Source organism: Carassius auratus, chromosome 31, assembly GCF_003368295.1.
Source record: "Carassius auratus strain Wakin chromosome 31, ASM336829v1, whole genome shotgun sequence".
NCBI classification, from domain to species: Eukaryota; Metazoa; Chordata; class Actinopteri; order Cypriniformes; family Cyprinidae; genus Carassius; species Carassius auratus.
In genome coordinates, this window is record NC_039273.1 from 21,431,021 (window position 1) to 21,562,768 (window position 131,748).

The following is a 131,748-nucleotide window of genomic DNA, read 5'->3' on the forward strand; positions in this document are numbered from 1 at the left end:
TAGCTCAAGGATTCATAATTATGTTTGGTATGTGTGTGATCAAATTTGCTTGCTTGAATTACCACAGATAATCATTTATTGATCAAATGATCAAATGATCAAATGTATCATATTCGTCTAATAGGAATCATGTCCAAAATTAAACCCTTCAAGGCAGGAAAATTCGGATCACATGCTTGGTAAGATAAACATATTATTTATGACACCCCCGAGCCAGTTTAAATACTTAGGACACCATAAAATCTGGCTTTTAGTCTCTAGCTGTGTTTCTGCTTTTAGCCATGTTTTTTTGTCATCACTGTTCTTTGAGCATGGTTCCAGCGTGCTTCGGCCTGCAAGCCTGCTGCTACTTAGCCACGATGAGAAGGAACACCACCTCGTCTCGTCAAACTTTATTTCTTTTCTTTTCCGTTTGAGAGTTTTGTGTTCTGAGTTAAGTTTTGTAACGTCGACCTCGTCTGCGCGTTTCAACTCCAACCAGCCACACAACTTCATCTTCAGCCAAGCCAAACAACCACGGGCTTCCCAAGACGTCACTTCAGCGACTGAACTTCCAGCCAATCAACGACCTCGGGATAGCCCTTTCACCGGGACTCCTTTTTCACAGGAGACGCAAGTAACTTTACCTCCAGACTGTGACCTTTACTGGTGTATCTAATATAATTTTAACCTCACTGAGGAACTCAATGCGAGGGCTAATTAGGCTAATTACGTGATTGATGGTTGTTCATGTCTATGCAATTTAACGTAATGCTGTAAACTTGGGATTTCATATTTCCATTCTCTTAAACTCATATTTCCCTAACTTTCAATCTTCCTGCAACTTGTGTGAATGTGTGAGTGCGTGCGTTTATGTGTTAGATTAGTTTATATGTCTTAGATTTATCCAATAAAGCCTTATTCATATTGAAAAGGGAAGTATCTTGTGTTTTGTGCTTACAAGTTAATGTCTTAAACTGCCGATCTTGTTACTGTGCTAACTGATAGTGTTTCACTATAGTTTGGATATTAATATCCAGCACAGATTTGATGTTAAACAGCTTGTTCAGTGAATCGCAGGGCGTCTCAGTGATCAGCCGTGAAACAGTGATTCTGTTCAAATTCCCTTTAAAATATTAAATGATTCCCTTTGAGCTAAGTTGACCTGTTTCCGTTACAATGATATTCGCTTAAATTGTGACTCTGGCAAAATATCAGTGCTGGTATAACTAGATCTCAGTGCTGCGTTTGGCACTGTCGATCATGACATATTACTAGAGAGACTGGAAAACTGGGTGGGGCTTTCTGGGATGGCACTCATATGGTTCAAGTCATACTTAGAACGGAGAGGTTATTATGTGAATCTAGGAGAGCCTCACATGCGAAGTCCCACAAGGGTCAATTCTTGCACCGCTCTTGTTTCAGCCTGTATATGCTCCCACTAAGTCAAAAAATGAGAAAGAACCAAATTGCCTTTCACAGCTATTCTGATGATACCCAGATTTACCTAGCCTTATTTCCAAATGACTACAGCCCCACTGACTCCCTCTGCCAATGCATTGATGAAATTAATAGTTGGATATGCCAGAACTTTCTTCAGTTAAACAAGGAAAAAACTAAAGTCATTGCATTTGGAAACAAAGATGTAGTTTTCAAGGTGAATGCATACCTTGGCTCTAGGGGACAAACAACAAAAAATCAAGTCAGGAATCTTGATGTGATTCTGGAGACAGACCTTAGTTTCAATAGTCATGTCAAAGCAGTAACTAAATCAGCATACTATCATCTAAAAAACATTGCAAGAATTAGATGTTTTGTTTCCAGCAAAGACTTGGAGAAACCTGTTCATGCCTTTATCACCAGCAGGGTGGACTATTGTAATGGGCTTCTCACCGGCCTTCCCAAAAGACCATTAAACAGCTGCAGCTCATCCAGAACGCAGCTGCCAGGATTCTGACTAGAACCAAAAAATCTGAGCATATCACACCAGTCCTCAAGTCTTTACACTGGCTTCCAGTTACATTTAGAATTTATTTTAAAGTAATATTTTCTATAAGTCAATCAATGACCTAGGACCGAAATACATTGTAGATATGTTCACTGAATATAAACCTAACAGACCACTCAAATCATTAGGATCGAGTCAGTTAGAAATACCAAGGGTTCACACAAAACAAGTCCGCTTTTAGTTACTATGCCCGCAGCTGGAATCAGCTGCCAAAAGATATCAGATGTGCTAAAACACAAGTCACATTTAAATCTAGACTCAAAACTCATCTTTTTAGCTGTGCATTTATTGAATGAGCACTGTGCGATGTCTGAACTGATTGCACTGTATTTTACATTTTCACTTTTTTGTGTAAAATAATTTTTTAACAGTTTTAAAATTCCTTTTAAATAAGTCAATTTTTTAATCATTTTCAGTTTTAAAATTGCGTGTTTTATTTTTGTTATTATTTTTCTTCATGTTTATTTTACTTTCTTTTATGTAAAGCACTTTGAATTACCATTGTGTACGAAATGTGCTATATAAATAAACCTGCCTTGCCTTGCCTTGCCTTGCCTTTAAGTGGAAACTTTTCACTTCTTAGTGCGGATATTGCCAACTCGACCCAGTTAACTGCCTAGTTGGTACAGTGCTGGAGTTCCTGCAGGCAAGACTGCTTTTCTTCTGGCTATTGATTCTCTAAAGAGATTTGGGGATCTTCAGGCCCTCTCAGTGACCCCTTCCTACTTAGACTTTGCACCCGGTATGGCAAAAGTTTTTTTCTACCCTCGTGTGGGGTATACTCCTAATGTCCCCTCTGTTACAGGCCTATCGTGCTACAGGCCTTCAGTTCTCCTCCTTTCAGGGAGCCCGACCAGCAGAAGCTTAACTGCACTAGACACATACGTCCACAGAGCTGCCCTGTGGAGAAAGGTGGACCACCTGCTAGCGTGCTATGGTCCCCCTAAGAGAGGTATTCAAGCTACAAAACAGACCCTCAGTTGGTGGATAATGGAGACGATTATTATTGCTTATGAGTCCTCTGATTTACCCTCACCACTGGGGGTCAAGGCTCACTCGACCCGATGTATGGCAGCCTCCAAGGCCTTCTTGGCAGGTGTGTCTTTGCAGGACATCTGCAATGCAGCAGGGTGGTCCACGCTCCTCACATTTGTCAGATTTTATGGTATATTTTACGGTATAGATCTCCCGCCTTAGCTGTGCTCCTCGGATACACACTGGCAGGAATTCTGGCAAGTCTGGCGGCATGGGCATTCTTGTTCCCATAGTGTTTTCCGATGCTGCTTGAGTTCCTGAAAGGGGACCATCCAAGATTATGTATGTAACCATCGTTCTCCAAAGGGAACAAGATGCTGCGTCTCAAGGCCATACTTCCGGCATCATTGCCAGAGTTTGCTTCATTCCTAGAAGCTGACACCCATTCCACCTCATGTGCTTTTATAGCTTCCTGGTCACTATGTCAACTGGGTATGACATCTTGCCCTTTCATTGGACTGATTACACATATGTAACCTCAGCTGGTTGTCAAACACTTGTGACGATTGTGTGTTGGGAAAAACACAAGGAGAGGGTGGATCCAATTACAAGTATGGTTTATTATACAAAAAGGGGAATACAAAATAAACAGTCTTGGAAGACCAACAAAACAAAACAGGGAACCGGATGAAATGGGAACTCGGAAAAAACGAGAAGGTAAGGGGAAGTCTCGGGAGACGAGAAACACATCAATACACATAGGGTAAGGACTCCATACAGACAACAGAGAAGGACAGTGTGGAGAGGGGGGCGTGGTTTAGGGGAATCCGCAACGGGAGAGAGACGGAGGGAGCAGAGCGAGGCGTAAGTAGGTCAAATGCAATTAACGAACACGTGTGTTTGATTGCAGTAATTGGCGTGGAGAGACCGGATATAAGCCGAGTCACCGCAGAAAGAAGGAGAGAGAGACACGCTGGGACCACGTTCTGCACTAGGGAAAGCTACAACAGTGCTTTGAAGTTATTGAAGTTATTGACCGTGTTTAAGCAATCGTTTGCTGTCTACGCCCAGAGGGCATCGTGTTTTATTTTGTTTTGTTGAATAAACGAGTGTCCCAGCAACTATTGAGACTGTGTTGAACCTTGTTACAGTGGTGCCGAAACCCGGGAAGGAAGAAGAGCATCGCCGCCATGCAATCTCCGTCAGGTACGCCATTTGCGGACATCATCCAGTCGCTCGCCGGTCTTCACCAGGAACAACATCAACACATGCTGGCGATCAAGGAGGAGCAGGACAAACGCTTTGAGGCGCTCCTCCGGGCCCAGCATGAAGACCGCGAGCCATTCCGGAGCTGGGTAGACCGGGAGGCCCGGGCCACCCCTTCGTTTAAAGACCAGACATCTCCTCTGCCGCTCAACAAGATGGGGCCTCAGGATGATCTGGAGGCCTTCCTGGACCTGTTCGAAAATCGGCAGAGGCTCGAGGGTGGCCCCCTGCGGACTGGCCCCTGCGGCTCATTCCCCTGCTGTCCGGGAAAGCGCGGGTGGCCGCTCACCAATTGCCAGTCCAAAACCTCCTGGCCTACCAGGACCTCAAGCGTGCCATCCTCCAGCGGGTCGGTCGGACTCCGGAGCAACATCGCCAGAGGTTCAGGACTCTAACCCTGGAAGAGTCTGGCCGGCCCTTCGTGATGGCACAGCAGCTCCGGGATTCCTGCCGCAAGTGGTTGATGGCCGACAGTAGCGACGTCGAGGACGTGATCGATCGTGTGGTACTGGAGCAGTTCGTGGCCAAGCTGCCAAGGAAGACAGCGCAGTGGGTCCAGTGCCACCGCCCGACGTCGCAAAAATTGGGATAGGTGGCTAGAACCCCTCTTGTTCGCTGTACGGGAGGTCCCGCAAGCCTCCACGGGGTTTTCCCCCTTCGAGCTTCTTTATGGGCGCCAGCCCCGCGGGGTCCTTGACGTCCTTAAAGAAACTTGGGAGGACGGACCTTCTGCTAGTAAAAACGAAATTCAATATGTCATGGACTTGAGAACAAAACTCCACATGTTGGGGCGGCTATCCATGGAGAATTTGTTGCAGGCTCAAGACAAACAGAGTCGGTTGTACAACAGGGGGGCTAGGCTACGTCAATTTGCACCGGGAGATAAAGTGCTTGTATTACTCCCTACCTCTAGTTCAAAGTTACTCGCGAAGTGGCAAGGACCCTTTGAGGTCACACGGCGGGTTGGGGATCTTAACTATGAGGTAGCTCGAACGGATAGGGGCGGGGCACATCAAATATACCACCTCAACCTATTAAAAAAATGGTCTGAGGCGGAATCAGTGTTGCTGGCGACGGTAGTGAGTGGGGAGGAGGATCTCGGTCCAGAAGTGAGTTCAAAATCCCAATCTCTCGCTCTGGCCCCTGGAGGAGACCACCTCTCACCATCGCAGCTCACTGATATCAAGTCCATTCAAGCAGCCTTTGCTGATGTGTTCTCGCCCCTGCCTGGTATAACGGATCTCATTCAGCACCATGTTGAGACCGAGCCGGGCGTGGTAGTTCGCAGCCGGCCGTATAGATTACCTGAACATAAAAAAAAGGTGGTTCAAGGGGAGTTAGAGGCAATGCTAGAGATGGGAGTAATAGAAGAATCCAACAGTGACTGGGCGAGCTCGATAGTCTTAGTACCTAAAACAGACGGCTCCGTGCGGTTCTGTGTGGATTATAGGAAGGTGAATGCTGTGTCAAAATTTGACGCATATCCAATGCCCCGGGTGGACGAATTGCTTGATCGGCTAGGCTCGGCTCGCTTTTACTCGACGCTGGACTTAACTAAAGGTTATTGGCAGATCCCCTTGTCTCCCATGACCAAAGAAAAAACAGCTTTCACCACGCCGTTCGGTTTACACCAATTTGTCACTCTTCCGTTCGGGCTATTCGGGGCTCCAGCCACATTTCAGCGTCTCATGGACAAAATTCTCCGTCCGCATGCTGCATATGCCGCCGCCTACCTGGATGACATCATCATCTACAGTGGGGATTGGCAGCGACATATGCAGCATTTGCGAGCGGTCCTGAAGACGCTGAGGAGGGCTGGGCTCACGGCTAATCCGAGGAAGTGTGCAATTGGGCGGGTGGAAGTAAGATATCTGGGTTTCCACTTGGGTCATGGACAGGTGCGTCCCCAAATTGATAAGACGGCAGCAGTTGCAACGTGTCCAAGGCCTAAGACCAAAAAGGAGGTTAGACAGTTCCTGGGGCTGGCAGGGTATTATAGAAGGTTTGTACCTAATTTTTCGGATACTGCTAGCCCGCTGACTGATTTAACTAAAAAGGAGGCACCAGATACAGTCCAGTGGACGGAGCAGTGCCAGCAGGCTTTCACCCAGTTAAAAGCTGCCCTGTGTGGCGGACCGCTCCTGAATGCACCTAACTTTTCTCTCCCCTTTATCTTGCAGACAGACGCGTCGAACAGAGGGTTGGACGCAGTCCTGTCCCAGGAGGTGGAGGGGGAAGAACGGCCGGTGCTGTACATCAGTCGGAAGCTCTCTAAGAGAGAGACGATGTACAGCACCATAGAAAAAGAATGTCTGGCGATCAGGTGGGCTGTTCTTACCCTCCGTTATTACCTCCTGGGGCGGGAGTTCACCCTCTGTTCGGACCACGCTCCTCTGCAGTGGCTCCACCGCATGAAAGATACCAACGCGCGGATCACCCGGTGGTATCTCGCTTTACAACCGTTTAAATTTCAGGTGATCCACAGGCCGGGTGTACAGATGGCTGTGGCTGACTTCCTCTCCAGGAGGGGGGGGGGGGGGGGAGGCTGCAGGCCGGACGGCTCCCCGGCCTGAGTCGGGCGGTGGGGGTATGTGGCGAGGGGGGCGTGGTTTAGCGGAATCCGCAACGGGAGAGAGACGGAGGGAGCAGAGCGAGGCGTAAGTAGGTCAAATGCAATTAACGAACACGTGTGTTTGATTGCAGTAATTGGCGTGGAGAGACCGGATATAAGCCGAGTCACCGCAGAGAGAAGGAGAGAGAGACACGCTGGGACCTCGTTCTGCACTAGGGAAATCTACAACAGTGCTTTGAAGTTATTGAAGTTATTGACCGTGTTTAAGCAATCGTTTGCTGTCTACGCCCAGAGGGCATCGTGTTTTATTTTGTTTTGTTGAATAAACGAGTGTCCCAGCAACAAGCCGACCCCTGCCTTCTTCCTTCCTATTGAGACTGTGTTGAACCTTGTTACAGACAGCAATATATAGGGAGACTAATTACAAAGGATTGTCAGCACCTGTGCGATTTAATTGGCGTGCAACTACTGTGAAGACAGGACCAGACTAGAGGAATTAAAGTGCCTATGGTAAAGTGCCTAAGGAGAAGTGAGCTCACTAGGGAACACCCAGGAAAACAGAGACTGACAGCGTGACATCACCCCCTCCACTACTGAGCAGCTGCCAGATGCTCCACCTGAAACCCAGGAAAACCCAACGGAAAAGGAGGTAGGAGGGAGGTGAAGCGGCGGCAGACTAGGGGGAGGGATGGAGGGTCAGAAAACAGAGACAGGAGAACCAGATAGAATGGACAGACAGAGACAAACAACCAGGTGGAATGGAGAGACAAAGACAGGACAACCAGGTAAAATGGAAGAAACAGAGACGGAACAACCAGATGGAATGGAGAGGCAGAGGCAAGAGAGGTGGAACACAAAACAAGGAGTCCAGGAGGGTGGTGGACCGGCGGAGGATAAAGGGGAGGGACGGAGGGCCAGGTCCAAAGAAGGAGATAAATAGAAAAACAAATTAAAACAAAAACACAAAAACATGGGTCCATAGAGGACATTAAGTGATGCCCACCCGGGCGGAACAGAGGGCCATCACACCCATGTGGTCAAGGCAGAAGCCCCCCCAGGGCGGAGCGGAAGACCACCACATCCTCGTGGTCGAGGCCGGAGTCCCCCAGGGCGGAGCGGAAGACCACCACGTCCTTGTGGTTGAGGCCTGAGTCTCCCAGGGCGGAGCGGAAGACCACCACGTCCTCGTGGCCAGACCCCCGAGAGGATGAAGATCCCTGGGGACTTGACTCAGTCTTTGAAAATCCCAGATTACTTGACTCAGTCCTTGAAGATCACTGGTGACTAAATTTGACTCTGAAAGGTCAGCAGGAACTAGCCCTGACTCTGGAGGGTCAAGGGTAACTAACCCTGACTCTGGAAGGTCGACGGTGACTAATCCTGACTCTGGAAGGTCCATGAACACCTGACTCGACTCTAGAGGGTCAACCGGGAACTGACTCAACTCTGGACAGTCAATGGGCACTTGACTTGACTTTGGACTCTCTGTGGAGACGTGAGACGCCTCTGCTTCGGGTACTGCCTCTGGAACGGCCTCTGGCACCACCTCGGTCACCGCATCGAGAACGAACTCGGTCACCCCCTCGGCCTCCAGAACAGCAGCAGGGATCGCCTCGGCCTCCGGAACGGCAGCAGGCACCGCCTCAGCCTCCGGAACGGCATCGAGCACCTCCTCGGGAATGGCCTCGGGCACCGCCTTGGCCTCTGGAACAACATCGAGCACCTCCTCGGGAACGGCCTCGGGCACCGCCTCGGGAACAGCATCGGGCACCGCCTCGGCCTCCGGAACAGCATCGGGCACCGCCTCGGCTTCCGGAACAGCATCGGGCACCGCCTCGGGAACGGCCTCGGCCTCCGGAACAGCATCGGGCACCGCCTCGGCCTCCGGAACAGCATCGGGCACCGCCTCAGGAACGGGAGTGACCTGCGCAGGCACCGCTTCGGGGACGCAGCAGCCCGCTCGGGAACGTCCTCCTGGACGGCAGCGGCCCGCTCGGGAACGTCCTCCTGGACGGCAGCGGCCCGCTCGGGAACGTCCTCCTGGACGACAACGGCCCGCTCGGGAACGTTCTCCGGGCTTTGAGGAACGGCAGACGCCTGTCTCCTCCTCCTCCGCCCTCCATGATGGCGAGTTGGTGGCCCCTTGACTGGCGACTCAGGCTTTGAGTCTGCCATCTTGTGCTGTGGCGCTAGGCTGGCGGCCATCTTGTGCTGTGGCGCTGGACTGGCGGGCATTTTGTACTGTGACGCTGGACTGGCGGCCATCTTGTACTGTGACGCTGGGTTAGCGGCCATCTTGTGCTGTGGCGCTGGGCTGGCGGCCATCTTGTGCTGTGGCTCTGAGCTGGCGGCCATCTTGTGCTGTGGCGCTGGGCTGGCGGCCATCTTGTGCTGGGTTGGCGGCCATGCCGTGCAGCGGCGCTGGGTTGGCGGCCATTTTGTGCAACAGCACAGGACTGGCGGCCATCTGTTACCACGGCACTGGCTAGGCCGATCTGCGTCTCCCTTCTCCTCTCGGGACATACTGGGGAAATGGCGGCCCCCAACCAAATCCCGGGTCGACGGGAGCCCACAGTGGAGATCGCTGCCGGACCTCCTCTCAACCGCTTGCTCCGGAGCGACCTCCCCTGGACCCCGGGACACCACTAGGCGAGTGCCCTCAAAACCATTTCTCTCCCGCTTGCTGGCTGGGGAGGAAATGGTAGTAGACATACTGCTGGATCCTTGGTTGATGGAGTCCTTCTGTGACGATCGTGTGTTGGGAAAAACACAAGGAGAGGGTGGATCCAATTACAAGTATGGTTTATTATACAAAAAGGGGAATACAAAATAAACAGTCTTGGAAGACCAACAAAACAAAACAGGGAACCGTAAGAAACGGGAACTCTGAAAAAACGACAAGGTAAGGGGAAGTCTCGGGAGACGAGAAACATCGATACACATAGGGTAAGGACTCCATACAGACAACAGAGAAGGACAGCAATATATAGGGAGACTAATGTCAAAGGATTGTCAGCACCTGTGCGATTTAATTGGAGTGCAACTGTGAAGACAGGACCAGACTAGAGGAATTAAAGTGCCTATGGTGAAGTGCCTAAGGAGAAGTGAGCTCACTAGGGAACACCCAGGAAAACAGAGACTGACAGCGTGACAACACTACACCCAGGTTCCTTATTCCTGAATGTTTATTCCTGAATATTAAATATATTGACAAAAAATTATAATAGTTAAAATAATTTTAAATAAATATTAGAAATAAACTACAATATACAGTTTATATATTTTAAAATCTACCATGTTCACAGAATTAACATTTCATGTGATTAAATGTTTTTAAACGGGCTATCTGTAAAATAAATACAATATATCTACAATTAATCTGCATTAAATTACATTTTGTCAGTACAGATATATGTGTTTCCAAAGTTACCATCTTTTTGACTTTTGATCATTATAGTGACACTGTAAATGAAGAAATATTATTATTATTAAGAATTTTCTTCATTTAATATTAAGCAATACATTCTCTAAAACTCTCTATTACTTTTTTTCACTGTTTTTTACAATTTAATTAGTTATTTCGTTCTTCTTCTTTAACTAACTACATGGCAAAGATGCTGATTAAAATCTAGAAGTTTTTGTGCATGTTCTGTCCTAAATATGTTTCTGCTCAGTCACTCCAAATAGTTACTGCTCAACTGAAAGCTGTTCATTTAAATGAGCTCTGCTCTGTAGGCTGCTCAGTGATTGGGACACCTCGAACGGCTCGCCGAGGCGGTGGCCTTGTTGTTGTGTATCGTGACAGATTTTTATCTAGAGAAATCCACTCTGAAACCTTCTCCTCTTTTGAGTCACAGCTGATTAAGGTTGGTTCTGTGAACATATTTCATTGTGTGTTAATTTACCGCCCTCTTGGTCCTGCAGGTATCTTCCTCACTTGCAGCTACAAATCTCCTATCCATTACAGACTCTTTTAATTTTACACAACATGTCTCAGGACCTACACACTTAAAGGGGCACACCCTAGACCTTGTTTTCTCATTAGGTCTTGAGATAGTAAATGTGTGTGTGGAGGATGTTCATGTGAGTGATCATAGTTGTGTTTTCTTTAACCTGAACTTCCCTCGGGACCCCCTGACTCTAAGAATTAAGGCTCAAAGGAGAGTTATTAACCAGGATGTTGCTGGGAAGTTTGCTATTTTTTTTTGATCCATGCCAGCTAAGGGGTTGCAGTGATGTAAATGTGTATGTTGAGTCTTTTAACAGCCAATGTTTAGCAATTTTAGATGAAGTGGCTCCTATGAAATCGAACACTGTCTCTATTAAAAAGCCCTGTCCGTGGATAAATGTATCTATTCAGAGCTGTAGAAGTAAACGTCGGAAAATAGAACGCTTATGGAAAACAACTAAACTTGAAGTTCACAGGCTTTAACTGCTTCTCTAAATGAACTCCTGAAAAGTGCTAGAACTAACTACTTCTCTCAGCTAATATCCTCTAATAAGAAAAAACCCAAATTCTTGTTTGATACCATTAATTCTGGTATCTATAACCATCTGTTTCTCCATTTGTCTTGCTCTGCCAAAAAGTAATGTATTCCTTGACTTCTTTTTTGAGAAAATTAAGATTAATAATTTTAATAAAATTAATAAATATTATATCAGAGCTAGCATTTTACCTCATCCTGCACACAAGGCCTGCACTTTTGCTCTTTCCCATCTGTGTTTCTCCTTTAAACTAGTGACATTACATGATGTTACCACTCTGCTAGATAAGTTGAAGCCCTCTTATGGCCATAGTGATGTTCTCCCGACTTTGCTGTTTAAGCAGGTTTTTGATAGTATTGGCCTCTGTGTTGTAGAAATGATCAATACTTCTCTTTTAATTGGTGTGGTTCCTGACTTTTTTAAACATGCTATTGTTGAACCTGTTCTTAAAAAGCCCAGTTTAGACCCATTGCAACCCATAAATTATAGGCCTATAGCTAAACTCCCTTTCATGGCTAAGATTCTAGAGAAAGTGGTAGCAGAGCAGCTTACTACTTTCTTAGAGATATATGATATTTTTTACAAATATCAGTCAGGGTTTCATAAAAAACATTCTACGGAAACTGCAAACTGATATTTTGATGTCAGCTGATTCTGGGAAGCATACAGTGTTAGTTTTACTCGACCTTACATCTTGACACTATTGATCACAATATTATGCTTAATAAACTTCAGGATCTATTAGGGATATCTGGATCAGTTTTAAAATGGTTCTCATCTTACCTTACCGGTAGAAGTTTTAGTGTTTTTATAAATCAGATCATGTCAGATACTGTAGGTTTGTCGAGTGGTGTTCCTCAGGGTTCTGTCCTGGGACCGATTCTTTTCCTTCTGTATATACTTCCTCTAGGACAGATAATTAGCCAGTTTCAGGATGTCTCTTATCACTTGTATGCAGATAACATTCAGTTATACTGTTCTTTTAAGCCTACTGAGTTATATAAATTGTCATCTTTAATCAACTGTTTGAGTAAGATCAAGAAGTGGCTAAATGATAACTTTTTAATACTGAACTCAGCCAAGACTGAAACCTTAATCATTGCCCCTGAGCAGAGCATCCCTCAGATAAAACAACATATCGGTGCCTTAGGTTCGTCTGTTCAGCCGAGTCTCAGGAGCTTAGGTGTTGTTTTGATGCGGCCATGTCTCTCGAAACACTCGAAGCAACTTATTAAAAACTGTTTCTTTCAATTATTCAACATTTCTAAGGTAAAAGCCTTGGTGTCAAAGGCCGAGTTGGAGTTGATCATTCATGCTTTTATTTTGTCTCGTTTAGACTATTGTAACAGTCTTTTTATTTGCCTTAATAAGGCAAAATATTGTCCAAAATTCTGCTGCTAGGCTTTTAACCCACACGAGTAAAAAGGCACATATTACTCCTATTTTAGCTTCTCTTCATTGGCTACCAGTGAAATTTAGAATGCACTTTAAAATTTTGGTTCCAAATTTTAGAGCCTTACAAGGACAGGCGTCCCCATACATCTCTGACCTAATACAGCTGCGTACATCCTCACGTAGTCTGAGATCAACAGGCCAGAGATTTTTAGTTGCCCCCCTCACACATTTTAAAACTAGAGGGGACAGTTCGTTTCAAGTTGTGGCACATCGGTTGTGGAACGCTTTGCCTCCTTCCATACGCTGCTTGGTTGTGTGGAAAAGTTTCCTTCCGTTTGGCACTTCCTAACACATACCGTATTTCTCCTACTTTTCATGTTTCCTTGCTCAAGCCCGCTGCTGGTCCCAGAGACGAGGGAGAGGGGAGGTCCCGTGAACAGGCCCCTCAACCCATCACCACTGAGGGCGAGGAGGCCCACCAAGTCCAGGAATTACTCGTTTCCAGACGTCGGGGAATAATCCTGCAGTATCTGGTCGACTGGGAGGGGTACGGTCCAGAGGAACGCTCTTGGGTAAATTCTGAGGATATTCTAGATCCCAATCTCATCGATGAATTTCATCGTTTACGTCCCGAAAGACCGGCCCTTTAACCCAGTGGTAGACCCCGACGACGTTATCATCCTCCACTCCCCCCGTCGCTCGCGGGGGGGTTTGCTTCTGTCACGGAGACGAACCCCGTGATTCCCTCTGCTGGCCAGCCATCCCTCTGTGTCTGTCATTTCTGAGCGTTATTACCCGGTTTTGTTTTCCTATTGCTGATCCTGTCTGTCATCCTTCATGTACCTTTGCTGCCTACCTACCGACCCTTGCTTGTTTATTGGATATTGATTCTCTGCTCTTCCTGCGTTGTTGATATTGCTGTTACTGACCATTGCCTGTACGACTACGAGTTTCTGAATAAAGCCTGCAGATGGATCCCATTTCGATTTCTGGGTCATTACACTGTGAAATGTGCTATACAAATAAATTTTACTTACTTATTTACTTACTAACTGTAGATTCATAAATAAAGATAAATAAAATAGTAGAAAAAGATAAATGTTAAGTTTTATAAGAGTAAGAGCAGTCACATCTGAGGTTTAGTGCATACTTTAGGAAGGTACATTCGGTGTGAGTCTGTGTGAACATAACCAGTGAGTCAGTTGTTCTGGCAGAATTTTTGAGGTTATCCCATAACAAGGATGCATATGTCTCATGACTTTAAAAGGAAATTTTTTTGTGTAGAGAGAGAGTGAGAAGCCATGTGGCTGGACATATTCAATCTGAGCAGCTGTATTGAGGTTTGTGGTTTGATTAAGTCTTGTTTGTAACAGCAGCTGAAGCAATTAAATTGTAAAGCTAAAACTGTATCTAAAATTAGATTCTTGATGCCTGGTGGTCATGGATCATGTCCAACACAACCTGCAGTGGATATTCTCTGTTAAATGTATTGCATAAGCATAATACAGTATTAACTATTGCTTCTTTTTCATAAGGGCATGATTTTAAATGACCTTTTTTTCAGACAATCAGAAAACACCTTTGTGTTCTTCCAGTGTGGTTGAAGAATGAAGATAACTGCTGTAAAACTTGTCTTTCCTCACATTTTTGTTAACCTTGCAATTTATACAGCAAATAATTGGCAGTATAATGTAAAGTTGTGCTATAGATGTTTGGTGGCAGTCAGCTGGGTTAGGATTCATGGGTCAAAAGCTTTCCAAGAATCCTTTAATGACGCACACATACTAGGCTGCTAATGATTTTCATGAAGGAGCTCAAAATTAATGTGAGAGAGATATCCTCAAGTACCCACTTTTTTGATATTCCTGCAATGCTTTGTTCCATAAACACTTTTTAAAGTGGATGTTTTCAGTTTCTGTAGGCTGCAAATGATGTACATTAAGAATTAGAATTTGGTTCTATACTCCTTTCTTTATTACTGAATATTCTTCAAACACAGTGATTTTAGACCGAATATTTTGGTTCTGGATTCTATCTGTTGGGTTAGGTCCTGTGGGACAGGCTTGAGCTTGTTGCCAGTCCGAGAACCAATGCCATATTCACTGCACATGATCTAAAGGTCAGAAATGTCATTCATTTCTCACTGTGTTTGAGTACAAGTCCATGTGAAAAGAAGCATTAACAGCTCAAGAGGAATCTTGATGAACTTATATTAAAAGCTGAGCGATGGCAATTGGCTACACATTATCTCTGTCTTTAAGTCACTATCATGATGGCAGCAGCACAGTGGTGTAAAGGCTGCAATTAAGTAGCGGTTATTCAAAATGCGTAATTGTGGTTTCAAGAGTAAGGTAATGAATGTCAAAAGTTTAACACTACAAGCTTTCACAGAGTGGATGTGAACTTGTTCAAACAAAGAGTCTTTGATGGTTCACTCAGACTTTAATTATAAACGGTTGCATTTTACAAAGTCTTGCAGTTCTACCAATTATGCTTGTGCTGCAAACAATAGAGAACCTGCTCTTAGACAATAGGATATTCAAGGCCAGACCACTGCGCTTACAGTACATTTGGTTTACGGAGTTAATAGCAATGAGTACTTTAATTTCTTATTCACATTCTGCTGTTTTACTCTGAAGCAAAATATAAAGGGATTCCAATAAAAAAAGTAAAAAACAAAAAAAGGTTAAAAATGGGGGCGGGGGGTTGGCTGTTCAGTTGGGGTTACATAATTTTTCCCACCGTGTCCGATACTTAAATCATTGTGACACAAAAGTGTGGAAATTTTTTATGCTGCTTCGCAGTGAGAAATTAAACTCCCCAATCTACCTATGCAGATATCAACAGTGCAACTGAATTTTGGTTGCCAGGTTGATGTCACAAATGGGTTCAAAATTGTATGATCTTTTGTGTGAGTAGGATGCGTTTTATACAAGATCTGACAACTGAACAGACCTTGGAATAATATATTGATGTGATTATTCATATAACGAGGTATAGGGCCATACAAATTACAGGAGTTCCCCAGGAGAAATAATAAAAAAATGGCCGGGGGGCGGGAGATGGGTGTAAAATATGGGCGACTCCCAGAAAAATGAGAGTGTTATTAATACGATTACAGTAACTTGGATACTAAAAATGGTACTTGAGGCCCACTCAGTGAAACCATTCACTCTTTAGACCTTTAGAATGCTCCTTTCATGCTGAGCTAATCAAAATGACCTTGTCTGGTGAAAGAAAGGTGAAAAATAATTTTTTATAAGGGGGGTTATGGTTTTTCCAACTCAGTGATTGGGAATTTGTATTTTTTTTAAAAAATCTGACATGTTGGTGTTATAACTTCCACTTGGATGCTATATGTATATATATATATATATATATATATATATATATATATATATATAGAGAGAGAGAGAGAGAGAGAGAGAGAGAGAGAGAGAGAGAGAGAGATAGATAGATATACTATAGTATATATTGTTATATATGGTTGTAGATACATACTGTATATACATTGTATATGTGCATATGCATGTATTTGCAAGTGCTATGACAAACATGAGAGTGGTGTTTTACATTTTTACAGTTTTACATGTTTTACGTGTGTAGTTTGGTGTGAATGTAAGTAATTATTTTATGTTTGTATGTACAGTTACTATGCAAAAATATATTTTTTATAAGAGTTGAAATAGCTTTTTTTTAAAAAACTGTAAATAATACCATTATAAAATATTATTTATTTTAATTAACAACAACAGCCAACATAAAAGTTGCTAGACAATTCAGTTAAAAGAACAAAGGTAGCACTCTGAAATACAGCATTAAAGTTATATAAAAAAGAATGTTATGAGATTTTGCCATCATCCAAAACACATCATAGGCAGAATCAGAGGAACATTTGTAGGACACCAAGTGGGATTTATCAAGCGTATGCTAGAAAGATGAATTCAAAGCCAACTGTGCCTGCTTGCACTCCCTGCATCGTCTACAAACTACACAATCAATGAAAAGCACCCACATGCATACACAGAATCAATTTTACCCTCTCATGGTCACATCCTGCTGTCTGCTAGGAGGTGTTATTGCTAAGTATTGACCTCCCAGAAGATGAGTTACATTGGACACAGTATGCAAGAAATGGATCATCAGCAAATCTTCCTGGATGATTCCTCAGAGACTGGTTCTTGTACACTAATGCACATCCACCACATACACAGACAGTACATGTAAAGCTGACAGCAGGAAATTGTAAAATTAATATCAGCAACGGTGTGCAATAGGTGCAAATAAAACATTTAAATGCTCTTACATCTTTCAAGCAATATTTTTGCCATGTTGGAAAGGGAATTTCATGGGCATTAATCTTTCATACTGGACATTTTTAAGTCAGCTGGTACAAAATAGCCGTTTAGGTAAATCACTAGTGCCCATATAGAAGTATAGAAATTGGTCACGCTAGCACCACAGGTGCATAGGTATGTTCTGTATTTATTAGTGTTCTTCTGCTGAAGTCATGGCAGTCCATTGAACCATTTGTGGGAAAGTTATGGAAACTTGCACAATTGATGATTAGTGTAAATCTTATAGTTCCACCAACAGCTCAAATTTGCACTACTGGTTTTGCTAAAACCTTATGAACCAAATGCTCAAGAAGCAAAATCATTTTTCCTTTGATTTCTAGATGGTTCATCCAATCCTCAGCAAGTCATGGTTAGACTATACAGGCAAAATTTAATGAAACTGATAAAAATTAGACTGTGAGTAAGCTAAAGTGGACATGAGGCTGTATTTCCAGTGCTTTGTCATTTTGAGACAAAACTTCAGGCATATCACATATCAGTTTCATCACTAGAATGATATCCAACAATTATTTTTGCTATTAGTTTGCTTGGCCCTGTGATTGCTGCTTGCAGCTATGTTATTAAAATATTTTGTTAAAATATTTTTGAGAATGGAATTATATAGCTTTGTTTTATTTCAGACAAACAGCACAGGTGATTGACACTCAGAGCATCATACATCTAGTGACATGAGACGATGAGATTACCTGTCATAAAAATTTAAATTTATGCTTTTTTCTCTCTTCATTTTTCCATCTGGGTGATTTTATGTTCAGGAATATTTCACATATGAATCACCTCATGGAGTCTAGGTGTAAAAAACATTTGAAGAAACCTATTAAGATAAACTTGTTTATGAAAGTCAATGTCTGGCTCAAAAATTAAATGCATTTCTCATAATCAGTATTCATCTTTATACTTTCATTTCTTGTAATTTGGACTATTTATCATAAATTCCACTGCTTATAATTGCTACTTTTTTACAATGTGACTTTATCTAACAATGTAACTTTATCTCATAATTACCTATTTCGTTTTTTACACTGAGGCAGAAATGGGCTAGTTAAGAGACACATAATTTCTCATGTCACGTATATTGGTGAGGGTCGGAAAATTAGTCTTACAAGCACTTTTAATCCATGAATATTGGGGTTACTTTTAGTTATCAGCCAACTGTTGAGTAACATTTTTTTATTCACCAAAGCAACTTTTTACTCTAATTTTCTATGCTGTAAATGATAATTTTGGACTGTGTTTGGAGGTTTTCATAAGTAACAGGCTATTCATGTAACTACAGGAAATCACTCTAATTTTCTATGCTGTAAATGATAATTTTGGACTGTGTTTGGAGGTTTTCATAAGTAACAGGCTATTCATGTAACTACAGGAAATCAATCCCACCTGAAACATAAAAATTGTGGACTAGTGACTCAGGCTTCCTGCTGTTCAGTTTGGATGTTGAATGATGTAGGATTTTGGTTTTAAATGGCTTGTGGCTTCAACAGTGCAATGCAATATGGTTTATTGTTAGTGTGTGGGTCTGAGAGAGGAATATAGGGCAGGAGGATAAATTCACTTCATTCAGTTTGCTGCTTCACTGAATTCCCATCTGTTATCACCACAGGGTTAGAAGATTGCAAAACAGACATTTCTTGGGATAGTGGCACAGAAAAGAGATAGAGAAGCTGAAGAGTCTGGTTGAGATGATTCAGTGCAAGACATTATAACTCTTTCTGCCATAATAATCGCTAATGTATGTCTGAGTGGCATCATTGCATTGATTTATTTTCTTGCAAAAGTTTTGGTGTAAGATTATGAGTGTTTCTGCTGTTTCATCACTTAGTGTCTGGAAAGCTTTCAGACTAGGACCAACAAATGTCAGAACAGTTTCTAACTGCAGGTGACCTTTCGTAACCACTTCAACAGCCATTAGAGCCATTACATTTCATACAATTGTTACATGGCATGACACATATTGTATTACATACTGCCTGTTTTGCATAAAAATTATGATTGTGATTTTGTATCGCACAATTTAGGCTGTTTTCCTCACAATTCTGAAAGAAGTCAGAATACTGTTTACAATTTAAATTTAAGAAAAACAGAGCAAAAAAGATTGAACTACAGGTGTTAAAGCAAGAAGTGCTAAAATTATCCCCATTTCCTGTTTTTACTCTTTATTAATTGCACTTTTCTCTCTATTTCTTCACTCTCTGGAGCCTGCAGATAGTACATCTCATTGCCTGTCATTTTTAATGACTAAGCTCACAGTGTGTGACATAAGAAGCATCATTATGAAAACAAAACAGACAAAAGTAATAAAATAAATGACAATCTAAAAACTGAGACAACTAGAACCCCCAATTGAGCTGTGCTGAGTTAAACTACGTTACTTTCAACACTTGACAAGAGACACATGAGGGGTATTTATATGAAATTACTAAACATGGAAACAGTCAGGGAGGAATCATAAACATAAATATGAGAAGACAATAAAACTAAACTTCAAAATAAATGTCCTGATGTGAACAGAAAAAGATACATGTGAAAACATCAAACATTATTACACAATAGTTGCTGACTGTTGTAATGTTGTGGATTTGATAATAAAAGTTGATTTGACTAAAGAAGCACGAAACACCACTTTTAAATATGAGATGTGTATTTACTGTAAGTCTGTGTGTGTGTGTGTGTTGTGTGTGTGTGTGTGTGAAAAACTGAGAGAGAGAAAGAGAGAGAGAGAGAGAGAAAGAGACACATTTCACAAAGTAATCATGATAAAAAATGTATTTAAAATGAATGAAAGAGTATTCTACGGAGCCCCGCACATGACATGAAGGAAAATATATAAGGCTAAATCGTGTGCATGATTTACTAGCTACTACTAAATATTGTAGAAACATAATTTTCTGTAAAGTTGCTTTGTAACGATTTATTTTGTAAAAAGCGCTATACAAATAAACTTGAATTGAATTGAATTTACTAATTCGTTCCCTCAATGTACTAAAACGTGCACCACGATTACTATTGCGTTCCCTGAATTTTCTATTGCATTCACTCGATTTATAAATTGTGCGCATTATTTACTAATTTGTTTCCCTCGATCTGCTAAATCATTTACATAGTTGTATACTGTGACATTAAATGGGTGTAACAGACAAAAAAATGTGTTTGTAGAGCAGGTAAATCTTAAAGTTAAAGAAAGTTAAAGGTGTCCTATGATGTTGCTAAAAATAACATTATTTTGTGTATTGAGTGTACTGAAATGTGTGTTTAAGCTCCAAAAAAACACATTATTTTCCACATACAGTACATAATTGTTTCTCCTCTATGCCCTGCCTTTTTGAAACACGTCGATTTTTGCAAAGCTCATTGAATAAAAATCTTTGGATTGATATCTTTGGAAAAATATTTGGATTGAACTGTTTTGGAACAGTGTTGTAAATACAAATTAACCACTGATTTCTAGTTGTATCGTCTTTTGGAAGGCCAAACAAAGTATTTTCACTTTTGCAATGAAACACTCGTCTTCACAACATGGTCAGCAACAATAAATTTATCCCTTTCTTTTCATGAACATGTGGACCGCGTTATGTAAATCTTCCCACATTGTGACATAGACATGGGGACGTGTTTGAAGGAGGCATTTTAGGGGGGCATGGATGAGTCTTAACTTTTGTAAAGAATATCTCTTTGGGTTTGAAACTTTAGTCTTTGCAACTTTAGGGATCTTATCTATTCACAAACAGATTGTAGCACTCCAAAGAGAAAGGAAGACTTGAAACTTCATCATAGTATGACCCCTTTAATATAACAAAAAATTAATCTGGATCACCAGTAGGCACTAGAAAGAGATTAATTTCTTAAAACCTAGGTCTATAATCCATTTGATTCACTCAGCAAAGCAGCATTATCAGACATTTATAATAAGTTAGGTGTCTCATTTAAAAGAACTGCACTGGCTAATGATAATGAAATGCTCTGGTAGAGCAGGAGAGAAATGTAGGTGTAATTATTTATGCGGTTTTCACTTCCTGCATTCGAAGCGTAAATTAACATAAGTGGAAATTAAATGCCAATATTTGAAGAAGGCATTAATTTAAGCACTTGAGAATCTAAAATTGTTATCCCACAACTAGGATGTGATGTCCAAGGGATGGTGCATTTAAGCATTTTGTTTTTGCTGATGGAATAAATTGTCACAGATATACTCCACACAAACACACGTCAAAGGATCAAACCCCAGATACAAACTGATTTATATGCAAAACACACGCTGTGAGTTTATCTTCTTATTTCTCATGTTTCATTCTTTTGTTTGAAAGGGTAACCCCGCCGTGAATAGGTTTCGCTCAGTTATTTATAGAAGATTATGATGAAAATGCTCAGGGCAAAAAATATTTTTTCTATCTCTATGTTCCACTAATACTGCTCTGATTGCACTAACCGCTGTCTGACGAGAGATGTGATTGTGATCTGCCTTCCTGTGTGGCCCTATAAAGACCAGAGGCTTTGGTGTTTTATCCCCCCCGTCTCGTATCATTTCCCTGAAACTCCACTCCCACTGCCAAAGACAAATACACGAAGGAAACAGGAAGACGAGTGAAGAAAACGGGACTGCAGCTAATGATCTTCCACAGAGTTTAAATGGCATCATTTGCAATGCAATGTGATGCAATTTTCTGACACCCTGCTGCCCGATTCCTCTGTGGAGAACAAATCGATTTGAACCTGACAGACAGGCTGAGGCTTTTTGTACTGCACTAAGAGTTAGAGCCATAACAACTCAAGAAATGACTGGAGTTGAGGTGTACTGTGTGCTGGCTGAATTCAGCAAGCTGCAATGGTGAAGTCAGCTTTTCAATGCAGTTATCATTCCAGCTGCCGCAGAGAGATAACTTCAACTTCACAAAACAGGTCGAAGTGCTGTTGCATTCAGTGATACATATTAAAAATTACTCCACAAAAAATGTAATAGCATTCTGTCAAACTGAAGAATATATAGCCAAGGAATGAGTGTTAGCTCACAAGTTTATAATAATATTCTAATTTAAATGATAAATATACTATAATTTTACTCGAGCGCAAAATGAATTGCTGTGGACTGTAGGCAAGTGCTAAAATAATAAAAGAATATATTGCAAAAGTAATGTATTTGGATTATCCAAATCCATATATTAATTATATGATTCATTTGATCTGTATTTATTAGTAATTATAGTTTACAGCAAAAATAATGCAAAAATAGGCATTATAATAATTTTTAATTATTTTTTATTATTATTTATTCTTATTTTTATTAATAGTTGTAGAAGCATTGTTTATGGCATTGAAAATTTGAATTTATTGGTACACCTGATATAAAATAATCAGCAGCAGAAAAGTAAGAATATTTCCCATGAAATATACTCAAAATACAACTATGAATATGAGTATTATGAGTGTGGTAAATAATAATAATAAGAAGTACAAGAAGAAGTACAGGTAGACAATGAACTGTATATCAGTCAACAAAGCTCTACACAAAATATCACAACCTATAAAGTGATTCTGAGGAAAATACATTTATAATGCTGTCTCAGATAAGAAGCATTAAATGAATAAAATCTCCATTATGAGTTATAATCTCCATTATATTTATATAGAGATGTGTTGTCTCTTTGTTGTAATGATTATCAGTCTGATGTGTTTTTAAATGACAAACTGAGGCAGAACAATAAGACAGAATCCTATTAGCAGACTGTTTTAATGGACTTCTTGTTTATGAGGAGTCTGATGCAAATGAAGAGAAGCTGTTAAATGAGGTTGCTCTAGGCGGATCTTTAGTGGGATCAGACAGGAGAGAGTCTCATTATAAGACATTCTGTCTGATTTACTGCTGTCTACCCATCGGCTAACACCAGCTCACCCTGTGCATGGCTGATTATTTACATCAGTGTTATATGTCTGCCTGTATGAATTTTTATGCAAGCGTGACTGCTCATATGCACAAGTGCTGCTTGATTGGGTGTTCTTTTTGGACACTGTGAGGCCATTACAGAGATGAGGATGTGATTATAATCACACTCTGTTTTAAATGTCGATATAATGCTTTCATAGGGCTGCCCAACTTTGGCATGCATGAAAACAAAACTATCAGCTTTTTTGTTTAGTTTTTTTCCTTTTAATACTGGACAAAATGCTGAAAGTATGCACATAGTTACACAAGGGACCACTTCTGCTTTCTCTTGATTGATTGGTTACTTAAGCCATGTGACACAAATAATTGATGCACTTGACAATGCGTCTGGGGGTGTGGTTTAGCACAGTGGAAACAAAGCCCAGTTACCTATACCTATTTATTTGGTGTAACATTTTTACACTTAAAAGTACTGAGAACATTTTAAACCTGTAAATAAATGAAACATAGCTTATATATTGAAGAATTTTTGTAAATAAAAAATTAAGTAGATCTGCCAGATTTTTTGACATTTTATTTTGGTAAATGGTATTTTGAGGCTTTATTAAGATATAGTTATTTATTAATGTGATAATTACAAAGCCATTGAATTATTTTATTTTATATTTATTGATTTTGTTTATTTGAGAGAGATTTATTTCATTTATTTTGAGTCTTGCAACATTTCAGTACATTAAACTAATTAACGAATAATGATTTCCTCAAACAGGAGTAGATTAGTTATTGTGCTTCATTAACAGTAACTGGAGAAAAAAACTACAAACACAAAGCCCATACCTTCTGTGTGCTAAAAATAAAAATAGAACCGAACAGGAAACGAGAGTGCGTTTGAGAGTGCAGTGCCTTGATAAACATATGCTTTTCTACTGGAGCAGTCAGTTAAATTGATTGCAAATGTGTTGTGGTTGACAAATGACAAATGGAATCCAGGTTTTGGAACATTCTGCCTGAATGGCACACATTATTGATTAGACACACAGGCAGAGACGGAGATTGTTCATTCTAGAAACTAACAGGCACAGATGCAGGTGAAGGGAGATCACGCGCTGATTGCTCTCTCAGTTTCTGATTAGCAGTCGCCTTTACAAGGATACCTTCCATCTCTTGATTGATTAGATGAATTATTAAAATATTTTAACAAAGGTAGACTTGCTGTAGCGAGTGACCATTTCTCTGATAGTATCTAGTGAATAAGAGTCATGGTGTCTGGGCTATCAATAATTTGAGTGGTTATATCTAACCAAATGTGATGCTGTATTAAAGTCTCAGCATTTATTTCTCTGGAAATTTTCAGAACAGGTGACATTTTTAGTACATGCAAATTTGGAACTTTAACAGTCAGCGCTGCTACCAGCCAGCCCATATATGGTTGATTTAAAACCTACCAACATAATTTGCATGCCTATTTTTGTTAAAAGAAAATATTTATATAACTCTTAACATTATTTTTTTCCTTAATTTATTTCAGTTGTCTTCTTTTTTGATTTAGTATTGGCTTGTGGCATGTAATTTATTAGACTGTCTGCAGCTAAATTGTGAATTACCACAGCTTTGGTCACTATGCAAGCTAAATGCTTTTTATGAACGTTTTGTTCAAAGTTCAACAACCTTTATTCTGTTGAAGATGAAGAATCTTGTGGCAGATATGTATCTGGTGAAAAGGAATTGTTGAGCAGGAGTTCTCATTTTGTTAGTGTGTGATAAAACAAGATGTAATTAGAAGTTTTGCTGAGGATTCACTGTAATTGTGTATGGGTGTAGATGTTATAGAGCAGCAGTGTTCTCTATCTGCTCTCCATTTCATTGATATAACAAAATAAAATGTTTATAAATCCACCACACTCCTCGTATACATCCAGCTGTCAAAAAAAGGGTTCTCATTGACTTCTACTGTATTTCTCATGCATACTGTCAAAGCAGAGGGGACCAGAAACTGTTAAGTTACAAATATTGTTCAAAATATCTTTGTTGGTGTTCCACAGAAGAAAGAAATGAACATTTAGAACGACATGAGGGTGAATAAATGATGAAATAACTTTTATTTTTGGTTGAACTGTCACTTTAACACCAACAAGTAACAAACTCCCAACATTTTTTAAAACAAAGTAACTGCAATTGTTAAGTAAACTATTTCACATTTTACTTCTTCTCATGTTGACTTTATTTGCGCACCCCACAATGAAAAACAATGAAAAAATATATATATTTGTGATAAAATTGTGATACAAAGCTATGTATTAAAATTACACAATAACAATTAATATTAAAAATGTGTTGTTTGTAATATCAGAAATCAGAACGAGCCGCACATATAAGGAATTTGTTCTGGTGACAGAAGCTTCCAGTTCACAGGGACAAGAACAACACACGGATAATAAAAAATAAAGACATATTAATTAAATACACATATGTACTGTATATATAAATATATAAAAAAAATTTATGTACAGGTGTGCTATAGATGTAATAGAATAGAATCAGATGCACAGGGGATGCACAATGATGTGTGGTATCAAATATAAGTGGTACTGCGCATATTTTTTTATTGCACAATGGGGAAATCAGGCAGCATAATGGATTATTTTTGTACTGCTAAAGTCACTGCCACAAGAAGCCTTGCACATTCAAGCTAAAAATGACTGTGCTTGCTCTTAAAGGGGGGGTGAAATGCTCGTTTTCAGTCAATATCCTGTTAATCTTGAGTACCTATAGAGTAGTACTGCATCCTTCATAACTCCAAAAAGTCTTTATTTTTATTATATTTATAAGAGAAAGATAGTCTGTACCGATTTTCCCGGAAAAACACGAGCGCCTAGAGGCGTGACGTGTGGGCGGAGCTAAAGAATCACGAGCGCAAGTTGCTTTTGAGTTGAGAGCATGTGGAAGCTGTGACACAGATCCAGAGGCTGAAATTTAACAAGAGCAGCATCAGCAAAGGCGATATGCTATGTGGTATGTACTGAAACTGTATATATTTGATTAGCGGTTTTGGAAAATGACTAAGTTCCACTTTATGTCGTCTTTTTTTTTTTTAAGCTGTACATGTGGAAAGTGCAGTTTGATGACAACATCGCATGTTTTTTACTTGATGTGCTTTACGCGCTGATAGCTAAGTTAACAACACAGAGATATTTGAAGCAGTTTTACTCACCGCATGCGGTTCCAACACACGATCGTGACCCTTTTTCGTTGGGACTGCATTATCCTTAAGAAATAAACGACGTGCAATCTGAAATGCAGGGAACAAACAAACACACTTGCACAACTCTATTGATGCTCTGTAAAAATAAACTCCATCCACTGGTCCCTTAATGCTGTTTCTCTTTTGGTAATCTGTGCAGGGTTGTCTTGCCCTGGCAACCAAAAACACACTTCTTTTGTGACTTTTCGCGACGCTCTCGCTCTGATCAGGCTGTGCTCAGCCTATGGAGCCAGAAGAGTCTCAATAAAGATAAATGCACACACTACATTCACATATGCACACACATGATTCATAGATGCACACACATGATTCATAAATACACACACAAGATGCACAAATGCGCACAAAATTCACAAATGCACACACAAAATTTAAAAAGCACAGAAGATTCACAAATGCATACAAAATTCAGAAATGCACACAAAAATCAGAAATACACACACAATTCAGAAATGCAAACAACATTTACAAATGCACTCAAGATTCACAAATGCACAGGACAAGATTCACAAATGCACAGGACAAGATTCAGAAATGTATTTCTGATGCACACACACATATATCTTGATTCACAAACTGCTTGCGGTCTGTGAACTTCACTGCATTTGTGTGTGAATTTTGAGACTCCCCTGACTTGGCTCGACACACAAATGCTTTTTTTTAAACAGGGAATGATCAGCAACCAATCAGATATCTCCCTTCTTTTAGCCAATCACAAGAATGCACCCCATGTGGGGGGGATTGTTTACTTATAAGCCAATCACATGAACCTGTTCACACAGCAATTGTATTAAATTGTATGAAAATACAGATGTTTAGATTACAATTCAGGTTTATTTTTTATTATTTTTTACTAAATATAAATTTAAAAATGTCTCAATACATATAGCCCAGTGACTGCAGAAAAAAAGTTAACCATGGATTCATAAATTTGCAATAGGCAATTATTTCATTTTATTGAAATATTTTAATGAAAGTAAAAAAAAAAAATGTTTAAACCTTTTTGAATATTTAAATATATCTAAATATTCTTTTGGATGCAATATAGAAGTCACTTTAATTATAATATTCAGTCCCTACATGAAGAGAGAGTCAGTGGTCCGCTGCGAGAGGAAAGTGGCTCTCTGGCTGCGAAAAGTGGGTCTCCGGCTGTCGTTCGCTTAGGAAAGTGAGTTGATCGCTGCGTGAGGAAAGTGAATCGTTCGCTCAATTTCGCTGCTTGAGGAAAGTGAATCGTTCGCTGAGGAAACTGAGTCGCTCGCTGGGTGAGGAAAGTGAGTCGTTCGCTGCGTGACTCGTGAGGAAAGTGAGTCGTTCGCTGCGTGACTCGTGAGGAAAGTGAGTCGTTCGCTGCGCAAAGTGGGTCGCTGGCTGCGCAAAGTGGGTCGCTGGCTGTGTGAGGTAAGTGAGTCGTTCGCTGAGGAAAGTGAGTCGTTCGCTGCGTGAGGAAAGTGAGTCGTTCGCTGATTGGCTTATAAGTAAACAATCCCCCACGTGGGGTGCATTCTTGTGATTGGCTAAAACAAGGGGAGATATCTGATTGGTTGCAGATCATTCCCTGTTTAAAAAAAGGCTTTGTGTGTCGAGCCAAGTCAAGGGAGTCTCAAAATTCACACACAAATGCAGTGAAGTTCACAGACCGCAAGCAGTTTGTAAATCAAGATATATGTGTGTGTGCATCAGAAATACATTTCTGAATCTTGTCCTGTGCATTTGTGAATCTTGAGTGCATTTGTAAATGTTGTTTGCATTTCTAAATTGTGTGTGTATTTCTGAATTTTGTGTGCATTTCTGAATTTTGTATGCATTTGTGAATCTTCTGTGCTTTTTAAATTTTGTGTGTGCATTTGTGAATATTGTGTGCATTTGTGTATCCTGTGTGTGTATTTATGAATTATGTGTGTGCATGTATGAATCCTATGTGTGCATATGTGACTGTAGTGTGTGCATTTATCTTTATTGAGACTCTTCTGGCTCCATATCAGCCTCTCAGTGCTCTGCTATAAGGGAGAAGAGCGCGCACTTAGGACCCATATAAGGAAATTCCGCTCCATCTAACGTCACACAGAGCCATACTCGAAAAAAACTTTCCGAAACTTGTGACAAACCGGAAGAGGTTTTTTTGGAACAAAAATACTCCTTCAAACGTACAACTTAATTTTTGAAACTTTGTCCATGTTTAGCATGGGAATCCAACTCTTTAACAGTGTAAAAAACTCAGTATGCATGAAATAGCATTTCACCCCCCCTTTAAGTTTAAAAACAAGGTGGAAAATACTTCTTACTGCTCACATTATGAGTGCTGTGTTTTAAGGCACTCAAGGAGACCAATTGAATGGCCCCTGAGCTCTCCTTTTGTTTCATAGAAGAAAGAAACTACACGAGGTGAACAAATAATGACAGAATGTCATTTTTGAACGAACAACTTCAATCTACAGTTGATTTTATATAGTCTCTCTTTGATGGGTCTTTATGGTGCGAGGTCCCTTTAAGGCAGACAGCACGTCGTGTATTCCTATGAAAAAAGCGGCGTTTTAAATGCCCAGTTGACGTCATTAAACTTTTTAAGCGGCTGGAGTGCGCGCGGAGGGGAAGGCACACACGCGCGCGCTTTTCCAGCCATTCGCTGCAGATGCGACTGGACGGGCTCCGGTTTTCTGGAAATAACTACAAAATCAACAGTCCTTGTAAGATAACTTTCTCTCCTTTAAATATATTATTATCGCGGTAAATACTTGGTTTATGTTGTGACCAGTTATTATAGGAATGTTTTAATGACAACAGATGCATAAAAATGAGTTTGCTTGAGTGTGAATCTGTTGCATGTCCTGTTTTACGCGTTACATTTATTCTGTAATACTGCTGTTTGCTTGTGTTATCGATAACAAAGAGAAACCTTCACAATTAAATTGGCGTTTCTGATGTTTTTTGTTCTAAATTTTCATTAAGAATGGCAGGTGTATTAGTGAAACTCGTGCACGCGCGTGTATATTAGATCTCGTGTTGTAAAGTTAGTTCTGTTGTTCAGTTCATACGGATGAACTGTTCCGTGGTTTCAGCACTGTTCTGCCGTGCATCAGCCAAATGCATTGACCCAGAGCTCTGCCACGGACCCCAGCAGTCACACGGACAGAATAATGTTCGTATTGCTGACTCCGTGTCCCTTTCCGTTTGCTGCCCTTGACAGAGGAAAACGAGAGAACAGAATAATGACATTCTGAGGCAAGCTGCTGTTGTTGTGCTTTAATAACTGAGGCTGCCAGACTCTAAATCCATTTGCTTCTGAGCATGATTTCAATCAAATGTGAACTTGCTAAATAAATGAACCTTCATGCTCCTCGTATGATTTTATTCTAAATGAATTTTCATGATTAAAACAGCTATACTAACATTAAAAGAATTGTTAATGCAAAATTAAAGTCTACAAACTTAAAAACCATATATGACTTTTTTCCCTCTTTGGAACTCAAAAGGAGATGTTTTGAAAAATGCCCAAAGCGAGCTACTTCTTTCCATATAATAAAATCATTCCAGTGCCTCCCAGTCTCCATAAAGCACAATAAAATAAGTTCATATAGTTCATGTCCAGTGTTACTAGACTTCTGAAGCCACACAATACAGTACCTTTGTATGCAGAACAGATGGAAAATCCTAATTACCAGAAATCTATGGCTGTTAAATCTCCAGATCTCATTCACACCTCCATGTTTTTAAACCTCAGGCATCATGATCAGTTAAGAGACAAATTAATGACATTAAACATTTGATATTAACAATCACATTTTAAGACAGCTTTCACATTGATCCAGAGAGACATGCTGTCACTACTGAAGTGGCATTTCAAGCACATATGTATTTTATTTAATGGATTATGCATTATTTAAACTTATTTTAGGTGCCATCAATGCTCCATCTTGGGAATAATGAGAGTATTTACAACATAAAAATTTTAAACTTACAAGGTAATGCAATTCCAGGGAGGACTTTTAGTGAAATAACTTTCACTAAAAAAATGCAGAAATCTATTAATTAAAGACATGGCTTCGGAACAGATGGAATGCAACAACTCTTTTTGAGTTTGATATCTACAGGTCACTGTCACTGAAAATAGAAAACCATATGGGTTTCAAACACCATAAGGCTGAATACGTATTTTTTCTTTAATTTGCTAAGATAGTTCGTGAGGATGAATATATTTCTGTCCTAATTCTTGAAGAGCCATGTGTCATTTACCTAGGCAAGACATTTACACAAGGCTCTGAATGCATTTTAAGGGAATGATTAACAGGACAAGAGAAAATCATTTCTTAATAACACTGATCTGCAGGTGTCATTCAATCAAACTGTTATTAAAATGTCACAAATTGCATAGTCTTCAGAACACACCAAAGTCTCACATTTCTTGAGCATGAGATTATTTTATTCAAAGTGAGGTTAGTAAAAAGCATGAGCCCTGTCAGAATCACATGATGCAATGTCTGTTTCTACAAAAAAAAAAAAAAAAAAAATGCTGTAATGTAATGACAACATGACCCACACTGGGTATTTGGAGATAAATATGTGAAATCCTTTTTTGGAACTTTGCCATGTTCAGCAGGACTTACAATGTACTCATGATCATTGCTGTCAAAAATGGATTAGACTTGCTTCATTTGATGATTTAACAGTCTTAAGAGTGGTCTGATTCCAGTGCCGGTCTTGGGTTCTGTTCTTGCCTGGGTCATGTGGAATTGGGTTTTGCCATGGGAACTGGACTTTAGAGGGCTTAATAAATTGGAAGACAGGCGTGATAGCATTCACAGAATGTTTTCCCAGTGGTAACTTTATTGCCTTTGTCTTAGGAGAATTGATATGAACACCGGCTGCTGATTACTTCCTGATGTTACAGGCCAAAAAGAAAGCAAAGCTAACACTTTTTGCATATTCTAGGAGCCTCTTCAGCCTCTTCAGTAAGATTGATTTTATGAGTATGCAGTCATTAAATGAGGAACAGGAAAAATGTGATTAAGATGTCTCTAGTCAAGTCAAGACAAGTCACCTTTATTTAAATCCGCTTTATAAAATACAACAGGGTTCCTCAAATCTTGTACTGGAGGGCCAATGCACTGCAGAGTTTAGCACCAACTTTGATCAAACTCACCTACCTGTGATTTTATAATGATCTTGAAGACATTGATTGGATGTGTTTGATTAGGGTTAGAGCTAAACTCTGCAGGAAAGTGGATCTCATGGGCCAGATTTGAGGATCCCTTGACAATGCTACTGGCTCAGAAATTACAGTTCAGCTTTAATCAGTGATTTATATGGGAGATCTTCAACAAAACATTTTGTGATAGTAACTAGACCAAAAGGGATTAGACAGCATTTAACCCTGCAGGCACACACTCATTCAGTTTTGATAAAGTACACATAATGAGAAATAATTTGAATAGCAAATACGATTCAATGTTTTTGTGTAGAGAGATGATCCTCTAATGCTATCCTAGATTTGGTTTGTTTTACTTTCACATTAGGTCTTTAGTGCACAGGGAAGTGTTATTTATTGTGTTTGCCAGCACGTTTTACTCTGAGCAAATGTGTCTTTAGTTGCTTGATAGAAACCACCTACCAAGGAATACTAATTTAGTAAAAGTTGAGTGTTATTTCCCTGGGAAGTACAGCTTTTATCACCACACATTTTGCAACTCGCATGCAAATTGAAAGTATGAAAATATTTCAAAATTCAATCTAAACAGATGTTTCTGACATAATGATCTGCAGAAGCATACGCATTAACATACACATTTTAAACTCTGCTCTTATTCTGCAGACATTGATTAGTAACTCAGAAAGTCTGTCTCTTAGCTGTAATGGCCAACAACACTTTTGTGTTTGAAAAACACACAATAGACACAAACATGTACAACATAAAGACTGAATGCTGAGAGGGTCCATACCCCTCTCATTCAAAACATCCAGACAGAGATAATCACTCAACGGTGTCTGATGTTTCATTTCCTGCCAGTGAATCAACATCTGACTGCATGTCTACGTGCTGTCTCTTCCAAATTAGATTAGAGGCTTTTTTAGCTTTAAATTGCAATTGACTGGAGCAGGTGCTGCATGAGTCCAATGGGTTGTCCATTTAAATTCACTGAAGCGTAGAAACCAATAAATTTCAGTTTAAACTAACAATGTGAATTTTGAGTCAAGCTACTTTTTTTAAGGCTTTGTATGAGGAACAGGCCCATGCCTGATAATTTAGCATCCAAATCCTAAGATCCTTTACAAATCTGCCCTCAGCGTAGTGCTGTATCGATCTAAAAATAAATGAGTAAACAAGTTATGACCGATTCTTCATTTTTATTTGTCTGCTTAATGCCATTTTGTTATCAGGAGTGTTAGTATTGATTCATTAGGATAGTGCAATGTGACTCATTTACCCCCACAGTCATTACAAAAATACAACAGACCGTGTGGGACTGTCAGTATGAATGTAATTATAAGTGTGTAGCAGGGTGCTGGGCAAAAAAAAAAAAAAAAAAAAACTGTCCAAATTAAATTGCAAAACAGGTTTCCAGAACAGTTCTTCATCTCTCATTGGCTGGACAAACAAATAGTCCCGCCCCAAACTAGCCAATGTTGCTATGTTGGCCTAGTCAGGATTCTCATACAAACAGTGCCTTAGTTGCTTTGTAATTTTTCAAAGAACTGGGACAAAGTGTTTTAACAAAGAAAAAATTAGACATTTAAGCTTTAAAAGACAGATCTGTCTCAAATTATTCTGATTTGTTTTCACTTACTATACTTGACTATACTCATAAAATCATCCTGAAACTTTGTAACTAGACTAGACTATGCAAAAGTGTGTACCTTGCAGACAGTATCTTTGTACCCTTTTTGACGTCACTTTTAATTTTTATCAACAGCATCTTCCATGTTGATTTACTCACCCCGATGTTGTTCCAAATTTGTATGACTACCTTTCTTCAATGGCACACTAAAGGGCAAGTATTGAACATTGTACCAATTACTCTTTTTAATTGTTGAATGGAGGACTGTGGCTAGTCTAACTCCTATATGCCAAAAAGCACATAGCTGTCTTCAAAGTAGACTGTATGACTTGTGCATTGTATTCTGAAGGCTGATATATACTTCCGCGTCAGACCTATGCCGTAGCCTACTCCCTTATGCCGTTGCCTGAGGTGCACCTCTCCAAAAATGTAACAGCGCATCAATTCTACATGGACTGCAAGCGCTCTTATTGGTTTGCTAGAATCCCTCCTGCAGACTAGCAGTTTGCATGTGTACTGCACGTGGACGCGGACAACAACGCAGAAGTATAAATGAAAACTGACACAAAGCCTACGGCGTAAAGTCTACGGCATAGATCTGATGCAAAAGTATAAATCAGCCTTGAGCCTTCTCAAACTGAACAATAGCTTTGTCTGAGGAATGTCTTGTCACATGGCTGATCATCAAATTAACTTTTTCACTCAACAAGCCAATTTGGCTACCAATGTTTGTAGCTACCAATTTATAAAGTTACGTGCCATTCAGAATCTAATTTAGCCAAAACAAAAGAAAACCCAGAAATATTTAATGATTTACAATGAATACTATACAATAAAATAGTGTCATAAACATAATCCTTCATATCGCAAAATGCTCTGTGACTTTGTGAGCATTTTGTTGCAAACTCCAAATAAAGGCAAAAATGAATACAAAAAATTTACGTTTGATGGTAAACATGCTTATGCTTACCGCATATGGTATCAATTCACTCCGATATTAAAAATCATGCAAGATAAAATCATCTCATGCCCTTTCATTGATTACTGTATACTGTATTGATGGCAAGTGATTCTCATTAAAAACAATGTGATTTTCCATGATATGAAAAGTAGTAAATTATTTTAATGTGTAATGAACTAATCCATTTATTGTTTTACTCATGCATTCATATATTCTTTATTTTCAGAAACAGGCAGAGTCTGTTATGAGAATAATATGAATCATTGTATATTCACTCATCATTTGAGAATTGATTTGGGAGAGCACCACTGTGGTTTTATGTACATGCTGATTAATTGCCTTGTTGTGATCGTTTAGCTGAAGACACAGAGATGCTGTGAGGATTAGTTTAATTACTTGTATGAAAAAGTCATTTGGATTTGATTCACACATCTGAATGAGGGAAAAGAGACCAATTACATTACGTCCCATTGTGCCTCAAGTGGTCTAAAGGACCCGCATCAGTCATTTTCCATCTTTAGTTTTCTGTTTACTGTGCCCGGTCCTATGACCAAGCACACTGGAGTGAACAGCTGAACTGGATAATTTCATGCATTTATTCTTCACGAAAATGTGTTATGCCCCACCATCAATTTACTGTTTTTTTTTTTTTTGAGTGATAGATTTACAATATTGTGAGTATATTCCAGAAATGTCCCCAGTTCTATTGAAGGGTTGTCGTTATAGCACTGTAATTCTATCACAGACTATGTGAAAGTAAGTTATTAAAACCTGGTGCTCATGGTCAAAACAAAATATAAACTGCATTTTCCTGAAATTGGTGTATTGGCCTAATGTTATCTGAATAACCATTATATATTACACAGTTGAAAAGAAAACATTTATTTTATCTGTGTATTAAAGGGATAGTTTACCCATCCTGTAAGTGCTTTGTTCAAACTGGAAACACAAATTAATATTTATTTGAAGAAATCCGAGAGCTTTATGACTCTGCATAGACAGCAAAGGAAACAAAAATAACAACTTTATTCAACAGTTCTTCTCTTCCGTGTCAGTCTCCACAACCATTCACTAGAGTACAATGATGACACATTCCTCTGCTTAAAACAAGCCACAGCAAATGCCGGCTTCTGTCTTAGCAAGATCACATGCTTCATAAAATTACGATTGAACCACTGATGTCACATTGACTATTTTAACAATGTCCTTACTTTGTTTCTGGGCCTTAAATGTGGTAGCTGTGTTGTTGTCTATGGAGGGTCAGAAGTCTCTCGAATTTTAAAAATATCTTAATTTCATTTTTGGGTGAAATATCTCTTTAAAGGACAAATTTGGCAAAATGGCAAAAATCTCTCTCCCTCTTTGAAGCTTTGTTACTATAGCATAAGTATAGATTAAGAGGATATCCGTATATAGCAGCTGTAGGCACTGGGAATAAAATTGACTTTTTGATGGTGATGAGTTAGTAGCTTCTAAAAGCATTAGGAACAATGAAAACAAAAGTATATTTTTGAAATACACAAATCCTTTTTGTTTTTCAAATCTGATGTTTATGTATTCACTGTCTGCACTATCATTTTGCAAGTGAAATCTGATCCATTTGTTCAGTCAATATCTGGCGTATGAGTTGTTTTTAACAACGGCAAGAGATTTTTTTTCAAAAAACAACTGAGAGCTGTCAGTGTGGAAAGAGAAATAAAAATAAAATTTGTGTATTTGGACTAAAGCTGTCACGAATAGTTCAGACGTTGCACATTTCAGGTCATAAACTTTTACATTATGTATTTTTTCACCATAAGATGTGTTATTTTTATAATATCTAAATATCATTGTCACATGGTTTTCAACAAAGTATTTTTCATTCTTTAATATTTTGAATAAGTATTACCTGATTATTTAATTAGGCTAATTATGAAAATGATTAACAAGTTATTTAGTTACCAAAATAATTAATGGTCCTAATTTGGACACAGCCTTGACAATATTGTGTACCGTGATGTAATGATTTTGTTGTTCATTTTTTAATTTATTTTATTAATGTTTGCATTACCAAAAACTAAATGGATTTGCATCAAAGAAAAAAAAACAAAAAAACAATTATATTGTCTGAACAAAGCCTTAGAGTTTCTAAAAATAGTCCATCAAAGGAACTAAAAGAATTAACTGTCAAACTAAATCCAGATTGGTTTAGAAGTGGTATTAAATTGTTAAAAGAGCCACAGTCTGACAAAGAGCTAACATGATGAGTTTTTTTTTTTATTAGAGGTGCTTTGGAGGAACACAAACTGGGTGAGATGAAAGTCATATGGTATTGTTGCTTGAGAATGTATGTATGAAGACACTGAGGGAGACCCGTGTCCACCCTGAGACTTCCTGGGAGTGTCTCTCTGGGTGCTGTCAAAATAACATTGTACACTTCACCAGCAAAGTCTATTTTCCTCTTGGAGACGCCCATAACCTCCTTTAGAATGCACTCATTTCCTCTCAAGGAGAAAACAGGAAGAATAATGCTCCGGTTACCAAGGTAACCCCGGTTCACTGAGATAAGGGAAAGAGCGTTGCATTGACACGCTATAGGGAAACTGCTATTTACCCTGATAATGAAGTCTGATACTGCCTCAATTTGGCGAGGCATGGAGGAGATCAGTTTGTGGCACTGCTGAGGTGGTATGGAAGCCCAGGTTTCTTTGACAGTGGCCTTCATTCATTTTTTGGTCTCTTGCTTCTCATTTTCCTCTTGACAATACTCCATAGATTCTCTCTGGTCAGTCAAGCACACCAACACCATGGTCATTTAACCAACTTTTGGTGCTTTTGACAGTGTGGGCAGGTGCCAAATCCTGCTGGAAAATTAAATCAGCATTTTCAAAAAGCTGGTCAGGAGAAGGAAGCATGAAGTGCTCCAGAATTTCTTGGTAAACGGGTGCAGTGACTTTGGTTTTCAAAATGGACCAACACCAGCAGATGACATTGCAATACAAATCATCTGAACTTGAGACAACAACTTGAAGCTATGAGCTTCTCCAACCTTCCTCCAGAGTCTAGGAACTTGGTTGCTAAATGAAATACAAAGCTTGTGGTCATCTGAAAAGAGGACTTTGGACCACTGGGCAGTAGTCCAGTTCTTCTTCTCCTTAGCCCAGGTAAGACGCCTCAGGAGTGGCTTAATAAGAGGTCATACAGTTGTGAAGCTTTCCAAGGGGCCATGGTTCTGATGCAGTGGTGGGTTACCCTGAAATGAAATGCGGGCTTTGAGCCAATACTGGAAAGGCCGCATGTTCAGCAGGACCAGAGGACTCACAGAGGAGGTGGCCGACATGAGGCCGAGCATACTCTGGAAAGCCCTTAGGGGACCTAATATGAATGACTAGCCACTGAATAGTCAGGGAGCATTCAAATGTAATCCATGTCCACATTTGGACCACTATAATTGTCCCCAGTAAGACTACTAGCTGTCTTGAAGACAAAGAGCTCTTGGCTAGATTGATTTTCAACCCAAGGCACTCTAGGTGGCCAAGCAGCAGCGACCTGTGAGTAATAAGATTCCCCTTCTGATCTGGCTAAAACCAGCAAATTGTCAAGGTAGTTCACAATGTGTATTCCCATCTATCTGCTTCAAAGTTAACAACTAGAACGTCCATTTCATATGCGAGCGGTTCAGCCTGAGATAAAGTGCATATTTGTCAGTCAGATGACTAACTTTTAAACCACATGTGTTTTCTGTAAAGATAACAGGCTTGTACTGATAGTGGAGTGTTTATTTGCAAAGGCTAGCACTGGTATTGCCAGAGCTTGAGCTCTTGAAGCTCCGCCCTTTTCCCCGGAAGACCAGCTCTTTTGCATTTAAAGAGAAAGACACAAAAATGGCACAAAATGGCTCATACCCTAAAAGTGTCGATTTTAACAAGTTATAAAAAATTGCTCCCAGATGTCACAAATGATAAACTAAGGACGGAGGAATTATAAATACAATTTGCTGTAAAGCAAATCGAATTTGACATTTCAAGTTTATCACTTCTGGTGAGATGGAGCACCATTTTTGATTGAGAGCTTTGCTGAATGAATGTGTGTGTATTGTCTGGCTAAAACAAAATGTTTGTATGAACAGTTTACTCAAATTGCTAGGTTGTTTTCAACAATGCTTTTGGCCAAATGTACCTTAAAATTGAGGATTTATAAACCAAACCTCTTTAAATGAATAGGAGATGATGATTGCCGCTCTTCACATTCAACCCAAAAAGAGCCCACCTGACCAGCATGGAAGTCATCAAAAATGTATTTAGTTTGTACATGCTGTTTAGGGGCTGGTACATCTGAAATTGATGACATTATTATAATAGGCCATGTGGAAAAATAATGCCAAAGCAGTCCCAGTCCAGTCCCATTGCATATTTGCCAGTCAATCAGATTAGATCTAATGATTTTGGAAGTGCTTTTTTTGTGTGACATGTATCAAGATTAGTTCATTAATAGACTGTGGGCTTTTGGTAAGGTCCCTTTAAGGTCAACTCGGACCTTTACTCCTCTGTCTGATAGAAGGCTTTTGCAGCATGGTCCAGTGATGTACAAGCCAGGATTCAGTCCACGTGAACCTACCACTATATTCTGACTGTTGACGTTCTGTTCAAATTTAAGGCAGTTCAAATAAGAGTAATGATCTGCAATGTGTTCAACTTCGTTTTTGAAATCATTAATAATGCATTGTTTAGAATTTATTACTTAATTGTATAGCTATTTTTTCATACATTTCTAATTTTCAGATGCGGGAGTTTGCCTGTCAGTGTGTGAGATTGAGATGTAAATCCTGAACAGTGCAGCAAGTTGCACGTCTTTTGGGATTTCCCATGTTCCATTCATATTTCTCTGGAGTAGTTTGTGTTTCCATTATATGAGTAATCAATATTCAGACAGAGCGTTATCTTATGCTTTGAGAGAAAGAAGCAGACAGAGACAGAATGCTATGAGGTGAACAGTTAATGTGAAATGAAAAAGCAGGGAAAAGAAGACAGAGTGCACAGTCAGTGTGATATTATGGGAAAAATGTGGAGATAAAGTGCCAGTTGTGACTATTATGACTATTATACACTATTATGAAAATGTAATGGTTTCCTTAAGATGGCAGGTGAAATGATTTGCATAATGTGCACTTTTCAGCTCTGAGTCACATTATTCTGTCTGGATTTTTTATTTCTTGGAATATTGGAAGGCAAACCATTTTTTTAACATCCACAATCAAGAATGATATACATATAAAATAACTGATACATAGCCCCTCATTCATTACCATTGCAACTAGCTATGCATCTATGGTATTTGCTATTATGACACATACTGTAGTAATCTAAAGACATTTAAAAATACAACTGGCAGTCTTCATCATTTACTCATATTATTCCAAACGTGATTTAGTTTCTTCTGCAGAACTTATAAGAGGATATTTTGAGAAATCTTTCTGTGTCAGTTTTGTCCATACAATGGAAGTCAATGGTAAACAAAACTGCTTACCAACATTTTTTTTTTTTTTTTTGCATTCTGGGATCACCCTTTTGAGCCTTAAGTTGCCAGTTCACATGTTTAACCACTATGCCAAAACAATGAAGCAGAGTTAGTCTAAACTCTAGACGCAGACTAACTAATAATCCAGGTGTATTTGCACATAGAGAAGCACATTCTAGTCGACACTGTACATTCCAGTGCTTGCTGCCTTTGTTTATGTAACCACTGGTGCAGGGCCGCGGGAAGTAATTTTGAACAGGGGGTGCAGTGAATTTTTTTTTTTTTTTTGACAAAAAACCTATGAGCCTATAGGCCTATTTAAAATAGATTTTAAAAATAAATACATTGAGATTTACTACTTTATTGTCATATACACTTCAATGCACAGGGTCTGAAACACACAGACATCAGTTCTCAGATATGCGCAATGCCTTATTAATCTGAAGCAGAATGAGAAATAATAGTTTAATAATCGAAAGAAAACGAAATAATTACTTTCATTACAATTTCAGATAGCCTATACATACATGCAACTTATTTAGATACAACAAATAATATTACAACAAAATATAATATTAATCAAACTTCACAATAACGCTAAAACAATGCAATCGATTTGGTCAGCTGGCTTGAATCACTGCACGTTTATGTCACACGCAACTCTATTAACTCCAAAATCTTTTTACGCACACCACAAGGAAATAATCTCTGACTATTTAAGCAATTTGTTTATTGAACAGATCTCCACATCCATTACGCAAAAAACAAACGCACAGTATAAAGCTTTCTGTCTCCATCTTCAACCTTTTTACACAAACCACAAGGAAATAATCTCCGACTATTTAAACGTTATTTAACAGTTCTCCACAACCATTACGCAAAGAACACACGAACGAAATAATACTCTCCATCTCCATCCCCACCACCTTACAAAAATACTATAGTATACTACTTACAATTGCTTGGCTAGTCAAAGCTGATCCCACACTTGTTGCCAAAAAAATAAATGTTACAAGCGCGGCAGCACTATGTTCTTACCTGAGCTACATGCAGGCGGGGTGCCCTGGTTACAGGTGTCCAAATGTCGAGGTGCGCTGTATTATATAAAGATGGATGTATTCTGCGTGGAACGAGCGGGAAACCTCGTTACTCGGCGACCAAACCTGCCTGCCAGACGTTGACAACGTAACTTTCGAACCTGTGTTGATTAGGCCTCAAAATATGAAATTAAAATCCAAAATATACGTAATAGACTGCGTGTGTCAAAATCATTTTCTAAAATATTCATAAGGAATTTATAAATTGTGCAAAATACTTTAATAGGCCTACATTTTTTTTTATCTCCCTCTCGTCACTAGGGGGTGCTGCAGCACCCCCAGCACCCCCACTTCCCGCGGCCATGCACTGGTGTGTTTAGTCAATAATGATATATTGTAACCCTCAGTTTAGTTTTTTTTCCCGACCCCAATCCATTGAACAGCCCACAGGGTGAGTTTACAGGTGTTTTGTATTACCTGTGCAGGGAAGAGGGGTCTTATCTCTCCTGTTCCAGACCTGCTCTAGAGAGAAAGAGCCATAAATATATCTCTACCCTCTGTTTAGCTGGACCATTCACCATTGCCTACCAAGACACCTCAGTTAGTTTAATCATTGAGTTTTATTGTCCGTATTGATAATCAAGTCTATGCAGCACTCCGTTTGTTAGGTACATGCGCTTTTATCACACAGAAGCTTGGCTGTTGTGTTTGGTTTTTTGTTGACTGTACAGCTTTCTTTTCTTCCCTCTGGGTCTTCTCTGAATTGGGGCCAAAGAGGATCTGGTCTGGATTCTGGAAGACATTCTAATTTACTGGTGACATACTTACCCCACAAACAAATGTTTGCCCTGGGTATATCTGCATTAGGCTGCACTAAAGCAGAGGCTTTATGCCAGCATCTAAATAAAAACTGTTGCTTTTGATGTGAGCTGTGAAGCACTTGAGCTGGCTTGGTTCATTGTCATTATGTCCTTTCTCCTGCTTTATCTGCACCCGAAAATGTTTGTGTGTGTGTGCTTGTGCATTAGACAGCCCTTTATGTGGCTGGCAAATGGTCTGGTCTCTATTTGGCATTGACTTCACAGCCTGCCTTTGTTTCTTACCCAGCAATGCACCTTTTATGTGGACAAAAATGCATTGGTTGGGCAGAATATCTGTAATAAGTAATGATGTCTGCTTTGAATTATATGAATTATACAGCAACCCTCATTAAGTGCAAAATCAGACCAGCATTGTTCACGAAAACATGATTAAAAAGATACATGATGCATTAAGATCATTTATGAACCGGTATCCACACGGCCGTTGGTTGACATGAATAGGTGTGCTGCACAAACTAAGATGGATGGATATCATTTTAAACCTATTAGCTTCCACTCCACGCCAAAACCCAACCCCTCCAGAAAATCACAAAGTTGGCACAGCTCATTTTAAACCCTTACAGCACATTTCATTTCTGCATGTTGCATATTTGCATGTACAAACACACTTGGACACTTTTGTTGCCATATGAAGCATTGTGAATTCATTTTTCTGAATCGCTTGATTCAGATGATTCATTTACAATAAAAAAGGATTCACCAATTCATTTAAGAACCTACCTATCACCTACTTGGAATTTTATTTGAAATAAAATTAAATATTTAACAGAATTTGACTGTTCATAAATATATAAAATACAGTATACGAAGTGTTTAATATAATTAATATAAAAAGAATTGTCTTTACTATGCCCAAAAAGTTGTGAATAATATATTTGTGGATTAAAAAAGTTAAAAAAAAAGTTACATTTTAATAGGCAGGGTCATCTGCTTAATTTCTAGCTGTCTATTTCCAATAGAATGACAGCAGTTGTTCTTTCCAACTTCTGATAAAGTGGCAAAAAGTTGAAAGGAGAAAATAATTAATTCTTAGTCAGATGTGTTTGGCAGTTATACTGTGACTGTTACTAATCATTGCTTATAGCATTTTCTTAAAATACTGCATAATTATTACTTGAGGCGGCACCATAGTAAGCCATTGATAGATTAAAGTATCATGAAATGAGAAAAGTACCTTTGAAAGTATTGCTTTTTAAGACATATAACTTTTTAAGACGTATAAGCTAAAACAAATTCTTAAGTAAAAACTCTTTGATATGCTGCAACATTTTTTGCTTTTCCGGCAAATTTTTTCAAACATACAACACTGGTGGGTTCTCTAGTAAAAAAAAAAAAAAAAGTTCTCTTAAGTTGTTATACTATTTAACATTACAATTAAATAGTAATTTGACAAGCTAGAGTGATGTGAGAGGCAATCAGTCTTATTTGAATTTAAACTGTGGGTTTGCTCAGTATCAACAAGAAAACTGAAGTTTATTTACATAGCTGTGATTTCCCAGGTATTAGCATGGCCTTTTCAGGCCACCTTTTATCTGTCTGGCCTTATTTTCGGAGCACTTCATTATTCAAGATTCTAAATAATAAATTATCACCATTTACAAGTGGATGGCAGCATGCGCAGAGGCATTTGTTTCGGTTATTGTTTGTTAAATGATGACAGAATTTTAATACTTTTGGTGAACTATCTCTTTATGTCAGCCAGTGGAAAATAAGGGAATATACTTTACCTATTTGGTGCATATTAATGAAATTATATTAATCTTTGGCAAACAATGTGTGATTAACGTAGATTTTTACTGTTTTATATTACAGGACATTGCTCTGTTTAGTGTTCTGCTCTAGAAATGCAGCTCTTTCATCTCTTCCATTTTTTTGTATTTTTTAATGTATTTAATATATGCACCTCAATCTAGTTTATTTATCATAAAATATCTGTATCTTGTGGCAAGAGAAATGGTTCAGAATATCAACAGTGCTGAAATGAGCTTATATGTGCATATAAAATTGATTTTCAGAAGACTTCTGTTGGTTGAACGTGCTGTTATTTATTCCCTATCTTGGGAAAGAGGCGATATTACACTGGTATTAGCACTATTCAAAATGTAGTTGTTTCTCACTGGAACTGTGGGAAAAATATATTTGCATGGCTCTTTTGTGAAGAAACTCGTTGGGGATGATGGAGGTTTTATTATGCTGGCAATGACAAATACACACTGCAACCAAATATGATTGTAAATCTTCTTGTAAATGTTAATCATATTCTGGAAGAATTTTTATAGTGGTTTACAATGGGAAATGCTGGATGGTAATACATCTCCTTTCATTAATACCCCAAAACATTTCTATGGTTATCAGTATGTAAATGATCACAGGTTTGGTGCCCCTGTACAATAGAGTAACAATAATATTAACCTAGGGAACAAAACTTTGCACTTTTGCATTCATTTCAGTGTCAAATGATTTGACAGCAGCCTTAGGCCAAAATCCTCAATGTAAACTCAGAGATGATGAACAAATTACCACACAATGCAATGCTGTTCAAATGTCTGATATGCAATAAAATGACAAACTAGCTGTGCAAATTCACATCCCAATGTAACTTTTACTGCCCAAATAGAGCTGCAGACTCATTAAGGTATACTTGTATCAGCCCTGTGTCTTTGCATCTGTATTCCTGTGCAAGTCATTTCTTTTTAAGCATCCTTTACATTATTGATAATGTATTACAAAGAACAATTGTAGAATGTCTACACTAGTCAGTGTGAAGTCCGATACACCTCTTATTTACTTGCTGTAAATGTGACTCAGGAAGAGAACCTGGCATGTTTATCTCAGCCAACTTTGCTTTTGGTTTCTCCTCCTACTTCTTGCTCATTCAAATTTATTTGGCAAAAAAAACAAGCCAAATGACTGAAATTGCTTTAGTCTGTCCTTGAGCTGCTCTACCGCTGCACATAGAAGAGGAAACAGCCCCTCAGAAATCAATGCCTGACAGTAAAATATGGACATATTTTAAGTGACTGGAGAAGTTGCAGCATTTCACCAGGGAAAGTCCTTATCATGCAGAAACAGCCATGAAGATTAGAGGAAAATTATATATAAAAAAAGGATTTAACGCATGCTCCAAGTCACGAGCTAAGATTTATTAACCTACTTCATTATTCCAGGTTGCTTTGTCTTGACTAGTGTAGGCACTGCCCATGAGACCTGATTATACACTTGGACCATAGACTGTATAAAAACATGTACGTAGTCACCCATAGAATTCTGAAGAGCGTTTTTGAAGCCTAAAGAAGGCAGAGCCGGTCATCGCCAGCGCGTCACCATGCGTCACTCCCGGATAATCGAAAATGGGAGCTGGTTGCTGAAACCACGCCCACCTAGCTCGATGGCGATGACAGCAGCGGCAATCCACCTGTCACTCAACTACCTGTCACGCCCTTAATTATGCAGAACTTTAAGGCTTAATTTAAACAGATGAGTTATAAAAATATATTTTTTCTGCTGTACATTTTGGCATTTTAACATGGGGAGTCTATGGGATTGACTCGCTTTTGCAGCCAGCCGATACTCTAGAGGCCAGTTGATGTATTACAGTTTAAGTCACTTCCTCATAGACTTCACGAGAGAGAGTAGGAAGTTGCCGCTTGACTTAGACCAGGGGTCTCAAACTCAAATTGGCTGGGGGCCATTGTTGTGATTGACACCTCATAGGAGGGCCATTTTAACATTCAAGCACAACAAGAAAGTGGAAATTTTTTAAACATTATTTTTTTATTTACTTCAAATTACATTGCTAAAATATTTTTGTCAAACTTAACAACAGCATTGTCTCTATTATTGTTATAACCGCATATATATTAGTCTTGAACAGGTAGTGCAAATATTTTTCCCTTTCTTTATTTTGACTTAAATTAAAAAAAAACCTAGCGATCAAATAACAACATTGCACTGAACAAACCCTGAATACATTTGTACACCATTCTATTTCTTGCCAGACACCTGGCAGCGCTTCTGCTCACACAACTGAGCCACATTTGCCCTGATGGAGGTCACAGTTGAAACTCTGAGTACAGCTTCAAGATGGGCATCACTAAGCCTGGACCTGTACTTGCATTTATTGAAGTTCATAGTTGAGAAAAGTTTCTCACACAGATATGTGCTTCCAAAAAGGCACATTACCCGACTGAACACTTTGGACAGCTCTGGGAAGCATGGAGGTAATTCTCTTAAAAACTGTCCAGTCTTGTCTGCTTGTCCCTGTGCCTCTCTGAATTTAGTTTTTAGCTCACTGTTGCACTGCAAGTCAATTAGTTCCATTTGCAAAAGATTTGGAACACTCTCCACATCAGCTGAGAAGGGGTCTGCAAACAGCTGGAAAGTGACACAATGTGCCTTGAAGTCAGCAAAACGTTGATCAAATTCCTGCAGTAGGTTTTCAATAGCAGAGGCATATTCATCACCACTAAATGCTGTGCCCTCCTCCGCAAGAGATCTGCATGTTGGGAAATGACTAAGGTTTTTTGCAGAAAGCTGAGTTTTCCACAATCTTAGTTTTGTGGAGAAGGCTTTCACACTGTCATACGCTGCTGTGATGAGCTGAGCTGGGCCCTGGAGCTTCAGGTTAAGGATGTTCAGCTCCTGTGTTATGTCAACTAAGAATGCAAGGTCCATGACCCATTTAGGATCATCAAATTCAGGAACATCCATTCTGCCATCTTCCATGAATCTCTTCACCTCTGATCTTAACTCAAAGAATCTCTTCAGGACATTCCCCCTGCTGAGCCAGCGGACCTCAGTAAAATAAAGTACATCACCATATGTTGACGCAATTTCTTCTAAAAAGGCCAGAAACTGGTGATGCTGTAAACTCCTAGACCTGATGTAATTTATACATTTCAGGACAACAGACATGACATGTTCATATTTCAAGCATTTACTGCACAGTGCCTGTTGGTGTATAATGCAGTGCAGAACAACTGCTGCATCTGCATTTTCCTCTTCTAACTTTCTCTGTACTAGTGCTACCAGTCCATTTTTTTTCCCTGTCATAGACGGGGCACCATCAGTGGTAATGCCGACCAGCCTGTTCCACGGCAAACCAGCGCGCTCAATGGCGTCACACAGCTGCTGAAATATATCTTTGGCTGTGGTACGGCCGTGCATTGGACACAAACTCAACAACTCTTCTGTCACTTCAAATTGGTCATTAATACCCCTGATGAAAATTGCTAACTGAGCACTGTCGGTTATGTCTGTACTTTCGTCAAGCGCCACAGAATATGCTGTGAAATCTTTAGATTTGCTGCGTAACTGATCATAAATGTCACTCGATAACTCGCTGATCCGCTCTGCCACTGTGTTCGCCGACAAAGATAGATTGTTGAATAAGTTTTTCTTTTCTGGACAAAGAATATCAGCGACTTTCTGCATGCAATCCTTTATAAACTGACCTTCTGTGAATGGCTTTCCCGCTTTAGCGATCAACTCACTCACCACATAACTTGCCACAACTGCAGCATCAGCATCTTTTTTGGCTTTATGGAAAATGTTTTGCTGGGACGTTAGCTCTCTCTGCAACAGCGTGGCTCGTCTTTTTCTCTCGTCTTCCTGGTACTTATCATACTGTTCTCCATGTTTAGTCGAGTAATGACGTTTGAGATTATATTCCTTTAGAACAGCGACTTTTTCTTTGCATAGCATACAGGTAGCGTTTCCATTAAACTCCACAAAAAAATACTGCAACGTCCATCTTTCTTGAAACTGTCTGTGTTCTTCATCCACTTTCCTTTTCGGTTTGGAAAGAGACATCTTATCATTCGCACTTCGCAGCCAAACAACATACAACTACGTACGAATGCCCCGAATCCAGCGGTTTTTAAATCTGTCTGCATGTGCGGTTTTTTTTTTTTTTTGAGACAACTAGAAAATAATAATAATAATATTAATAATAAAATTAATTTAGCGGGCCGGATTATGTTTTATTTTTTACATCAGTGGCGGGCCGGGTGGAGGGGGAAGAAGGGCCTTAAATGGCCCGCGGGCCGGCAGTTTGAGACACCTGACTTAGACCCTAGAAATGATACATTGTAGATCTACTGTCCCACTGATCAGGCCTTCATTTCCCAAAAGCATACGAAGCTAAAGTGCGTCGTAGACCCATTGAAACCAGTGGAGCTACAATCAACTTAGGCTTATGATGCTTTTGGGAAACACAGCCCAGTTCATTAGGACTACAGGTGTCACTTTCTGAATATAAGCCAAGTTTACTTAGTATGCTCCTTACCAATCATGTCCTCTCCTTCATATAACAAAGCCTTCATATACAAAGGCAAATTTCAACCTTGCAAACTACAAGGATGGATTGCACTCTGAAAAGCTTTTGTCTGAACAAAGAGTTTGCATTTGTTTGAGACAATATTGAGATTACCTTTTCTGTGTTTCTGCCAATACAGCAGGACATCTTGCTGCATAAAAACTCTGAATTATCCTGTCTGCTGACTTACACCCTAATTGGCTTTCTTAACAGTCCTGATAATGAGATTATATGCTTCATGAAGCAGTACGTCCCTCTTGGTCTTCATATCTGCAATGTAAAACTCCTTTTTCTAATTTATTAGTAGTTTGGTAGCAGAAACTAAATGTTGGCTTCTTTTTCTTTACTAGGCATACAACTCATGGGTTGTGTTTGTTTTTTTCTATTAAAAAGGTAATTTAGGACATCTTGTTTAGATAAAGCTGTTTAAACGTATTAATACAGTAACCTAGCTGCAGTGTCTATAGACACTTTCCATCCTGGTCTAGGGTGTTTTCTATAAATGTAAATGCTGGTTGAACAGCAATGCTGCTGTTTACCAAGAAAACGTAGATGGGAAAACTCATTAACTGGCACTGTCTGTTTGGAGACACGGTCTTGGTTAAGCTTCTTAGGAAAACTTGGTACAGACTCCAGAAGCATCCAAAATATGGATTCAGCATGGATTGATTTTGCATGTCTATCTGCTATGTGAACATTCTGAGTGATGATCGGACCTTCCTCAAGGTGCTCTGGACGCCCCCTCTCTACTCTTTTCATAGTACTGGTTCTCTAGAAGCTTGCAGTGGATCAGTCACTGTAAGAATATATGCAGGACTTATTTATTGATCATTTTTTGCTTAATAGAGCTGCTGGTCATGCATTTTTGAGCCGATGCAGAAACAATTGCTTGTCCTCTGTCTTGGAAGGACTAAACCTGAAGTGATAAATGATAGATTGTTACATTTTAGATTTAACTCATGCTAAAAACTCAGCATAACAATGGAGGCCCAGTCAGAATGATGGAAAAGATCAGAATGTGTGTGATCAATCAGTCAAACAAAATGTATATGGGTGGAAAAATGCCTATATATCATTGGGACAAAGAAGAGCCAGCAAAATAATAGACAGAACTGTACTGTGTCTATTCATCACACACAGGCAGAGTTAATAGTGATTTAGCCATATTTAGAGATACAGGCCATCATCCATTTGCAAGCGTACCATCCCTGCAGAGATTACGAATAATCAGCATGTAATGTATGAAAAGATTGAACAAGTGCACCCCATTAAAACTCCATGAAGATTCAAGATATCAGGCTCTCTTGGTCAAGATCTGATCCCTGTCAGTTAGTGGCATGTGCATTTATGTCTGCATACCATTTCACTTTGGTCCTTGGAAATCACTACACTTATTTCCAGCCCCATTTAAAATCTCCAGCTAAATGTGATTTGATGTGTACCCTGAAATGGAAGATGATTGGAATGAGATTGCTTCTTGTGCTCCCCGTTACCCATCTCTCGTTTTACACCTCAACTTTAAATGACTTTGTCAAGAGTATTTTTCAGTTTCAGTCCACTATGCTGTATGTCTCTGCATAAGGACTATAATTAAACCCATTATTTGTTACATTTGTCAGATTTCATATTTTATTTAAAAATATAAAATCATCTTAAAGCCTTTTCGTTCATTGAAAACACATTTCCAATTTGTCAAAAAGCTTGGCAGAGACATTTGTATAACGTTTAAAAGTTCATTTTAAAAAGCTTAAATTGAGTGGTAAGGTCTTGTAAAGAAAGTCAATTCTCCTTTGCTGAATTCTCTTTTGTAAGTCTGGTACACTTGCTAAAAATACTGGGGTGAATGGATTGAAAAATCTTTAACGGTAAGTTCCATTGTGTGCGTGTAAACTCACGGCTTTTCAAACATTAATCCTAACTTTTAAATTATGTGTGAAAGCAAAATTCACTATATTTATTTGACGAAATGCATATTTGTTTTCTTATTGTGAATGAATCACCAATTCATGTTTAATTTTGTTTTATTTTGTCCTATTAATTTTAAATAAAATATCTAAATTTTCCAGAGAAACAGCAGTTTTGCCAGGATTTTTATATTGCCTAAAATATCCAGATTTTGTCTGTTTGTGCTGTGCAGATCGATCATTGTATGACATGTTTGCTTAAAGTGCCATTATTTTAAAGAAAAGGATTTTTTCTAGATGTCCGTAAATTTTTATAAAATACATTTGATGTAGCTAGTACATTCCATGAGCTAGTGATTCCATAAGATATAAATAGTAAAGTTTGTGATTGCTTACAGTAATATTTCCTGCTTCTCAGTATTTTCTCTTGAAGATTTTCTGCTGGAGTTTCACATCTCAACAATGATTTTATCAAGTGTGCCCGGATTTGATATAATCAAAAATCAAGTGTGCCCAGATTTGATATAATCAAAAATGTCATATTTCAGTTTAAACTCTCATCCTCGTCTTCTCACCACTCTTTTTGCTAAGCTTGCAGGCTTGCTTTTAAAGGGGCTCTGCCTGAAGACCTTGGTTAGCTGGTTCAGGTGTCTTAAATTAGTGCTGGAGCTAAACCCTCCAGGAACAGAACTGGATAGAGAGATATATCTTAAATACTTATATTAAAGGTATGTAAAATATAAAATGACTTCTGAAGTGTTTTCTCTATTGACTTCAAATAAATACAGGGGCTTTCACAGAAGTACTATCAGGTTTATGGTCTGATGTCACAGTTCAAATCATTTGGAATATGTGAAAGGATAACTGGATAAGTGTGAAAGCATCTAAAATAATTAAGGCCATGTAAAATGTGCAGCAACTAGTTCTGGAGTTCCTCTTTTTTTAATGTGTTACCTTTGAACCTCTGAACTTGGAAAGGTTATCATGCTTCACGTCCTCTCTGCCTCGTGTCAAAGTTATGAGATTGTATGTGTCACTTTAAGACATAGGCCGGCATGGTCAGTCAACCTTGTGTCTCATTAAACCAATCCTTCCTTAAATGCATGAGTGGCTTGCATGTATCATGCATATTATTAAAATGTTGCTCTTCCTTCTCATTATTTCAAAGATCACATAATTTTTTCACTTTTACCCTAAATGGAAGAACTGATAGATTAAGCACCACTTCAAGCCGGAAAACTCACGCTTAGCCTGAACGCAAGCTGTCACATTGGCCCTCTCTCTTCCACACATTCTATTTCTGATATTTTTTCATTCTTCCATTCCCTTCTTTGTGGACGATTTTTGATTGACAGGCTGAAGTGCTGGCGCAAGATGAAGTATTTTGAGCTAAGGGTCTTGTGCGCTGCAGTTCAGAGAGAGAGCAAAGCTTTGACTCTGATAAAAGGAAGTGATGCGTTTCCCTGTTGTTCAGGGCTTCATAGAAGCCATTTGACTCCTGCTCCTGTCATTGAGCAATCGAGCCAAACACGGCACAGCACCATCAGAATGCTCTGGAAGCTTTGCATCATATTAAATAAATCAACTCAAATGTTGAAAGCTTTCAGTACAGATGACATTGAGTCTGATGATTGCATTGCTGTCTTTGCTGTGTCAAACCTTAATTCTATAAAGCCTTCTAATTGTCAACATGATCAAAATATTGGAGAAAAAGCCTTCTGTCATCTGATTGATGGTTTATACTTTTTTAGCAAGTACAGTTCCTTTTGGTATAACTGTGTAAAAACATGTGTCTTTTTGCTGTGAAATCTTTACTGATTTTTAATTTGTAAAACATAAGAATTACTTTTATATTGTTAGTAATAGTTAATAAGATGAACACTGTAGATTTAGGTAACTTAAATGTATTTAATTATACATATTTTAAATCATGTAAAAATGTCAGTATCAAAATATGATGCATCAAGATTTTGAGAGATCTTTCAGTGACAGTCATCTTTGTATTGCATCGCATTATATGTAATGAGCTTTGTTTATAAAACTAAGCATTTCAGTAACTTATTTAGACGTTATTGGCATAGACTGTATAAAAATATGGACGTAGTGTCCGTCACCCGTTTTTTTTAAAGACAGTGCATAGCAACAAACTGAGATTATACGCAGAGATTATACAGTACGTCAGTTGCGTTGGGTCATTGAGGTGTGTTTGTTGTAAACAAATCATCCCGAAGGAATTTTCTTTTTTGATAGTGAGTTTGTTTTTGGTGTTTTTGACATCCTTATCCTCCAATGTTTCTTTGAGGCTTTGATCTTGCGTACTTCTGTGTCATCTTACTCATCGACTCAACATCAACCAAACACTTCACAGCAAAACTAAGAATTAACATCACCTGTATGAGCAGGTATAGAATATTTTTAGTCAGCTTTGCACATGATTGACATCCACTATACTGCAAGAAGTATATACTATACTACACTAATTGGCTAGTTGTAGCTAGTTGTCTCTTCCTGCAGTTAAGTGTCTTGCTCAGAGCTCCAAAGAAAAAGGCAGGTTTGTAATTTCAGTTACTCAGTACTTCTCCACAAAGTTCTCCACTTGTGACTAACTTTTAAATTGGTAATCGTTTGCCTGTATTTGTGTGTACTTACTCACAGTGTAAAGCCATGATCAGAGTAAACTTTTCCCTTTATTAACTTTCATTATGCATGCAAACACAGGAGACATAAACTGCAAACTCGTGTGGATAAGTGTTGCATTGTTCTGTGTAAAAAAAAAAAAAAATTGTTGAACTCTGGCCTGTGAATTTGTATGACAACTAATAATAGATCTACAGTAAACTTCAGAGATGGACCTCTTTGGCGAATTCAAAGAATACAAACTTTGCAAACAGGTTTGTAGCGTTGCTGGCATAGAATATATTATTGTTAAATTATGATTTATAATTTATTCTAAACAAAAGCTTGACATGTTATCCGGGTTTGTTCTTTGCAGTCAAAGTAAAATTTACAAAAATAATAGTGCTCAAACTCTGTTCATGTGCCCCTCTGAGTTTCCATTGTCTGTGCAGATTTAAATTGGGTAACAGTTTAGCTTAGGGAACACATATTCACTTTTAACGGTTAAGTGTTTTCCCTCAATAAACCCTTAATTTGCTTCTTATTGATAGTAATTAAAGTAGTTGTAGGGATAAGGGACCTAAAATATGGTCAAATATGGCATTAACGTGCTTAATAAGTACTACTAAACAAGCTAGTAATATGCATCCTAGAAAGCAACTAGTTAATTGTTTTCCATAATTTAAAGTACTACCCTTAAATTGTAGTATTTATTGTAAATAAAGATTATATGTATTTTTGCTTTTGATAGTGACTAAATCAAAAACCATTTGTCAAGAACATTTCATTAGATTAGTACTGCTTTTTCACAATCAATCTATTTTTCTGTGTTTTTTCTTCAGGTGGCTTCTCATTGGAGTCCGTCCTCAGCTTACAAGCGCTTGTCAAACTCTCCAGAATGAACAGGGCATTTAACAGGAGAAAGGGTAAGGGAATAGAGTTGATGTTCCTGCATTGTCAGCTGCCAATATGCCAACAAGCCTGCCTGACTGATGGACATAAATGTTCATTTATGCCAGCTGCTTGTACTACAGAATGCACTGTAACATTAAATTTACCTGAAACCAATGTATTTGAAGAACATGTTAGCTAAATGTTTTGCATTTGATAGCTAATTACATTCTTTAGCTGCACCATAACGGATGCAGTTCCTTGAGGTTTGAGCTCTATGTAAAACAACTACTTCACCTAGAAGAACCTCTGACTATTTAGTTTTAACACATTTTCTTTGGGGAAGTAATGACTTCCAGGCCTGAATTAAAGCTTGTTTAAATGGGTTGCACACTCAAGTAACCCCCCACACATCAGGTTTTCAAAGCTTCATTTCTGACACTCATTTCTGCATTTCATTTCCAATTCCAAACCTCCCCTACACACGCATTCTGCCCAATTTGAACACTGTGGACAGTCCTGGATTGATAGGTGACACAGGTAAGCCTACTTTGCACAGAAAGTGTGCCTTCTAGGCTAATGTTTTATTAATGGCGATGACAGAGTCTCTGGACTTGCTGGTGTGGTCACAGCCCTTATTTGGCGAGTTTATCTCCAGCCACAGACACAGCAGTAGTAGGTTGCTTTGAATATTTCATAGCTCTCAATTGGGATTTACTCTTTGCCTGGAATTATTATTATTAAGTCCAAACAGACACTTTTGCACACAGAAGATGATAATGCTGCTTAACGAACTAGAAATTATATGAGCCCTCACATTCATTGACCTTTATAGTCATCAAGGGACTCTTTACTGTGTATAAACAGTTCTGCTGAATGCACAGTGTTAATCACAAAAGGTTCAAAAGGAATATTAAAGATTTTAGTCATAAATAGTAATACTGTAGTTGATTCATGCTTCTGCATTAATATATGTATATATATATATATATATATATATATATATATATATATGTATGTATGTATGTATGTATGTATGTATATATATATATATATTCTGAACCTGTTTAAGAATGTATCCATGTTTACATAAAAAAAATCCTCCAGTTCAGTCGGAAAGCTAAGTTTGGACTCATATTGTAGAACAAAACATACGTTTGAAAATTGCAATTCTAAAAACCGTTTCAAAAGTGTTTCATTGCATTCTTAGGTGATGATGTGATTGAAAGATTGGTGACATTATAACATGATATATTCTGACATTAATTAATATAAATCAAGTCGGAATTGAACTGAATCAGGAGTTTCTGAATAAGAACTGTGTAAGGAATTCTGTGGCTTCTTTCTAAAAAAAAAATTATACTTTAAATATTTAAAATGTTTTTTATGTAAGCTTCATATGTAAATGTATGTAATTTTTTATATATATATATATTGTAACGACAAAAAGCTCACATGATTTTTTTAAGTCATTGTAGAAATCTCTTAGTTGATTTAAACTGGTTTAAATCTCCCTAACTGAACAAAACCCCCTGAATAAGACTCTCAAATCAGACTTGGCTGACCAGTAGAAACCAGCTTTGTGGAACAATATAAGGATGACCTTTATTTAGGGGGAAAAGCAGAGTTTTTGCAAAACATTTTGCAAAAGGTCAAGTATAAACTAATGTTCTTAAGATAAATAAGCGTGACAGGGTAATAACTTTGGCAGCAGGTTGTATTTTAACATTTAATGTGCATTAAGTGATCTCATCTGTGCTCCTGCAGTTAACCAGTTGATTTCTATGCTTACCCTTTATGATTATTTGTGTTTAAATTGACAGCTAATTGGTGGGAGCATTACAAAATGACCTTTAGACCTGAGCTCTGGACAGAGATGTCCTGCGGTGCAGTAACCTTTTCATAATTCAGCAAGGTACAGGGAGATGCAAAGGGTAAAGCTAAAAAAGGGTAAAGCTGTCTCCTTTGCAACGTTTGTTATTTTTGAGATCAAAGACCAATGAGCTACATGAACCTGTTAATTGCACTGTTGTGGTTTCACTCACTTTCTTTAGTATTTAAAAATAATGCAATGGCCTAGTAGATTGCTGTTATTAATCTGGAGGTTACATGACTAATCAGTTTTCTCCAAAGCACTGAACTGTAGTTTTTTATTTCTTTTTTTGCTGTACAGTGTTGTGATTCCATATGAATGTATGTAAGGTTATCATTAAATTATTGAGATTCTCATAATCTGCTTGATATATAAATAACATTGCATTAGCCTTCATTTAATTTTGTGGTGTTTGCTAAGACAAACATTACAATTACTCTTACTGAACAGACTCCTAAAGCCCCTTGCAGCTTGTTGAGGAGGGTTTTTCAGTAATATCTTTTGGTTTATGTTGGCACATCATTTTGAGGATCTAAGAACCTTTTTTTTTTGTTTCCTTTTTTAAAAGCTGGAATTTAATGATTTTCATGAGCTTTGGATCTATTAATGGTTCTTACCTGTTACGTGGAGCTACTACTAAGCAGCAATATACAGCATGACCAGTGTAGTCTGGTCACCAAACAAATGATTCGTTTGATCTGTTATTTTTGAGTGAGAACTTTTTAGTAAATCAAAAAACATACGGAGTGACCAGTGTTGTCCGATTCCTTGTAGAAAGGAATGAACAAATCAACAAAGAAATGAATTAATTAATAAAGTGTTACAACATTTATATATATATATATATATATATATATATATATATATATATATATATATATATATATATATATATATAATATATATATATATATATATATATATATATATATATATATATATATATATATATAGTTATTTTGTTGCATTTAGAGTGTCTCTAAAAGTCTTATGAGAAGCCTTTGTAAACATACCTCTTAAATATATTTATGTTTGTCTTGTTCAAATATGATGATAATCTCATAATTTGGCAGTAGCCTACTGAGGGCATGAAGTATAATAATTGTCAACTGTGCTAGTAAGTTTTGCACTGGCAAGCATTGTCATTTTCTTGAGGAACTGTTCAAATCTAGTTTTGTTTTAAAACATTTGTGCCACCCAAACTATAAGCAGTTGAGTTTTTCTAGTGTCCTCATGACATTACTGCAGCAGGGAATATCTGAGTGCTCGTCCTCTCTGTGTCGAGCATTAATTGGTGTGCAGTACCTTTGAGCTGATCAGAGTTCAGCTGATTAAAGTGTGAGTCTGTGTGTGAGTGTGTGTGTGTGTGTACACAACAGCATGGTGATGAATGCTGAAGAGCCTGTGTTATAATGGTGTCAAATAAACAGAGAGCTGTCTGCTCCTCGGCGCAGGATTGGACGGCTTGTCAGCTTCATTATATTATTGTTTTTTGTCAGCATCACAGTTCTTATAAAACTCTAAGGACCATCTCTCTTACTCGCTATCTCTCTTGGTCTTGGTCTCCTTCTCCTTCCCTTAATCTTTCAATCTGTCTTCCTCTCTTTCTCTCCCACTGTTTTTTAAGTTTCTCTACATTTTTCTAAAGCTTGGCCCTTCTGAGTCAGGTATACCTCACAGCAGCATGCACTGACCATAGAGGTCTCCTTTTGCCAACTCATCAATCCACATTTTCATAAAAGGAATTAAAATGATAGTAAGAAATAATCACAACAATAAAAGCTGAGAACAAACACTTTTAAATGATTTAAAAAAAATAAAAAAAATAAAAACTGGTAAAGGGGTCATATGATGCTGCTAAAAATAACATTATATGGTGTAATGAAATGTGTTTATGTGGTAAGAAAAACGCTTTCCACATACTGTACATTGTTTTGTTTATCCTCTATGCCCCGCCTTCTGAAACACGTCGATTTTTACAAGGCTCAACGGTCTGTAAACCGAGGTGTGCTGATTGGCCAGCTCTCCAGTGCGTTGTGATTGGCTGAATAATCAAGTGTGTGACGGAAATCTTATTCCCCTTAACATATTGTGATCCCCTGTTCGGCCGGATCGATGAGACATAAACATTAAACCCCATTATAAACATGATATAAATATGATTTCTAGTCGTGTCCTCTTTTGGAAGGCCAAACAAAGTAGTTTCACTTTCTCAATGAAACAGCGTCACACACCACGGCCTTGAGTGAGCCGAGGCCAGCTTGAGAACGGTGCGCACGGCAGATTCTACGAAGGAATGTCCGTAACCACATGTGACGACCCCGGGCTGGACCCCGATCCGGCGATCCACAGTGCAAAGTTGGCGTATTTCCTCAGCAACCAGCACAGATCAGCCCCTGACATGACAAAGCTGATATAGCCTCTTTCTGAAGCCCAAAGTAGTTCACAATGAAACACACAGCGTCTATACGGCATGGCGGCGACGGCAACAACAATACAACAATGAGAATAAAAGGCACGCCTTCTTTCTTTGCCTGAACATCTGGGCAGCGTTATGCAATCTTCCCACATACTGTAGTAACATAGTGATGTGGGGGCGTGTTAGAACAAGCCGTTTTAGGGGGGTGTGCACGAGTCTTAACTTTTTTATAAAGCATATCTCTTTGGATTTGAGACTTAAGTCTTTGAAACTACAGATCTTCTTTATGCACCAAGAGCTTGTAACACTACAAAAAGAAAGAAAAAAATGTAATCACATCATATAACCACTTTAAGAATAAATAAATAATGAGGATACATAACGCATAGGCATAGCACAGTCCTTCAATAAATGCACAACTAAACAGATGTGTTTTAAGTCTAGACTTAAATGTGGCTACTGTTTTAAAATACCTGATCTCTTCTGGAAGGTGATTCTACCGTGGGTAGCATAAAAGCCAAAAGCAGACACCCTTTGTTTTGAGTGAACCCTTGGTATTTCTAATTTTCTTTATCCTAATGATCTGAGTAGTGTGTTACATTTATATTCAGTGAGCATATCTGCAATGCGTTGAGGTCCTGGAAGCCAGTGTAAGGACCTGAGGACTGGTGTGATATGCTCAGATTTTCTGTTTCTAGTCAGAATCCTGGCAGCAGTGTTCTGGATGAGCTGCAGCTGTCTAATGGTCTTCTTGTGAAGGCCGGTGAGGAGCCCATTACAATAGTCCACCCTGCTGGCAATAATGGCATGAACAAGTCAACAAGTCTTAACTGGAAACAAAAAAAAAAAAAATTTAAATTAAAGTTTTTCAGATGATAGTATGCTGATTTAGATACTGCTTTGACATGACTACTGAAACTAAGGTCTGTCTCCAGAATCAATCCAAGATTCTTTGTTGCTTTGGCAGAGGGAGTCAGTGGGGCTGTAGTCATTAGGCAATAAGGTTAGGTGAATCTGGGTTTCATCTGCATAGCTGTGAAAGGGAATTCGGTTTCTTCTCAGTATTTAACTTAGCGGGAACATGTGCAGGTTGAACAAGTGAAGCACTCAGCATGTCATGGATGTCATGGATGTCCACTTAGACTTATGCTATCCAAGACTCACATAATAACCCCTCCACTCTAAGCATGACCAGAACCATTTGAGGACCATCCCAGAAAGCTCAACCCAGTTTTCCAGTCTCTCTAGAAGTATGCTATGATCGACAGTGTCAAATGCACTGAGATCTAGTACCAACACCGATATTTTGCCAGAATCAGTATTTAAGCAAATCTAATTTATTAGCGCTGTCTCTGTGCTGTGATGTGGCCATATACCATTGTAAAACCAGATTGATTCTCAACAGCAGCAAAAAGAGTGTGTGTTGTTGAAGTTGCTTTTTATAAGATTTGAGAAGAATTACTACAGAAATAAGTGAGTGTATTACCACTCTAACCAAAAATTATCTGACATTTTGATGGCATTGACCCTCAAATATCATGATTCCCTTTAGTTAAATTTATTTTAGATATGTACAGTATACAAATCCATTGAAATTATGAAGGGGGAAAAAACATCTTTAAAACATTATCTGGAAAATATTTACTACCTCTTTAAAAAAAATTTATCCATCGGTAGAATACAATAATTTGTGATTTATCATAGGGGAGTAATTGAATTGAATTCAATTCAAGTTTATTTGTATAGTGCTTTTAATGATACCACTTATTGCAAAGAAACTTTACAGAAAATATAGTTTCTACAATATTTAGTAGTAGCATATCAGTGGTGACTGTCAGTTTATGTGCATATGGCAGAAATGTATGAAAAAAAAAATTAAAGGGTCAAATGATGCTGCTAAAAAGAACATTATTTGGTGTAATGCAATGTGTTTATGCAATTTGAGGTTCAAAAAACATTATTGTTTCTCTCTATGCCCTGCCTTCTGAAACGCGTCGATTTGTATGAGGCTCATTGGTCTGAAAAGTGAGGTGTGCTCTGGTTGGCCAGCTATCCAGTGCATTGTGATTGGCATAATGCATCAAGCGTGTGACAGAAACTCAGAAGTGATGACCAGGAGACGTTGGGATATCTTTCATACAGATGTTACTCTTTATTGAGGACTCACTGCGCATCGCTTCAGTCATCCAAGTCTAACTAGTCACTGATACATTGTAGTTTATATACACTTCAAGAGGTGGAGACAATTTACACAAAGCATGCAAATGGAATCAGGAAAATGCCAGACACTGGCATTTTCCCAGCCTCGATCTCATCAGCATAACAGTGTCATTCAAATGTATAGGTGCTAATTCAATCCGTCTTAAAAAAGCCAAATGGCAGGGAAGAGCACAAAGACAAAAGTTATTATCTCAGCCACCTGGGCTTCCTGATTTGATCTTTTTTATTACTTCAAAATGTAAAAACACAAGTAATTTGTGGATTAGTGCATACTGGAGACACAAACAGTTTCAAACGATTCAGTTCGATTTGGTGAACTGGTTCAACCGGTTCACTAAGAAGATCCAGTTAAATAGAAAGATTTGTTCGCGATCCGGACATCAGACGAGACCAAACCAATAAAACCCATTACAAACAAGGCATTTATTGCATCCAGTTGAGACATAATTAGTGATTATAATGACTTATACTGTCTTTTTACACATTGCATTGTGTATTGCGCTGTGTAAACATAAAACCATGTCTGCATTTGTGATCTGAGACATAACAAAAAAGCCTACTCTACACTGCTCAAAACTCGTGTTTAAATCATTATTGGCAAATTATTTAACAGACTGCAAGTTTTAACTTTAATTTATCACTATATAATAATTAGGAGAATGTAACAATTTACTACACAATTTTTTGTAACCTTTTCTGTGGACCCCCTAGTGTGCCCTTGCAGCCGCCGGGGGTCCCTGAACTCTCTGAACAGTTTAAAAACTCCTTGTCTAATTAAACAAGAAGCGTATGGACCTCTACATTAAACACATCAACCACAATAACAGTGACAACCACAAGAACACATTTAATTAAAAGATGAGGTCTGATTAATCACCACATGAAAAGTAATTGAAAGTGACAACAAATGCAACAACAGCAGCATAAATAAAATCAAGAGTAATCAGCTTAATTTATTCATTCCGTGCATTGCTGTGATCTCAAGTACTGCATCACAGTGTATTATCCTCACATTACACACCTTTCAGCCTAGAAAGAAGAACATAGAAAAGCTTTCTTTGTGTTTGAATCTTTGGTGTGCTTACTGTTTAATGTTTAAAGCATTTAAATTGGGGGAGGAAAAGATCTATGTTGATGTTGAGATTTTTTAAAGGGTCTCTGGTGCAAATATGCAATGTCGGCTTTGCAGAACCAATAATCAACTTTGAAGGTTCCAGTGATTGTAATTCCTGTGTAACTAGAGTTCATTTATGGTGCCTCCATGGTGTATTAAAAAGTTTGGGATAACCACAAAAAACAAATGTATAAATGAAACGTCAAATGACTAAGGCCATCTTTGGACAGCAATGCAGCACAGAAATGATACACTGACACTGACTTTGTAATCACATGGAGCAGCATAAACTTAAATGCATGTAAACGATAAATGATCAACTGATAAATAATGTAAATAAGTACTATTAAATACTATTTTTATAATACAAAGCCGGCATTAAATTGTGACAGGTTCAGGCATATTTTAAGTAAGATATCATTTTAATTTAGAAATATTTTAAACGTAGATTTATTCATTGTTTGATTGATGTCTTCTGCCATTATACCTAAATTCTTTTTCTCTCTTTTTTGATCCAGATAAACCCAGCATGCACACACCTGAAGCCTTGGTGAGAAGTCATGTTGTGTATAATGCAAAGGTAGAGTTTGAGACATATTTATTATTTGTGTCTACACAGTGGGGGGACATACAGTATACACACACTTAGGCACCCTGTGGGCCATCCTAAACAGCAAATGCACACTGTGTACCACTGTATACACTATGTTTTTGTTGTACTTTGGGATATGAGATGTGTGTGCGTTAAATGTGTGAAAGATGCTTCACTGAAGCTGTTGCTATGATGGATGTAGTGATGATTACAGTTGTACTAAATACACTTGAATGTGTGTGTGTGTGTGTGTGTGTGTGTGTGTGTGTGTGTGTGTGTGTGTGTGTGTGTGTGTGTGTGTGTGCGCGTGTGTGTGTGTGTGTGTGTGTGTGTGTGTGAGTGTGGGGTGTTATAAGAGCACCCAGAACTCCTCTTCTCTGACCTTCATCAGTTTTTATTTCCAGTAACCAGAACAAAATGATGCACACCTATGCTAATCCGCCCTGTCACCAGTACATACGAAATACATTATATTGATATATAACTAATGTTTTAAGGTTTGTGTCTACTGTGTGTTCATGTAGTTCTTGGGAATCACAGAAGTGGAGCAGCCCAAAGGGACAGACATGGTCCGTGTGGCTGTCAGGAAGCTGAAGGTTGTGTGTGCACAGCACTCCACTATTCTGAACATTTATGGGATATAAAACGTACTCACGGTTCTTCTCGCCTGTTTATGGGGCAGTAACGGCTGTGATAATTAAATGCAAATATACAGACATTTTAAAAGGCCAAGTTCACTTCCAAAGTTCATATAACAGGCTCAAGCTGCATTTCAAGTTTATGTGAGTGCCAGGTAACACAAAACAAAAGCTGGTAGGTAAAACACTAATTTATATAATTATTAATCGGATAAAAAATAATGAAATGATTAAGAATTGAATAGTGATTATAATTATAATAAATAAATCTAATTATAATAAATTAATCTGTTCTATATTGATATATTTTACATCATCATTTGTCTTCAATCATCATTAATAATGTTGCTGATATTCATATTCTAAATACTACATTAACCTTTTAAGATTTGCTGTACTTTAAAAAAAATCACGTAGACCTACACTAAATGAAGGACCTGAGAAATATGCAGGGCCAAGAATATCATAGAGAGGTTTAAGTGGGTCTTTTCAGCTGATGAACCACCTAGCAATGCCTTAGTTAATTCATAGAAAAACCCTCGCAACCCTAAAACTGGCAAACTCCCTCACATTTCCTTTAGAAAACATAAATATCTTTTGGAAACATCTGTGTTTTTATTTAATAACTGAACCAAACAGTCAATACACAGGACTCTGCTTATGACTAAAACTGTTTATGAGTCTGAAATAAAGCTGTGACTCGTTCACGGTGGGATTTTTAGGGGACAGATTAAGGGCACAAATAAAAATGTCATTTTCCTGGCCGACGTTTCTTTCGCCCAATTTATGTCCAGCTTTGGACTTTCTGCAGGTCAGTGCATTGCTCTAGAGACGTGTTTGAGCAGCTCATTTCACCTGAAGCTCTACTGCTCTCCAGCAGATTTTAAAAAATGGTGAACACCTCCAGCTCTGACTGCTTTTGCATTGATAGCATGTATTTGCACATGTTGAATCATTTTTGCTTCCTTAGTTTCAAAGGCACATCAAGAAGTCAGAGGGGCAAAAAACTCCTAAAGTGGAGCTTCAGATCTCTATATATGGTGTGAAGATAATGGATCTTAAAACCAAGGTAGGTTTTCTTAAATATGAAAATCTAATAAACCATACTAACTAATAGGCAATCTAATAAGACCATATTGTTGATGTGATTCCATGCATGGCAAACTCTATTTTAGACTTGAACAGTCACAGTAATTTATGCATTCCAATGAACTACCCCACCACCATCCCTTACACCTGCTCTGACAGAACAATGAAATGCAATTTAGCAGAAAATTACATGTGCTATCTTATCTTTCAAACATTTCAAACTGTTTAATTTCATGCCAATTAAGTGCCGTTAGCACAACTGGCAGAATTATTTCTTTTCAGTGCTAAAATAAAGTAACGTGTTAGAAAAATAACGAATGCCCATTTTCCATTTCAAAAGCAAAGGTGGCAGGTTGTTTAATAGCAGAATCTTCTCGGATGAGAAATAGTATCTGTTGTCATGTGTAACATGAGATATTGTTGTAGATAGAGTCACAGTATCTGGTCATGGGAAATCAGTAATAACCAAGGATAATAATCACGATCGCTTCTGGGCATTTAATGCTCAGCGGGGAAAGACTTACAGTTTGTGAATTTGCAATGTTTTTGAAGTTTTATTGCAGTATCCCTCATTAGACTTAAATGAGTTTCAGTATCAGTATTCAGAATATACAGTATCAATCATCATGTACAACTCAGTAATGAATTTAGAATTCATTGGTCACTAAATAACAAACTTTATTGTCATGAAATATAATTTATAGATGAGGGATCACACTTGCATCCAAGTGGAAATAAAAAAATAAATAAAAATATTCATCCTTAGGTCATTCAAAATGTGGGTGAGTTTGTTTCTTCATTGGAACAGATTTGGAGTAATTTAGCATAAGATGACTTGCTTACTAATGAATCCTCTTCAGTGAATGGGTACCGTCAGAATGAGAGTCCAAACAGCTGATAAAAACAATGCAATAATCCACAAGTGATCCACACAACTCAAAAATCTTATGAAGTGAATTATTGGGATGTTTTTATCAGCTGTTTGGACTCTAATTCTGACGGCACCCATTCACTGTGGAAGATCCATTGGTGAGCAAATCACGTGATGGTTAATTTCTCCAAATCTGTTATGATGAAAAAACAAACTCATCTACATCTTGGATATCATGTGGGTGAGTATATTTTCAGCAAATTTCAATTTTGGGGTAAACCTTTCCTTTAAAACCTTTCCTTTTTTAGATTTTAATAAATGAATTTGTCAGCGAGAATTATTGTGTCCTCACATTTCTATGTAATTAGTTCATAACAATTCTCGCTCCTCAAACCATCCTACCAATTTTTTAAACAATATAAATAATGCCTTGTATGCATGTAAAGGCTCGTGTCAAAAATTGTATACATTTTTTCCTGTTAATTTTGGAGAATCTTCCGAAAAAAGTTAATAAACATAATTGTTGAAACAAATGAGAACACAGTTAATTCTCCCGAGCCACAAAGAGCCTTAAAAATATAAACCTCTGAGCAATACAATTTTCCTCCGGGCTGTTTTCGATTTGTTGCTTTTTGCTTCAAAATAGGTCAGTCATACCAGTGAGCTTTTCATCTTAGTTCAGCTCTCCTTCCTGTTCCAGGAGATGCAGCATAACTGCCAACTTCACAGAATGTCCTTCTGTGCAGACGACAAAACAGATAAAAGGATCTTCACCTTTATCTGCACAGAACCCGAGACGAAGAAACACCTGTGTTACGTCTTTGACAGTGAAAAATGTGTAAGTAAATAAGCTTGTAATATCTAACAAAAGTTACACAGACAGAAACCTGGTTTGCTTAATGATTGCAATGTGTGCAAATCTCACCCAGGCGGAGGAGATCACTCTTGCTATTGGACAAGCCTTTGATCTCGCCTACAAGAAGTTCCTAGAGTCTGGTGGAAAAGATGTAGAGACGAGAAAACAGATTGGAAACCTTCAGAAACGAGTAAGATTATGTTCTTGGGATATTGCTCACACGTTTCGAGATGTAGATATATACATTCCCAGAATACATTCTCACTTAAACACACTCATACCTGAAGGATGCTGTCTCTGGTAACCAAGTACACTTCATTAGAGGCAATGTTTTTTATGATTTTGTCTTTTTTATGTAATTCTGATTTATGATTAAAAACAAAAATGCTCCTCGGGTACCGCAACATAAATGACTGCCCACTGCTCCGGGTGTGTGTTGACAGTGTGTGTGTGTGTGTTCACTTTGGATGGGTTATATGCAAAGTTATTTAAAAAGTGGCAAAGTAAATGATGAAAGCATAGTTTTCCAAGACTGTTTTAATATCATCTTCAGGTTAAAAGCTGTTCGTTTTTATAAAAATTGACGCCTGAGACATAAAAATGCCTGAAGTTATAGAAACACGCATCAGTTTGAGAGTTGATTCTTGATACATGTCAACAAACAACAATTTGGAGGAAAGCTTGCGGCTGCTTTTGAATTATTTGTATTAAACGGAGAAAAAAATAGTAGAAAATATGGATGTGACAGTGCTTGGGGAGATGTGGGGAGCAAACTTTTTTGTAAACTGGTGCACACAAGGGTTTAGAAAGGCGGAAGAAACTTATTATTTGAGTTGTTGTCAATAAATAATTTTCATCAAACAAGATTCAATAGTTCATACTCCAAACGTTGATAATGTCTGTGAATCCACAAGGCATTAGTGAATGCTGAAAATATAAAAAGCGGAGCTTACATGTGCAACAGGCCCATATCAACAATTATAACTTTTTTTTAAGGATAAATATTCTACAAACTTTGCTTTGCCTAGCTTTTAATCTTTTTGACAGCTGTGCAGAAGAATCAGATATTTAGTCCTCCCCCCATTCTGATTCCAGTGTAAATACATTTATTGTATGCAGCATTACAATGTCTGCATAAATGCTCCTTTTCATAATTTATACTGTATGGCACTGAAAATGCAGCTTCCTTTGAAATGTAAATAGGAGTATAGAATTTCACTGGCTCATAATCCTGTGAGCAGGCTGCAGGGGCGTCCTGTATCCCAAAGACTTATGCAAAATGTTTCCAATGTGATTGACAAATGAAAATGTGAATCTTTTTGTGCAATGTGCTTATGTTAATGGAAGATTCAGGATCTGGAGATGGAGAACTCAAAACTGAAGAAGAAGCTTAAGGAACTGGAGGATCAGCTGCTGGATTCTCGCTGTTCTCCAGTACGTTCAGTAGGAAATGAGACTTGCTTATCATTCCAGTCAAATGCTGCTGTTTTCTGCCAAACTCAATGATTCTGCTCTCTTTCAGTTCATCAAAATGTGTTTGTTTTTCTCTTTTATCTACCCCGCCATTTGTTGTCCCCCTTTTTCTCCATTCCAGTCTATCTTTGTCTCTCTCTCCCCAACCCCCAGTGTCCTTTTTCAGCACCAGCATGTTAATGTTTCTAATGAGCCGTGCATTTTGCAGAAGCCGCCTGCCTTGTCCTGGTGTGGTGATGATGTCACATCACTGTCCAGCCTAGAGATCTCCTCTGTCACTCTAACGCCTGCCAGCTCACCCGATTCCAGCCAATCAGCAAGCTTGCTCACCCCGCCACCTGCTAAGCCCACCCACTCAAAGCTCACAAGTGGTTGCATCATGCCACGACCTCGTGTAAATGTCCCGTACATAAAAAAACAGCACAGAGCACTTTGCATGTGATTAAATTACAGTGTTTCATACGTAAAGGGATAGTTCACTCAAAATAATGGGAATTCTGTTGTCATTAACTCTGACCCTGATGTGTTTGCAAACATGTATGAGTTTGCATAAAGGTGAAGGGTAGCTAGAGAAGTCTCCACACTTTTTGAGAACCACTGCTTCGACCTTGTTCTTACTAAAGGAAAAAATAAATGGAAAAAGCATTGATAAAATGAATACATTTAAATGAATTTACATTTCAGTGCTTATCATACAGTTGAACTGGTTTTGATGCATGTAACACTCAAATTACTCTGATATCCATGTTATTAGGCTGGAAGCATACAAGCTAGAGTGCCCTCTACTGACATATTTGATATGGTTCCATTCACCCCCGACTCTCCAATAACAAGACGGCTGAACTGTAACAGCATCTCATCTCCGTACCTGCCTCCAAAAAAAGACAGAGGTGGGGGCTCATTATTTTTGCTGTCTCACTTGGATGAATGTGTTACATTTTCAATGACCTCAAGGCTAAATCCATAATTGCTAATGTAATATACTTCTCCATAAAAGTGTCTATTTGAGTTGGAAACAAATGAAGCCAGAGTATAGATGTTGAACGGAGACATTTGTTAGTATATGGGGTTGTGAATTTCACTGATAGATTGTTGTTGTTTTGTATGTATACATTTATTATATATTCATTCATATTTGTATATATAAATATAATTTTCGCAAGTGGTGATCCATGAGCTATTGCACATTAAGTACAATTTTAAAATCTTCTAAATGACACATTATTTACTAGTTTGTCTGATTGTGCTGTAGATATAGACCTGTTTGGAATAGAACCATTTGATCCGTTCATTTGTGGACCTGCTGTCTTCACCCCAGACATCCAGTCCAAACTGGATGAGATGCAGGTGAGCATGTTTTTTTTTTTATCTTTCATTTAGTGATGCAACAATATTTAAATTCCATTCAATATGATAATTAGTTTCATGTTATGACAGATAATGGAGAAATGGCTGATAATGAAAAAAAAAAATAGATAATTATAATCGATATGGTAATAATATATTATGCATCCCTATTTTTATTCTGTTAAAGCTTTTTCTATTTTTAAAGGACCATGCAAGTAATAAACATTATAGGATTAATTTAGTCTTTTGACACAATGTGCAATTTGTATACATTGGTTATAGAAAAGAATCGCAATATATGCTAATGTATGATATTTTTATATGCTAAAAATGTTGGTGTAAATAATTTTGACCCTGATGCTCACATACTTTGAAGTAGGATTATGACAGAATTCTTGATATAGGAAAGAGAAATGTGTCATAAACAAATAAACACCAGAAGCAGCCGACATGACTGGCAGACAATTTTATTAGATCAAAGGATGTAGTATTTGGCTGGCAGCTTTCACCCCACTGTATTAGACTGTTTTCAATTCTGATTACAATAATCCAGAGGATTATGAAAGTTTCAGTTTCTGAGCGAATCGTACCTGTTATGAGATTATTGGACTCTATAAGTGTCATTTATTGTTCTGTGTGCGGAAACCCTGTAATCCTGAATAATTCAATTATCTTCATCTCTTCTTTTACCTTGAATGCCACCCCCAACATCTCAGCGGCAGAGATGGTTTGTTCTTTAGTGACTGATCCTCAGTGTTTCCTATAATGTTTTGATATGATTTATGCTTTGATTTACAAGCATGACTTGTGTCATCTATATTTTGTTTTTTATTGTATGTCTTAATATATTAAGCCAATTAATTTTTTTTATTTTTTTTACATGTTCTGCACCCTTCTTTGTGAGAAAGTATAATGATCAGAGTCAAAGGGCTTAAAGAACTATGTCAGTGAGATCTGCAGTTTCTTTGCGGTGCTGGTTAATGTATGCATGCAGTCTCAGTGTTTTTTCAGACTAAAAACATGTTTTACGCACACATTCATCTGCAAGTAGTTTCAGCCCTAAGCTTATTTATGCATTGTGCATGCAGAAAAAAAATAGAACATTAAAATGCACTATCCAGTTAAAATAAGCACTCATACCCCCGGTTCCACAGACAAGGCTTAAAGGTGCTGTAGGGAACTTTTGTAAAAAAATGTTTTTTACATATTTATTAAACCTGTCATCATGTCCTGACAGTAGAATATGAGACAGATAATCTGTGAAAAAATCAAGCTCCTCTGGCTCCTCCCAGTGGTCCTATTGCCATTTGCAGAAACTCCATCGCTCCCGGTAAAAAATAACCAATCAGAGCTGCGGTCTGTAACTTTGTTTGTGTTCAAAATGTAGAAAAATGTTTATAATAAGCGAGTACACCATGAATCCATTTTCCAAACCATGTTTTTGGCTTGCCCTGAATCACTAGGGTGCACCTATAATAAGTGTTTATATTCGGACTATTTTAGATTGCTTCGGGGGTACCGCGGCGGAGTAACCCAGTACCTTTGTGATTCTTCATAGACATAAACAGAGAGAACTAGTTCCGGCTATGATGTTCTTCCGCAAGACGCAAGCAGTTCTGTTTATTAACCGCTAGAGCGTCAAAAATTCCCTACGGCAGCTTTAAGCTAGTCCCAGACTAAAATGCATGTTTGAGCTATCTCAACTAAAAAAAGTGTCAATGTTCTGTGTCAAGATGCACACCTGTAATGTTTTCTTCTAAGGCATTTTTGTAATAGTTGCTCAAATATCTCAATTTAACTAAGGTCTAGTCCTGGCTTAAGATAAACCCTCTTTGTGAAACCGGGCCATAGAGACTCATTCTTATTGGCTGCATGTATTGCGAATGTTACACTGCAGTGATGATGTACAACAGACATTACTTTGGTTTTTTACATTTTAAAGAAAATCTTAAAAGGTGCTGTATGTAAGTTTTTGACTGTACTAAAGCATAAAAATACCATAATATGTTTGAAGATATTTAAGAAATGTGCTAAATTAACATATTTGTTTATCTGAATAACAATGCTACAGGGAGTTCTTCTCCTTTTATAATGTGTGTTCAAGGCCAGAATGTCAGTATCTGTTTTGGTTTGTGAAGCCCGCCCACTGCCAGTTTAACCAATTGTATTTCATTCATCGTCAAGTTCACCCGTTTCTGTTGGTTTCATCAATCTGGCAACCTGTGTGTGACTACTAGTTCAACCAGTCGTTCAAGGTCAATCCTACATACAGCACCTTTAAATGTAAATAAATGGCTGATCTAATATGCATTTTGATAATGTTAATTCTAATGTGAATAATTTAAGTTATTATACAGTGTTATCTAAAGCTCTATTTAGCTATGTCATTGACCTCAATGTGTGTTTTATATTGAGCTCACTGTTTCATTTTATCTTGTATAGGAGGGGTTCCAAATGGGACTGACTCTAGAGGGGACGGTGTTTTCCCTGGATCAGGTGGATAGCCAATGCTGATTTTGAAAATACATTTTTGTAAATGCTGTGATTCTTGATCACAAATCTTTTAAAGTATATTGCATATTAAATATTTGATTTTGAATTTAGTTTGAAAGAAATGTTGCAGGAGCCTCAAAAAAGTCTGTAGAGGTCATTTCTATTTTTATAAGAAAAAATTAGCATTTAAGATTGTACATACAGTTTATGATTTGTGTTCTGACCAAATTTAGATTAAAATTTTAAATTCAAAGACGCATTCATTCATGGCCAAAAGTTGTTTAGAATCTTTTATACCAAATGATGAAAGAAGGTAAAAAAAAATTGTTGCTCATGTTGTAATGGTGCAATCATAACCTGTAATGGAACTTTTTTATTTCAAGGTTATAGATTTATTAGTCTTGAAATATAAAAAAAAATGATGGGTCTTTGATATGTTCAGCAAGATCATTGCTGAGGTTTATATTTCCTGATGTTCAGATCCTTTTTACTTCCGTTGATGACTGTTTTAATATTTGTTAAATGCGTTTAACTTGCTCTTTGGTGGTGAATAAATGAAAACTGAAAACTATATTAGCCTTTTGTTTTGTTTTTAGCAAACGCAAACAGTAACTCTGTCTCTAACAATAGAAAAGTGTTCTTGTTTTATTTATTTATTAAAAAAATCAGTGGCGGTCTGTTGTAAAGGAATTCAAATGTTTAATTTGGTATTCATTACAAACGATTGACACCCCCTTTAAGAGTAGATTTGGGTCTGTGCTGTAAAAAACTGGAAAAAGATTTCTTTGTCATGTATTATGGGCAAATGAGCCTTTTAATGAGACCGGCATTGGTTTATGTGAGACTTCTCATTAATAGTAAAGTACAAATAAATCATCATTTTCAGGTTTGGGAAGAGAACTGCTGGGAATTGAATGCAGATGTGCTGTCCTGAATAATTATCCCACTTTAATACAATCCAAACACACTCATCTCACTACTTGACCTTCAAAATCCACTTGAAATGATTGTGATTTAAGGGTGAACAACTATCTATAAAACAATCTATAAAACAACATACAGATTAGACAGGCAAGGCACAGTCAAACTTGTAAAACATTACTTTTCGAATTCATGTAAATGAATGTTTCACACATTTGGCGACTAACACATAAATTAAAGGGTCCATAGTCTCTCATGCACTCATACACCACAGGTTTGTGAAAACCATCATGAATAATCATGAAATAAAGGTCAGAAATTCCTCTAGGCCCTTACAGACGGTGTTCACAATAAATACTGTATTGGCTGAAGTCCAAATGATGATGCTTTTATCCTTGGTTTCATGAGAAGCACACATGGCCGATGTCAATGCCAAACTCCTGATCTTTCCCACCTACATCCACTGGAGCCAAGTCCACAATGGGCAACCGTGAAAGTGATTGTGTGCGGTACTCAAAGACGCTCTTGCCCCATATACCGTTGGGTTTCTGGAAGGAAGAACAAAGAGGAAGACCAGTGAGGTCATTTTTCATTGGTGGCATTTTTGCATAAATGAAAACGCTTACAGAATGTTATTCTTGACATTGTCATCAGCGTTGGGGACTAACTCAATCATTCCCACGGATTCAAATGATGCATTTCAAAGAAGCAAAATGCTTCAAAATGACAAGTCATTCAATGAGATGAAATGAGTGATTAGGAGAGTAAAGTTTAGCAATGTGACGACTTTATGCAAATGCAGATAGAATGAATGCAGAAACTACCAGTAAAAATGTAGACAGTGATCTGATGTGATACAGTTGGATACTTGAGTCATAAAGGAACATCTACTAGCATCCAACAGCATCCAATGGCTAACGAATGACAAATGATTTTCAAAATACATATTTAAAACACTGCCTTAAATAGTTTCACGGTTGTGTAGCCTACTACTTTTTAAAGGTTAAAGGTTTAATATATACAGTATGATTAGTTTTTGGTCTACCAATCTATAATTTGCAAAGTAGTGTCCCCAACGCTGATTTTTATTTTATGTATATAAGTTATTAAATAATATAAACATACAGAGCAGCCGTCCTCTAAGACTGTGTACTTCAGACGTTTGTTGGTGCTATATGCCTTTATGTCTTGTCCATCAGAAGCCTTAAGGACTAAAGCCTTCTTCAGATTGCTGTTCTTCTCATCTTTATAGGCCACGCTGTTTTTGCAGTGATAGGTGACGCTCTGTGCTGCTTCCTTTGACAGCAGACGGAGAAATCTCAACTGGACGGATACAGCATTAGCTGGTGTCTCTTTGTTTCCATAGGTGAACTGAAGAGGAGTAATAAAAGATCAGAGCATACAGTAAATTTAACAGCACACTGTAGTTGCACAATGAGACATGCTTTTAGTGTCCTATACAGGGCAATAGTTTTAACTTTATTTATTTGTAATTTCATTTTTTGACTTAAATTGAAATAGTCATCATTGTAATCATATTAACTTTAGTTCCCCGGTTCATGATTGCTCCAAACCAGACTGGCTTTGGTAAGCTGGAGCGTGAACTCCACCAGTTCTTTCGTGGAATACTGGCTGGGTTGGCAGGTATACATGTCTCTCCCATTTCCATGTTACAGTACACTTGAATGGCGTCTCTAACGCTGCCCTCATTTGGATCTATCCAGTATTCACCTGTGATACATTGGGAAAAGAATACATACTTGATTTACTTGACATATACACGGGCATGAAAAACGAATTTATCAGTGTCATGTATCTCACAATGGATTCTGACTCTCGTGTGGCTTTTCTTTACATACTGTATATGATTTCGATTCATGGATTTTAAATATCGGTAACTAAATCTTTGGTGTCGGCTAATCCAAGTGATCTGGATCATATTCCAGATTTAGTTTCAGCTCACTGGCAGATGACCGCCCATCAGTTTCCTAATATATTATAAGCATGCTTAAAGGCCAGTATATTTTTTCATGATATTGTTCTCACACACACAGACGTAAAGGTTTAAAAAGGTTTAGAATTGTGTTCTAAGGACTCCCAGGGGACCACGAAGTGGTTTGCAGAATATTTGACATTTTTATAACTAAAATGTTTATAATCATAAGGTTTTCTCGTGTTATTCCAAAACCATCTTATCTTTTGTCTTCTGAAGTAGTTATTGTCTCTTTTTCTTACAATAAAAGTGGTTTGGGAAGAGGGGCTTTCCAGTCAAATATCTAAACATCCATAGAACAAAATAAATTTGCCTGAGATGGAAAATTGCATATCGTATTAAAAGTTTTTTTCAGGGAATGTATTTTAAATTAAACCTTTTTTTTTTTTAGGCTTACACTTAAAACCAGTTAAACAAACCCGTCAGTGCAGATACTCTAAACAGAACACTTGATATCTTATGCAGTTTTTCATCGCTTATCAGGTAGAATGATCTTATTTTAAGAAAGTCTGGGCTACTGCAAAACATGACGAATAACTTCTTTTTGCATTTTGTTATATTACTAGCTTTCTGAAGCCATGTAAAAGCTTGTAAAAGACCAAATTTTAAATCATTAATCTCCATAGCTCAAGACGCATCAATTTGGGTTTGGAATGGCAAGAGGGTGAGTAAATGATTATAGAACTTTGCTCTTTTTTTGTGAATTATTCCTATAGAGATGCATCACAAATGAAAATCAAGATCTAGCAATTCATGCTGTACCTGATCAGGGTCAGTAAAAATTCGGAGCTACTTCTAAACTGCATGTCTGTTTGTCTCACTCACCGCTCTTCTTCAGAGGATAGCACTGCTTCAGGTCCTGACACGTGCGGGCAGGATAGTGCCGAGTGCCATCAGGACTGCGCATGCCGTGCAGCTGACTTCCCAAGCTCTTCAGAGACAAGTGAACTTCACTGTCGACCCGAACCGCATCAGATCCGTTATTGGGCCTCGCTTCATCCTCGTTAAACTCTGGTGGGGGTGGGGGAGGTTCCTCTGGCTCAGAATCGAAATCAGGTTCAAAGCGTGTTCCAAAAATGTCATCTACAGCGGCTGTAGGGGGGCCAGGAGACCCTGGGGGTCCAGGTGGGCCGGGTTCTCCAGGGGGTCCCTACAGAGAGATGGGTGAATACTGTTTATGCTGAATATTAGTGATTAAACATCTAATCACATTAGCAGCATCTGGTAATTAATCATGATTATGAGTCATGAAGTATAAAGTGTATCTGTTTATGAGTCATTACAGATGGAAAATTGGCATTTGAAAAAAGAAACACAAAAACATGTTATTAATTGTAGATTTTCTGTTGCATTTGAGACGGTGACTGAATGCACAGTCCTACTGACATGTGAAAAATGCCCCAAACCTCTCAAGTCCAGACCTGAAAAAACCTTAGACTGGTTTAAGCTGTTTCAGCAAGCAGATCCCACCTCATAATATACATAAAATGCATCATAGACATAATCTCATGCCTCACCTCAGGTCCAATATCTCCAGGAGCACCTCGAGTTCCAGGGGCCCCCACTGCTCCAGGTAAACCTGTATCTCCTTCTTTTCCTGGTGGACCAACAGGGCCATGGGGTCCCTAATAATGACATGTTCTGTATTAAAATCTGTTCAACATTGTTTTGTGTTTTGCTGGTGCTTTAAGAATTCAGAGTGATATTGCTCACTCTTTGGCCGCTTGGTCCTGTGATTCCTACAGCACCATCATCCCCTGGAGCACCCTGGAGGGAAACGATTGACAGATAATTATCAGAAGACACTTACTGTATTGTGTTACAGGTGACATGTTGTCAATTTTACATACTGATGTTCCAGGAAGCCCATGGAGTCCAGTGAAGCCACGATGGCCCTTCTGACCTCTCTCACCCGCTTCTCCTTTGTCACCTTTGTCTCCCATTGGTCCTTGTGGTCCCTAAGGTTGTTTAGAAGAAATTTTCGCTTGGTTGATAAACACAGGTTGTAGGTTCTCCTTGTGTTATTTCCACAAACTGACTCGTCATTAGGTAACACATTTTTTTCCCCAGATATCTCAATTGTGTGAATTCAGAGTTCATTTAATTTAAGTCTCATTTGCAATCATTATAATTTGTTATATTTCATATTTGAAAATGATAATATAAAGTTAGCCATATCAGTATGTTAATATGCAAACCTACTTTTTTCCCTCTGATTCCTGCTGGACCATCAGAACCAGGTGGACCTCTTGCACCCTGTCAGCAAAATTGACGAGATTAAAGCAGTGCTTTTGTTACATAACATTATACAATTCTTTTTTTTAATCAGTCTAAATGCTTTAAAAAATATATTTATGAAACATCAATCTTCAGTTAAGTGTCAGCAGTGGATTCAGGAAACAAACCTGATCTCCTCTCTGTCCTGGGTCTCCAGAAGTTCCGACAGGTCCTGGGGTTCCTGGTGCACCCTGACCACCTGCAAGACCCTCTGGTCCTGGGTCTCCTCTGTCACCCTGAAAGCAAGTTAGCATATCATTTGAACTTGGTTTTATTTAACTAAACAATTTTTTTCAGTAAGACTGTGTCAAATGTTGAATGGGTTCATACTCTGGGTCCAATGATCCCATCAGCTCCTTGAATGCCGTCAGCTCCAGCCAAACCCTAGTTTAAGAAGGAATTTATCAAGGTAATGTTTTATATATATGTTTTCAATCATCTTGACGGTGTATTTTTCACACTGACATCTCATACCTCTGGGCCAGCATCTCCTCTGGGTCCAGCTGCTCCTGGCAAACCAGCTGGTCCAGCACCACCTTTGGTTCCTTGAGAACCTGGGGTGCCAGCTTTTCCTGGTTGACCCTTGCAAAACCAAACAGATAGTAGATAAAGTGTCAAAGAAGTTGACTTTTGGCATCAATGAAATCATCCTCTTTGACCAATTAAACAAACAACCAACTAGAGGCTGAGAAATGTAATATTTTTATTTTTTAAATTCTAAATATTTGCTTGCATGCCAAAAAGGTAGCAGTGGTGCCCTACCGCAGGTCCAGGAAGGCCAGCCATACCACGCTCTCCTCTCATTCCAGGAAGACCCACAATTCCCCTCTGTCCTGGAGTTCCAGCAGGTCCTGATGGTCCATCTGGGCCCTAAGAAAGTTAAAGAAATATATGAGTTTTTGATAGAGTATTAAGTGATTTCAATAAAATTCTGTAGTTTTAAACAAAAAAAATGTTTAATGATAGTTTATTTTTCATGATTTATATTTGAATGACATAAGCCAAAAACTGTCCTGCAAAAACTCAAATTTGAGTATTAAGGTATCACATACTGGCAGTCCGTCCTCTCCTGGTTCACCTTTGTCTCCAGGGCCACCAACAGGTCCAGGGTTACCATGCTCACCCTGTCGGCCAGGACCTCCAGGTTCTCCAGGAATCCCACGTGGACCCTCTTTACCTGGGGCTCCAACAGGACCAGCCTCGCCAACTGGACCCTGAGAATAATATCAGTATAAGAGTCCACAAATGTTTTATTGGTCGAAAAGAATCTAACACATTGCAAATACTATTCGAAGGACTAGCATCCGTATTAAATCTGTATTATGGAATCACTCACAGCAGAGCCTGCTGGGCCAACACCTCCTGGGGATCCTGGGAAACCACTGGGACCCTTTTAGCAAAAGAAGAAAACCAAAGAAGATTCCACAAAAGTGAGGAATAAAAGAAGTAAGAGGATTCAGTAACTGAGCATGTCCAAGTTGCTAAATAATGATTCTGATACTTTGATTTTTGTAACTTACAGCAGCTCCTTGAGTTCCTCTGCCACCTTTGAGGCCTGTAATTCCAACCACTCCCTAAAAAAGCATTATGTTTATAAGTTTTTGTTTCCTATGGTACCAATAGTCTATACATATACACACCACTACTACACACTATATATGGCTCTTTGATGAAAAGAGATCAAAAGAACATTATTTATTTGAAATATATTTTTGTACCACTCTTTACTCTATTTTTATAGTGTATCAATCATTTTGCTCACCTGTGGTCCAGGTTTCCCTGCCATTCCCTGAGGCCCTGGAGACCCGGTCTCTCCCTTTGAACCTTCCTCTCCAGTTTCACCTTTAACTCCAGGCTGACCATCAGGACCCTACCACAGAAACCAGACAATATTTAAAACTTATACCATATTATATATAAAAAAGTTTTTCTATGGGTGAATTAATGGATGGTGGACTTACAGGAGGGCCAGCAAACCCAACAGGACCAGTAGGACCTGGCTCACCAGGTGAACCCTAAAACACAATACATCAATGGAATTGGGAACCACATGAGAAAAGAACTTCAGCAAACATAAAAGGTAAGGTTTTCCACTAGTAAACTTCTCTACTTACAGCCATTGCTCTGGAGCCTGGAGATCCAGAAGGGCCTCTTGGGCCTTGTTCTCCCTGTAATTGAACAATAAGTTCCGAGTACATCTAAGCAGCAACAGCTGTAAAACTGACTTTTTAATCAGTTCTTTTAAGAAACTAACGAAACATTAAAGTCTTAGTATTGCAGACAAAAACACAATCAGGCAGAGCAGAACAGGATCAATTTACCACTTACACTATAAAAGGGGGGGGGTAAAAAATAATCAAACCTTCTCCCCGGGTGGGCCAGCTGGTCCAATAGGTCCAACAGGACCAGGTAATCCCTACAGACATCAATGACATTTTACTTAGTTTCTTTGGAACCCCTGCTGTTTTCATAAATGGATATTAACATTTGAATGTGTATATTTCAGAGTTCTATATGATTTACTGGTAGGTTATATTTTTCCAGTAAATTAGATTGGATTAGATTAGATTCAACTTTATTGTCATTATGCAGAGTACAAGTACAGTCCTAATGAAATGCAATTAGCATCTAACCAGAAGTGCAAGAATATAAGTGCAGAGTAAGAGTTGTGGAGTTGCTATATGGAGTTGCTATATGCAGTATTATGGCTCTGTGTCACTCACTCGAGCCCCATCATTGCCAGCCGCCCCTTCTGTCCCTCGGTCACCCACTGCACCCTAAGAAAACAGATAAAGAGTATTATTGTGCAAACTGATAAGAAAAACATATTTTACAGATGTGGTTTCCTTCTCTACTTCAGAGCACCACACACATAATGTTTCACAGATAATATTAGAGAATATTAACTTCCTGCCTGAAGATATTAGCGAGTCATGCAGTATATGTCAAACGCCATGTCTCACAGAGCTTTAACCACCAAGGCTTTTAATATATTCAGTATTGTTGTACTGATTTCAAGGAATGAAACTAAAATCATTTGTTGTGCATATGCAAATGTTTAACATATGCCAAAGCCTTTGACAAAGCAGACCCGTTTTCTCTTATCTCTCACAGCATAGGAGGAGTTTAGAGGGGGCTAGGGTGGGCACTGCCCCAGCCCAGACGAGAGCCAATAATGATTTTGGCTGACCAATGAATAAAATATAAAAATTAAAGAATTAAAATTTTCTCATTTTAATTGTATTATCTTATTATTTAAGTGGTTAGAATAAGTGCGTTTTGGAATAAATTATTATTTAAACCCCATATCTTTCAATACAAGTCGCTAATGGTTCTCAACTTGAGAAGACATGAGAGGCATGAGATGGATGAGATTTAGCTTTAGCAAGTTAACAAATAATTGTTGTTTTGTTTATAAACCCGCTAATAAAAACGTGGTAAATTGAGTCATTTCTGGCTGAATTGAACAGGTGATTTGAAGCGATGGCCTTATGTGATGCAGTATTCAGTTTAAGCATAAGCCTTTAGATTCACTCTAGGCTTGTGACTGCTGAAGTGGATCTGGTGAAATGTGTTATTGCATCGCCTTGGTTTACTCTTAAAAAACTTGCAGATCTTTCTTTACTGCACATAGAGAACGATTTGACTGAAAAACGATCAGAAGAGAAGAGATATGTTAGAAAGACAGTGGTCATCTGCAGTGGTCCCTGCAGGTGCATAGCTTTACACACTGTGCAAAAATTTCAGCAGTTATTATAGGCCTGTGTGTCCTGTGTTTCTGTCGACTGAACCGTTTATGACTGAATTTATCAGTCTTTTGCATGTCAATTTCTGCTATAAAGTAATTTTTAAAGCTGTTTGTAAAGAATTTTCTGCATGGATAAAAAACAAAACAAAAAAACTAACAAATTTTTTTTTTATAAATAAATAATTCACATACCAGACAAAACTGCATTGCATCAAATCCATAAAATTTTAAGGTATTCAGAACAAAATATAAAAATCAAAAATATAAGAAGCTATACAATTATAGGAAAAAGTTTAAATGGCATTATAATTTGTGTTGTATTTTTTAATTGTACAGAATTATAAAATAAAACGCAAATCATAATCGGGCCTGTTTTGGGCTTTTACTTGTTTTTATATTTTTATAATTATGGTGATTAATAAAAATGACTCGCCATCTTGTAGGTTGTGCCTTTAGAGAAAAATGTGTGAATTACATAATGAAAGAGTTTCTATTTTTAATATGACTTATTTTGTTTTAGAGTAGTAGCCTAATTTAAAGCTTATATATATATCATGTCTTGAGGCAACCGTTCAAGGCCGAGACTGACTTTTTAGTTTAGAATGATGTATTACTCTTACCTTTATGAGCAAAAATTACTGCGTATTTTAAGTTGTTTCCACTGTAAGAAAAAAATGCAAGTGATCTTGCTGGTGCCTCCATGTCCTGCTGCTTCACTCCACACAAACTATTGGATATGCATCTAACAGCGCACATTTACAGTATAAATGTTAAACAAACATTGTTATACATGTATGCTTGAACTGTTTTATATATGTATTTTATTTTAGGCAAGTCTTAATGATTTGAGAAGGCTATAAATTGATCAAACATACTCTTTATGAAATTGCGTACTCTCAGAAGAAATCAGCACCCTGGTCATCTACGCAGTTTGGAAAAAGAGGCAGCTTATCTGTGTTAGGTAGCCTATGCTTATATATACATACATATATGTGTGTGTTTGTGTGTGTGTATATATCTCAGAGCCACACTCACACTTTCTCCTTTAGGCCCGGCTGGTCCAGTTATCCCTCTCTCTCCTGGCATGCCCTGTAGGCCTGGTGCTCCTGTTTCTCCAACAATTCCAGCTGGACCTGGTTTACCCTGCACAGCAATTAACATGTGCCAAGATTATTATATTGTTGTCCACAAAACTACAATAAATCTTTTAGGAACTAAATGCATGCATAGAGGCATGCAGCCATCTTGATGATTACTAATGAGTAAAGATCTGGCTCTAACCTTGGGACCATCAGGTCCAGGGGTTCCTGCGCTTCCTTTGAGTCCTGGTAAACCATTAGGTCCAGTTTGACCTCTCACTCCTGGGGTTCCACGTTCACCCTACAAAACACAGACAGATTAAAAACACTGTGAGATTGCTTATGTGAAATTATGAATGCTGTCCACTGATAAAATGCTGTGTAAGTACAATAGGCTTACCCTTGGACCAGTCTGGCCTGCAACACCAGCCTCTCCATGGATACCCTGAGAAAAAAGAAAAAGTAAAAAAATCCTTTAATTCTCAATCTCAGTCAATTTCTGTCCTTCCTCAGCAAAAGAAATTACATCCAGGAAAGACCAGAATACAGTGATCAGGTAAAAGAGCACAAAGAAATGATGAACTCACCTCATCACCTGGTTTTCCTGACTCTCCTGGTGGGCCTGGGGGTCCAGGTAAGCCCTAAAAAGTTAGCATAATAAAAGATGTACCGTAACTCTTCCAGTAATAAATCTTATCAAATTTACTTACAGATATGGGAAATATTTTCCCACTTTTTATGTGTTTATGACCTTGCCTGCCCAAGCAAATACATGTGTCATTGTTAAAGTGGGGTAAAAGGGTATCTAGGGTATCACAATGAACTGGTTTTGCTTGATTTAGTCTTTTTAGACAAGGGAGAAAGCTTCGAGGCCTAAAACTTGCAGTTTTTTATCTTAGTGCATCAAACTCTTTTTTTGACAATATCAAGGAAAATGCCTCACGATACACTCTAATAAAAAATGGTGCTAAATAGCATTAAAATTGGTTCATTGGCTTGCAATCCCAGAAGAGCCACTTTAAGTGCTATATAGCACCTACTGTATCATTAAAGGTGTTATTGAGCACCTTTTTCAAATGGAGATATGTAGAACCATAAGAAGAACCCTATTCTCCTCCTTAGAATTTAGATATGTTACTCCACTCTCGTATGAATGGGAATTTAATACAATGGCAAAAGATGTTTTTGTTTAATGCTTTTCTGTGGTCAAAACGTCTCATGTGGGGGCCCTAGAATATTTCCTTGTTGGGGGCCAAAAGGATGAAAACCGTGCATGGTATCTTCAGGAAATACAAATGTTTTTTTTTAATCCTTTCCCAAACTAAACAAAAAGACTAAGGGGCCGTTCACATATCGCGTCTTTTGCGCACTCATTTTCATTATTTCCAATATAGTCGCGCGGTATGCGTGCTCATAATGAAAGCGACGCGGTCTCTACTCGCATGCAGTGCGACGTGCTCGTTTTTTCCAGGCGCGTCAAGTTAAAATCATCTCAACTTTTCAGAGAGCCGTAAGCGCACCGCGGGTCATGTGACAAGAACTAACCAATTAGCTTCATCGTTTCCTGTAACAATGTTGAAAGCTCAGCCAAGATGAAGGAACAGCTGACCATAGTTTTATATGGATTGCCGTTTTGAAATAAATTTAGTAGCAGAGATACGGCAAGCGATTTTTAGAGCTGCAAATCCATTTATCCCTTGCAGAAATTTCCGTGTCTTCATTGAGAGAGCACGTCATGGTTGCTTAGCAAAGGCAGACGCCTCAGGGGCGCAACTGCCCGAGCATTTTGGAAAGAAGGAAAAGGCGTTTTTAGGCGCGATATGTGAATGGCCCGTAAGAGAGTTAAAATGCTATACAGGGGCTTAATGGGTTCTTTGTGTGGCAGTGATGCTATATTGCATCTCAACCATCCCAAAGATCCGCTGAAGAACCATTTTAGTGTGTCTGTGTATGACCCCTTTAAGAGCATTTTTAACATTGACTATGTGGACAGTGGGGGTCATGTTTAAAAGTCATCATTGACTGGAACCATAACCGAAAAAATAAGAACATACTTGGAAGCCAGTTAGTCCAGGAGGTCCCTGTTCCCCTCTATTTCCTGCTACTCCCTGAAACGAAAAACAATAAACTCAACCATATATTGTATCTCCTCCTCTAAATAATGTACCACTCAGATGTATTACCTGAAATAGCTGAGATAGCTAAGGAAACAACTAACCAAAATATACAGAACATGTAAATAGACATAAATGTGCCATAAATGATTAATTGGAAGACTCACAGGAGGTCCTGGAGTTCCAGCTGGACCTTCTTCTCCATCCTTTCCATTAGGACCCTGCAGGAATCATAACCATCATCTCAAATCCTACTGATTGACTTGACTTTTAAATCAATACGCTATATAATACCAGCACTGGCAGGTCATCAGAAGTATTTACGCAAAATGAAAAATGTAATTTAAAATAGCTTTTGAAAAGTTACAATAAGTTTTAACGTTGCAAACAATGTTGCACCATAACTGCAAGCCAGGACTCACTCTTTGGCCTGGAGCACCTGATGATCCCATCTCTCCTGCTTTCCCTGGATCACCCTGCAAATTCAGAAAAACATGAAAAAAAATAAAAAAAAAAAATCATAATATGAAAACACAAGATAAAGGGGGAAATCATCACATGAAACTTTGTAACTGACCATAAAAACTGCATTACAGAAGTCATTATCAGACTCTCTTTGTCTTATGGATTTTTTAAAGAATATATTTTAACATGCATACTGCAATATTAATGGGTTTTCATCCATACAGGCACTTTTGTCTGCTGAAATGCCTTGAAATAATGCTTCAACATATATAACATCCTGAAATAAAGATCTTGTCATTGACATTGTCAATGTATTGTCTGATACCATGAGTTTTGACACGGTCTGCAATGGAAACTGTATATTCCACTTTAAAGAAAAAGGTGAATAACCTTGGACTTCCAATACAAAAATTGGTTTTCAGGCAACCAATTAATCCAAAAAGCAAAAAATCTTAAGACTTTTTTTTTTTTTTTTTTTACCTCTTAAAGACTAGGGTAAACTAAAATAAGTCAAAAAAGTGTCATTAGTGTGTTAAAAAAAAATTAAGAAAACACAATTAAAGTGATAAAAATGTTAGTTGTTATAATATATCCTTTGAAATTAGACAGATCAGGTCATATAAGTAGGTTTATATATATAAAACCAATCATTCCAGGGGACAGAAAGTCTTCCTATTAGAATAATCACCCTGATATACTCTTTGCTTCAAAACGTTTATGAGATATAAAATATGACACATCAATATAACAGGCAATTACACTGAAGCCTTTAAGACCGGGTAGACCCATGGTTCCAGTTGCACCTCTTGTTCCAGTAGGCCCAGCTACACCCGGATTCCCATCATCTCCTGGTGCTCCCTAAGGAAAAAACACAGTCCTCATCAGAAACTGAGGTGGCAGAACTCACTTAAATATAGTGATAAAATAACATGTGGAGCTGTTCAGCCATAACAGTTGGTCAGTCCAGAAAGCTAATTCCAGAAGGATGTGAGCTGACATGTTTAGTTCATCTAATTTCCCCAAGAAAGTTCCCAGAGGAACCACTGGTTCAAATAGGACTACAAAAAGAGGAGTTTAAAGACCTCTTTTAGGCAGGTATACAATAGAAAGGAATAACAGGATCACATTAGGTGGAAACTGCAAGTTACCTGTGGGCCTATCTTCCCCTCTGCACCTTGCATTCCCAAAATGCCAGTCAAGCCCTAAAGAGACATGACATATAATATGTGAACACCTTCAATAAAGTACCTGCAATATCATCCACTCCTGTCAAAGCAAAATCACAAAGTCTATTTAATCCCAGAACAGATATGACATACTTTACTGTATAACAGCGTGGCACTTTATACTGTGTAGGGTATAGATAATATACAGAATACAAATATACAGAACATCAGTTTTACTAACCCTTGCACCAGTAATTCCTGCTTCCCCAGGTCGGCCAGGGTCTCCAGTTGCACCTTTAGGCCCCGATGAGCCTGGGACACCACGTTCACCCTGTGCACCCTGGAGAAATGACAGAGAATATACTGTAGTATGGGAAAGGACTTACATTCAGAAATCAAATTAATCATATTGATTAACATGAATATATTAACTAACATAAACTTGCAACTAATTTTTACAGCATGTTTTTAATAAGTCAGTTTACATACTAGTTGCATTAACTAATGTTAACAGATACAACTTTCAGTTTTAAAATGTAGTTGAGATAAACATTAACTAAGATTAATAAATGCTGAAGAAGTATTAGTTTACAATTGACATGTTGTGCTCCAGGCAATGTTAGGGGCTTTTAAAACTTTATAGACCACTATTATGTTTCGAACCTTTTGACCTGGCAAACCATCAGCTCCTGGGAACCCACGGTTACCTGGAGCTCCCTTGAGAAATATAAAACATTAAATATTATTGTACTGAACAAACATGTAAAGCCTGAAGAAAAAAAAACAGACTTGTATATTAGTTGTTCACAGTAATGTAATGGCACTCACTCTTTCTCCAGCTGGACCTGGGGCTCCAATGGCCCCTGTGTCTCCTCTTGGACCTCGCTTTCCTTCTTCTCCCATCGGCCCAATTTCTCCTTGAACTCCAGGTGCGCCCTACAACAAAATATATACCACTTCATTATCGGATGGATGTTCTGATGGCATTGTTTCTAACAACTATGATAAAAATAAAGGCACCTGAATGTTGTCAATACTTACAAGTTCTCCTTTAGCTCCAGGTTCTCCTTTAAACCCAGGGGAACCTAATTCACCCTATGACATGCATGAAATATATGAATGAGCACAGTATACAGTCAATGTATCATTAAGTGCTCCACCTCTAATTGACACATAAAGAAGAAACAGTGATTTCCTATATGGTTATAATATTAAAATTTGTACTGTGTCATTACCAATTGGCCCTTGGCTCCTGGAAGTCCAGATGATCCTTGAGGTCCAGGTGGGCCAGGCGGTCCAATCTGTCCAACAGGGCCCTCAACACCTGGAATGCCCTACAACGAACAGATTAAAAAGTAGGGCTTTCTTCAATTCCATAACCCAAAGAATAAGGAACAATAGCAATGTTGCCTTCAAAATGTTTTTCTGAATTTTAATAAGCACAAAATTAAATAAACAGTATGTTATGTTGCATTCTTTGATGAGTGTTGTAGGGACCAACTTACTACTGGTCCTTTAAGTCCAGGTGTGCCATCTGTGCCTGCTGGTCCCTAAAAATGGCATCAACATTATGGAGACCATTTAATAAACAAATCATTGTAGCATTTTTCTAAAGAGCAGGACAGGGGAGATTGCACCTGGTTGCCTTGTGATCCTTGTGAGCCTTGCCGGCCTGGTTCTCCCCTTGAGCCTTGGGGTCCACTGGTACCTCGTGGGCCTGTTGGTCCTGCTTCACCCTGCACAATGGTTAAAAAGAGTGCAATTCATTTTTCATGTTTTGTACTTGCCATAAATCCTTTCTAAATAAAAACTATAATAATGTTCGAAGATGCAAAAATGAGCAGAACATGATTCTTGCAGTAACCAGGAATCAGGCATACCTTCATCCCAGGACCTCCAGGAAATCCTGGGGTTCCAGGAATTCCCATCGGGCCCTGCAAATTATATAAGTGTCAGGTTAAATAACGTATCACTCTTTATTAATAGAACATGCTCCACATCTTTGAAGATAATGGTAGATATGCACTACCCTTCAAAAGTTTGTGGTCAGTTAGAGTTTTTTATTTTATTATTATTTTTAAATGAATACTTTATTCAGCCAGGATGCATTAAATTGATCAAAAGTGTTATTAAAGGCATGTTATTTTTTTCTAATGTTCTTTTGAACTTCATAGTCATCAAAGAATCATGTAAAACATGCAGTACAGTTAAACAAAAGTCTATTAGAGTGATTGCTAAAGGTGATTGTATATGACACTGAAGAGAGGGATAATGGATGCTGAAAATTCAGCTTTGCCATTACATGGATAAAATATTTAAAACAGATTAAAAAAAAAATTAAATGAAAAAAGTCTGGTAGAATTCTTATAATGGACAGGTGGTTTAATCTTCCACCAGGACAACGAAGCAAATGGAGGTTTCAAAATGTATTGAATAAAAGGTTGTCAATAATTTTGGCCAATGTGTATTTGAGAAAAAAAAAATCATAATGAGACTTCCCTCCATTTTTAATAATTTAACTTCAATTAAAGATTAGGTTTATGTGATTTTATAAATTAACGCTCAAAAGGACTGACAATGCAGATTTATTTTCACAGCTGCTTTTGTTCATATTCACTAAGGGTGTCAATAATTCTGGGCACAACTGTATATTAAATTGTAATATTATTTCATGATATTACTGTTTTTACTGAATGATTGATCAAATAAATGCAGCATTGGTGAGCAAAAGTGATGTTTTTCAATAACGTTAAGAAAATCAAATTAACCCAAAAACTTTAAATGGTAGTGCATGTTTTTTGAGGTATTTAGTCTGAAGTAAATGTGAAGATCAGAGTAGATAAATGAGAACTGATGGAGGGCTTTCTGCTGTTCACATACCAATGGACCTGGTTTTCCCACATTTCCCGAAAGACCACGTTTTCCCTACAAACAGAAAACATTTTTATTTTCTCAATAAATTCAAAATTAAATAAAACACCACCCAATCAAAATTGGTAAAGCTTTAACCACTTACCACAGGGCCTGTTGGACCGATACGTCCTCTCTCGCCAGGCATACCAATCGGGCCCTTTAGAGTACAATATTAGTTTAATTTAGTAAAATCTAATAAAGATCAGTTTAAATGAAATAAAGTGCTCCATACCTGTGGACCCACAAGTCCCATGGCACCAGGAGATCCAGATTCTCCCTTTGATAATGAAAGGAAAGTGTAATTTACTAAGACAATCAAACCAAAGGGACACAAGGCCAAGAACACTTTTATGTGAATTTGTTGGCTTCAAATATGTGGCCTCTGACCTTTGACCCCAAGGTACCTGGTTCTCCTTTCACTCCCTGCAGACCTGGATTACCCTAAAAAGGGTAATCACTGTGTGTGAAATTGTCCTCAAAGCAAACTTAATACAAAATATGTAATTGGTTTTTAAATTTCATAATGATAGATACTAATAAATATTACAAGTAATTAGGTACCAGTGCAAAGAGTGCATAACAAGCAGTGATCAGTGTATTGAGAAGCAAGTCCTAATCTAACTCACCTTTTGACCTTTCATTCCAGATTGACCTGGTAACCCTGGAAACCCTCTGGAGCCCTATGAAACAAATCATCACCGGTAAGGATGCGCTAAGCATTTAATATTAAGGAATTGTAGAGGTTGTGAGCTAATTATAGCTTTTGATGCTTGTCACCACATACATCTCCTTATATCAACTGCATTCATTTGATGTTTTCATTTTTTGGAAGAATAGAGCTTCAGTCTGTGAGCCACCAGTTAGCACCATGGAGTCTTTCAGTTTATGTAAATGAGTTATTTGTCCTTTTATTTAATTAGGCATTGTTTACATCTGTGTTTAATTTTCCATTGTCTAAGTTGCACTTTTTGAGTTAGATTTTTTTCTCTCTCTCTTACTTGTTATTTCTTGTGTACTCCTTGAGTCATCTTGTAACTATCATAAAGCAGTTGCACTGTTATTAAAGCCTTTGATTTGTTTTTGAGTCTGTTTGACATTGTGGTCTGGAACTCATCAGTTTCTCATCAGAAAGAGCATGTTTTAGCATTTTAGTCCATTTATTTCAGGAGTCATCATTCAACAGTGTTCCCAGACACTATTTGTGGAATTATTGTCAAATATAAAATTGTTTATAACTTAAACCAAGGTTTTTTTTTCAGTTATTACGGCTCATTTAGCCCATCTTCTAAGTCTAAGAGTTAACTCACGGAGACTATGTTCTTGCATTCAAAAGCAACTAGATGCAGCACAAACGAACAAAAAGTTGTTGCTTTAAAAGCTGACCTTGTATAGCTTGAAAAAAACAGTCAGATGCATCAAGACGAAATTTTTGATGTAATATCATCCAGTCCTAAAACAGAGCTGAAAACAGCCGCATTGTCTTACTGGAGAGCCAGGGAATCCTCTTTCTCCTGTATTTCCAGGGGGTCCAGGCTCACCCTGTTATAGAGAGAAACAGGTTTTTGTAATCAAAAGCAGAGGGAAACTCAACTTACTTATGTTAGCGTTGTAAAATGTGACTTGACAGCATTTGCATCCATACTGAACGTACTGCTTCGCTATGTTTAAATAATGAAATCACTGGGCAAATTGTTGGTCAACTCACATCTGGACCGGGTTTTCCAGGAAGACCATCTGGTCCCCTTGGACCAAAAGAGCCCTACAAAGAAAAAAAAAACTTTATTGCACTGTACAGTAAGTGATAGCTTAACTGCATGGCATGTATAGCTTTTCTAACGAATATTAGAAACCTACAGGTGCAAATCAGATATTTACCTGTATTTTTCAGATTATTTACCATGTACTTTACGCATTAGAAACCTCTCTACATTTTTGGTCTTACCATAGGTCCAGGATCACCCCCATCTCCTGGCGCACCTTGTGCTCCTGTTGGCCCCTGATTGACAGAGAGAAAAAAATTGAAATGTGCTGAAAACATGCAATGTGGGGTGGGGAGGGGGGGTTAAAGAGATTTACTGCATATACACAACACCAATCTTGAGAGAACTTACTGGTGGACCTGGTGGACCTGGATGACCTCTTGGTCCTGATTCACCCTGATCAGAACAAATACATTTTATCTCTGTTAAGTAGTTCTGTATGGCAATCAAGCTAATATATTCATATAAAAGACCTTTCTGAATGTGTAAAGATATTTACCGGTGCTCCAGAGACCATCGACGCCATTCCAAGCTTTCCATCCTGAAATCCAGAGACCATATGCGAAGCAAACTGGCTCTGTAAAATATAAATTGAATTTAAATTTGAATTAAAAAGTGCATTCATGACACACATTGTTGTTACTATAAATTAACAGATCTGCAAGACAAGTTCATGTAAAGAGCCCATCCAACTATACCTTTTTTTTATAAACATATCCTGATTAGAAATAATGATATTCATTATATATTTAGTAATTAGGAACAGGCTTTACAATTCAATAACTGATTAGGGATGTAACAAATACAGGAAAACAAAACCTTGAAAGATTATATTACTTACCCCAGGCAGTTGAGTGCCTGCAGGACCGGGCTCACCTGGCATGCCTGGGACACCTGGCTCTCCTTCAAAACCAGGCGGACCTGGGACACCCTTTACGAAAAATATTGTATGACACGATTGACCAATTTAGCTGTCATTTACTACATTATGACTCTCCAGTCACTCAAAGTAACATTGAAGAGCCATAATTTACAGTACATTCCATGCATCAAAAAGAAAGAAAGCCACTCTTTGTAATTGAATGTGCTTCTGAGATTAAACAGTCACAAAACAGAATATAAATTACTATAGAGGCTATTGGTTTATGCCACATACTCTTCTTCCTTTGCTTCCTGGATATCCTGGTCGGCCATTTGTTCCTGGGGGACCCTGTATGATGTGACACACAAGATAATGGACTTCACTTTGACTGACAATTCAAAGAATTGGGATTCTGGGAAAAAATAATAGGTTAGAGGTATATATCTGTGTGTGCGCATTATTTTTTCACCATTGGTCCTGGGCTTCCAGGTATTCCCACAATCTAAAAAAAAAAGAAATAGAGTATATAAATATATATAAATATATATAAAAGTAATATAATATGAATCTGTGTATAACATGATTAACACTAATGACATATTCTCACGTGGGGCATAAAATATTGCAAAAACGATAGACAGAAGCACAATAAGGAATGCCACTCACATAAGGAATGTCACCAGGTTCACCTTTTTGGCCCTGAAAAACAAAACAAAAAAACATGCAGGACTAATCAACTTCACTCATATAAACATCCCCTTGTTTTGTTTTTTTCTCCACTGGGTGTAGAAAAGGTGAGAGAAGGGGGAAGGAAAGGAGGAAGGAAAGGGGAAATGAAAGAAAGGGGAAAGAAAGGGGAAAGAAAAAAAAGAGAAAAATATTGTGTCAACTGATATGTTAAATGTATAATCATAATATGAAAAATACCACGATAAAAAGTATATATATAAACAAACAAAAAACTTCACTCATATTAATTTATACCTAATTTTTAAAAGCATTCACGTACCTTAAACGCAAATGTTTCTGAAAAAGAAACACAAAATAGAATTGAAATGGGTTCAGGTTAAATTATAATACATGTGTAAAATAAAAAGATAAATAAGCTATGACTCCCACTCATCTAAATGAATTGCCTGAATGTTAGTCACGTCTGCCCCCTAGCGGCCGTGGCGTGTGTGTCAGTCTCACCGATCCTTCCACGCGCGCTGGCGAAGGTTTGACAGACAGGGCAGCACTCTCCCTCCGGGATCACGAGCTTTTCGCATCCCTTCAGATCCTCACAGCGGATCTCCTCACAGATCACCTGGCCGTTATCGCATACACACATTCTGCACGGCTCTGGCTTCCAAATCTCATTTTCTGAATAATTCTGATCACCATCTTTACAGTTTTTCGTTTCCTCTGTTCCAAGATGAAAATTGAAACAAGCATAAATATATACACAGAATAAGGCATGTATTGCCTAACATGTACAAATATTAAATTCACATTTATCACAAAATAAAAAAAAATACCTTACTAATTTTTTGTGAGGTGACAGGTGATATAATAGTTTTTCAGATATATTTTTAACAGTTACAGTGGAAACATAGAAAAGCACTGTCTGTACAAATGTAATCCACCAGCAGAGGTCATGCTAGCGTCATTAATTATTTGTTCCAAAGCAAAAGAGCTAGTGATGTTTGTTTTCATTCTCAAATGCCACTCGTCTGCATGCTTACTGCCAAGAAAATGCTACATATCTTAATGTGTGCTGTGCTTAAGTGTAACAGTACTCACACAAACTTACTAAGTTAACCATAATTCCCACCAACACACTACAATTGCTACAGATATTGTTTTTTTACAACTGTCACAAGGTGGTACCACCACTATCATCAACGGGTTAACAATCTCAAAGAGAAGTTTCTTACATTGTTTGAATGAGATGCCAAACTAGAGCTGCTGTGACAACAAAACCCTCCCAATTTCTGCTCAGAAATAGCCAAATTGCCATTAGAGGGGTAGAATACACATTATTGGCTGGGTTCCCCGATAAAATTCGTATTTCAGGGGCTAAATATCACGTTATTGTGGTCGCGTCGAATTTCGGCAATAGTGTTAAAGTAGTCCAATTCCGTGGGAAAACTGCAGACTTGGCAACACTGGGATTTCTGCACCACCAGCAGATGGTCCCGCACCATGTCCCGCACCAAACTCCCGCCATTGGCGCGGAGCAGTTTCAAGATTTCTGATTGGATTTCTGCAGGCCACAGATTTTAGTTGATGTGACAGACGTTTCTTTTTTTTATTTTTATTTTACTTCATTTTGTTTACAGAGACAATAAGCAAATAGAGAAAATGTGGATGTCTCAAAACGCATTTCAATTATATCATTCAGGTAATAGGAACATGTGCATATAGCCTATTTTAACATATTGCGTACAGCAGGTTTAATTATTATTTTATAGCCGTAATAACCAATTATTCCAATAAAACTTTATGATAATCTATGGTAACCATACTAATATTTTCAAAGGATTTTTTTTTTTTCTCAGTTGCTTAAAACAATGTCCAAACAAGAACTGACACCATATTTATGTAAAACATTTCTAAAGAGACAATAATTTACTATGACTAATATAAAACATTAAAAAAAAAAAAAAACGATCAAAGCTGTTCAGAAGGCACTTTTAGTGCTCAGTGAAATGCCGGGAATGGAAAACATTATTGATTTCTCTTTATTTCACATTGTGGCAACAGTGCTGTGTTTGTCCGTCTATGTCAGCTTTACATATAAAGTAACAAGTGTCTTAACCGCAAAACCCTCAGATGAAGGCCAGTGATAATGCACTGGTACTTTCGGCCTGGTCCATAATCTGCACCTGACAAGGACATGTAAGTAACCATAATTATAAGTAAAAGTATAAAATGAAAACTAGAGCAAGGCCACCATTCATCCATTGCTACTTGCTCTTGTAGCTGGAGATCACTTCATGTGCCACACCCTGTAATTGAGGTCTACAGCTGGAGCCTTCAGACATTTTTCACTCAGTCTACTGAGGATTCACCTCTTGTGTACCAAGACTTTAGACTTAATTTGGGGGGGGTGGGGGTGGGGGTCTACCATCTAAAAAAACTTTTTTTTCTTCTTTTTAATATAAAAGGCCAATATTGTTACTTAGTTTGCAAGTCAGGGTGGACTGAAGGGAAATGTTGCATTAAATCCAGAATAAAATGTATTTATATTCTCTACACTTCAATACAATAATTAAACAAAAACAAGAAAAACTTTAAAGAATGCTTCAATGCCGTGATTTTTTTTTATCCTCCTCACTATTATGATATGGTATGGCAGGCAAAATCAAAGGTCATCAAAGTAACCAGCAGGGGCCATCAAGGCCATCATCTCTGGTCTGTACAGGACATCTTTCTATCTGCCCAACATTCTTTTCTTTGAAGTTTTTTTGCTGTGCTTGAATGGTTTAAAAATATTCTTCACTACTTTATTGTATCTTATCCTGTCAGTTTCTTCTTGATACAAAAATTACTAATTATTAATCTATTACAGTATGTAAAAAGAAATTAAATTGCATCCTTCGTTTGTATATTTTCCTCATGTCATAAGGAAACTACAGGAAGTTGCTGACAGTATTACAGTAGGAAGCTTATAGAAATGTGGTGTTAAACTGCATGCTTAAGACTTTACTAAACACTTTAATATAAGTAATGCATGAGAAAATACCTGATATCACCAGTAAGAATAATCTGATGGTAAACACACCCAAGGATGAAAATGCCAGTCCATTATATTTGATGTCTATTTTTAAAAGCTCTCATGTTTTCTGTTATGTTTGTCTCTCAGCGATAGCTCCAGGCTGTGATAACTCTTGATTAGATGCTGAAGCATGACAATGGAGACAGACAGAGTAAATAGCACTTCTGATGCTCAAAGTCTCCGGCATCAGAGACTATCCTGAGGGCTGGTATTGCTTCCACTGCTGTATTCTGAAAGCCTTTAATGCAGTGCTCTAGTGCAAGAAAACAGTCCCACAGTGCAGACAGCTTTATGCAAGGTAAGCATTATTTTAGGAGACAATTGTTGCTCTTTTTTTTCATCAAAAGCACTTGTGATAGCTGTAATTGATTCGATAAAGGTCCAAATTATGTCATAAAGACATTCCAAGCAATTAAGAAGACAGTAAAATTTCTATTCACTTTTTCTTTTCAAAATATAGACTTTGTGAGACAAATTAACTGAATATAATTTCTAAATATTTAAAATATAAATGTATAACTTAAGAATAAATCACAATGGTAATGACGGAAGGACATTAGAATTCTGTTGAGAAATCAATCACTGATACAGCAACTAATGAATGCTGAAACTGATCATATTAATTGGTTTTGCACCAAATTTGTAAATGGACATTTAAAATGTAATGCCTAAATATTTTGCTTGGTATCATGAGCATGATGAAAATTTAATTGTGTAACAGGGCCACTCAGTGTGCTTAATGTCAATCTAGTATTTATTAGCAATAAGTCTTACACTCACAATATTAAATGAAAACCTAGAATAATATTAATTGCACATTATTTTCAGTATTATCAAAGGATTGAAGCAGTAAAACTACTAGCAGCAGGACACCTGCTACTGCTCATCTGCATGAAACTGGCCTTTTTTAAAGCACGATTCTGAAAAGAAAGTAAGTACCAATTTAGTGGAAAAGCACATACGTTATTTTGGGGAAACCGCAGCGGCCTCTATTATAGGTTATGCTTAACTTTAAGCAACTTTTTTTTCTGTCAAAGTAAAAAGGCACACCCTTTGTCTGAAGTTTTTTTTACAAAAATATCCTCTTTGGAATGTACATTTACTTCCTATATACTCATGTATAAAATGCACTTTGTATTTGTCATTGGTGTAGACAAACAATGTTCCTCTACATCTGATACTGTATTTCAGACCCTGTGATTGACATAAAACATTACAAGCTGGCTCTCATAAGGGTCATGATGTGTCCCCATGTGGGATAATTACTGTGAGAAGGTCACACAAGTTGTTTTATGTATATTAGTCCATACTGATGTACATTAAAGGGATAGGTCACCTTAAAATGACTTTTTGCTCACTCTCAAGTTGTTACACACCTGTATGAGCTTCTTTCTTCTGATTAAAGAAGGTATTTTGAATGATGTTGGTAACAAAAATGTTACGGCTGCCATCGTCTTCTGTAGTATTTTTTTTTCTTCCCCCTACTAAAGTCTACCGGCAACTGTGTGATTACCAACATTCTCCAAAATATATTTGATTTACAACAGAAGAAAGAAAAACATAGTTTGAAACTAATTAAGGGTGAGTAAATGATAACAGAACTTTTATTTTTGGGTGAGCTATCCCTTTTGTTGAGTGTGATTGCATGAATTCGCCATGCAAAAGTTCTGAATTTAATGTCATTTTAGACTCTGAGTCGATTCTATCCAGCAATGCTGATCAATAACTTCACGTGAACTGAATATTATAACTAACCTAAATTAATGTGAAAACATCACTGTTGGATTTCAAGCATTTGCCACATAATTGGGTGCATCTAGCACCTCTTTTGGGAAGCACTTTGACCACAATTGGTGGCCTGCTTTGGTCCAAGAAAACCTCACATCCAAACACACAAAGCCATGAAGTTATGTCTCCAACTTAGACAGAGCTGACAAAGCAGAAGATCAGGATAATTCAGCTTACCAGTTAGTTGTGCTAGATAGTAAGTAAGGATGCTATCTGAGTAAAACCAGCTATGAAGGTCTTTCTTAAGAATATTAACTTGCTTCCTATCACCTCATATCCTTTTCAGTGCTGTTCATAACATAAACAGGTCTAAAACAAAATCTTTACTATGGTGTGTTTCCAACATCCATTATTACTGATCACATTTAATAGGAAGAACTGTGAGAAGTTGAACCAAAAATGAAAATTCTGTCATCATTTACTTTTCAAAAAATTCAAGTGCATAGAGACTGAGTCATACAAGTTTAAAACAACATGAAATGAGTAAACGATGACAAAGTTTTCATTTTGGCATTCTAACCTCATTATAGACATCTAATGAACAATATATAAACAGTTTGGACAAATGAAAAAAAAAAAAAAGATCTCCCTGATAATCTATAAATAATTTCCACAGACGCCGAAGTTGAATGTTTAAGTATCTTGGAGAGAAAAGAAAAAAATTAATTCTCCGGTCTTTACTCACCGGTCTTGACATCCTGGCATGTGATCAATAACACCTGGGCCAAACAGATCCCCAGCCATACAGGTATCCTGAAGTGATGAGCTGCAGTCATCTTCACAACAGGGAGGCGCAGGCCTTGCCCGTGCCTGCCACAAGTGGTAGACTATGAAAAAAATCACAGGTTCACCATACGCTCCACAAGATGCCCACGCTACCCGAGCCTCTGTGCAGATGCTCCCTGAATGAAGACTCCAGGCAGCCTGTTCGCCCCCGCCCTGTGGTTCTCCAGCCTGTCATCTAGCTGAAGCAAAAATAACTCTAGTCTCTAGTCTGCTCTCAGATGATGCATACATATGAAGAGTGAAGCAGAATGCATCATGTATCATAGCACTCAGCAGCATCCTTCACCAGACACCAATGGCTTTAATTATAGGATAACCACACTGTAATTGATTTGAAGTTGTAAATAAAACCAAGATTATTTTAGTAGGTTTTACATGAAAGTATTATTTCTCTCTCTCTCTCTCTCTCTCTCTCTCTCTCTCTATCTCTCTCTCTCACACACACACACACGCGACACGACGCGGAAAACTCAGCATTTGAACATTCAATAGCAAATACTTAAACGAATTAAAAAAAAACATACTACCAGTAGATAATTCAGAAACTCCAGATTGTCGTAGCAAAGTCCTCCATAAAATGTGTTCCTGTTCTGTTGTAAGTAATCTTAAAGATTCCTAAAATGCATCTACTTTTGGAAGGACAAATAAAGTGCTTTTGCGGTCACTTAGATACACACAGCATCTCCCTAACATGGCTGCTTCAATCATCACTAACTGCGGTTACTGAAACCACACCTTCTTTCTTTGCATGGACATTTGGGCAGCTTTATGCAAATATTTCAACATAGTGACTTAGTCATGTGGGGGCGTGTTTGAATGAGTGGGGTGTGGCAAAGTCTTAACTCTGATAAAGAATATCTCTTGGGATTTGAGACTTTGCAACGTTACAGATCTTCCTTATGCACCAAGAGTTTATAACACTCCAAAGAGAAAGAAAGAATTTAAATTGCATCATATGACTCCTTTAAAAATGTTTATTATTTCTCTGGCTAAAGTTGACCTGGTCAAAATTTAACAAGAAATACCTGAAAAAACGAAATAAAGCAAAACAAAGCAAAACTAAACTAAACTAAGCTAAAAATAAAATAGTTACACTTTTAAAAATAGTAACACTTTTTATTAAATTGTAAAAAAGTAAAATACTAAAAGTAAAATAGTAAAAAAGTAACATTTTATTAAATAAAAGTGCTTTAATGCATTAAGGTATTTATCATTAATTGTTTACATTGGGTAATTAAAATACAATTGTTCATTGTAAGTTCATGTTAACTCAAGCCCATTAAATAATGTTAACAAATAGAACTTTTAATTGTAAGAATGTTTTAGCACATACTTAAATTAACATTAACTAAGAATTAAAAAATTTAATTAATATTGTTAGCTCATATTAACTATTATGCAGTTAACCAATGTTAACAAATGCAACGTGTTACCAATAAAATAAAATGTATGTCATACAATTAATACATATTAAATTAATGCAAACTAGGTTGATCTTATTATGCTATTAAAAAAAGGTCATCAGATCTGCAGTGCTGTATACATTAAACATTTCATGTAAACTAGGTAATTACAGAACAATCAAGCTAATTATAAAATAAAATGAAACAATACTTATGAGCATTAACTATAATTATACTTACTATAAACTCAATCAAATAAATGTTGCCTTTGGAGTGAGAATGGGTTGCTTATAACAGATGTGATGGTGTCTGACCTATTTATTTGAACCCGAAAAGACACTACACATATGGCAGAGAACACCCTTATCAGCTTACACCCACTTTATTATTGATGATCTGGTTGGACAAACCCTAGCAGCACTTCTGCTTCTCATTTAGCTTTGAACAGGTAGCGATGTCGTCACAGTCAGTACCAACTCATATTCAAACTACTTTGAATGAACACACAGTAACAGTACTCTCAGGCTTCAGTGAACTACAGTGATGTTTGCAGCAGCAACCAAGAATTTTGTGAAGCAGGTAGGGGACACTGGACGCCTCGTCCATGTGTCTAGTCTAAGTGAAGCGGACCGATATCAACCACTCAGCCTGGTGACGAGGAAGAGGAGACGACACTTCTGGAAGAAGACCAAATATGCCACAACCCCCTTCTCACTAAAGGACATACTCGTTGGAGAGAAAGAGATCACAGCAGGTGAGTTAGAATAAATAATAATTAGAAAAAAATATATAAGTATAGATGAACAAACACTTGGTTCTCATGCCTTCAATCAAACATACTTGTAGAACTGTATGTGCATGTTCAATTTTTACTTAAGAATGCTTGATAACAGCTGTATAAACAATTTTTTAAACATATTTTATGCAAACATTAGTCTGTTTTTATTATGAATGAAGTACATACTGTAAATGGTATCAGTGGAGTGTGTCTGTATTTTCCTCTGGTTGACAGGGGTCTCCTCATATCAGCTCCTAAACTATGAAGACAAGTCGGATGTTGCCCTAAATGGGCGTTTGGGCAACCATCTGATCCACGAGGTGGGAGTAAATGTGAGTGGTTCTGACTCTGTGGCGGTGAAGGCCTCGTTTGGAATTGTGACCAAACATGAGGTGGAGGTTCCTACACTACTGAGGGAACTCAATGCAAGGTAGAGAACACTGTGTACATATTTTTTTTATATAACAGTTAGTTACAGTCTTAAAGTTAGTCAAAATTGTCCTGGAACTGGAATTTTTCCAGCAGCACCAGGACTTTTCACTGTTTGTTTCACTCCCCTTTTTACATGTTACAGACAAGTTGCATTGTTAGAACAGAAGGTGGCAACAAGTCTGTATTTAAGAGATAGCAAGAATCATTCACTCAACCCATTTGGTCAAGAAAAAAAAAATTTGCTTGTAAAACATTTATTTAGATTCAAGAAATTTTGCATACATTCAAAAAACTTTTGCATTCTCTCACAAAATTATCATGCTCCAAAACAAAAAAACAAAACGTTAGGTTACTGATGTAACCCCAGTTCTCTGATAACATGAGTGAGGTATCTCACTATGGGATCGCCTCAGGGCATGGCCAATCACAGAAGCACCTATAACACCACATCTGCCAACCATGGCAGACCAATCGCTGCAGCGATCAGGGAGTCCTGCCTCCCTGTAAATAAACCGCAGCTACCTGCCATTTCGTCATTCTCTGCATATCTCTTCTCCGTGCAGGACAGGCAAGGAGGGCAATGTTTGTGAGATTCCTCACTCATGTGATCAGAGAACTGGGGTTACGTCAGTAACCTAACGTTCTCTTTCTAACATTCGTTCAGTATCTCACTATGGGATATAGACAACTCCCGTATTGCCGATATGCCGACGAAGCAGACTAAGAAAGGCTGTGTAATTATCTGAATCATAGCTCCCAACGGAGGTGAAAACAGTCCTTTAGTAAAATTGCATTATAGAACCTGATTACTCACTCTCAGAACTGAATGGACCAGAGAGGGCTCTGTCACTTCCAGTCTATAGAAATTAGCAAATGTGTGCAGAGAAGATCAGCTGGCTGCCGCGCAAATTTCCTGAATAGAGATGCCTCTAAACAGAGCCCAGGAAGTAGCCAAATAGAGATGCCTCTAAACAGAGCCCAGGAAGTAGCCAAGCCTCTAGTAGAGTGTGCTCGTAGTCCTATTGGGGGCTCCAAATTCGAATTATTGTAACATAATACGATAGCCTCCAACACCCAATGAGAGACAGGTCTTCCTCTGTAAGAGTCAGCCTAAGAGACAAATAGCTGATTGCTCTTACGAAGTGTATGTGTTCTCTGAACATACATATGCAGAGTATGAACAGGAGATAAACTGTATAACCTCTCCTACACTGGGGATGCAAAGGGTGGTGGATGAAAAGCTAGCAGGTCCACTGATTGAACTGCACCAGCGTGATCAAACACTTTGGGTATGAATGCCGGGTTAGTTCTAAAAGTGACTTTTTGAACACCCGGAGTGAACATCATACATGAGGATTGAACTGCTAAAGCATGAAGTTCAGATAAGAACAGGAGACGTTGCGAATACTCGCGCGATGCGAAGAGATCTACGGCGGCCTGGCTGAATCTCTGCCACACCATGAGCATAACTTGGGGGTGGAGTCTCCACTCCCCGTACAGAGAATTCCCTCTGGACAGTAAATCCTTTCCCCTGTTCATTATTCCTGGAACGTGCGTCGCAGGTAATGACAGGAGGTTCCTGCTGCTCCACATAATCAGTTCTTTCGCTAACAAGTGAAGCTTGTGAGAACGCACTCCTCCCTGTCTGTTTATGTAGGCTATCACTGTTGTATTGTCTGTCCTGACCAATACATGATTATTCTTGAGAAAATGCACAAAATGTCTCAGAGCTAGTAACAGTAAGTGTCATTAGTTCTAGAAAATGTATGTGCTTCTCTCTCAGTGCCGGAGACCAAACTCCCCTCACTGTTCTGCCCTCGAACAATGCCCCCCAGCCCATGAGAGATGCATCTGTTGTCACCACTTTTCTAAATAGTACAGGACCCAGAGGACATCCTGTCCTGAGAAAAGACGGGGCTCTCCAATGACAGAGAGCACTCATGCATTCTGGTGAGACACACACTCTGTGGCTGAGACGGCTCGTGGGGTGAATGCTCTGTGATGCTGTCCAGTTCTAAAAATCCCTCATTCTCAGCAGTCCCTGTGGAACCACTGACACTTTTGAGGTCATCAGACCCAATAGTCGAAGACACAGACTCCGAAAGAGACTAAACTCCCTCGTTGAAAGAGGGAGAGGCAGGTGAGAAATATTTTGATGCACTCTTCTGATTGGAATGCTCAAAACCTCATTGAATTCAACCTGAGACCCAAGTAGACTATTTCCTGTGAAGGACAACATTTGGTTTATCTTGAAACCTAATCGCTCTCTGCTTGATTCGGAGACGGTGCGTAGATGAACAGATCGTCCAGATATGATGAAATTCTGACTCCTCCATTCCTTAACGGTGTCAGAGCCGCTTCCACACATTTCGTAAATACCCTGGGTGCCAAAGCCATGCCAAAGGGGATCCTCATATACTCGTATGCTGTGCCCTGATAAGGGAACCTCAGATATTTCCTGTGAGCAGGAAAAATATCTTTGTGAAAATATGCATCCTGGAGGTCCACTGAGGTGAACCAATCCCCTTGACAAATACTTTAACACAAAGTTCTGGGTGAAAGCGTTTTGAATTTGTATTTTCTGAGGTGTTTGTTGAGGACCCGTAAATCTAAAATGGGACTGAGACCTCCCCCTCACTTGGGAATCACAAAATAAAGGGAGTAGAAGCCAGTCTGACTTTCCTCCAATTGAATTATTCTTATCACTCCTTTTCTTATTAAAGAGGATATTTCTTCCTCTAAAACCTGAGCTGCTTCCCCTTGGGCCACTGAAATTACCACTCCATTGAACACAGGAAGTTTTACAGCGAACTGAAGTAACCTTTGTCTATCGTGGTTAAAACCTAAGGATGAACTGCAATGCGCGCCAGTTCTTTGCTTGAGCAGCGAGTAAGCCCTTTCCGACTTCAGTCACTAGCGGTACTGTGGTACCCTCTAGTGGCGAAGGAGGGGAATACCACTCCGTTGAAGGAGTTATATTCATAATTTTTTTGTGATTGTTTTACTTTTTTGTGATATCTTTTTATATTTATCCCACTCTGTGCCCTTAGCCCATGGCTTGAATGCGACAGAGGAAACTTTATTTGTGATGGGATGCGTATGAACTTTTGTCTTTCCTCCCTCAGAACAAACCTTGTAAGTGGAGGGAGAGACAATTCTTTGGGGTGCACCAGGGAAACATGGGCCATTTTCCCGCGAACACTGGTCTTTGAACTGCCCACACGAACACTTTGCACACTTCAATTCCTTCTCCATTTCCCCACAAAGGGATGGGACAGAGAAACCCTGAGAGCTGTCTTCAAACCCTTCTTGTTGCCAAACTGATGTCTCAGGTCGACCGCCTCTTTTTGTTCCCCTGAGGGTGGGTTGACTGGTGTTGCGCTGCTGCGGCTGCGAACGATTGTTTCAGTTTCACGAAACCAAGCTTTGACTGAGGGCCCGCAGTAGGGCTCCTCTACCTGAAGGCCTGAAATTCAGATGGCTTGGGTGATAAGGACAAGCTGCTGGCTTTCTGGGGAGACAGACCTCGAATGCTTCTCCCTCTTTTTTCCGCAGGTCACATTGCTGATGCATACCTGTTACCGTCGCGCCGAACATGGCCTTTGGATCGATGGGGGCATCCAAAAACTCCACTTTTTCTTTGTCAGAGAGACCTGACAAACCCAGCCATAGCAATCTCTCTCCCACAACCGCTAAGCCCATACGCCGACCACAGCTTTGAACTGCATCGTGGGACGTGCACAGATTTAAATCTGCAATGACGCATATCTCCTCCCAGAGTCCAGCTGATGCCCCATCTCCTCTAATAACTCCGCTTGATAAGCTGTTAGGAGGGACATCATGTTCAAAGCATGTATGGCCAGTGCTGAAGATTTATAAATCTTTATATTATAAAATATTATAAAATATGTATTTTTCTTCCATATCATATTATTTCCATTCAAGTTACTGATAACTCTAGCTTTGTATAATGGTTATTGTTATGATGGTGCAAATAATCAGAACACCAGCACTCTTGCTTTTGTACTTAAAGAAAAAAACACAAAATTCTCTCGTTCTTTTTCTCACAAATCTTTCCATCTATTCTCCTCACACTTCTTTTTCTATCAGGAAAGTAGACCTGGATCACTGTTTGATCCGTCAGTCCAAAGAGAGTAAGCGGACTGTCCTTTGTGTTGTCATGGAGAGCATCCGCACCACACGACAGTGTTCACTCACTGTTCATGCTGGAGTGCGAGGAACTACCATGAGGGTAAATAAATGCAAGTCTGTGTAATATACATATAGATATATATATACAGTATATCTGATATATTCTATGATACTCTCTATCATCCCACACAGTTCCAGATAGATGATGGTCGAAACCCTAAAGGTCGAGATAAAGCCATTGTAATTCCAGCTCACACGACCATAGCATTCAGTTTGCTAGAGCTTTATGTGCGTCTTGATGGACGTCTCGGTAAGCCTTCAATAATACAGTATTGTCATGGGCTCAGTAGTTCATTTATTTCAGTAATTTAACTCAAATTGTGAAACTTGTCTATTAAATAAATTCAATGCACACAGATTGAAGTAGTTTAAGTCTTTGGTTCTTTTAATTGTGATGATTTTGGCTCACATTTAACAAAAACCCACCAATTCACTATCTCACCAAAAAAGAATATGGTGACATGCTAATCAGCTAATCAACTCAAAACAGCTGCAAAGGTTTCCTGAGCCTTCAAAATGGTCTCTCAGTTTGGTTCAGTAGGCTACACAATCATGGGGAAGAATGCTGATCTGACAGTTGTCCAGAAGACCATCATTGACACCCTTCACAAGGAGGGCCAAAGAAGCTGGCTGTTCACAGAGTGCTGTATCCAAGCATGTTAACAAAGAGTTGAGTGGAAGGGAAAAGTGTGGAAGAAAAAGATGCACATCCAACCGAGAGAACCGCAGCCTTATGAGGTTTGTCAAGCAAAACTGATTCAAGAATTTGAGTGAACTTCACAAGGAACGGACTGAGGCTGGGGTCAAGGCATAAAGACATGTCAAGGAATTTGGCTACAGTTGTCGTGTTCCTCTTGTTAAGCCACTCCTGAACCACAGACAATGTCAGAGGTGTCTTACCTGGGCTAAGGAGAAAAAGAACTGGACTGTTGCCCAGTGGTCCAAAGAGCTCCTTCAGATGAGAGCAAGTTTTTTTATATCTTTTAGAAACCAAGGTCCAAGATTCTGGATGAAGGGTGGAGAAGCTCATGTAGCTTGAAGTCCACAGTCTGTGATCATTTGAGGTGCAATGTCATCTGCTGGTGTTGGTCCATTGTGTTTTTTGAAAACCAAAGTCACTGCACCCATTTACCAAGAAATTTAGGAGCACTTCATGCTTCCTTCTGCAGACCAGCTTTTTGAATATGCTTATTTTATTTTCCAGCAGGATTTGGCACCTGCCCACACTGCCAAAAGCACAGAAAGTTGTTAAATGACCATGCTGTTGGTGTGCTTGACTGGCCAGCAAACTCACCAGACCTGAACCCCATAGAGAATCTGTGGGGTATTGTCAAGAGGAAAATGAGAAACGAGAAAAATGCAGATGAGCTGAAGGCCAGTGTCAAAGAAACCTGGGCTTCCATACCACCTCAGCAGTGCCACAAACTGATCTCCTCCATGCCTCGCCAAATTGAGGCAGTAATTAAAGCACAATAAGCCCCTACCAAGTATTGAGTAAATAAACAAACTTTCCAGAAGGCCAACAATTTTTCACTAAAAAGTTTTTTTTTTTTTGTCTTATAAAGTATTCAAATTTGTTCAGATAGTGAATTGGTGGGTTTTGAAGCCAAAATCAACACAATTAAAAGAAATGTCTGTGTGCATTGAATTTATTTAATACACAAGTTTCACAATTTGAGTTGAATTACTGAAACAAATGAACTTTTCCACATTATAATTTATTGAGATGCACCTGTATATATATATATATATATATATATATATATATATATATATATATATATATATATATATATATATATATATATATATATTTATTTATATATATATATAATTTTTTTTAAGAAATATATATTTTTATTCAGTGTAGGATGCAATAAATTGATCAAAAGTGACAGTAAAGACATTTATAATGTTACAAAAATTACTACTTTAAAAATAAATGCTGTCTTTTGAACTTTTTATTAATCAAAGAATACAAAAAAATGTGTATCGCCGCTTCCACAAACATATTAAGCAGTACAATGGTTTTTAGAATTTTAACATTAATGTTTTTTTAACACTAAATCAACATATCAAAGGGATTTCTGAAGGATCATGTGACACTGAAGACAGGAGTAATGGGTGCTGAAAATTCTGCGTTATCACATAAATAAATTACATTTGGAAATATATTAAAATTGATTATTTTAAAATAATGAATAATAACAATATTAATAATTTTTTATCAAATAAATGCAGCATTGGTAAGCATAAGATCATTTTTTAAAATATACAAAAAAAATAATTAACTCCACACTTCTAACAGTATAGCCTATATATCTATATCTTTGGTGTTATATATGGAGCCGATTTTTTTTTTAATTTTAAAATGTTTACTGTTTTATCTAATGACATTTGGTTGAACTTTGGTCAGACATATGTGTGGCACCAGAGTCAGTAGGAGGGTTTGAGAGGGAACAGATCCGTGAGCAGCTTGGGGGATTCATTGGCCGTTTTTCCTTTGGAAGACTCAGGAGATTCCTGTCGGGAATCATCTATGGAAATCCTTTCAGAGCAGGTGATTTAAATTCTGTTGTCATCGCTGTTTCTGCAATATTTAAAATGATCTTGAAGAAATATTCCAAATATGACTTGACATGTCACTCTGTGCTTGCTGTAGATGACAGGACATTTGAAGAGCTCACTCACTCGGATATGTACATGGATGATGTTGTGACGGACTACTATGAGAAGGCTGCCAGCATGACCGACCTGTCCACAGCCTACCTGCGGGATGAAAAGCATGCACGTGTAAATCTGCTCAACCATAACATACCTAAAGGACCGTGTGCCTTGTGTGGCATGGGCCACCAGAAGCGTGAGACTGTCTATGGCTGCCTGGAATGCTCTTCAGGGGGAAACAAATATGTCCGTCTCCATGCTGTTCCATGTTTTGACCTCTGGCATAAAACTATGAGGTGAGGACTGGCCTGGAGGAACTCTCAGGGTGATTTTCGTGCAAATGTTGTGCAATATGACCGCAAGATGTAAAACCCTCCGCTTTCATTTCGGCAAAAACACATTTTATTCTCTGCTCATTCAAAAACATAATAATAAAAAATCTAAATAATTCCCAACTTTTTACTGGTGTACACATTGAGACTCTCATAATAGGTGCTAATTGTGTATTGCACTGTTTACATATTTGTACATAACGTTCATTTATATCAGTTTTAAGATGGTGTTTCTTACCTATCCAGATACAAATGGACAAAATAACATACATTAGGGCAAAAAGCTAGAGCAGATATTGATTTCATCACGTGAAGACCAGCTGATGTTTACGAACGCACTGTGCAGTCTGAATAATTCAGGCCTATCAATAAATTAGTCTGTAGATCACATGATGGCAGAGCAGGAAGTGCTTCGCTGACTGATGTCTCCTGTGAACAGTACACCATGGAACTGTTTCCAGACAATGTGTGAACCGAAGGCCAGCATAGTGCAAGGTTACATTTGTGTGCTTATATGACACCTGTTGGCCCCAGTGCATTCAGAATAGTGTAATGAATGGAAAAAAAACAAGTCTTAAACTGTTTATGTGTAGCATGGAATGTCAAGAGCTTGAATGACAAATATTTGAATGTCAAGAACAAAAATTAAAAGATGTCTTCACAAATTCATGGACTGACTTAAATATTTTACCATGTTTATAAATTTTAAATATATATATATATTTGTTATAAGTTTCGAATATTACAGCAATTTAATTCACAGTATAATTTATGGCTAGTAAGATTTTTAAATGTTTTTAAAATATTTATTTAACCAAACTATAAACAGTAATATTGTGAAATATTATTATATATACACACACACAACCAAATTGTCAGTCAAATATATATCATTTATTTCTTTATTTGCTGCATATGGTCCTTTAATTACCAATTAAACAGATGTTTCACAACTTCTTGTCACAAGAATTTAACTTTAGTTACTGTATTACTGTAGTGGGTGACTGATTTTCTCACTGGAAGACAGAAGACACGTTTCTTATTCACATCTTTATTACTTACAAAAATAATGACCAACATTCTGCACTAATGACAAAAACAGCTCATTTGCAGTGGGCCTTTTCATCTTCTGTATTAAAGCTTGCATCAGAACTCCACCGGCTCATGCACTGCCAATCCAAACACTCTCCATTCTCACAATAACAACAAAACAAATATCCACTCCAGGATACGCACTCAAGCTCAAACTCAATCAGAAGAGCTACATAGGAACAAATAAATATAGACCTTTTTTCTTCAAGTCAGAATTTAAGCACTTTTTGATCCTGCATTTCTGGATGAGAGAGGAATATTGCCTATTAACCACTGAAATGTCCGTTTGGCACTACTTCACTGTTCCACATTTCCAGTTCAGTATGAACATCTAATACAGCCATTGGGATTATGAATATAGCATTCAGAACCTAAAAAAAAGGATCAATGCATTCCCCTCCCAGTCACCCAACTCTGGTTCTACTTTAAGCTCTTTTGCATTCCAACACAGACAACTATAAAACAAGCATGTCAGATGCTCCAGAAACAGGTGTGAAGCCATAACATTCAACATATTTTAATGGCTTTAAAATATGAGATGTTCTCGGATCAAGGCACTTAGAGGCCAGGATAATTTAGAGAGAGAAGAAACAAGCGACCCACTGAATACTGTTGCTTTTAGTGCAAGTACACCATCATTGCCATGCACATCAAACCTCACTATTGATGCTCTGTGACTAATGGGTACCATTGGAGGTTTTAAAACGCACAAGTCTTGACATACTAAACTGACATCACTGCATCTCATTCAAACAAAATAAATATGTATATTATTCCTTATTAATGCAAATATTATGTAAAAAGAGATACGTAACTGCTAAAACATCCCCACTCTCACTGAAAATAAGGTCCATTTTGTAACTCAAGTCCCCCAGAGTAACTAAGCACGGGAACATCAACAGCTGCTTCTGTGAGTTGGGAAAGGCTCACATTATAACCAGTAGGGGTCAATAAGACTACATTCCTGGAATGAGAATGATTCCAGCCTCACAATAAATGCTAATGAGGCTTCCACCTGCTCAAATCTATTCACACCCCAGTCCAGTGTTCTGCTCATATTTGAGCTTTTAGTGTTTGGATTCATACAGTAGGGATTGGATATTTGTGCAAACAAACCCAGCCTGTCACCAGCAATCCACTGTCTGTGAGGAAAATTGGGTGGAATTTTGCAACAGGCAAATATAAAGCCAAATGTCTCTAGAAAAGAGCAGAAGGGACAGACGGGACAGGTGGTCCTGTGCTTTGGTCAGTCTGACTTCCCAATGGTCCGGTCCTACTGCAGCAGCTTTTGGTTGAGGATCTCCCAGATCATCGCTTTCCTGAAATATGGCATATGATTCTAGAGAAAGAGATAGGGATATGCATACATTATTGAGACATGTATGATTCTGCCTGTATTAGTGTGTGTGTGTGTGTATAAACATAACGTACCTGTCTGAATGTGAGGCTGCGTCCTCGGGATATATAATCAGCATATTTGCATACGAACACACCACAATCACTACCATTCTTCTGCTGAGGGATCTCCTACAAATAATAATTAGAACTGAGCTGAGCTCTTAGACAAAATGAAACTCTTCTACAGCAGTAAAATGTAAAATTTGAACTTGGAATTTTGGTAGGATTTCTTAAAAAAAATTTGCAATTAAATGCAGAAAAGTGCTTGGCATCAGTCATATTTAACTAAAACTAAAAGAACAAACAAAAATGCTATAATCTGTTACTTGAAATAAAATAAACATGAACTAAAATAGAAAAAATACCTTGAAGAAAATAAAACAAAAAAATAACACAAAAACAACCAAATTACTAAAACTAAAATTAAAGTAGAAAGAGAAAACCAATAAATAAAATCTAATTCAAAATACACATCTAAAACCGAATGCAGACTCCTTGTCATTTGCAAACAGCACGGTTTCATTTATACTTATTTGTTGCGCCCTCTTGTGGACTTAAAAATCTGGTGACCACTGAGATCTTTTGAGCTTTTACTCTGAAATAATAAATCCATTTAGAATTTTGGTAATACTGAAAACATTAAATATGGAATTTCTCAGTCCTGCTGACCTTGTAAGATATTTTTATAATTATACATGTGCTTACAGAAGGCCGCAGACTGCTCAAGGTCCACTTCGACGTGTCCAAATCTTTGCCTTTCTTCACCTTGAACTCCTCTTTCAGATAAAGCCTAATGGACAGATGGATTCATTAGTTATTAATATAAACAAGTAGAAAAACAAACACATTGAAAAACAAACCATGAGCACAAACTTAACTCATCAGCACAAAAAGCTAAATTAAACAACCCCTTTTTGCTACACAGTACATGCAGCACAGTACATTCAGTATGATCATATTATTATACATATTTAGGTATAACATTATCACTTACAAAATCATGTGGCAGATGTCATCATGCCGTTGACCCATAGAGTCGTATGACCGTACAGACTTTGATTTGAAGTCAACAACCTATCATGGTAAAAGGAATAAACATATCCAAACCTCATAACACATACACAAAATGCATTATAAAATAAACTTGTTTTTAATATGCTAATGAAAGCAAATAAACAATCCAATAGCTATTCATCAGACACCAAACAATACAAGCTTGTTTGTCTTTTTCATTGTGCTAACAGACTGCTAAAAATATGAGGGTTTCTAATGTTTGAACTCATAATACATGGAGTTATTTACTCACAGCAAGGGACCAGTGAACGCCCAGGTGAAGGGGGACCAGAATGATGTCATACAAGAAGAGGTCTACAGCCTTTGTCCACCGCCGTACTGCAGCATGTCCACCGCTATGCAACTTGGGAAAGAGGAAGGTACTGAAAGAGTAGACCTTCCTGCCCCCTACTTCCTGCTCACTGCGGGACATCACGAGATTCATGTAGAAGTTGATCACCTGAGAACGACAGGGTTAACATGATCAATCAAATGTAATGTGAATACTCATGCATATTTTTGGTCTGAGAAAAAATAATAATTAGGAGGAAAATGATAATTATTGGATTAGAGAAGTCACACCTGACATTCATTCTGATTTCTGACTTAGAAATATTGTTGTTTCCTTTGTTTTTCAATGTTATGGCCAATAACTGATAAAACGATTGATTAAAAATCTTAACCATAGTTAAGATAAAACTTTTTTTTAATAAAAACTTTTTTTGCCTAAATAAATAAATGAAAAAAAATTCAATACATTTTTAAAAACAGAAAAAAAATTATGAGTACACATAAATATTATAATGCATACTTTCAGAGCTCCGGACTCATTCTTGCCACAGGTCACTCTTTTGCGACTAACTTTCTCAGTTTTCGGGTGAGTTCACCTTCAAATTCGCGATTCTTGTCACTTTTACAAGAAAAGATAATTGTCGGTTTTGCTTACATACATCTACACACCTTTCACTGTTTAAGACTAATCAAAAGATGGATGAATTGTTATTTCTAAATTAAAAAGCACAACAACAATAAAACAGTAAAATACAATGACAAACTAGCTTAACTAGTTATTAAGAAAAATGAATAAGCTAAGGCATGGCATAAACTGCATGCTGTATTATATATGGACTAATAAATTACAGAACATTTAGCAAACACAGAGGAATCAAATAAAAATAAATTAAAAGAGAGCCTCCACAGCGTAACGTGAGGTACACAGCATAGATAATAAGATTTTCCAAATGTACACAAAAAGAATAGTAAAACTACACTTGCTGTCGGCGACAGTGATGCATGTTTTCCCCAAGAATACCAATTTAGGGATGGGCAAAAATATAGATTTTTCGAATTATCGATTCTTAAAATGAAGTTGATTAGATATCAATTCTCAAAAGTCACGAATCGATATTTTCCGGTTTTTATTTCAGCAAACATTTAAAACAAGATCTGATTAATGTGAAACTCATAATTCATTTTCTCCACTAGATGTTCCCCTCTTATTTACTTTGCGTGATGTTACAACAGAAAGCCTGTCATTCATTCATTCATTCATTCAGTACCTATCATGGCAGAGATACCATTGACAAGAACAAAGTAATGTGTGGCATTTGCAATGCTCAGGTAAAATTCTAAGTAATACTGCAGATTTCCAGAAGCATGACATCAAAGGTAAAGGCAAAATGATTTCAACAATGAATTAATGAATGGCGTATAGCGCAGAGTTTTGTTTACTACACTTACTAATGCACAAGACGACACTTGCAGTGTTGAACTCTTGAACTTTAGAGTGGGGATGTTTTAGCAGTCACGCATCTCTTTTTACATAATATTTGCATTAATAAGGAATAATATACATATTTATTTTGTTTGAATGAGATGCAGTGATGTCAGTTTAGTATGTCAAGACTTGTGCGTTTTAAAACCTCCAATGTTACCCATTATTCTCAGAGCATCGACAGTGAGGTTTGATGTGCATGGCAATGATGGTGTACTTGCACTAAAAGCAACAGTATTCAGTGGGTCACTTGTTTCTTCTCTCTCTAAATAATCCTGGCCTCCAAGTGCCTTGATCCGAGAACATCTCATATTTATTGGCTTAGTGCGCATGTGTGATACGTGACAGGAACGCATCGTTACTGCAGATTTAAAAGGATTAGTTGACCAAAAAATGGAAATTAGCCCACAAATTACTCAACCTCAATTTATAATGGTAAATTACCATTAAGAGATCATGTGTGAACAGGACCTCTTCAAAAATCACGGTAAATTTGTTCTGGCGATCATATTGTTCTTATGGGGATGACATGATTACTCGGAGATGTTTACAAAGCTCTGCTGCTTTTTAATTTGTTTTTCTATATAATTATGCCTATAAGTCCCACTAATATATGCATTAATGTTTTAAAACACAAATATTTTCAATATTGTGGCATAACAAACAGCATAGTAAAAGTATTGTTAAAAAACAAGAAAAGAAAAAAAAAAACGAAAAGTGAACAACTAAATACACAATACCAACCAATACTGACAAAAAGGTTATCAAATATGGTATCAATATATTGTGCATTCCTAAAAAGCCTTTTAAAATGATGCTACCTCATCGTTGAGCCAGCTGCCCTCTTGCAGGGTTGCCAGATCCCTCTGTGTGATACGCAGTTTGAAAGCACTGCACAGAACCAGGTTTGGATCAGTTTGAGCAAGAGCAGCACTCACTTCCTGCTGCATCTCCTGTTACATGATACAAAGACAACACTGTTACTCAAACCACATGAAAATGAACCAACTGTAAGTGGAAATGAATAAGCAAGTTTACATAGACATCATTGTTCATACTCTGATCAAGTCTTTATTCCAAAAAAAGAGGTTTACACACTCCACAGATATTAGAATATCCCTGTTTACATGGTATTCACTAATATCAAAGCAAACAAGACATTATTTAATCCTCATCCTTCATCCCCTTATTTCAACGTGTTTGTGACATTTGAATCAGAATATTGCAAATGAATACAGAAATATTCTTGTGCACATAACAGCCAGACAGTTAAGGACTTGATTTTTGTTTTTGAGACACTGACCTTGGTCAGTCTGGGAATCTCTTCCTCACTGCGCCTCACTGTATCTGTAATCGGTTCAGATCTGGATGGTAGCGAGGATCCTGCAGATGTCTCTTTCTCCTTAAGATTCAACCTTGCTTCAACCTCAGCTGACAGATCCACATCTAAAGGCTAAACAGAGTGTGAGGATGAAAAGAAAAGAACTTTCAAAACATAATAATGATAATAATAATAATAATAATAATAATAATAATAATAATACACACAATAATAGTATAAAAGCAGTGAATTTTTTTTTTTTTTTTTTTTTAATTCCATCTTGGATTTTAAAAAACTAAACTACATAAATCTCCCAGATTAAAGAAATAGTTCAACCAAAATGGAAAAATTACCCCCTAATTTAATCACCCTCAAGCCATCATCTGTGTATATAAATATCTTCTTTCAGCCATATTTAATCAGATATATTAAGAAATATCCTGGCTTTTCCAAACTTTATAATGGCAGTGAGTGGGTGTTTTTTTTTTGTCAATAGTCCAAAATAAGTCCAATAAAGCGCATCCATCCACAATAAAAAGTGCCTCACATGTAAAGGGCTTCTATAGTGAATCAATGTTTTTTTTTTTTTTGAGAAAAGTATCCATATTAAAAACTTTATAAACAGTAATCTCTAGTTTCCACTAGCTATCATATGCATGTTCACGCCAGCAGATGACGTAGGACATAGTGTATGGTCCAGTGAGAAGTCACAAATGCGGAAGCGCAGCGGAGAGAGCAAAACAAAACACTGGTCATGAATTAGATGTACAAAATGAAGATTTGTAAAGAAAAATGATGGAGGATTCTGATAGAAGCCATGAGGAGACTGGTTTTCCTTTGCTAAAGTAAGGAAACTTTGCCTCTTTTGCTCTTATAAACAAACATCAGTTTTACATATTCTCACCAACTTATACTATGCCTACATCTTACATCATTTGCCAGAATGAACATCCGTACAATTGTCAGCGGAAGCTACGGTTTATAAAGTTTTACATATGCATATTTTTCTTACAAAAATGCATCAACTCACTACAGGAGGACTTTATTCACCCCCAGAGCTGTATGGGACTACTGACAAAAAACACCCTTGGAAGAGGCAGGATATTTTTCAATAGAACTCGGATTAGATTCGTCTGAAAGAAGAAAGTCATATACACTTAGGATGACTTGGGGGTGGGTAAATCATGGAGGAATTTTCATTTTTGCCTGAACTATCCCTTTAATATTTTAATACTCTTTCATCTGTAGACATCAAGACTTCCATGACATGAAAAAGGAAATAAGCACTTACGATTTTTCTTGCAGTTTGATTATCCAAGGCTCCTTCCTTGACATAACTTGCTAGTGTGCTTCGATCAACATCTACAGTTCTATAGCAAATTTAAAAATAAATAAATATATATATATAAAAAATATCAATAAATGCAGATAATAATTTATTAATCAATAATGCTTATGAATCATGCTGAAGTGTTACTTGTCTTTAGTCTGCATCAAAGGATCCCGCCACACAGATATATTAGGTATGGCTAGAGGCAAAAATAGAAAATTTGATTTGACTGTTAAAAAGTATCATGGAAGCTCTTTATCAAAAGTTCATAATTTCAGATAGTTTAAGACATAGTTCACCCAAATATAAAATTCTGCCATTAATTACTCACTCTCAACTCATTCCAAACCAGGAAGACCTCCGTTCATCTTTGGAACACAAATTAAGATATTTTTGATGGAATCTGACAGCTCTCTGACCCTGCCATAGACAGCAAGGATAGCTCAATCAGCGTTCAGAAACATAGCAAGGAGATTGGTAAAATAATCCATGTGACATCAGGGCTTCAACCGTTATATTACGAAGCTATTATAGATGTCACATGGATTAATTTACCAGTCTCCATGCTACGTTTCTGGATGCTGATTGTCTATGGAAGGATCAGAGAGCTGTCAGAATTAAAGGTCGACCGATATGGGTTTTTCACTGGCCAATGATGATATTTAGAAATCAGGGTAGCTGATGGCCAGGGCCGGCGCGTGCCCATAGGCGAACTAAGCAGCCGCCTAGGGCGGCAGCTCAGCCAGGGCGGCAAGAGAGAGAGGAGGCGAGAGAGAGAATTATTAATTTATTTGTTTGTTTCACATAGGTTACAATTATGGCACTTCAACAGAATTTTTTTAGTAGCTATAAATAAAAAAAACTTTACAACTTTACATTTAGAATAAAAATTCCCGCCCGGCAGCGCCCTATTAGTAGGTCTATAATATACGCACTGCACACACGGAGTACATGTTTCACAGTGTTACAGTGGCATTACGCCACTTTTATAAGTCAGACGGAGAGCGTGTGGCCGGCCCGTGCAGAAAAAAAATTCACAAGAGAACGAGCTGATTCTGTCTTTTAAAAAGAATCATAACAGAAGAAAACAGGTATGCTATGTGTTATATATTCACAAGGCAAACAACCAAATGCTATCAAACATTTTTACTGGTGTTCAGGTCACAAACAGATAATCTGATTGGGTGGGCCACCCATAAATCCGCGCCTGGTCTATATGCATGCAAAATACTTTAATTCAATACTGTATATTCAAAAATGTCAAAACTAATAAAATGATCTGGTCATGAGTAATCGCCTCCGTGGAAGAGCTCTTTTCGCTACTTAGAGACCATGGGCGCGTATTTGGATTTTTATATGACATCGCATCTCTCAAAGAAAAGGAGAATACAATAGTTCTTCGGGATTGCTTAGGACTAGAAAAGGCCCTGACTCATGGAGACTCGCGGGATGTTGATGGGCATGAATTGTTTGAAGAGCTGACTGCTTTGGGCAGACACCTGGTTGCTGGATCTAAACCACTGCATGCGCTTAAATTCATCTGTGAAAAAGGGATGGAATCGATTTTTCCAAATGTTTTTGTAGCATTGAGAGTGCTTCTCACTCTCTCCGTCACTGTGAGATCTGGAGAACGCAGTTTCTCAAAGCTTAAACTGATACAAATTATCTCCGAAGTACAAGTTAAACTCGAGGACGCAATCAAAGCGTTTTCCGCTGCAAATGCCCGACGCGCACGCTTCTGAAATGTAGGTGTGTGAATGTGTGTAGGCTATCAGTCAAGAAAAAAATCAAACCTCCAGTTTTGTGAGCTAAAGAGTTGTGTGCATATGTTTAGTTTTATTCTGTACACTATCTATTAGCCTATAAAACAGAAATTATATGCAGCTGTTGCATTGTGTACCTTTTCACCTTTTTGCAGAATGAAAAAAACTCTGAAAATGCTTGCACGTTTTTATTTTAGTTTCAGTTTTCAGTATTTTAGTTTTCAGACATCACCGGAAAGATGAAATCAAAATGACATCAAAGCTTTTCTGAAGAGTGTCAGTTTTTTCAATGATACTTTCATATAAAAACACCCCTGCTGCATTTTAATTTTGAAACATAAAGTGTTCGTTTTATCCAACGAAGTATAAGTCATTTGGAAAAATTATTTGTAGCCGTCACAAATAACTATAATGTAATTGGCACCACTGGAGACTGCTAGAAGTCAAATGGCCATAGTGAGAACAAAAATAAAGATTTCACACATATTACACAGCCTGCTGCTCATAACTGCATAAGAGTGCATTGACCATGAGCGATGACATCATGAAGGATATATTTGGACCTACAAACACATTTCATGATGAAAGTTAACATGCACGTTATAATCAGCCCAGAAGTTTCATCTGAATTGAACGCGTTTCTACTTTCACATGCAAATGACTTGTTGGACTTACAGTATGAATATGATTTCTGGCATGAATTCTAGTAGGGTAAAACGTAATTACGCTTTGGAAACAGGCTGTGTTGCCCTGCTATTAGCTGAAGCTGTGTGTGAATAAGCTGCTGCTGCAGAGTGTGAGCTGCTCCGTGTCTCACTCAGCTTCAGAGAGAGCTCAGCTACAACGCTTAGCTATCCCCGTGCGCCTGCCTATTAAATTAAATGCCTAATAAAAAATAAAAAAAATAGTCTGATTAATTGGCCGGCTGATCAATTGGTTGATCTCTATTCAGAATGCATCAAAAATATCTTAATTTGTGTTCGAAGGTCTAACAGGTTTGAAACGTCATAAGGGTGAGTAATTAATGACAGAATTTTCTTTTTTGGGTGAACTAACCCTTTAAAGGAAAACAAAAGCAGTAGGTGCAGCTGGGTGTAATTAAGCTCACCTCTGACTGGAGCAGGTCTGCTTACATCAGTAGTGCGACTGACGGAGGCATGCCCATTTACCTTGTTTCCATCAAGCAAGAGAGTTGTGCTAAAAACAATTATGAACACAGCATTAACTTCCTCCAGCCACGCTACACTGATTTCAAAAAAGTTTTAAGGACTCATGCAATTACATTGGAGGCTTCATTCGTCCAAATGGCAATGGTTTGCTCTTTGAGTATTTCCCTGATGCCATCTCTACAAGCTTCCTGTAATGCTCTCGGTCGCGCTCTCTCAGTGCCTACTCAAAAGAGTGATGGTCAGGAAATCAGACACAAAAGGTATTAAGTTTCCAGTACAGTTTCCCTACCTCCTCCACAGTCAGGCAAGATTTGTGTGTGCGGCTTGGATGCTCCATCTCAGCTGGTTTTGCGCTTGGCCCGTGGGTGGTGCAAAACGGCACTAGCTTCAGTGATCTGCACATCTCCCTGCCTTTGTCCTGACTTCCCCTGTACAGCATTGCACCACTGCTCAAGAGATAAATACACACTGTTATACAATGTCTAAAGGACAAATCATTTTATCACCAACCACCCAAAACATGGTTTACAGTTACAAAATAGAAGTACATATCTCTGGTACTGGTTACAGTACAGTTACAATACTAGTTACAGTGGTTACTGTACAGTATATTATGTTTGATACTTTATTTAAAGGGGGGGTGAAATGCTCGTTTTCACTCAATATCCTGTTAATCTTGAGTACCTATAGAGTAGTACTGCATCCTTCATAACTCCAAAAAGTCTTTAGTTTTATTATATTCATAAGAGAAAGATAGTCTGTACCGATTTTTCCCGGGAAAACACGAGTGCCTAGAGGCGTGACGTGTGGGCGGAGCTAAAGAATCACGAGCGCCAGTAGGATTTTGTGTTGAGCGCGTCTGGAAGCTGTGACACAGATCCAGAGGCTGAAATTTAACAAGAGCAGCATCAGCAAAGGCTTCTCTATGTGGTATGTACTGAAACTGTATATATTTGCTTAGCGGTTTTGGAAAATGACTAAGTTCCACTTTGTCGTTTTTTTATTTTTATTTTTTTTTTAAGCTGTACATGTGGAAAGTGCAGTTTCATGATAACATCGCATGTTGTTTACTTGATGTGCTTAAGCGCTGATAGCTAAGTTAACAACACAGAGATATTTGAAGCAGTTTTACTCGTGCAGTTTGATAACAACATCGCATGTTGTTTACTTGATGTGCTTACGCGCTGATTGCTAAGTTAACAACACAGAGATATTTGAAGCAGTTTTACTCACCGCCTGCGGTTCCAACACACGATCGTGACCCTTTTTCGTTGGGACTGCATTATCCTTAAGAAATAAACGATGTGCAAATCCAGCGTCAACCTGGGCCTTGTTTGTAAAACAAGCATCTTCGAAATGCAGGGAACAAACACTTGCACAACTCCGTTGATGCTCTGTAAAAATAAACTCCATCCTTTCTCTGCTCTGCTATACGGGAGCGCGCACTCTTCCGGCAGACGCGCCCTTAGCACCCATATAAGGAAATTCCGCTCCATCTAACGTCACACAGAGCCATACTCGAAAAAAACTTTCCGAAACTTGTGACAAACCGGAAGGAGTATTTTTGGAACAGAAATACTCCTTCAAACGTACAACTTAATTTTTGAAACTTTGTCCATGTTTAGCATGGGAATCCAACTCTTTAACAGTGTAAAAAAATCAGTATGCATGAAATAGCATTTCACCCCCCCTTTAATAGGCAAGTTCCATTTGCTTATTAATGTCAGAAATAAGTGCTTTCTGATTATTTGTAAAGATGCATTTATAAAATGAATTTCAGCTAATCATAAAAAAAAAGGTTTAGAGGCAGGTCAATCTTTCCTTCAACAAACTGATAGAGAACAACACTAAATGTTGTGGAAGTTTCATGAACACTTCTTATTGTTTGCATAAAGCATGATTATCCATAATCGCTGAGTGTTTGTTGCTTGGCTGAAATTATGTTAAAATTCTGTGCATCGTGGGATGTGGGAATATTGAGGATCATGTGTTGCTCTTTTTAACAGAACAGACATTTACAATCTCTCCTTTAAACACATAAAAACGTAAAGTCATTACAACTTTATAATTTACAACTTTACAAAACAGTGAAAAATATGACTTAACTATACTTACTCTGGTTTCCATAAAGCCTGGGGGTTGTGGTGGACATTAGCTGCTGTTCTCTCTTTATTTTTAACTCCCAGTTCTATCTGTTTATCTGAAGAGAGATAATTGTAAACCATTACTAAACTGACAGGGTGTAGATGGGTATAAAATAAGCTTTATGCACAGTGCTCTACCATTCAAAAGTTTAGGGTTGGTAATTTTTTTTATTTATTAGAATTATCTTATGCTCACCAAGGCAGTTTCTATTTAATCAATAATACATTAAAATTTTTAATATTGTGAACTATTATTATTATTATTATTAAAATATTTCAATATGTAATTTATTCTTTTGATGACAATCTGTATTTTTAGCAGCCATTACACCAGTATCATATGACCCATTGGAAATCATCGTAAAACGCTGATTTGGTGCTTGAGAAACATTTCTAATTATTACAAATGTTGAAATTGCTTATTACAATATAATATAAAGTCCCAAAGAACAAACAAATTAGTATTGACCCCAAAGTTTTAAGCGGTAACGCATGTCTGTCAAATTATTTGCCAGATCAGAGACACGTGGGGACAGTTAGATCACACTCACCCATTCCGTCACTCTCAGTCCATGAACTCAGGCTGTGGCTGTGTATGTCATCAATACCCATAAAAGCAACCCTGCCAGCCTAAACCACCAGTGAAACAAGACAATGTACACAAAGCATGAAACCAAGGCTGCACAAGCAATGCATGTATTTGCAATCACTTACTGGTGATTATATGAACATACCTCCGTAAAGGCTTTCTGCTTTTCATTTTCTGCCTTTCTGTGTTTTCTGGATCGGAACAGCCCTACAATCCCTGCAAAAGTCTTCTTGACAACCCTGGTGATTACATCTGTAGAAAGATGAATAAAAGCCTTGATGATAGGAGACTGAGCACGTCAATACGGCACAGTTGTTTACGTGAAAGTGCTAATCTAAATATTCACCATGTCTTGCTCTTTTGACCTCTGGATATTCTTGCACACAATCAGCGGTGTACACACTGCAACCCAGGAGAAAATGAAACACTTCAGGTCAGTTCATCAGATGCATCAAAGGAGTAGTTCACTCAAAAAAAAAAAAAAAGAAAAAAAAAAAAGAAAGAAATGAAAATAAAATAAAAATAAATTTACTCACCCTCAGGCCATCCAAGATGTAGTTTGTTTATCTGAACAAATTTTGAGAAATTAAGCATTACATCACTTGCTAATGGATCCTTTTCAGTGAATGGGTGCCGTCAGAGTCAGAGTCAAAACGGTTCATAAAAATATCACAGTAATCCACACCACTCAAGCACATTAATTAATTTCTTGTTAAGTGAAAAGCTGTGTGTTTATAAGAAACAAATCCATCAAGACACTTTCAACGTCAAACTCTTGCTTCTAGGTAACACAAGTCCTCTGTCCATAGTACTGCTTTCTCCAGTGAAAACGTCATCTCGCCTGAATCAGGAGAGAAATATGCACAGATAAAGCAACATTTACAAGTTAAAACAGTCCTAAATAAATGTGCCAGTATTTTGATGTGAGAGGACAACAGGGGATGGATTTTTTTCCACTGGAGGAAGCGTTATTATGGACTCATTTTCTGGCCAGAAGCAACAGTTTAAAGTTAAAACGTTTTGATTATGAATTTGTTTCTTACAAACACAGCTTCTCACTTCACAAGACATTGAGATGAACACAAGATGAACAAGTGATGTAACCCTAAATTTCTTCCAATGAAGAAACAAATTCATCTACATATTAGATGGCCTGAAGGCGATTAAACTGTAAAAACTTTAGTGATTACACTAAACTATGCCTAACTATACACTAAATTACAAAATAAATAAAAATGAAAGCAATAAAATGAAAATCACTAAACCATTAGACTCAGAGGAAAACTGAAAACACCACGTCTTTGTTAAAGAAAGAAAGCTTTCTATTTAACGACATCATCATATCTGTAATAATTCTAAATCACAACAAACATTTCATAAATTATGTTTGACAGTATCCTATTAATGTAATGTCAAAGACGGTGACTGATTGCTGTTAAGTAATGTTAGACTGTCTATTGACGAATTGTTTACATTGGACTGATTCCTGTCCCTGAAGACAAATGTAATGTACTACACTGCCTATTGTTTATGTAAATGAACAAGGAACAAACTGACATCAGACAAAACAAGGCACTGTGTTAATTGAAACAGAAACCAATAGTAATTAGGTTTATTCAGAAACGAGGGATATACAAACAGACTAATACCACACCTCTGATAGTTTCGTTTGGCGGGCCTGCTGTTCTCCAGCCGCTGCGTGTCTGTGCCCGCGGCTCGCGCTACTCCGTTACCGTGCTCACTAGGCCAGGCTGCGGATTTCTCACCAGAAAAAGGAACGAAGAGCGACGATAATCCGTCAACTATCCATTCATACATCACAAACCACCACGATGAATAAGACTCCGCTTTGTTTGTTAGTGCCAGGTCTATATTACAGATTTTGAAACCCAAAATTTGGCCGACTCTTCTTTCAAAAGCCTTCCGTGGCCGTACGTTTTACAGCGTCACTGATATGTCAACTGCGTCAAACTCAACTGCTCGTCGGTTAGGCCCCTCCCACTCTCCACTATACCAGAGCAGCAAATATGAAGTACCCGTACTTGGCTGCAGACGAGAGGCTGTTGCTGTGGTAACTGTAGATGAATCTTGTTGAAGGAGAAATATAAGCTATCAGAAGAGGGCCAGCAACATATCATTATAGCAGACACATGCACACACAAATTATTTACTAAAATAAATAATTGTTTATGTACTATATTTTAAAACCGCTATAAAGCCATTATTTGAACTGGAATAGTATATGTAGATGTTCTGTGTATGATCTTGAGTATAACTTAAGGTGTGTACTTTTCATACAGTGTGTTGGATGATTTGAGGGGGCTGAGGGGCAGGAGGAGGTGGAGGTGGTGCACTTTGGTGGAAATGAAGGCACAGGCTGGAGTGGCCATGAGATTAAGGCTCATGTGTGTGGCCTTCCCAGATCCTCCATGCTGATCCTGTTGCACACTTATAAACATACTCAAATGCACACAAATATTTGTGATTAAAGTGCTAAAAAGTTTTACTATTTATATGACACTTCAAGATTGCCTTTGTTTTAATCATTTTAATAAGATACTCTTCTTAGAGTGCAAAGAATAATCATTTTAATAATCTCTGTGAAACGCTACCCTCAGTCTCTGTAAGAAGTTCCTCTTCAGTCTCAGAGCTCTGGATAATGCATCTGCTTGCCCATCATAACTTCCGTGGAATCACAATATAAGCAATCAGTCATATATGCTGCATTCTATATTTTCAGTAACCTCGTCTGCTTTTGTTTTTATTGTTTTAGGCTTGGAATAATCCAACATTCTGTCTGGCAACTTTTATCTTTCAGGACAGATTTTTGGTCAGAGAGACAAAACACAGATAATTTAAATCATGTAATATTGTACCTAAACTACCTTAAATTTTCTAAAAATACAACAGCGCAGTACACACACACACACACACACACACACACACACACACACACAAAACAATTACTGTCTGTGTACTTGTGGAAAATGCAACAATTATAATAATTACTTTCTATGTAGAATTGAAATGTCAAAATATTGTTATATTTTTTAACCTTTATACTCAAAATAAAAGGTAATGATTATATTTATCATCTTTGTTTATTTTTCCGTACTTATAATATTATATTCTCAAAGGATGTTATATAACACTGGCATTACATTTACAGTTTCTGAGACTGGGCCTTATATTATTATTAGTGGTTAACTGGTTAATCTAAAATATTCACCCGGGCTTTTACCCGCGTCTCTCATTTGTCAATCACAACCACTATCGGAAACACTACTACCACAACAAATACACAGCCTACGGAGGATGGCGTTTCTGTCTATCCTTTACCGCAATAGGCTCTAGACGCTGTCAATCAAAGGGTCATGCTTGCACTCGATTTCTAATTGGTCATTCAGGCCCAATGCATTAAAAGGAGGGAGTTTTAAAAAGAGCAGGTGTATTTCTGCAACAAGAAATGTCATTGGCTGACAGGTTCACATCCTTTGTTTTAATAGGTTCTCGCTGACTGTCAATCTGATAAGGGCGGGGATAAACACACGCCGCGGCCATGTTGAAAATTACACTGACAGTTACTCCTTAGGAAGATCTCTGAACTCACAAAACATTGCGAAAAATTAGTTTAAGGAGTTTTAGAGAAACGCCGTTTCAGTCTGATTGGCGTCCCTTCAGTGTTTCCTTCACTCCCATGAAATTCCTCGATCCAGGAAATGGATCAGGATGAAAGGCAGAGAAAATTAGAGGCCGGACGAGCAAAGGTAAGCGCTAACATTAGCAGAATAACTTTACATAGGCTAGTTGTGAATTTGAATATTATTTTGTTATCCTTTTTGTCTGTAATTATATGAACTACCACACTGATTTCGATGTTTTTTCTTGCTTCTGTTTGAGACCCGCTTGTATTTCAGATTGTGCCACAGATATCATAGCCACTCCCATTGTTCTTGGTGCACAATGTCTCAATATAAAACTTAAGCCCGACTCAATTTATCAGTGTATCTGTGCCCAACCTTCTCATAATTCAATGTGCTGAGTTTTTGATTTATGTCATGCCATAGTCATAATGGACAAAATGAAGCTTGTAACGTTATGTCGTTCTATTTTCCCTGGTTTACAAAATCAGAACGATCTTCCTCAGCTGAAATGTTTGCGATTTGCGCTTATGTAGCTTTGATTTTGTGTTTAGTTTGTTTAAATATGGGGTAAATGTGTGCTTGCGTTCCAGCAAATGCTTTATTTTATGCTTATGATGCTGTCTTATGTTGCAAATAAAGTTCGATTTGCTTAGGGAAACTGATACAGCTCTGTCTCTAGGCAGGATCAGTGCAGCTCACAGGGACATATTCAGCCCTTTACGGGAACGTAACTTTTAGAGGACAACAAAAATGAAGTGGCATCTTCTCGTTTTTGTTAAGCGTTTCTTTGCCACATTTTGAAGGACAAACGCTTCGAAATGACGTTAACAACACGACATTCATTGATCAAATACTAACGTTATCTCATTGTTGGATAATTATATTCAGTCCCCAGGAGAATATTGCTTGTTATTTATAAAGAGACCTGCAGGAGGCACCACACGATTAAAGTCTCAACATTGCTACATTTCTACATTTCAGGACTCAAAAATGAAATTTGTAATAATTCGCTCACCCAAATGTTGTTTTATGCCCATATTGTTTTATTTTATGTGGGGCACACTGCACACAAAAATTAACTTTTAATGTATGCAAAAACTTCTCCATCATCTTTTATGGTCTATGGAAGTCAGTCATTACTTATTTGTAGTATGTACTTGAGTATTGACAATTCAAATCTTGTTTTACTGCAGCTTTTTTTTTTTTGGTCCCTTAATTTTTTTTTTTTAAGTTTATTTTAATGGAATGAAACACTACTTGTTTCTTTTTAATATTCAACTCTGCTTTAAACTGTCTCTTGCAATTTCAACATCTCGGACTTGCACTGGATCCATACACGGCATACAGTCAGACTCTGAATTTCATTTTGTAACTTCAGCCACATGAAGTGGATTAATATTCAAGCATGTAACATTAGATAATGGTTGTAGGTGGATTAATTAAGATCAAAAAGATGGATTAATACCAGTTCTAGAGTGGCTAGCTGGTTGCCATGACTTGTGTTAACTGGTCTACAATCAACTGCCCTTAACACAGCTCTGCAAACTTCAGTTACTAATTTCTTTTAAAGTTGACACAAAAATTTATGTTATATTTAGATATATTTAATTCTGATATGCACACCATTTTAGTTACTAGTGGATGCTGCATAGAGTGGCCCGAATATTGCATGTAAGCTGCTGTTCTAGATGCCATTTGTGGCTTGTGGTCCCCCAGGCTCTCTTCATATCAACATCTGATGTGATTTGACAGTCAGTGGGCGAAACACAAACTGATTCCCTACATGTTTTTGAAAGCAGGTCAAATATAATCTAGTGGAATAGCTTGCTCTAGTGTTTTTTTCAGGTTTATTCATACTGCGATCTGGGTTAGAGGGTTAGTCCAGAGGGCAGCTTCACGTTTGCTCACAGTATACATTTGTGCATTCGCTCCTCCTACTTTATTTTTTACTTGGTTTTCAATGGCCTCTGCAGAGCACATCTCTCCACTTGGTGGTCTTAATGTTTTCCTGCCCAGGAATCATATGGCGTTCTGTTTGGTTGATGGATTGCTGTCATGTGACTTATTTAACCGCCTTAGGGGTTTGTGCTGATGCTTGTTCATGGAAGCACTATTGTCATATTTGGTCCAGCAGGGCTCATTTGAGCTTGCTTTTAATCTGGTATAAGCTTCTTAAGGCAGCTGTGAGAAGCATCTCTTGCAGTATTGTGCGTGTTTCAAGCATCTCCATGTTTCCACGCTCGACGATCATGGATTCTCTGAAGAGGATGATGAAGAACCCATCGTTGTGGATGTCTGCTTTTTAAACCTGTTTTTCTTCCTGTTGTTTTTCACATTTATTGACTAAGATGAAGATGAATTTGCCTTCTATTGTTTGGATTAATTGTGAGATGTCAGTCATGCAGGAGACGCATCCGTTTGACTTCTGACATGGCTCATGTTTAAAGTCCAGCCCAATGCTGATTCTATGTTCTTGCTATCTCATCCTGATGTACGTTTCCCTCTACCTGTCTCTCAACCTCTGGCGCAGCTTGCTCACTTTAGACAGCGTCGGGCAAAAAGCGAAAGTTCGAGCACGCAGAAAAAGACGCAGAAGAGGAAGGGCCAAACTGTCCAGACGAATGACCTGTCAGCGCAAGAACGCCACCTAGAGGAACCAGAGACAGTCGATCGTCATGGAGAGATCAACAAGGAACACTCAGAGGTTTGCTTTTAATTTTAAAGAGTCTATATGTAAGAATTATGTCTTAATCTCTTAATCGTAATAAAATTTTGCCAGTGTGTGAACTACTTGTAACAAAACTTAAACAAGACCATAAACAAGATTTTACAGGGAAAAATCTAAACTTTTTGACATGTACATGCACATCTGAGAGCCTCTCTTCCATTCTGACATATAATCAAATATTTATACGATGTTCAGATTACTGCCGAAAAAAGTTTTCCATGCAAAAACTATAGTCTCATGTAACCACATCTAAATAGTCTGTGTTCTTTTATATACTTTATGATAAAACTATCATAAGTGTAATTTTAATTACCTCATCTGTCGACATGATGCTGGTGAATTGCAAAGCTAGTGTAAACCTATTGTCATTGATATGATCAGATGCTTTCTTAACTGCAGTTTTCTCACCGCTGTCATTTTTCATTAACAATACATTAATTTTCGACTTTTTTTTTACTTTCCCTTACTTTCTTTACATTTAGTTTATTAAAACCAAGCTGCAAAAGCTTCCGTAGCATTGTGGCACCAGAGAGATTCAATAAGGAGAAAATAATAAAATTTCAGAGTTGATTTTTTTTTTTTTTTTATCAAGGTTTTTAATCTTTAAAAAACTGTTTATTTATAAGGGTTTTAGAGATGTAGAAAACGGTCATTATAAACTGAAATATGACACACATTTTACTAGCATACATGTACGATATGTCTTCTGTTAGAAATGGGTCAGTTTATGCTTTCACTTGATTGATTTTAAGGGCTTGGCTGCTGCTTTACATGCCATTTAGACATTACAAAGTCACATGCAAATAGCATGTGAATACCACTACAGCAAATTTCTAATCTATAGCATGTATATCTGTGTTCCCACCCCATCTGAAAATAGGCCGTAACATGGCTGAGGCAATGTAGTCATGGTAACTGTAGAAAATCAGCATTTTTGTCTGAATGTTTAGGCATCACTCAGACCTGATGGCACAGAGAGCAGTATTTCAGAGGTCCATCAGTGCAGCAGAGAGGATGATGAAACCGATGCCCCTGAACAGAGGTCCTCTTCTGAGTCTCTGGCAGAGTCAGAGCTGCCCGATCAAGCAGAGGATGAACTTGCAGAAATGATTATAGTTGCACATACTGGCAAAGAACAACTGAAGGCAAGTGCACCACACATAAAGTTGTCAACATGATGTTTGTATTAAACGCATGGAACTTTGTCACTCTGAATGCACGAGAAGTGTTCGAAGGCTGGGCACTGAGCTACTGCCATTTATATCCTCGTGGCTAGGTCTGTGTCATGATGTGACACATTTTTCTCGACCTATCTAGCTGATACTGTGATTATCCACTAGTGCTTAGTTCATCTGGAATTCACAGAAGCACAGCTGCATATGTAACTAGCATTTTCTATTGCTTTTATGCACGTTTAGTACATTTCTGCACATCCATGAGATCAGAAGCTGAACAGACAAAGCAAAGATAATTTTTTTTTGTTTTTGTTTTGGGCAATATGTATTTTTGTTTGCCAGTACTTTAGTTATTTATTTGTAGTAATCCCAGCTGTGTTGAGACCATGTCTAACACTCTTTTCTCAGGTAATGTTGTATTGAATGGTTCACTTGAAATGTGTCTGTGTGTGCAGAATTTATTATTATTTTTTTTTTCATGAAACTGCCATTATCCTGAAATAGAACGGAGAAAGATTCTCTCCAAACTGGGTTGCTTCTGTCCGTTTGAATGGACTAATTTGTGTTCATGTTTACACATACATCTAGAAACCTGAGGCAGAGTTTTGCTTTCTGGAGCGTAGTGTTTATCATAATTGGTTTGCTTGAATGTTCGAGAATTCTTCTTTTTTTTAAAGCCTCTTTTGATGGTGCGGAGGGAAAGGTAAAACCAATTAGATTACATGGATGAGGTTAAACGTATTCTCATTCCATGTGTTCCACTCATAGATTGAAGAATTATGATTCATGCTCCATGAAGCCTAGATTTTTAAATGCCAAAAAGTATTTGCACTTATTCTGTATAGTGTAACTCGTTGGCTGGAGTCCAGTTTAAAAATATTGTTTATTTATAGATGCTTAGAATGATTTCAATAATATTGAAATTACTTAATCACACAGCAATTACAGGCGGCAGTAGAAAAACGGAATGAGATCATATCACAGCTTAGTAAGAACCTGCAGGTGGCGCTGCAGAGCAGAGACCAGGTACAGCTGGAGGCACAGCAGCTCACGGGTCAGATTCAGGAACTACAACAGCAACTACAGCAGGTAAAAGAAAAGTCTTGCCTGAAGTCCTCAGCACTGATTCATTAAAACAGACATGGTTTAATTTAAATGGAGCGCTTTATAACTTAAAGTGATTGTCAGATTTGTGTTCTTAAGAATGTATAATGTTTAGGTTGTAAAGAATAAAATGGAAAAATGCTGGTCTTTGTTAGACATGAAAAATGATGACTTATTGTTGACTTCTGCTAACAATACTTTTGATCCTCTGAATATGGAGACTCTAAAATGACTTGGCCTCCCTAATGGCCAAATGAACAAATCCTGTTATTCATAGTACCGAATGTGCAACGAATTAGTTATTTCAGTTCTTGTTGTGCATAATTGAATGCAACAGTAGGTGTCTAAATGAATGAAATGTAATAATACTTGCAGGCTAAAGAATATCTACGTAGCAAAAGTCAAGGCTGTGTGGATCTGACCCAGGCTGTTCAAAATCAGCTGCATGTACAATTGGAGGAGTCCCAACAGGTTAGGACACATGTCTTTTTAATAGTCAAGATTGTCATTTGAAGCAACATGCAGTTTTGCTTCATCAACATGTATATGTTCCATTTTATAGATGACTAAGGAGCAACAGTACCTTTTGGCCCAAAAAGAAACTGAGATCACAAACCTGCAGCAGAAATTGTGTCTCATGGAAGAATCCCTCTCTCAGCTTCAACATGCCTTTACACAGAGAAGTGGTGATCAAAAAGATCTAAGACTTCACCAACATGGTAGTTTAGAGTTCTCCACTGTCAGCCCTCCATTTCCAGATAACAGTCCTGACTCAGACTCTGAAGCTTTAACGCAAAGCCTAAGAGCTGAGCTAGAGGAAGAGCGTAAGAACAGCCAGCGAGCTCAAGAACAAGTAGAAGCATTTCAGAAAAGGATACGGATTCTGGAGGGTGAGAAGACCCTGATGGAAGCTCATCTGGCTGCAGTAAATGAAACACAAGCCCAGGAAGCCCAGAAATATAAAGCAGAGAAAGATGAACTGAACCAAGAAATGGTTAGATTAGATAACCTTGTAAATGAGCTTCAAAATCGTCTTCATGAAGAGGAGGAGACGGGACGCCATATGCGTTCCAAATATGAAGCCGATATTTCCAATTATGATCTCAGGCTTCAGACTCTGGAGGAGGAAAGGGAATTGAATGTAGTCCAGCTAACCGAAGCTCATGAGGCTGCTCTTATTCACCTGCGGAAGGAGCACTCTGATGAGATCCATCGCATACAGGAGCTACTGAACCAGGCCCAGAGTCAGCATACTAATTCTCATCATAATGTTTCCAAAAACTTTGGTGCAGACATATCCTGGAAAAAAGTCTCCAAAGAGCAATACAATGAGGAGACAGCCACTGAGAGTGCAGTCAGAGACGACTATAGTTTTGACGTTTCTGCAGGGGGGTTCCATGATGTTCTGATGGAACGTTACTTGGCCTCTGAAGGGCCTCAAGAAAGCTCATTAATTGAAGGCAGTATGGAGGAACAACATAGCCTGATGGAAAACTCTGAGACGTCTAGGTTTGAGCTCGACAGTGAGATCATATTTCACACTACTGATGTCCCTAACAATGTCACCTCTGACGGTGATAAGTCAGATCCAGGACTGTCTGTGGTTCATAGCATTGATCTGCCCCAACCTGATGAAATGTCCTTCACTGATGCCCAGTGGCAAAACTCAACCTCAGTTGTTGAAGAGCTGAATGATAGCGCTGGCACTGTGGACTTAGCGAAGGAGCTGCTAATCCAGCAGTGCCGAGACCTGGCAGAGCAGTTAGAAGAGCGGGAACGTCAGCTTGAGGTTCTTCAAGAGGAGGTTCGACAATCTGCTGAAGAGGTCGAGGAGGCACGGGAGCGTTGGAGCAAAGCTTCAGAGGAGCTTGAGGAAGCTAAGTGGGAGCTGGAGATGGAACGTGAGAAAAGAATTCAGCACGAGGAAGTTATCAGCCAGAAAATGCATGAAGAAGACAACTTCAAGAACATTCTAAGTCACCTACAGATCCAGAAACAGCCGCAGCTTCAGGACAATGAAAGGTTAATGTCTGACAACATGGACTCCAATAAGATCTCAATATTTTCATCTATTGAAGAGTTGTTAAAGGAACTAAAGGAGGAAAATGCCCAATTGCTGCTACAGCTCAAATGTCAGGAGCAGCTAGTGAAGGATGTCCATGAGCAGAAACCAGCACAGGAATCTATAAATAGTGAGCTTTCCTCTTTGCAAGCTGAGAGAGATGAATTTCTACTTCAGCTGGAACAACAAAGGGAAAAAAACCAAGCTACTTCAGTGCTGCTTGGTCAAAGGACCTTGCAGGTGGAACAAGCCAATAGAGAGCTTCAGCAGCTTAAAGCTGAAGTGGAAGAGAAGGTTGGAAGGTTGCAGAACTTGGAGAAAGAGAAGACAGACCTGGAAACTAAGCTAATGTGCCTTAAGGAGAACCTCAACAACATGGAAGAGGAGAAAGCTACCCTTGAAAGACGTCTCCAAGCTTTGGAGGATGAAGCAAAGAGCATGGAGATGGTTCTAGAATCAGAACTGAGGAACTTTGAGGTTTGAATCTTAATTGCTCTTTTGAAATGAAGTTTATATTTAATGTATAAACCACAGTATGTGCTGCTGGTTTAAGTATAGTAATGAGAACTAATGAATGCATACACTTGTGTTTGTGGAAACGTATTTGACACACAATTATGGTCCTCAAAGTAACACTCCCTTTTCTCTCTAGCACCAACTTGAATCAAAGGATGCAGAGCTCAACGAAGTTAGGGAAGCACAAGAGAAGGCAGAAGAGGAATATATGGAAAAGGAAAGCTCCTTAAAGAAAGAACTCATCACAGTCAAGCAGGATCTAGAAGAAAGACGGAAGCAACACGAGGAGGAGAAGAGAATTCTGGAAGAGAAACACCAGAAAGAGGCGAGAACCATTTATTGAAAGTGACTGGGAAGAATGTCCATTTTAAAAGGAAAACAAGTTGAGTAAAGACGGTTGAAAAATAAACTAACATCTCATGTTTCCTACCTTTTAGGTTAAATACTTGAATGTGCGTTTTGAGCGGGAACTTTCTGAACAGTCTGCTCGTCTGGAAGATGAGCAGAAGAGACAGATCAGCTTAATTAAACAGGTTAAACAGCCTATTTAACTTTATTTACCATAGCAAAGTGTATTCCACCCTTTTCTAGAATCATATGGCTCTCTTAAGTTGTGTACACTGGTCTTTTTCAACTCTGCTGGTCTTAGGTCTATGAACGAGAGCACGAGAGGGAGCTGACGCAGCTGGCAGCCCAACATAGTGAGGAAATCTGCAGACTTAAAGATGAGCTCTCCAGGGAGCTGCAAGACGGCCTGGAGGCTGCACACCAGGCTGAGATGCTCCAAACACAGGTACGCGTTTAATCTCAGAATTTTCATTTGAGTCCTGGGGTATGTTTTGGAATGTAATGCTGCCATGCTGCTCAATACATATAACGTTCAAAAGTAAGATTTTGAAAGAAAGAATTTAATACTTTTTTTCAGCAAGTATGCATTAACTTGACGGAAAGTGAAAGGAAAGAAATGTAGTACTGATTTCATTTTGTGTTGTGATAATATTTCAAAATTTAACATGTTTTTATTGTATTTTTGATCAAATAAATGCCGCCTTGGTGTAATAGCAGTACAGAAATATGCCATTCTAAACATATCCATATTTGAACTGCCTTTTTTCTTTTAACCCTTAACAATAATTCCTCTTAGTCATGTTGGTTGATTTTACGGTTTATAATCAGAGTCACCACAACCTGGAGCTGGAAGCCTTGCGTCTGAGCTTGACCAATTTGCACACTGCTCAGCTGGAGCTTTCTCAAACCAACATGCAGAAAGATAAGGAAGTGGCCCTCAGCGAGCTGCAGACCATGTTACGAGAGAAATGGGCACAGGAAAGCGCCATGCTGCAGACGCGCCAACAGTTTGAGCTGCAGAGAATCCGGGAGCAGAGCCAAGAGCAG

The 131,748-nt window shown here is 38.1% G+C and overlaps 5 protein-coding genes across 15 annotated transcripts in view; 3 read left to right on the top strand and 2 right to left on the bottom strand.

Annotated features, from left to right (window-relative positions):
• The first annotated feature begins 28,761 nt into the window (after positions 1-28,761).
• LOC113050819 (PTB domain-containing engulfment adapter protein 1) lies at positions 28,762-70,609 on the top strand. Of its 6 annotated transcripts, none has more exons than XM_026214166.1 (13): positions 28,762-28,865; positions 53,005-53,088; positions 61,198-61,259; positions 61,796-61,867; positions 62,880-62,978; positions 64,570-64,707; positions 64,799-64,915; positions 66,073-66,159; positions 66,320-66,592; positions 66,953-67,088; positions 67,451-67,545; positions 68,262-68,272; positions 69,988-70,609. In XM_026214166.1, exons 1-13 carry the CDS (start codon positions 28,811-28,813, stop codon positions 70,007-70,009), a joined length of 1,251 nt encoding a protein of 416 aa, XP_026069951.1. In that variant the 5' UTR covers positions 28,762-28,810; the 3' UTR covers positions 70,010-70,609. The 6 variants fall into 6 exon arrangements, with proteins under 6 accessions (XP_026069951.1, XP_026069950.1, XP_026069953.1 ...); XM_026214169.1 differs by lacking the exon at positions 68,262-68,272 and adding an exon at positions 33,087-33,164 and having other exon boundaries at positions 28,787-28,865; XM_026214165.1 differs by lacking the exon at positions 68,262-68,272.
• Positions 70,610-70,826: 217 nt separating this feature from the next.
• On the bottom strand, positions 70,827-95,836 carry LOC113050820 (collagen alpha-2(V) chain-like). The gene is made up of 54 exons (XM_026214172.1): positions 95,570-95,836; positions 90,528-90,740; positions 90,346-90,362; positions 90,003-90,035; positions 89,806-89,838; positions 89,631-89,684; positions 89,316-89,405; positions 88,974-89,051; positions 88,826-88,870; positions 88,657-88,710; positions 88,420-88,473; positions 88,200-88,253; positions 87,341-87,394; positions 87,102-87,155; positions 86,947-86,991; positions 86,818-86,871; positions 86,682-86,726; positions 85,682-85,735; positions 85,439-85,537; positions 85,307-85,351; positions 85,037-85,135; positions 84,843-84,896; positions 84,630-84,737; positions 84,465-84,518; positions 84,043-84,141; positions 83,784-83,837; positions 83,395-83,493; positions 82,593-82,646; positions 82,338-82,391; positions 82,111-82,164; positions 80,644-80,697; positions 80,457-80,501; positions 80,259-80,357; positions 80,013-80,120; positions 77,953-78,006; positions 77,592-77,645; positions 77,344-77,397; positions 77,191-77,244; positions 76,992-77,099; positions 76,750-76,803; positions 76,566-76,619; positions 76,282-76,443; positions 75,992-76,099; positions 75,704-75,811; positions 75,560-75,613; positions 75,358-75,465; positions 75,155-75,208; positions 74,803-74,910; positions 74,666-74,719; positions 74,470-74,577; positions 73,778-74,102; positions 72,503-72,690; positions 72,085-72,330; positions 70,827-71,507 (listed from the first exon to the last, which is right to left on the bottom strand). Exons 1-54 carry the CDS (start codon positions 95,658-95,660, stop codon positions 71,361-71,363), a joined length of 4,503 nt encoding a protein of 1,500 aa, XP_026069957.1. The 5' UTR covers positions 95,661-95,836; the 3' UTR covers positions 70,827-71,360.
• Positions 95,837-97,616: 1,780 nt separating this feature from the next.
• On the top strand, positions 97,617-106,142 carry LOC113051128 (pejvakin-like). Of its 2 annotated transcripts, XM_026214731.1 has the most exons (6): positions 97,617-97,827; positions 98,086-98,281; positions 102,394-102,535; positions 102,628-102,745; positions 104,912-105,055; positions 105,158-106,142. In XM_026214731.1, exons 1-6 carry the CDS (start codon positions 97,617-97,619, stop codon positions 105,457-105,459), a joined length of 1,113 nt encoding a protein of 370 aa, XP_026070516.1. In that variant the 3' UTR covers positions 105,460-106,142. The 2 variants fall into 2 exon arrangements, with proteins under 2 accessions (XP_026070516.1, XP_026070517.1); XM_026214732.1 differs by lacking the exon at positions 104,912-105,055.
• A 227-nt stretch (positions 106,143-106,369) lies between these two features.
• On the bottom strand, positions 106,370-121,092 carry LOC113050821 (sentrin-specific protease 2-like). 2 transcript variants are annotated; one of them, XM_026214174.1, is made up of 18 exons: positions 120,779-120,914; positions 119,661-119,691; positions 119,471-119,526; positions 119,270-119,376; positions 119,087-119,165; positions 118,507-118,591; positions 116,681-116,837; positions 116,505-116,611; positions 116,331-116,419; positions 113,607-113,658; positions 113,421-113,499; positions 112,112-112,261; positions 111,630-111,761; positions 109,288-109,494; positions 108,976-109,055; positions 108,687-108,771; positions 108,015-108,110; positions 106,370-107,922 (listed from the first exon to the last, which is right to left on the bottom strand). In XM_026214174.1, the coding sequence occupies exons 5-18, from the start codon at positions 119,145-119,147 to the stop codon at positions 107,857-107,859; spliced, it is 1,446 nt and encodes a 481-aa protein (XP_026069959.1). In that variant the 5' UTR covers positions 119,148-119,165; positions 119,270-119,376; positions 119,471-119,526; positions 119,661-119,691; positions 120,779-120,914; the 3' UTR covers positions 106,370-107,856. The 2 variants fall into 2 exon arrangements, with proteins under 2 accessions (XP_026069959.1, XP_026069958.1); XM_026214173.1 differs by lacking the exon at positions 119,661-119,691 and having other exon boundaries at positions 120,779-121,092.
• A 1,579-nt stretch (positions 121,093-122,671) lies between these two features.
• The window catches only part of pcnt (pericentrin), a 38,607-nt gene continuing 29,530 nt past the window's right edge, over positions 122,672-131,748 (top strand). For 3 of the 4 annotated variants that reach the window (XM_026214175.1, XM_026214176.1, XM_026214177.1), the window contains exons 1-10: positions 122,672-122,891; positions 125,299-125,472; positions 126,447-126,641; positions 127,611-127,760; positions 128,151-128,246; positions 128,338-130,314; positions 130,490-130,678; positions 130,791-130,886; positions 131,003-131,146; positions 131,530-131,748. The exon at positions 131,530-131,748 is cut by the window's right edge and continues 37 nt beyond it. In XM_026214175.1, the coding sequence (XP_026069960.1) occupies positions 122,844-122,891; positions 125,299-125,472; positions 126,447-126,641; positions 127,611-127,760; positions 128,151-128,246; positions 128,338-130,314; positions 130,490-130,678; positions 130,791-130,886; positions 131,003-131,146; positions 131,530-131,748 (3,288 nt within the window). In that variant the 5' untranslated portion in view covers positions 122,672-122,843. The remainder of the gene's footprint in view (positions 122,892-125,298; positions 125,473-126,446; positions 126,642-127,610; positions 127,761-128,150; positions 128,247-128,337; positions 130,315-130,489; positions 130,679-130,790; positions 130,887-131,002; positions 131,147-131,529) is intronic. The other variant, XM_026214178.1, reaches the window with a different exon arrangement.

What these genes read in the sequence shown, in the direction of transcription:
- LOC113051128 (XM_026214731.1), top strand. Translation starts at nt 97,617, where the DNA reads ATGTTTGCAGCAGCAACCAAGAATTTTGTGAAGCAGGTAGGGGACACT. An exon ending in TGCGAGGAACTACCATGAGG is followed by an intron (nt 102,536 to 102,627) that starts GTAAATAAATGC and finishes CATCCCACACAG; the next exon opens with TTCCAGATAGATGATGGTCG. An exon ending in TGGAAATCCTTTCAGAGCAG is followed by an intron (nt 105,056 to 105,157) that starts GTGATTTAAATT and finishes TGCTTGCTGTAG; the next exon opens with ATGACAGGACATTTGAAGAG.
- LOC113050821 (XM_026214173.1), bottom strand. Translation starts at nt 120,942, where the DNA reads ATGTATGAATGGATAGTTGACGGATTATCGTCGCTCTTCGTTCCTTTT. An exon ending in TGAGCAGTCTGCGGCCTTCT is followed by an intron (nt 108,111 to 108,686) that starts GTAAGCACATGT and finishes TATTATTTGTAG; the next exon opens with GAGATCCCTCAGCAGAAGAA. An exon ending in GCAGCCTCACATTCAGACAG is followed by an intron (nt 107,923 to 108,014) that starts GTACGTTATGTT and finishes CTCTTTCTCTAG; the next exon opens with AATCATATGCCATATTTCAG.
- LOC113050819 (XM_026214165.1), top strand. Translation starts at nt 28,811, where the DNA reads ATGCGACTGGACGGGCTCCGGTTTTCTGGAAATAACTACAAAATCAAC. An exon ending in TGGCTGTCAGGAAGCTGAAG is followed by an intron (nt 61,868 to 62,879) that starts GTTGTGTGTGCA and finishes TTGCTTCCTTAG; the next exon opens with TTTCAAAGGCACATCAAGAA. An exon ending in TAATGGATCTTAAAACCAAG is followed by an intron (nt 62,979 to 64,569) that starts GTAGGTTTTCTT and finishes TTCCTGTTCCAG; the next exon opens with GAGATGCAGCATAACTGCCA.
- LOC113050820 (XM_026214172.1), bottom strand. Translation starts at nt 95,660, where the DNA reads ATGACTGCAGCTCATCACTTCAGGATACCTGTATGGCTGGGGATCTGT. An exon ending in CTGGACCTGATGGTCCCAAG is followed by an intron (nt 80,121 to 80,258) that starts GTTAGAGCCAGA and finishes ATTGCTGTGCAG; the next exon opens with GGTAAACCAGGTCCAGCTGG. An exon ending in CTATCCTCTGAAGAAGAGCG is followed by an intron (nt 72,691 to 73,777) that starts GTGAGTGAGACA and finishes AATGTATCACAG; the next exon opens with GTGAATACTGGATAGATCCA.